A 108,511-nucleotide genomic window follows, 5' to 3' on the forward strand; every position below is an offset into this window, starting at 1 on the left:
GGAGAGTTTGCTGGCCAGTCAAACACACCAACACCATGGTCATTCAATCAAATCCTGCTGGATGAAATGAAATCAGCATCTTCAAAAAGCTGGTCAACAGAAGGAAGCATGAAGTGCTCCAAGATGTCTTGGTAAACGGGTGCAGGGACACGTCTGTGTGTGGTGGCTCTTGATGCCTTGACCCCAGCCTCAGTCCATCCTTGTGAAGTTCACTCAAATTCTCAAATCGATTTTGTTTGACAATCCTCATAAGGCTGCGGTTCTCTCGGTTGGTTGTGCATCTTTTTCTTCCACACTTTTTTTCCTTCCACTCAACTGTCTGTTAACACAGCACTCGTCCAGCTTCTTTGGCAATGAATGTTTGTGGCTTACCCTCGTGGTGAAGGGTCTCATTGATTATCTTCTGGACAACTGTCAGATCAGCAGTCTTCCCCATGATTGTGTAGCCTAGTGAACCAAACTGAGAGACCATTTGGATGCTTAGTAAACCTTTCAAGGTGTTTTGAGTTGATTAGCTGATTGGCATTTCGTCATATTCTAATTTGTTGAGATAGTGAATTAATGGGTTTTTTGTTAAATGTGAGCCAAAATCATCACAATTATCATATGTTTAAGTATTACTACAAAATTTTTCTATGATCTCTGTGAATATCTGCTTTGGCAAAATATTTACTGCACAAAGGAAAATCAACACATTCTAAAAAATGATGCAAAATGTGGCTACTTCAGTTGCTTGAGATTTACATTTTGATATTTTGATAATTTATTTCTTTATCCCCAGGCAACTGAATATATAATCTGTAAAATCTCTGTAAATATGTTTGCCACAAAATTCTCAACATTTCATCCTGTAGTTATAGGGACGTGATGTAGAACTGTTAATTGCTTTTTCCCCCTCTCTGGCTCGAATTTTCTTCAGCATTCAGTATTCTGTTGATTAGGAAAATTTGTGGTTAATTTGGATTCAGATAAAGGTCATTGGAGAGGTACGCAGCATCTAATTCTGTATGTGTGTGTGTTTTAGAGGGACTAGAAGGGGTGACAGCATGTGTGCAATGTATGGGTCTCTACATAAAGACAATGATAGACACAAGTCATATATCCGGCATGTGGCCGCATAGCAAGGATATACAATAACGACAAATCCCCAACAATTCAATGACTTCAAAGAACAGTTTAATATTGAGCATGGATGTCACACAGTGCTGTGGCTATGGGGAGCTAGATCTTAAAGGCAGAGGCATATCCCCAACCACTGTGTCCTGCTGTACTGGACCCAGGTGCGGCAGTACAGCTGCGTCCATAGCACACGTGTAGCACAGCAGTGAGGATCTCCGGACAGCCTTTGGGGGAAAGTTAAAGGGGCCACACTGTGTACCTCCGCACAGCCAGAGTCCGAAATACTCATTTCCTTAACAACATCACTACCAGGAATTATGGGAATTCATATTCATATTTAAAATTATATATAGTTTTCTTCACAATATATATATATATATTGAAATTTGTACGTATATATTTAATATTTTTTGAGAATTGCAATTTGTTATTTTGAATGTCTATTTTTGATGATCTTTATACATTAAATATATTTTATGCATGTAATTTTTTTGTAATTGCATGTATATTTACATGATTGAAGTATGCAATGGAAAAATAGTAAACATAAAAAGGTGAATATATTTTAGGAATAGTACAGAAAAGGATTCTAAATGAGAGCTGATGCATAATCTTTGACACTTCATGATGTGATATCGAAAAAGGTGTTCACTGAGCAAATTTTAATGAATAAAGAATATTTTATAGAGGCTTTTGTGCTTTTTTTTTTTTTTACCATAATTCATATTGAGTAAAATATCTTAAGATATGGCAATGCTCTTAATATATGGCAATAATAAGAATATCATGCTACAGTGAAAAAAATGGTGTAGCATACTTTATATTATGCTCAAAAATTGGTAGTGAATTTCATGATAATTTACAAAGAATTTATTCAGAACACTGAATTAAACATGACATTTTGAAGCAGAAAGACTGAAAAGGTACTTTCTTGCAAAACACACTTCAGTAATCTCTGTTTTATTTATAACTTCAGTATCCCATTCGATACAAATGCTTTTTGAAATAAAAGCCTCTTAAAGAAGTTATTCTGTTGTTGTAAAAGACAGTGTAGATTCAAAGACTGAGTTAGATGTTTTGACAAAGGATGAAAAAGGAAAAAGCACAATTGAAACATAAAAAGCACTAGATCTTACATTTTCAGGTTTTTCAGTCGTTTAAAAGTGACAGCACCACTGCTAAATCTCTCTGACTAGGCTATTCCTGCTTTGATTCATGTTTGCAACAGGCCCAGGCCACTGACAGGGTGAGATAATTACTTTAGACACAAGTAGGTTGCATATCCCAATCCCACCACAACAAGCACTCCTCGTTTAAATTCAGATCCGTTACACATTTCCGTTAACTAGCAGCACATGATGCAACTGTTGACGAGGTAAAAATGTGGCCGTACAGTAACGTCATTGCTGCAGCTTGGCCCAGCACCTCTAATTAGGAGAACGTGGGAAGTAAAAAATCTAGCACAGATAATTAACTCCATTGAACATGTTGTGCTACTCCTGTTGCTGGACGTTAACGATCAAACTCAATCAAGGCCAGTTTTTACAGCCCACCCCAACTTCTGATGGGGGAAGGCACTTTTTACACTGTTGTGGATAGAGGAACATTTCTCGGAAACCCTTACAGTGTATAATACAAAATTCTAATCACATCTTGTTAAAATGATTGCGTAATCCCTCACACACAAATTGTTTTTTTCGTTATTTTAACCAGAAACCATCAGGATTATGTGGCCGCTTTACTGTGTTACGTGTAAGTTATAATATTGCAGATTTTCAACTAGACTATATTCTTTTATACTGTAGTCATGGAAATTGACTTGCCACGTGGCTTGCGGCACAGAAGCTGGCTTTAATAAAAACAGTAGTGAAATACTAATCATGTCTGACAGTGAATTTGGGCGTATGTTAATCAGGACCTCTGGCACTATTCCTTAAATCTAAGACATTATGAATTCATATTACATAGAGCTAAATTGGCCATGTATTCATAAAGTCATAAAACATCATTAGCGTTTTTCATTACCTGAATGCATCAGTGGATGAATCATTACCTCAAAACCATGGTTCACCCAAAATAATAATAAATAAAAATAAACGTGAAACTTAGTTTAGACCAAAAAAGATTGAACCACTTTGAATTGAATTATATAAGAGAAAAAAATTACATTTAAAACAAAAATCTGAAACAACATGATAAATATACGTACACACACACACACACACACACACACATATATATATATATATATATATATATATATATATATATATATATATATATATATATATATATATATATATATATATATATATATATATATATATATATATATATCACATAGTTTATATTTTATATCATACATATTTTGAAGTCATCTTTAAGTAAACAAAGTTTATATATATACATATACACACACATTTAAGCAGCAAGCACTTTGAAGGTTATTTCAGGTTACTATAAAGTGAAACATGAGAGACTATAAAAGCTCTCAGATCTAGTGCTAAGAAATGGAACAAAAGAAGGTGCAGCACCTCTAAACATTGCATAATACAGTGTACAGCAGAAGCACAATCAGTCTTTGAACGGTTTATCAACATTAGACATCTGTCATACCACAAACGTCATGTTTGTTGTTCTTCTCTGGATATCAAAGGTCAGAGATCACTTTCACAGAGTAAGTTCAGAGAGCAGACCCCCCCACCCACCCACTCAAACCCCCTCGCTCCCCCCTCAGGTCTTCACACGGCCCGCTCCGCAGTGCTCGGATGCTCCACTGGGAACAAAGAACCGCTGAGCATTGTTCCTCCCCATGTGCGGAATTCCGCAAGCAGGCCAGGTGCACCTCTATTAGGGCTCAGACATGATGAGGATGCCCCGGGGGGGGCCCGAGAGTGCAGATGGAATTCGATTGAAAGTGAAGCTCAAATGAAAACCAGAACAAGTCCAGATTTTAAAGATTACAGCAGTCTACAAACACAAACAGAGACATAAAAACATACTAAATTTAACCCAGGGACGGTACAGGGAAATGTACAAAACAACAAAAGTGTAGGTGCTTGGGAAAAGCTATAGATGAACCTGCTGATGTTGACACGGCTGGAAATAGAAGTATGGTTCAGTGAGGTGAAGCAGTTCATGCTATGGTAAATATGACCTCATCTACACCACCCCACTGTACAATTCAAAGGCATTCAGAAATCATTTATAAGTCTTTTCAAGAATATTACAACTCTTAAACATTTTTTTTTTAAAGCAATCAATTTAATTTATCAAGAAAGTCTTAATAACTGTGCAAAGGGATCATTGTGTGACCATTTGTTATGCATTAAAATGAAAGAGAAATTGCAGGGAACACAAGGTCAGATTCTGTCAGGTGATTGATTCGGTTTCAAGCCTTCAGATCAGCAAAAGTGCAACTCACACAAACCAAATCCATCATATCTATTGTGGCTATGCTAACCAAGTATCAAACAGACAAATAAAAACGTTTGAATGTGACCCTTAAACCATTCTTACATTTTTTTATCAGTGGCTCATTGTATAAGTCTTTAAACTGGTTGATCTAGTTTTCATAAACTGTCAAGAATTTTTTTCTACACATTTCTTAAAGACTTTTTAAAATTTGCCATGAACAGTGCAAGTAAATCTTGACTTTCACTGATGAAGAGAATGTAGATCAGCTAATGATAAACCAGTTCTCTGAAATAGCTCAAAGGTGCATCTCATGAACCTTCAATTGGAAAGAATATATAGACAGAGGACAAGAGGACAACACAGAAGTTACAAATTCTGGCAATGGACTTTCTAATTCTGTATTTTTGTGTATGTATATATATATATATATATATATATATATATATATATATATATATATATGGATATGGATATGGATAGGAAACACACAGAATTGCAGAAATTGCAGCCTTCTGCATTTAAACTGTCATCCATGCCATAGTTTACATCAGGTAATAATAACAGAGTGCACTTTTATATTGACAACATGACAAAGCATTTTAACTATCTTGTTTGTGAACAATGACACAGGGACTTTTCATTCTGATGGCTCTGATATGTTTATTTATATAAATACTTACTTTTGATGAACTAAAGATGAGCTAAACAGACAGACAGACAGACAGAGATAGATAGATAGATAGATAGATAGATAGATAGATAGATAGATAGATAGATAGATAGATAGATAGATAGATAGATAGATAGATAGATAGATAGATAGATAGATAGATAGATAGATAGATAGATAGATAGACTATTTCTGGTTGTCAAACTCAAGTTGGATCACATTCATAGTTAATGTGCTGGCTAAAAATAATTAGTTTGATACTTTATAATCTAATGCAATGGAATGATTTTGTCCAAACACAGGATACTGTCTAATCCAGCCAAACATCACGCACACACACGAGAAGAACATGACAGCCAAAAAACACAAACTGCCTCTTAGAAACACTTAAGACAACCAAAACTTTCAGAGCTACTTTCACTGAGAAAGCCATACAAAAGTATTTTCCAACCAGATCTATTGTAGAATCTGCAGTAGTAAAAACTGTGGGAAACATGAGCAATAATAACCTCAGTGTTTTGAAAATGGGTATTGGCATGACAAATTACCCATCTCTTCAGTTTTCCAAAGCTCAAAACACTTTTTGTTTATACCCAAAATAGTATTTCTGAAATGAGAGGTTACAAAAGAGCTTTGTAATTACCCTGTGCGCTCACGTACAAACACTCGTTTTCCTTTCCATTCAAGCATTTTTTTTTTCAAACACTGTGAAAGTAGCAACAAATGGTACAGGTGGTAACTCCGATTGTACACAAATAGTAACATCCTGTTATGGTGATCTGATACTTTTTTAATTCAAAGTTTCCATTTACACAGAAATGAATACCAAACCTGGAGTTTGGAGTTTGGTTACTGAGGAAAATCAGGTCAAGTAGCCTAGTTTTAGGGCAAAAAGCCTCAAGTCTCCAAAACATAGCTGTCTAGTGAGACCCAAGATTTGAAGCAAAAGTAAATTCACCGTGGGTTTATTTGGTTAGGGTGGATAGAATGCAACCCCACAGAGTCTCACAGGTAAAACCAGATTAAAAAAATAATAAAAAAGTTATCTTCCACAAATGAAGTCTGTGTCTGTGCTTTATAGAGTTTATTGGGTTCAGATGTTGTCCATTAAGACAGCTGCAAGGACCGTATGAGACGAACTATTGGCTTGAATCACTCCTACATGGCTTTTTATATGGAGTATTGTTCATTCTGACAGCAAATTTTGATTTAGTTTCAGTCATAATCTTTTGTTTTAGTCATATTTTAGTCATCTGAATTGTTTTTAGTTTTAGTCTTGGTTTAAATCGATTGATTATCATAAGATTTTAGTCGACTAAATCTACAGCTAATTTTGTCAGCTAAAATCTAAATGGGTTTAGTTACAGTGCAATAATTGTTTTATTGAACTCCTTGGCATTTTTATAGAAGCATCAAGGCAAAGTATAAAGCACTGCCCATTTAAGCCTGTAAATCAGCATATTACAATAATTTCTGAAGGATTGTGCAATGAAGACTGAAATAGCTTTATAACATCACAGGAATACATTACTCAAATTACATTTGAAAATATATTAAAGTCTTGTAACAACATTTCACAATACTCCTGTTTTTACTGCATTTTTATCAAATAAATGCAGCCTTGGTGAGCATAAGAGACCAGTTTCTTTCTTAACTGCAGTGTATATTTTATTTTTGCTTAAAAACCATGACCGACACTGTAAGTGGACATCAGGAAATGAACCCTGTTATTACCCAAAATACCCTATTTCAAACCAATGGTGGTAAGAGGTCAGTCTATAATCAAAGTTTTTATGTGTATACTTGTATATGCTCTTAAATGTTTAATGCTGACACACAAAACAGTTCTTTCCTGGGTCTTAACACAATACACAGACAAGGAAAAATTACAGTGACTGCCGGCGCCGGTGGCTCAGCACCCTCCACTGAGAAACCCAAAGCCTCTTCAAGTTCCCACTGAACTGAAGCCAGGGCACTAAAACTACAGAACAGAGCCACCTGAGGACAGTCTGTTTCAAAGGGTCAGCAGGGAAGACGTGTGAGGAATTATGCATGTAATGTGTCTAGATTTATCTTGCACAATAAATTAAAGCAGTCCAAGTGATTTTAATTAGGCCAAAAGTACAAGAGAGAGTGTTAAAGTGCTAGTCCTTTTTATTAGCCAATAGCTTCAAAGTAAACGACTTGAACTAAAAGCCCCAAAAATTCAAGCAAGATTAATTTAAAATAGCAACCACCCACAACACTAAAGAAACCACACTGCTGAGAAGTAGCTGATTACATGTAATCAGATTAAAAAAAAGAAGTACTGTACTTGAATTTAGATTTTATTACATTTGAAAATACAAGTAATCAGACTACAGTACTTTCATTGGTTACATGTTTACATACTATTCACACAACATCAATAAATTAAATAACTTATGGATTCTTATACACGATCAAAAAGTTGTGAACATTCACACACAAAGTGTAGTCACTAGTCAGGGGGCTAAAATTACACAGTAAATTGAGAGGCATTTAAACACTGGATTTAACAAAAAGTGATTTCAATTCTATGGCATTTTTCTCAACATTTCAACACTGAACACATGAACAAAGGCTATTCATGTTTATTTACCCTAAATTACCTTCACGAACACCGGTTTGGAAAACCATGACGTAGTATATTGTTTAAAGCACTTCATGTTGTAATTAACAACAAGTAGAATATATTTTGTTTCTCTTTGTGTTTTATATTAATATGGTACAAGATTACCTTATTTACATCAATAGAGAAAGTAATGTAAAAGTCATCAAAACGTAGTCTGATTATGTCATCTTAAATACAGTATGTGTTGTCATGGATTATATTATTGACAGTTTTAGTCATGTAATTCGGAATCGGTAGCAAATTGCAATTTTGTAAGTAATTTACCCAACACTGCACATAGTAACACCCTGGCAACCATTCAGAACACTAACAACTATTTAGAATACCTTAGCAACTGCAAAGTGATTTCATGATGACTGTAAGTTAATGTGATGTTCTTTTCATCTGTTGTCGACTATTCAGGGAACCTGCAAGAGATACACACGTCCAGCTCGTCCAGCACGTCTGCTTGCAACCCATTGTAAACTAATCTCTTTGGAAGCAGCCAGGATCAAATGCCCTCATGTGACTATCTGTGTTCCACAACAGTGTCCCACTTTCTCAAGGGATTCGGTGGCTCTGAGGAACATTGACATACATTCATCAGCAAACTGTTGTCCTTAAAAAGACCTCAACCTTTCCATTCTATGAGAACGATTCAGCTGGGTCTCAGATTAGTGGAGAACAGCACTAACACAGAGATTGATGAGCTCAGCGCTCCTCTTTGTCTTGGACAGATGGCTGTCTGGATTGTAAGTGGGAGAGGAAAATAAAACTCAGAATTCAGCTCATTCTTCTGTGTCATTGATAAGGAAACTCAGTGTTAGCAGTGTTCTTCAAACATTGTATCAGTTTTTCAATTCTGGATCACACTCAATGTAATGATGTACAGTAATCCATCTTGCACTATTTGCGTGACAAATATGAATATTAACTCAAACATTCTGCTTTGCTGAAAAAAGCATGCCCTTTGTTTTCAAATAGATCAGAAAACCATATCAACAGACTAGCAAACATCTAGAACCCCACAGCAACTATTTACATTAGCAAAGCCCTGATACATCATCAGAATCCACATATCAAAACCATGGGACCCACGGTTTTGATATGATTTAAATACTGATTTAATGTTTAACCACCTTGTTAATTAACAGTAAACAGCTGGCAGTTAGATTTTCCTGCATAATGCTGTGATTCTACAGTACACCTACTGTAATTAGAACAACAGTTTATTACCGTAAAAAATATAAGATGTACAGTATAACACTGTAGGTGTTTGGTTGCAATCATGCTGTTTTAGTATTCATACTGTAATCTCATAAACTTTATTACTGTAAAATGTATTAAAGTACCGTAAAATGTGATTTTTATGTTATTTATGATTTCAAATTTACGTTCTGAAATTAAAAGCACAGAAAATGACTTGAACACAAATGGCTCTGACAAAAAATGGCTTCAAAACATTAGGCTTTTATTAAAGCCATTAATATATCAAATGCATCATTTCCACTGCACCATTGCATTTGAATAGAACACAATGCTCTGACTTCACATGTGGTTGCATAACGGAATATAGAAATTTTACAGAAAGATGTAGTTGCATAACAAAATGCTGTGATTTCACATGAACACTGATTTGCAGAACACTGTGCTGTCTTCAAATGAACATCTAGTTTTAGAACAGAATGCTCTGACTTCACATAAACATCTACTATAGCTGCAGAACACAACGCTTTGACTTTGCATTGCTAAACAAAGCCCCACTCAAAGTCCAAAAGGGTTTTTATGAGGGTGCCTACATGATGATTCACAGATGAAGCCTTTTAATGGAAAAGTTTCCCTGTCTTCTTGGATATCACCTTCACCTGACTGCACTGTAAAAAATAAATGTATTTTTACAGAAAAAAAACGGTAGAATTTAACAGTATTATGACATTTTGACCAGAACTGTGAAATTCCATAAAAATGCTAACTTTTACATCTAACATACATTTTCCCTGTTTTTTAACTATTTAAAATTGTTACTGCAAAAAAATTACATTTTCCTTTAAATAACAGTAATTGTTGTCTATTGTTATCCTGACATGTCCTTAAAAAAACATTCCTGTATATGTTTTGGTCAGAGTTGAAAAAAATTTAGTTTTACAGAGAAAACCAGTAGAATTTCACAGTCATTTCTCATTTTCATCAGAACGGTGAAATTCCACTAAAAATGCATACATTAACACCAAATATAGCCTACATTTTCCCAGTTGAATTAGGCAGTGACTATGCACTAAGTGCAAAAAGCAACAGTTGTGATTTACACTAAAAACAAATAGCTATATATTCTATTTACATCATGTAAATGTCACGAAAGTTTGCAATAAGTGTAAATAGTAATTAGATGCTATATTCTATATTTTGGCAGATTCTGTTTGCATCTCAGTAATTGTGTACATTAACAGGATGCAATAATAGTATAAAGTGTTTTATTAAACACTCGTTAGACACTTTATTTCTACTTCATTTTTGTTGAAAATAAATGCCTTTTCGATGTGATTTGTGATACCAAAAGGTATAAAATACAGACTCGAACCAAGGACTTTGAAACAAGCATCAAATAAACGAGGCTTCCACATTAGTGCCTGTGCCACTGAAGACATTAGGTTAAATTGCGCATCTTTTCTAAACTTTATTGGTGATCCATTCGTGATGTTGTTTCCTTGATTTATAGTCAGCATTTAGCCTACTATTGTCTACTATTGTTGTTATGCATATCATACATATCGTTCGTTTGTTAATGTTCGTGTGTTGTTTATAAAACCTGTTGTTTTTTTTGCCGCTGTGGTTAATGGTGAAAGGCATCAGTTTTGTCTTGTGGCTGTTAGAGCATTTCATCACTGTGGGGTCAGTTGTAGTTTAGTGGTTAGAGAGTCGGGCTTATAACCCAAGAGTTGCCGGTTCGAGTCTCACGGCCAGCGTGTTGCGATTTATCCTAATTGCTCCCTGCACTGTGTGTGCTCACCAATCACTGGGATGGGTTAAAGAGGTCACATTTCGAGTATGCGTTTCACTTATTGGTATCCCCATCCAAACACACACTCCTGTCCAACCCACTTGTTACACCACTTTTGGAAAACCATTTATTGTTAAGGTAAGCTAATTGTCATGATTTCCATATCAAAATCCGAAATAACCAGAAGTAGATGCTATTTACTACGGAGCCCTCAAAGGGACGTGGTGGTGGAATTTTTTTTGCAAATCTTTTGCCTTCCCACGTAAAACCTGTTTTGAGCTCGGACAGACCCTTCCTGTTTAATGTCCCGCTGGCAGTGTTTCAGAGCTCCGTATACGTTAATGGAGCGTTTCATAGTGTTTGAACTTGGACTCAAATATAAAGAAATGTGGTCAGTTCTTAACTCAAGAAGGAGTTTAGTGAAGTTGGTAATATTCACATAGGCTATTCGAACTTCCCTATTCTTGAGCTAAACGTTAAAACACAAACGACACCTATTTAAAATCACAGTCACCTAGACAACGAGCTACAACCCAATTAATTTTTACGTAATGCTATTTACATTAGGTGTAAATAATTTTCATTTAATAAATATAATTATCAAATTTGCAGTAAGTGTAAATACTAATTAGATGCTATCTATATCGGCAGATAGTTGCACCTTACTATTTTTGTAGATTAACAGGATCCAATAATTATCAGAGTGCAAATGATTATATTTATTAAAATTGTTAAATGGATGCTACATTGTTGTGAGAATAAAAGCCCTTCTACACCGACCCCTAAGCCTACCCAATTAATACTTTATTTTTAATAAACACTCTTCTCTTAATAAAGCACTTTATTTCCACTTTTCAAACATTTTCTAAATTTTCATTGCAAATAAATGGCTTTTTTTATCACAAAAAAGCCAAATCTATAAGCCAGTGGTTCTTAAACTTCCTCGGTGTACATTAGTCAAAATAAATTAATTTGTTCTGCTAACCACAAAGAAAGTTATACAACCTGAGAGTACAAGACAGATTTTCAGTTTTATCACATTAAAGGTAAATAGCAAGCATCTTAACTTAAAATGTGCTAATATTGTTTTTGGCAGAGAAAATACAACTAACTTCAGGATGAATTTGAATGTTTTCTACGAGTAAACTATCAATGTGCAAGAACAGAATTGCAGCAGCTCCCTTCCATAATGACCAAATAAAAAATAAGTGCAATTAGCAACCATTACTGGCAGGTCAGGCACAAAAAGGGTTAAGGGACGCTTTCATAAAGGAAATTTCCTACAAATGCATATCCAATAAAGATGCAATAATCACTGTACATGCCTTTCTATCATGTCTTCTGAAAACCCTGACACATTCAGAAAGTGTGCACTGCCACAAATAGTTAGCAAATCTGGGCTTACATGTTTTCATGCCATAATCTTTTTCTAGTGAATTTATTTATTTAAACCAAATGTAGAGGGACATCTTTGTATACTGTGTGACAGAAGTAATGCTAAAAACTAATTAAAAATACTCTTGAAACACAAATTTTTGTAAAATGTTATACAATAAATTATGGTAGCCAGAGTATTGCTGTAAACAACTTCAGCTTTTTATTATATAGCAAACCTTCAAGATCAAACAATGGAAAAACACTTCCCAGCAAAAGTCATGTTTTAGAAAACAAATTTGTTCAATTTTTTAAAAAAAATAAATCGACATTAATTCTGATAATCCTGAACATGTCACATGGAGAAAATGGATAAAGCATGTTTCAGAACACAAATGTGTTCAGTTTAAAAGAAACAAAAACACTGGGCCTGGATTCTGATAATTTTGAAGTTGAATGAATTTTCAAGTATTATGTGAATATTGTATACGGGGCTTTAGCTAATTTATTGATAAACGATGTACTAACTGTAGATGTAAATTTTATTATGTAATGTTTTGTGACCAGTGTGATTTTAGCCCGTGGGACTACGGATGGAAATTAGCCTTTGGCTACAATCCAGCATGTTTACATGCATGTATTCCATGTTTGTTCATTAACATGCACTGTCCCAATCAAATAAATAAATAAATATAAACTAAATCCTAATCACGTCACAAGGTAATAAAAATGATTTAAGCAACAAAGCGCTGCACTGAAGTACAAAAAGTCGGTCTGTCCTGTTCTTCAGCGAAATGTCAATCTTCTGAAAGACCACATCTGTGGGCACAAACAGTTACAATTAAAACCCAAACCAAAAGAAGAGCAGAGACAGCAACAAGCCTTAACCAAATACTCTCAGTTTTGGCCACAGACAATTACATCACATTTATTGGAGTTAATTCTAAAAATGATTGTCCTTTGGTCCACTTTATCATCGATGAATGATAAACACAGAAGATGAAGTCTACCACTACTATACAAGACAACAGAGCTTCTATACCTGTTACTCTCCCCAATCAAATGCAGCAATTTTTGATGTCAGACTCAATACTCTGGGGTTGACAGAGTACGCTCTCTTTTTCTCTCTCTTTTCCACCTTGGTACCTTTATGAGGATTTATCCTAAAGATGCACCTTTAAAACACAACACAAACAATATCCTTAAATAATTGTTGTATGCTTCTTAACCAAAGGAATGCGGTCTATGAAATACCTTTGCAAGAATTCTAGTGTGGCTCCCAGTTCTACAGGGTAACTGATGTTCAATATATAGTAAAGAGAGAACATCAGATACAGGGCTTCTGTAAAACTCAAGAGATGGTCATTTACAATCATCTGGTCCACTGCTACCATGTACACACTGGCTGTCAGTGGGTTCTCTCCTTTGAAAAAACACAAAATCAGTAAGACATAATATTTAACAGAATGTGAGTTCTGATCACCCAAAACCAGGAATTATTGTGTTGCAAGATCATAGTAAATAATACCCACCACACACTACTATACATGGTGTTGCTGGAAGCTGTTCTGAGCATATATCACTTGGAACAGAGGTGTCTTCTACCATCACAAGAAAGTGGTCTTGGTCATTTTTGAAATGGGTTAGCAGCAACATCACGGCCCCACAAACATGATCCCCTCCAGCTCTGTACTTTGTGAGGATTCTCCCTGCTCTGCTTGCTCTTTCTGTGCACTGAAATTGAAAGTAGTCCAATATTCTTCTGAACTTACTTGAAGCATGTAGTATTCTGTAGTATTCTGAGTAAATATCATTTACTTACCTGGGATAATCTAATTAAATTCAAAAACATTTGTTTAATCAATAAAATTAGATATGGCTTAGCACCTCCTCCACTATGTGATTTTATACATTTTAGATCCAGTGAGGTTAGGGTAACTAGAGGGGCAGTGAGGGAAGACTGCATCATACCCCGGAGAAAAACAGCTTTTGGTCAGGCTGTCTTCTCCGTAAGAGCAGTTCAGCAATGGAACACAGTGCCGGCAACCATTAGAGAGTCCTCGTCCTTCTTTTCATTCAAAAAGAATGCAAAAAAATGGCTTGTAGAGAGCCAAATTTGTGGGCACTAATGCTTTTATGTGTGTATTTAAATATTATATAATTTTTATATGAATTGTACTTATTAACCATAATGTGTTGTATGCAATTTTATTTTTATTATTGTGTGTGATTTCGTACTTGTGATTATTTTTAAAGGTTGCCTTGTTTAAATCTGGCTGGGGGACTACCGATGAAAATTAGCACTTTTGAGCTAACTCGGGTACATTTACATTGTTTTAATGTTTATTAATGTACACTGTCCCCTTTCAAATAAAGAAATTACAATTACAAAATTACAAAGCAGATTCTTCAAAGCTGTTGTTTATGTCAATGCCAGTGAGCTCTTTAAAGTGTGCTTTCATTCCTGCTGGCTGAAAAAGATATGGCCACTCATCAAGTAAATCTTTGGTTTCCTTTCCAGATTGGATGCTGTTTCTTTGAGGGGTGTATGTAGAAGTCATTAAGTCATAGATTGTCTTTACATCACTTTCATTATTTTGAAACATTACTACCAACTTCTCTTTCTTTTCCTGCTGCAATTCAGATGTTTCTCCAACTAGCAGTTGTGGATCAGAATTTATACAACCATATAACTATTTTTGTTTCTTTGTTGATACTTCTAGAGTACCACAAAGTGGTATACTAATAGCTTTTGCTCTTTTCAAATTGTCAATTCTACACACCAGTTGTTTGAGGAGAGAATCATATCCACTTCCTACAACCTGGGAATTAATCTCATCTCTGAAAGACTTTGGGTATGCAATCACCATTTGTCGGGCTATTTCTGATACATGTTTTTTTGCTGGACATTTGCTGACTTCCAGGATCTCAGAAGCAACAATGCGGACCAACTTTCTTCTCTCAACTTTCCCATAAAACTTGCTGGCATTTTTTGTCATGGAACATCAAAACTATAATGCCAGTCATGGTCATAAAACGAAGTTTCACAGCTACTGTCACCTAGAAGATAAGCCAATGTCCACAGGTTACAGGATGAACACTTTTCATGCAGCTGTAATTTTTTGGCAAAATTGCCTATTCCCAAGCTGCAGATTTATTGAAGTTTAATAACGGACAAACAGAGATGGCATGGGGCTTTGTGGGTTGTTCATGTGCCACTATATATAGTATGCATTTAAAGTGGTGCACAGACTTGTTTTATGTCCGCAGTGCATTATTGTCAGAGGGGAGACGGTTGTGCATTTTTCACAGGGACCACAGGACCACAGTGCAACAAATCACTAGCATGAAATGGGCACATGTAACGTGTTGCTGGTGATTTGCTGCACTGTGGCCCTGTAGTTGCTCTGAACAATGCACAACAGTCTTCACTCTCCGCTGGCATAAGCTGCGGACTCAACTGGAGACGTTTTGGCCATTCATGCACCAGGTAATCACCACAGTGGCACATGTACGGATCACAATGTATGCAATTTCCAAAATCAATGTTTTGAGGCCCCGTGCCATCACAGTTTGATTTGTACCATCAAACTACACTAGTCAAAATTTTAAGAGGATCAAAACCTTTCATAATAGTTGTCTTAAAACCAATACACAAAACTCTTCAAATGTTGAATAGTGTACAATAAATCTGCAGATTTGTATACATATACACCTACACATATACAAACCCGATTCCAAAAAAGTTGGGACACTGTAGAAATTGTGAGTAAAAAAGGAATGGAATAATTTACAAATCTCATAAACTTATATTTTATTTACAATAGAATATAGATAACATCAAATGTTGAAAGTGAGACATTTTGAAATGTCATGCCAAATATTGGCTCATCTTAGATTTCATGAGAGCTACACATTACAAAAAAGTTGGGACAAGGCCATGTTTACCACTGTGTGGCATCTCCTCTTCTTTCTATAACAGTCTGCAAACGTCTGGGGACTGAGGAGACAAGTTGCTCAAGTTTAGGAATAGGAATGTTGTCCCATTCTTGTCTAATACAGGCTTCTAGTTGCTCAACTGTCTTAGGTCTTCTTTGTCGCATCTTCCTCTTTACGATGTGCCAAATGTTTTCTATGGGTGAAAGATCTGGACTGCAGGCTGGCCATTTCAGTACCCGGATCCTTCTTCTACGCAGCCATGATGTTGTAATTGATGCAGTATGTGGTCTGGCATTGTCATTTTAAATGAGCCTTGGCCCAGAGAAAATGCCTGCGCTTCTGAATCATGTTTAGATATGGCTTCTTTTTTGACCTATAGAGTTTTAGCCGGCAACGGCGAATGGCATGGTGGATTGTGTTCACAGACAATGTTTTCTGGAAGTATTCCTGAGCCCATGTTGTGATTTCCATTACAGTAGCATTCCTGTATGTGATGCAGTGCCATCTAAGGGCCCGAAGATGGTTTTCCGGCCTTGACCCTTACGCACAGTGATTGTTCCAGATTCTCTGAATGATATTATGCACTGCAGATGATGATAACTTCAAACTCTTTGCAATTTTTCTCTGAGAAATTCCTTTCTGATATTGCTCCACTATCATCTGAATGGTTGACGATGGCACCAGGTATTTTGCTTGTAGCTGCATATAAAACAGGCAGAGATTTTTCATGTACAATGACTTTGCGTTACATTTCGTCAGGGAGTCAGTGAATTCACTTTCATCAACCTCCTCCTCAGTAACATCAAAAAATGATGAAGAAGGTTGCTCAGATAAAGTATCCATAATACGTACTTGTGCAAATGTAGAAGTCCTTTGCTTTCGTGAAACATGGGCAGTGAAACTTGATCTTAAACTGAAATTTTTGTCACATTTTTCAAAAGGACAACACACCACCTCTCCCTTGGCTAAATGTGACCTGAGATGAGAAAGGACATTGTTCATGTCTGTAAATTGTTGTTGACAGTCTGTATTGTTGCAAACAAACGTGCCCGTCGAATCATCAAAATGAGTATGTGGTCTTTTGTGATGGCGATAAACATGAGCTTTGAGAGCATTGTATTTTGAGAATTTAAATTTGCATTCTGGGAAGCAACATGAAAACTGAGCATTTGCTTCATGTCGGTGTACGATTTGATGATTAACATATCCCTTAACTGTCTTCAGAGAGCAATCACAAAATTTGCACAAATACATCATCATCCATATGGTTAAAGGTAACACACCTCATAAGATGAAATCCGTTGTCCATGCATATAAGTGCTCTTAAATGATCGTGAAAGCAACGTTCTAAAACAACAACACAATTCTGAAACCTATTTATACTTTTTAATGCAACTTGCGTCAAACATTAAGAATAAGATTTCAAAACGTATGTGATTAGCCATTGTAATTGTATTCACCTGTTGCAAATTAACTTTTAAATTACGTTGGATGATACGTCAACAGATTTTTTTTTAACACTTACCCTTCACCACTCGACATCGAGGTCCATGATTGTTTTGTTGACATTCTGTTATATATTGCATGCATACAGCAGAATATGTTGCCTAAACGGTCACGTTTACTCACAAAGCTACTTAACAAAGTCACTTACGATTTTTGAAAACAAACTGACGCCTGTAAATATTCCAGCGAACCCAACTCCCCTCCGTGTTTTAGCTTATTTGCCATGTCAATGAGCACGTTTCCCGACCAAAACAAAAACACAGAGATTTTTTCCTTGAGGTATTTGTACGCTGTTTTGGAGCCATGATGTGCCACCTGCAGTTAACAGGCTGCTGCTTTGTCTCTTGGCTGATGCCGTTGGGCCGAGGCCAATGATTGAGAAGCAGTTTGACCAATGGCGTGCGTAAGGCGGAACTTAACAAGAAAGGTCAAAACAGTGCAGAAACGCACACCAAAAATTGTCTACCATAGAAAGCAAAAGGGGAAATTTCCTGTGACATTGTGAGGTCATCATACTGGGTAAATATGCTGGCATGTAATATTAAATATAAAATTGTAATCAACAAGTGTTACTGTATTTACGTTGTTTCTTCTGTTGCAGTGCACCCTTGGCCTTGTCAGTGGGTGAGGTCACATCACTAAACTGTCTGAAGAAGTAAGGTGTCATGGACCATCATAAAATTTGTAAGTGCATTACATATTTAATGAACAAAAAATTTTTTGAAGTAAAAAAACAATATTTTTTTTTATGTACGAAACTCAAGAACATATAAAAATAGTAACATGATCAGACATAATGAATATAGATATGTGATGTATGATATATAACCATTTTCTCTCTTATTTTTTAAAGGCATCAACATGGAGATTGAATTGGAGACCATTGTTCTGTTCGAATTGTAGTTTGTGGAAGATGCAATGATGAAATTAATTTGAATTGTCAATGTTGTATTTTAAGCATATAAGCGATGTTCAGATGATGGTACTGTAGCACTGTTTAAAGTTTTTAATATTGTTGTTATTTACAATGGAAACTACTGTAACAGAAGAAAATAAAGAGGGAAAAATACAAATTATTTTCTCTAATTACTTTTTGTGACATATAACATACAATTCATGAACTACATATACAATTATCTGTGAGCCATAATCAAAATCAAAATGCTGTACATCCCTTTCAAAATTATGGTCAATCACAGTTCATTTTTTTCAAATAACGGTCAACACATGTTATTTCAATTTACAGTCAAACTGTTAAATAATGATCAAAACATGATTTCAGTTTACAGTCAAAACATGCTTTATAAAGTAATGTTGTCAACATGTCATTTATATCTACATTCAAATCATGTTTAGTTAAACAACTGCTACACCAAGTTTTTACATTTACAGTTAAAACATGTTTTATTAAATAAGGGTTTAAACATGTTACGTGAACTTACAGTCAAATAATGCCATTACATTTAATGGTCTATGCATGTATTTGCAATTATACAGACAAAATATGTTATTTCAGATTATGTTTTAAACATTTTATAGTACTGTATGGTCAATGTTCTTTTTTCCTGTTGCTGTGTAAGCATGTTACTTCAGTTCATGAGGTTTTACCGTTATTTTCATTAATGGCAAACGTTTGGCACCCTGTGCTGCCATGCATTTGCTCGTTTTTTTACGTGTTTTTTTTTTACAGTGTGGCCTTTGTTCCTTTCTCAGGGTTCAATCCAATGAAGTGCCTAAAAAGCAATCTACATTTCTGCCATATAAATATTACGTTGACACAATATGTACTGTTAAAGCACTATACTAAATTAACAAGATTTGAACTGAATATTGACATTTTTTTTTTGTACAGTGAGTTAGTAAAAAGTTTGTCTGACCCATATTCCACAACCATTTTTTATGTATTGCTGGTCTATATGTTATTATTTTCTTCTTCCTGAAAATTAACACAGATCTCAACCCCAGAATATGGATTATGAACCAGCCTGGCCTAAATGGAACAGCACATTTAAGAAACGGATAAATAGGACCAAAACATCACAGTCGTTACCAATTAGAGAGGAAAGCAGGACCAAACAAAAAGAGGTTATCTACAGTTGCCCTGTGATGCTGATTTCATCAGTTGCCCAATGCAGTTCTAGCTCTGAGAAAATGATTACACTTAAGCACAGAAAGACACCTCAATGGATTAGATAATAGGTATGTGACAGAATAAATGGTGTGCTATGAAAAGAATCAAGTGTTCCTGCATTTATCATGTCAAAAGTACAGCTTAAAAACATTTTATTGACTTTTATCAAGTTTTTCTCACATAGACAATAAATGTTTTGTCCATTCATTATTAATACACTGACAACAGGCAGTTGCTATAAGCACAAAAGCCACAATCTATAAGTCTGTATACTGGCTTGAGGTCTCTGCTAGTGTTGTATGTCGGCCACCTGAATATCTTTGGATTTGTCACAGCATTATGTTCTGCTTTTATGAATATACAGGACATTCTCTCTTTCAGACTTTCAGACTATTGGTGCAGACTGAGCTAAAGAACATGGAACGCCACAGGCACCAGACGACTCTGCTATAATCTATAAAATATTAGCCGACCTCATGCTGCTTCAAAATGAGGGAGAATTAAATACAGGTCATGGGGAGCACTGATTCTCTGAGTTATTTGTTTCAAGTTCATTTTTAATAAATTCCTCAACAGCCCTAAGCAAAAAAACACTACTACTGAAACTATATTGAGAATAGAACAAACGGAGAGCTGGGTTGGGTTAAAGATTAAGAAAATTGAAACACTTCTGAGCCCAGACTAATCTGATGGCAAGACCCAAGCAATTTCATTTTTATTGTAAAGGTTGAGGAAAAGGAGACCTGATAATTATATTTATAATGTGGTAAAAGTTCACTGGGCGACAGAAAAATACAGGTCACCAACCTCATTTTCAGAATTGGTTATTTAACTGTTTAAGTATTGAAATATTTAAGCACACTCTTAAAAATAAATAAGATTTTTTTTTTTTTGCTGGCATCAATGGTTCCATTAAGAACATTTAATATCCATAGAACCTTTCCAGTGGACAAATGGTTCTTTACAGTGGAAAAACATTAAAATGATAGTTTAAATAAAGTGGATCTATTAAGAACTGTTCACTAGAAGATTCTTATGAAGAAACAAAATGTTTCTTTTTTATTTTGGTCTAGTGCATTTTAATGCATTTATCTATACAGCATGTATAATATTTGTCCATGCAAAAGCAGGGATTTTTTTTTTGACAAAACAACTATCCATCCACAATGGCCTTGTTTACTCTGGTTTATACTGGTTGCATAACAAACACTGTGGACAGATCATGAAGAATGGAGCAGAGCATGCATGAGGCAATGTGGGTATTGAGGCTGTACGAAGAGAGGCAAAGTGTGAAACTGCCAGGCAGCCACCCACCAATCTGTGAAAATCTGCCTTTGCCTTAACTGCTTGCTTTAGACTGAATTAAGGAGCCTATTACATGATCTAAAAGGGTTTTTAAGAATTAAAAGCTATTCAGCCTGCATCTACACGAAGCAAATAACAAAAAGAGATAGTCAGACCGGCGCTTCCAACAGGAGTAAAAACAACACAGACAACAATTACATAAGCATTCTGGTGGCAGTCAACGAGCAAGACCGCTCCAAGTAACAGATTGCCTACACAGCTTTAATAAATTCAAGAATGCCCTATTTATTTTACACACACAATCTAGCTGTTTTGTAAATGAAAGCAAGAGATTTTAGCATTAGAACGCTATAATTATCTGTCATATTCATCATATCCTAAAAGCGCCTTTCTTTAACCAGACATTTTCCAAGTACAGCTAAGCCGACCACACAAGCTCAGAAAAAGTCTTAAAGGTATTGCTCTGATGTCATTCCAAACCCATAACATTTTGTTTTATATCTTTAAAAAAAAAGGTGTTCTGAAAATTATAAAAATAGATTTTAAAATCTATACAATGTTTAATAGGAAGCCAGTGCAGTGTTGACAGAACTGGGCTAATATGGTCATACTTCCTAGTTCTAGTAAAAACTGTAGCTGCTGCATTTTGGACTAGCTGGAGTTTGTTTATTAAGCATGCAGAACAACCACCCAATAAAGCATTACAATAATCTAATCTTGAAGTTATAAACGCATGGATTAACATTTCTGCATTTGACATTGAGGTCATAGGTCGTGATTTAGATATATTTTTGAGATGGAAAAATGCAGATTTACAAATGCTAGAAATGTGGCTTTCTAAGGAAAGATTGCTATCAAATAGCACACCTAGGTTCCTAACTGATGACGAAGAATTGACAGCCAAACAGTCTTAGTCAGCTTTCTAGGTTATTACATGCAGAGTTTTTAGGTCCTATAATTAACACCTCTGTTTTTTCAGAATTTATCAGCAAGAAATTACTCATCATCCAGTTTTTTACATTGACTATGCGTACTGTTAGTTTTTAAAATTGGTATGTTTCACTTGGAAGAAATATAGAGCTGAGTATCATCAACATTACAGTGAAAGCCACACTGTGTTTCCTGTTGATATCTCCCAAGGGTAACATGTACAGTGTGAAGAGTAACGGCCCTAGTACTGAGCCTTGAGGTACTCCATACTGCACTTGTGATCGATATGATATCTCTTTATTCACTGCTACATTTATGTCGGTCATATAAGTATGATTTTAACCATGCCAATGCACTTCCATTAATGCCAACAAAGTTTTCTAGTCTATGTAAAAGAATGTTGTAGTCAATAGCGTTGAACGTGGGACTAAGATCCAATAGCAGAGATACAATCATGATCAGATGATAAGAGCAGGTCATTTGTAACTCTAAGGAGAGCAGTTTCAGTACTATGATGTTCTAAATCCCGATTGTAAATCCTCACAGATGCCATTTTTCTCTAAGAAGGAATATAATAGTGAGGATCCTACCTTTTCTAGTATATTGGACAGAAAAGGGACATTCAAGATCGGTCTTTAAATAACTAGTTTTTTAAGGTCAAGTTGTGTTTTTTTGATGAAAGGCTTAATAACAGCCAGTTTGAAGGTTTTAGGGACATATCCTAATGAATTATTAATAGTCAGAAGAGGATCTATGACTTGTGGAAGCACCTATTTTAGGAGCATAGATGGAATAGGGTCTAACATACATGTTGTTGGTTTAGATGATTTAACAAGTTTATACAATTCTTCCTCTCCTATAATAGAGAATGAGTGGAACTGTTCCTCAGGGGGTCTATAGTGCACTGTCTGATGCAATACTGTAGCTGGCGGCTGAATTGTTACAATTTTATCTCTAATAGTATCAATCTTAGAAGTAAAGTTCATAAAGTCATTACTGCTGTGCTGTTGGGAAATGTCCAAACTTATCGATGCTTTATTTTTCGGTAATTCAGCCACTGTATTGAATAAATACCTGGGGTTAAGTTTGTTTTCTTCTAAAAGAGATGAAAAGTAATCAGATCTAGCGGTTTTTAATGCTTTTTTTATAGGATAGGTAACTTTCCCGCCAAGCAATACGAATACCTCTAGTTTTGTTTTCATCCAGCTGCGCTCCATTTTCCAGGCTGCTCTCTTTAGTGTGTGAGTGTGCTCATTATACCACAGTGTCAGACTGTTTTCCTTAATCTTCCTTAAGCGTAAAGGAGCAACTGTATATAAAATGCTCATCAAGTTGTTCTGAGGTTATAGTCATTATTATTATTATGATGACTTGTTACGTGCTCCGAGGATATGGTTTTATGTTTTTTTTTGTTGTTGTTGTTTTTGCTGTCACTCTCTCCGCTATCACTTTTCAGGGCGCTGCTGCTGGCTTTCCATCATCATTACGACGTACACCTGAATGGGCATCCTTACTATAAAAGATGGACGTAGATTGGAAGCGAGAGAGAGAAGGAGCTCTGTTGGTTTTCGTTTTGGGCTCACGCGGTAGCGTTCCTTGTTTTTTGTTTGTTTGTTTTGTTATATATTGTTAGATATTGATTTAACCATTTAGTTTTCTATTGGTGGTTGTTACTTTTGGTTTACGTGGAACTTGAGTTCTTACGTGTTTTTTTTTTTTTTTTTGGTATATTGCTTTATAACCGACCAGGGAGTAGTGAGTAGGAAAGTATGTCACGTGACTTCCATTCATGCAACACCTAGGGAAATCCATGTTAATACATCAGGTAAGGAGTGGGTGTTACCTGTGTATGTTTTGGTTTGTTATGTAGTGTAGGTTAGTTAGGGCGTGTTGTGCGCCATTGATTTTGTTTATTTTTTCTTGATGTAGTGGATTAGTCAGGATGGGGAATGTAGTTGCATAGTGGGTTTTGTTTTGTTTATTTCATTAATTTAGCCCCGCTCAGGATCCTACTCCCTGGGCATGGTTTTTTTATTCCTCTTTTGTGCACGTTGGTGCTATAAATAAATATATGTAATTTTATGAACCAAACCCTATTTTTTTGTCCTTGCGTCCTTTTGCACCAGCACCTTAAACACGTTAACAGGGTTAATTAATCCGTGAATTATCAGTATTATTTTATGATGTGTTCCCTCATAACCTTAGCCATTTCAGGGACATAACATGAACTAGATTAAATAGATTAATGCATAGATTAAAGCTTATGGGTCTGTCACGTGATGAATGAGTGATTAGAAAAACCCAGTCCCCAATTACTACTTTTCCAAATGAGGTGGTCTCCCTTTCCTGTTGATGTGTAATTATAATATTGCTAGAATCCCTTATAATTTATCTAAATTCCATAAAGAGGGATTACTTGCATGGTCATTAATTTTTAAGCACAATTTCTCCCCTCACCAGTACTTCATTTGGAACAATCAAGAAATTGTATATAAGAGAAAATCCTTGCTTTTTAATAACTGGTTGGACAAAAACATTTTAATTGTTTCCCAGTTATTTAACTCAGAAGGTCTTATTTTAAGTTACAACGAGTTCTTAAGTAAATTAGATTTTCCAGTAACTCCCAAGGAATTCTCCATTGTCATGGACACTCTTCCTAAACAAGCTGTTATGCTTTTAAGGGACTTTATACCTAGATATTTATACTCTTGAACTACTGATAAGCACTTTATCTATTTCTTTAGACCCATTTGAAATCCCAGTAGGAAAACTATGCTTTTTGTCACATCCTTCATCACATTAACTATAGGATTAGATCGCTTTTTCAAAAGGAACTTGTAACAACTCCATATGTGTGGCTTATTGGAGGAATGTGGTTGATCATATTGACTGGAAAAAAGTATGGACTCTGTCTTCGGAATATATAATAACTAACAAGGTTAGAGAAATCTCATTCAAATCCAGCTAAATTGTTTTTGAAAAGGTTTAAATCAGATATAGATACAAGCTGTTCTTTTATTTTCCAGATTTAGTCATTCAGGCAAACTTTCATCTGCATCCCTGGCAGTTTGATGGTAAGAACCATAGTCCGCAAACACACAAAGAAGAAACAAACATATTACAAAAAACAGTATTAAAAAAAAAAAAAACCTACTTCACATTATGAAGACATATTTGATTATCCAATAACCACATAGTGGAAGCAGAGCCAAACCATGCAATAATTTTAATACGAGTATTTACATATTTTCACAACTTTAAACCCCATATTTTAGTTAAAATTTTACAATGATGATATGACTTACACCTTTTATCCAATATATTCAAAGCCTGCTTATAGTGACTTCTTTTGGTTGCAAAATATAGTTTTTTAAATGCAAGTTGTGAATTAAGTATTATACCTAGATATTTATACTCTTGAACTACTGATAAACTTTTAACTGCAACTGTGACATCTGGATAGAGATCTCTATTTGCAGACTTTGAAAAAAAAAATACATACAGTTTTGCCAACATTAAGATATAAACACAAGTTTTTTTAAACAATTTGTAATCTTAACCATTTCTGCTGATAATTCATCTGCCGCTTTTTTTTTTCTTTTTCTTTTTTAGCATGCAAGTACAGTATATAATTGTATCATCAGCATACATCTGGCAATTTACAGCAGGCAAATTATTTATATGCAAACAAACAGCAGGCAAATTATTTAAATACAAACTGAATAACAGAGGACCTAATATTGATCCTTGAGGTACACCAACTGAATTAATAAGTGATTTGTGAGATTTTATTGTCTACTCAAACACACTGTTGTCTATCTGTTAAATATTATTTTATCCATTTAATTACTCCTGTTGAGAAATTATAATTTAACAACTTTTTAATTAAAATGTCATGATTTACTGTGTCAAATGCTTTTCTTAAATCCAGAAAAACAGCTCCCACCACACTACCTTTATCTAATTTTGCTTTAATATTTTCCAAAAGACAATATGCGGTTTCTGTTGAATGGTACTTTCGAAAACCAAACTGCATTTGGATACACTGAAAATAATGTGTTATTCAAATGTAATATTATCTGTTCGGAGATAAAATTTTCTGCAAATTTTTTAAACTGCGGGGAGAATTCTAATGGGTCTATAATTACTAATTTACATATTATCTCCCAATTTAAACACATGTGTAATGACTGCAGTTTTCCAAGCACTCAGTAACATTCCTTCATACATAGACCAATTGATATTTTTTTTTTAATGAGAGGAATAAGTGCCTCTTTATACGTTTTTCAAAATATTGAATCCATTTCACACATATTTTGCCCTTGATCTATTAAGAGAAGTAATAATCATGTGTATTTTGGTATTTGTCATTTCTTTAAAAGTCAAAGTTGGAGCATTAAAATTTATGGGTAAAGCTAAATCTTTTTAATCAAATGCATTATTAATTTAAGTTTTTGATCATTAAACACTTCTGCCACCTTTTTGAGTCCTTAATCATATTTCCATCTATATTTAATTGGTTTTATGTATCTTAAATGTTCCTGTTAATTACTTTAAATTATGCCATATATCTTAAGTATTTCCGTTTGCTTCAATAATAGTCTTAATTTTAAAAAGTAGCTTTCCTTTGCAACCTTATTTCTTAATGTGGTAAAAAAAAAAAAAAACGCCTATCATGCTCCGTTCTAGACCTGAGGGCTAAATTAAGAGCATGATCCCTTCATGATCCCCATAAAACAATGATCAGATAGTCCGGTTACCAGATTAATACCATTTATTTTTCCTTTCTAGTCTACTTTGTAAAAGCCAGATCAATACATGTTTCTGAATACCTAGTTAGTTGACCCTTCAATAATGTGTTTAAAATCATAGTGACCAGTTAAAGTTTTTAATTTCTTCCTTTGTAATTCATCCTTCAAATTTACATAAAAAAAAATCCTAATAAAATTATCTCTTTATTTGTATAACATTTTTTTCAATTTTCCATTTTTTAAGAAAATACAGCCATAGCAGATGGTGGTCTATAAATTACAATTACAACAAATGATGACATGAACGAATCACTCCCCGAGACGACTCATTCTTCCAGAGTCACATTGAAGATTCGTTCAAAATGAACGAATCGTTCAAGAACAACCCATGCCAAAATCAGATGAGCTGATACAAGTTCTACGCGCGCACACACACACACACACACACAAACAAAATGACTAAGGGGGCAAACACTTACAATATATACAAACTTAAGGATCCACCATCTCCAAAAGGCATTGTTGGTGAAAGAGCCTGCAGGCAGCCGGAGGAAACAGCAAACAAAATGTAGAGGCAGATGAGGTGGATTAAAAAATTTTCAATTTTTTTTCTAATACTTTTCATTTTACTTATTTATTCCGAAAAAAAAACACCGAAAACTGATATGTCTTTAATACCGCTGATAATCGCTGTCATTAAGCTAAACAGTGGTAATCAACATATACTGCCACCTAGTGCTATTGATACCAAAATACCTTTTATCTACAAAAAAGAAAAGCAAAGAAAAAAAAGCTATACTGTATAAAAACAAATAAATATTTTTAAAAGTTGCAAGTAAAACAAATATTATTGGATTACGTTTTACAAATATATATATAGGCTACACACACACACACACACACACACACACACACACACACACACACACACACACACACATATATATATATATATATATATATATATATATATATATATATATATATATATATATATATATAATTTTAATCTTTCTACTTAACTCTCGATTTCACACTTAGGCCTAATTGAATTCAGTGTATTATTAATAGCCGATTTATTGTAATTATTTGTGACATTTACTAGCAAGTTCTAAGCGAAAATTGTTTCTACACCCACTTTTAACAGTTAGTTAATAATCAATAATACAGTTTTAATCCCACACAAACTTTTTCTGTTTCACAAAAATCAAGTATAAAACCTCACAACAATGAAACATATCACATATCAATTAAAATGTTATGCCCAGTTTGTGTTTTTCAGTATGTGTCTTCTGTAATGAGGTGTGTGGGTATAAGGCTGTAGTTCACCTCAGGTGCCTCGTTAATTAGTAAAACACAGCATGAAAACTGTTTCCTGACGAGCTGTCGGTGAAGTCTGAAGGCATAACAGTCAAATACACTGTTCAGTCTCCCGAAACAGAGATTCCCAGCACACAAGCCTTTTTAAAATAATTAAACATTAATAAAAAGTGGCAGAGGGCTGCTATGGTGGAAACTGTACTAATATATTCTTTACAAATACATTTAGTTTTTTTTTTTCTTAAACTTTACTTGGCCAAATAAACAGCCTTTTCAGACACACAACTGAGTGACATAATTTGTGATTTTTTTTATTATTATTTCATATATCAGTTTCATAATGTAAACACTGGCAGCCTACTCCACTCTATGCCTGGATTATCATAGTTTTAAAAATGAAATAATTGTTTCTAGGTGCATTTTCATAGTTTTTAAATGGCTGAAGTATCGGTCTTGAAAAAGGATAAAACATTATATTATGTACATATAAACATAAAAATTTATCACTTTCTCGGAATCGTTATTTTTCTTGACTTTTATTTTGAAACACATCTTCTTTGACGTCACGTGGTCGCTGTCGCTGCCTGCCTCCATGCTTGCTGGAGTTGATGTAACGACCGTGTGGACTGGTCATTGTGCCGGTGTTTGAGATTCATTGATCGGATAAACGGCGATTAAACGGATCTGTCAGCAGACATGTCGTACTGCAAGCAGGAAGGTATGACTGAACTGACTCGGACCGTTTAATCCCATTTTATACCCATCTTTCACTGTCGTTTAGCGGTGCAGCTAATGCTCATGCCCTTAACAGTCACTCTCACCAGCCATGCTTAGTACTGTCAGTGAGTTATTAGAATATTATTGAGCTGCAAATCATTTTTATTTTTCAGATGTGGTCGAATGTGTGGTGTTATATTGTCTTATATTGTTGTGAGTTTAGTGATGAATTACTGATTTTTGGTTAAACAAAAGATACAAATTATAGTTAACCACCCGTTTCCGCTAGTGCTCAATAAAATATAATAACTTAACGTTACATACCTAGTGTAATTTAACACGTTCTCCACGAGTACTATATCTGATTTATTTTGATGTAGTTCTTCAGCTATCATAGCCATGTTGTGTCAAACTACATGAAGCAGGTGCCTGCAAGGTCATAACCCGGGCAGTTCATATCCTAAAGTCCAACAGAAGGTTTTTTTTTTTTTCTTCTTTTTTTTTTTTTTATATGAACACATTCTGAGTTTATATATATATATATATATATATATATATATATATATATATGTGTGTGTGTGTGTGTGTGGGTGTGTGTGTGTAATATGAACCTAAACACAGAATATTGCAACAGATTAGATTAATTAAAAAATGTTTTCGTTCATTTTCATTCAGTTCATGGCACAGAGCTTCTACACTACAGACCAAAATTTTTAGATTACTTAAAAATTGCTGTAATATTTTATCAGGTCTGAAATACATTGACATTGATTGCAGGGGTTTAAGACCATTTTAAATGATGCTTCTGATAGACTTGCTTTGGACGGATGATTTTGAGTTTTGTCTGCCCACCTATAGTGCTATTATTTTATTGTGTAATATATGTATTTTCTTTATATATATATATATATATATATATATATATATATTCATTTTTCATATTTTTTTTTTAGTTTGCTTTAAGTATTTTGTGATGTTTGTCATTTCTAGTAGTTTTTGTTTTTAATATTTCCATTTAGCTTTAATTGTAGGGGTGCACAATATATATCAACAGATGATTAATGCGCAAATCAATGGTGATAATGAACGTTGATTTGCTCAGCTTGTCAGTTAACAACGGCTCCGTGTAGTAACAGCTACTGACTAGATACATTAATCATCGGCCGATGTATATCGTGCAACCCTGTTTAATAGTTAATTACATTATTATTATTATAATTATTTTTTTGTTTTTGTTGTACTTAAATACATTTCAGTTAATTGCTAAGTCAACATTTGTATATTTCATTGATCATTTCATATTTATTTTCATTTGAGCTTTAATTCGGTTACATAATCTTTGTGTTATTTTTGTTTTTAACAATAATAACACTGGTCTAGTGGTCTGTTAATATATGAATTAGTGGCCGGTTGTTTGATCCCCCTAAAACATTTGATGACATTTGTGTATAACATCCTTCTTGTCTCCCACTAGGTAAAGATCGCATCATATTTGTCACCAAGGAGGATCATGAAGCACCTAGTAATGCTGAGCTTATCGAAGATGATCCAAATGATCCATATGAGGATCAGGGCAAGTTTTTGAACTAATACTTAAATTCTTGAGTAAAGAATCATCATGAAGTTTAGCAAGAAATATGCATTGTGTCTAGGATACTAATTTTTACACTTTACATTTCATTTGATCCTACAGGTCTTATTCTCCCTAATGGTGATATAAACTGGAACTGCCCATGTTTGGGAGGTATGGCCAGTGGCCCTTGTGGACAGCAGTTCAAGGACGCCTTTTCTTGTTTCCACTATAGTAAAGAGGAGGTAAAGGGTTCAGATTGTGTGGAAAACTTCCGGAGTATGCAGGAGTGTATGCAGAAGTACCCTGAGCTCTACCCTCAGGATGATGACAATGACAGCGCCCCCTCTGGTGGGGCAGATACTGCACCCACTGACTCTGTCCCTACATCCTCTCCTGATTCCACACCAGCAACCACAGAAAACCCAGCAGCTAGCTAATATTATTTTGGCTTCAATCCCTTCACACCTCACAGCAAAGACCGCTCCACTTTTGAGTATGAAGAGATAATATCTAACTATGCCACTGGATCGATGCTCTCACAGAGATGCAGGAAACCCATTAATCTCAAGTTTTGTGAATCAAATATTGGAATGACATTAACATGCACTTAAGGGACCTATGAAGAAAAGAGGATCTGTATGAATGGCAAGTCGACTTGCACTTGGCCTGTGAAACATTAGCTGCCATTTGAACCGTCCGGCTTTGTATTTTCTGGTTATCATTTGCTCCACAACCTAAGCTTAGCTTGTTTGACTTGTGTGCTACAACAGATCAAAGGCCAGTTGGCATTGGTGATTGAATATAAAAAACAAATTAACATTTCATCTGCTGTTTTGTTGTAGAACATAATTAAAGTTTTATGATAAAGAAATAATCTGTTGCAAATGTGTTGGAAAGCATGTAGCCCTACGGTTGCACACAAAGTACAAACATTATGGGGTGTGAGTAATTAAATCTTACTCATCATCATCTGCTGATAAAAAAACATAATGTGTTGATGTTAAACGATTATAATGTCAAAACAACACATTATAAAAGAGTAGACCTTCTGTTTAGTAAGAACTGTTCCAAAGAGTAATAGGTTTCGTTCAAGTGAAGTATCTTAACACTGAGGGCTGTTTCTGAAACCATTTTTAACACATGCTAATTATGAACTGTGTTAAAAATTGTGCTTATTCATATATTCAGTCAATGACATTAGTTTATCCAAGATTGACTGTTTTGAGTTTGACATGTCATTCAAAGCCTTAATGTGAATTATCTTACTTTGATGAAACAAGAAACATGATCTTTTGTGACATGTATCTGTTTCTGAAAAGTCTTTTAATAAAATAAAGGATACGGAGTTCAAATCATGCATAAGAACTAGGAGAATTTAAATCCGACTGGACCTTAGTAGCATTTCATTTTTCAATTGTGTGATGTTCAAATATATTTTTAAAAAACACTGAAATGTATTAAGAGAAGCAAATAAAATGAGTGTGAATGAATCGCAAAAATGTCTATGGATTCACTGACTTGTGTTTATCCTCTTCAAGAAACTAATTTTTGAAGATGATAATCTAGAAACTACAGAGAAATGAGTACAGAAACAGTTCATTCGGTCTTATGAATGCCATATCCATGTTGTTCCATGTCCACAAGGCAACAGCCACCAAGATAAAAGAGTTATTTTTAAGAGCCTTGCTCAAGAAGTGCTGGATGACAATTACAGTTATTTGAAGTGGCTATTCAGTGCACGTTGCCATGCGATTTCTCCATGAATCTTGTTTCTGGTAATTACCCTCATTCCATTTCAGCTGCATCCGGCGATCACGGTCCATTTAGGATCCGGCTGCCAGCTTTGATATAGTGAGGGCTTTCAAGTTTGGGCAGTATTGAGCTACGATACATTTGGATAATGTCACGCTCATAAGCAGCCCTGATGCAGTGCTTCTGTGACCTGAAATCCCAGGATGGGGGTCCAGGGGACTACTAGACTCTGCATGGTGACCAGTAGCCGTCCTGAGTCAACATCTTCGGGACCTGCAAGTAGATAATTCCCACCTAAAGATGGAGACACAAAAGTCACTTCTCTAATGGCTAACTTCACTAAATCAAAGTCAAATAGTGATCATGAGCCAAATAGTTGTTGGGTGCTGTACCTGGGTTGAGGATGGGACAGGTGCAGCCACGGCTGGTCCAGGAGAGCGGATAGAGACTGTGTGTGCCCTGGGAGAGGGGCAGTTTTCCAGAACGAAACACCTTCCTCACCTTCACCAGGACAACCGCATGTGAGCCTTTATCATGAGCTGACAGCACGCTGGCTTTGATCACTATGAACGCCACAAACAGTCACTTCTATCATTAGATTGAAATGTTTAGACCGTAAGTGTTAACCGAAATGCTTCGTATGAATTGAATTGAAATGATTCAACACAATATAAAGCCTCACCGTATCCGTGTTTCATCTTGCAAAGATCTGACACGCTTTTCAGTTTCTTTTCCTTGCAGCTGCACTTCCCTGTAAAGAATTAACAAGAAACATTTCAGAGGTTCTTTCATTTGTACAAATTTATACATATAGTATTTGCCACAAATAAATGGACGCCCAATTTTAAGACCATTAAGATCGAATGCAGTCGCTTTTTTTTAATGATAATTAAATGTTTTTACCGCAAATTCTCATTATTGCACTTAGCATGAATATTTGATTTTTAAGTCGACAGAAGAGACGGACGACAGTGGGTGAGTGTTTTGCTTAACACTTTGTTTAGAGATGTTATCACATTATTACTTTCTGCTAGGAAAGAATATTTCATTGTTTACATATTTCTACTTTATATTTTGTTGTAGTTTGTATTTTTGATTGCACTTAAGGAGCCTGTGTTATTGCTATTGCTCTTTCTGCACTTAAGTGTGAACTGTAGTTTCAATTTAAGCAATTGGTCAAGGGAAGTTGTGGCCTAATGGTTAGAGAGTCGGACTGGCAATCGAAAGGACGCTTCTCAGGCCGACAGGAATTGTAGGTTGGGGGAGTGCATGTACAGTTCTCTCTCCACCTTAGACTTAGGTTCCCTTTGCAATTATAACTCATCTGAATCTCATGCAATTACTGTAAGAGCTCTTGTAAAACTCCAGGTTGTGGTAATTTCCCGCCCTCCTGGGCACCTTTAAACTACATTTTGCCACCTGTGTGCCATTGTTTACTTTTAGATGAAACCTAAACTACCTTCCACCCTCCCATCTTTCTTTCGTAGTATCCTCCTCTCCACCCTCACCTATCCATTTCTTCAATGCAGCAACTGACACTTTATGCTCTACTTTAACCTGATTTCTAGACAATACTTCTCATATATTTTGCATAATTATCTCAGCCTTACAGGTGAAAGAATCACATAAAAAGCCATGTTTTTGAAAAGCCGCCTCTTGAAGTCCCATTTTGTGCTGTGGCTTCCCACGTTTAACAATAGCTGCTGTTAGTGTGGAATGTTTTGTTCCTGTAGTCAGCTCACCTGTATAGTACAGCGCGGAGACGGCCAGTTCTTTAGGCCACACCCTCTCGTCCTCTTGAGGTTTAAAGTGGGACAGTTCAGGAATTTTCCCACCAACTGGTACATTGTAAAGCTTGATACCGCCTTTGCTGTCAGAGGAAAATGATACAACAACAAAAATCTATTTAAAAATCCCCAGCAGGTATGCAATTATAATTGACATAATTAAGTCACTAAAATCATATATTTACATCTGATATCACAAATAGTACATTTAGCAAGAACTAAAAATGTAGTCTGACCTGTCTAGGCAATGTCCTGTGATGGGATCACAGGTCAAAGGGCACACACAAGATTTGCAGCCCTCCTCTCCAAAGCCCCAGTACCCTGGTAGACAGTGGCTGCAGGTGGTGCCGCCCACACCAGCTTTACAGTGGCACTGTCCACTTCTAGGATGGCACCATGGTGTCCCGCTGTCGGAATGTACTGGCACTGAACCAACTGGGTCACACCAGCATCCTGAGCCAAGGAAAAATATCTTTGGTCATCGGTGCATTAGCTCTTTCCACTGCTTTTGAGTCACTTTAGGGATCGTGTCACTCTGCCACCAGTAGGAGGCAATAAAAGACTAAATGATTGCAAGGTTAACCATTTTGATACTAAAAAGTAAAGTTCTGAGTGACTGCTAGGACAATGATGGGTGCTTACTGTGTCATATTGACCATCAATGTGCTTTAATAAAATAAGTACATTCTGGGATCAGTTGGGAATAATTATTTGAGGCCAGAACCCTTTGAGATCTCACTGTCCTTTTCTATTTGTTCCTTCCTTTCTTTCTAGCGGTCTTACGTGTGCAAGCATGCGGGGAGTTGAGGGGTCTGGCAGGGTGACGGTGGTATCCAGGGCGACAGCGCTGGCACCGGCGGCCCACAGTGTTATGCTGGCAGTTGTCACAGATGCCCCCGCTACTGCCCCCTGTGGACAGCCACACTCGCTGGGAGAAGTGGCAGCTCTCTGCGTGGCCGTGACATTCACACTCTTCAGCGACAAAAAAAAAAAAAAAGAGAACACAAAGTGAAAAGGTTAGGGACAGAAAGTGCTTGTAAAAGCTTTTTACATTCCTGTGGCTCAGTGGTAGAACATTGCGTTAGCAGCACAAAAGGTTGTGGGTTCGATTCCCAGGGAACACACGTACTGGTAAAACTTTTTTTTTTAAAATGTATAGCCTGAATAATATAGCACTGTATAAGTCGCTTTGGATAATAGCCCACTGAGTTTTAACAGACCCCCTAAAGCATGCTGTGAGTTTGGTGGGGGGTAATAGAGAATGTACGGGTGAAAGTCATGTGAAAGGAGGCAATAGCTACAATGCAATATGATTGGATATGACTGGTTATGATCGGCTGGTATTGGTTCATGCGATAAATCCCTTGTGTTTAAGAGAATTCTACATCCGTGAATCAGTCTAAATGAACAATATAATGGGAAGACTCATCAAAAAAAGTAAGTAAACAATTCAAACACTTTGTTACATTAAACTAGAACTTAAAACTGCATGAAAACCTGATCTGCAGGAGATTTTGGTGAGTAATCAGCTTGGTGAAACTGAAAGAAAATATCCACGTCTCTTACCAATATTTACCGAGCTTTGATGACCCGAAAAATTCAACATGAGTACATTAATAAAATATATTGTTACTGTTACTGCCTTGAGTTATTATTTTGGAATAAATGTTTAAAAACACTAACTTGATGAAACTTATACTTGGTTGTATAGGAATCATGATTCACATATAACATTTCCATACTATGGAAGTCAATGGGAACCTAGCTAGCAACATTCTTAAACATATCTTATGTTCCTCAGCAGAAAGAAACTCATAAAGGTTTGGAACAACCTGAGGGTGAGTAAATAGTTTTTTCTGGTTTTAGATAAAGATGGGATCCTTCCTGCATTAGAAAGTGCCATTAATTATGACGTGATAAAAAGATCTTTCATAGCGCAATTTCAATAGTCATGGATTAAAGGAATTTAAGGCTGAATCAACCCATACAGTAAATGCACTCACTCTGGCATGGGTTGCTCTCCCCGCTGCTTCCGTTGGCTGCTCTCCAGAGCTGGTCGTTGTAGAGCGGGGCACACCTCTCGCAGTGCTCGCCCACTGTGTGGTGGGTACACACACACTTGCCATACACCTGCACTCCAGATGAATGATTCACTTTCAGTTGCTGCCCATTCAAGCCTCACAGAGCTTTATAAAAAATACATTTAACAGCCTACGTCGTATTCTCCTAAATACTGGGTGAGTTCACATACACCCTCAAGTATGCAGAAGAGGAAACAAGTTCCTTCAGACAATCACTCTGTCATTTAAATGTGGCTGCGCTGATGTTTGTCCCAAAAAACACTTTGAATCGACACACTCACCATATTACTAGGTTGCAGGCTGTCTTGTCCTTCATTTTCAGGAAGGCAATGTTCAGCATGGCCATGGCACAAACACGTCCCTTTAGCCAGAAGAGAGTACACAGCAAATGGGGTTGAATCCAGAGGCTCAGAACTTGGTGTCGGAGCAGTCAGTGTCCTGTTGTGAATAGTGGGTAAAGAGGATGGGTTTGACTGTTCTGGGACACTTCGCTGGACCTTTGAGATGGGACACTGTTGAGATTTTAAGAGCTGGATTCGTAAGTTAGTCACTGTCAGACGGGACAGCGCCTCAGGACTGTAGGGATCAAGAATCCCACTTCCCAATCCTATGGACCGGAATATGATCTAGAAAACAATTAGAAGCAAATAATTATGAATCATCATATTTACAGGGATAATACACCCAAAAATGTCTTCAATTCTGTCATCATTTGCTCCCTCTCATGACTTGTTCTTTCATGGAAAACAAAAAAATATAATTTGAAAAATGTTGCAGTCCCATCTACTCTATAGTTTGGATAAAACACACTATGGAAGTCAATGGGATTGTGTTGACACCATTGTGTTTTTATGTTACACAGAAAAAAATAAAGGCATAAAGGCTTGGAATGACATCTGGGGGAGCAAATGATGACATGATTTTCATCTTTGGGTGAACTGTCAATTTTAAAATGTATTAGAGAGATAGGCTATAAACAATTTTGATTTACATAGTTGTACTCAAATTTGTATGTTGATTGCCACAAAAATGACAGAACTTACATACTTCTAGGGCTGGGTGAAATGACCAAAATCTTATTTCGTGACAACGATATATATCTCGATATAACTATTTTTTTATTAGAAATATTAGAATAAGAAATAAAAGCATATTACAAACACAACAGAACAAATAAATATGAAACAAACTTTAAAGTTTTTCATCTATAGGTTTATGCAGTATATTATGATGCAGTATATAATGTTACAGAAATGAAATAAAGTGTGTAAATAAAACACTGCATAGTCTTCACTGTATCAATTAAACATGAACTGATTCTTATTAAAGATCCAAAAGTGATTCAGTCAAGTTCAGTGAGTGATTAACATTAATAATGACATACTGCTGCCCCTTTAAGACCAAATTCATGGATCCGACATACTGATACACATTCGGTTTTCACCCAGCTGTTAATGTATAAGACATAATCGACTGTGTTAATGTGAATACTCCACACAATGGCCATTTTGACATAACTGTGTGCATATTTGACCATTCAAGCACAATAAAACCCTAAAGAGATCTGTTTTCGCAATCGCATGCAATCTGACAGGGGCTTTCAGTGTTTGGGGCTTTTCGGCTGTGTGTCAGTTAAAGCGAGCAGCAGATTGAGTTCACATTCACTGCTTATTGCACTTTATAACTCAAGTGCATCCCACTCTTTATTTTCTCATTCATGCATGTTTCTCTATCAATCAAAGGCGTATATAACTTTTAAGTAGTATTATGTTACGCAAATATAGTTGCATATTGTGGAATACACAATATAGCAAAATCTCTAACACTTTAGACACTTTATTTCTGCGGTAACAATATATACAGCCATACTGCATAGCCCTATATGCTTTACATTTACACCTACTGCAATGCTGCAGAATTGGAATGTACACAAGAGAAAGATGTTTTGTGATGCTTATTTCCTTCCTTACCTCTCCTCGGCTGCACGGGACCGCATTCGAATATCTGGAAGTGCAGAGAGATCCTGGTTGACTTCCATCATCAGGAAGCCCGAACATCTCAGTGCAGTTCCTGGCAAACAGCTTTAGTGTCTCCCAGGTCTGGCCAAAGTCCTGCGAGCGCTCCAACCTCATAGCAGCAGGACGTGGGGAACGGAATAACAACACAACGTGACTCATGCAGAACTGTGTCTCCAAGTCAAGACGGATTTCTTCCTGTTCTCCAGTGGCAGCCGCTGAGCCCCACCAGGTATCTGGATGAATAAACGGGTCATCGGCCATGAGGGCAGGAGGATGGAGCTCTGCTAGACAGCGTGGCTGGGTTGAAAGGCAGGAAGTGCTATTAGTGCAGCAGTTAGTCAGCGTGAAAAGGGTCCTGCCACTGGCCAAGTTACCCATAGGAGGGCTGCAAGCACGGCCAACACATCTGGACTCTGTGGAACAGAGGAAACACGCATTCACATGCATTCACAAACAGATCCAGAGCAACTTTCATGCTGATGATTTGAAATGCACCATTTTCGAACACCGAACGCCTGTAAACACTAGTCAGGTTCTGGCATGTCACAGCACAATGTTTGACAACCTGAGCCTTTAATGAACCTCACAAAGAGCTTCCACAGAACCAAAAACAAGTGTGTGATTTCTCCTGCAAACGTTCCAGCACTGCAACCGTTGTAAGATATGACAACAAAAGTGAAAGATATTTCAACAGAGAATAGATAGATATTTTTTTTAAATGCATCAGTTATGCACTAACTTGTTATCCAAATGTGAAATTAATTACACAGCTTAAACTTTAAATAAACATGAACAAAAAAAGTTTCTCGCTCTACGTTTATACATTTGACAACTTTATTATTACAAGTAGAAATCTGGCTATTTTAGTGCCTCTTCCCACAAATTGCAAAAACAGTATTTGTTTCTTTAGACATCTGTTAAAAATCATTTAACAATTAAATTAGCATAAGTGGTTTGAATCTATGGGAAACATATGAATACAGATAGATAGATAGATAGATAGATAGATAGATAGATAGATAGATAGATAGATAGATAGATAGATAGATAGATAGATAGATAGATAGATAGATAGATAGATAGATAGTTTTCCATCACTTACCTGTGAAGCCCTGCAGGAATCCAGGAAATAAGATCACTGCGCACTTTAGTATCACCATTACAAACTGAGGACTCCAAAGAGGTTTCATGTTTACTCTGGATGTAAAGGCAGTTAGTTATCCAGTTACAACAGATAAACCATCATGTCCCAGTGCATTTTCAGTTTGGAGAGATCTCCTTCACTGTCTGATTGGAAACAGAGTTTTCTTGACAAGCTGCATGAAATCCAGCTGCTGGTAATGCATTTTCAGAGCAAGTTTCTGCTATTGGTGGTGGTCTGGGATGCACCTGTCCGAGCGGCACGCGGTTCATTCCCTTAACATTGTTGTTTTTGCGCATTCAGGTGAAAAGGACACTACTGCCCGTTAGACATGACTGCCCTTTCCAACGGAAGGTAAAAGAGTGATAAAAACGCGCAGGTTGCTTTGGTAATAGCAGCGTGTCGCTTCTGTTATTAACGCGCAGCGTTTGTTCAAGCTTCTAAGAGCAGTGCACAGATGCGTGACTGTGATCCACTGGCCTGTCTATGAATCATTGAACGGATCGAAAAAGAGCTCTCTTCTGCCCCACAGTGGAATTATACATTAGTACTGTTCCCTGCAGACATCAAACAAGAGATCTTGATCACATTTTATTCACGTTACCAGACATGATTATCGCTATGATTCATGCCACCGAACGTCCTATATCTGAAGGAAGCGTGCTGTGAAACCAAAAAAAAAAAAAAAGGGACACATACATATTAATTTTTTTTTTATGTCTTTAATATTTTATTTCAAGCAAAAGTTTTAGTTAGTTAATATTTAACTAAAAACGAAAATGATGTCAGAATATATTCACCCTCATGCTATTCCAACATTTACTCATCTTTCATCCGTGGGACGCAAAAGGAAACATTCATCAGAATGTCCACACTGCTCTTTTCCAAACAGTGAAACCGGAAATAAAAATATTTTGTAAAAGTTTTATTTGACCACATTAATATGTACTATAATAATACTCGAGTGTATTATTATTATTATTATTATTATTATCAATATTAAGATTTTTTTTTAATTAATAAAATATAAAAGATAATAATACATTAATTTACTGGATCGTTATATTATATACTGAAACAATATATTTTTTCTTCACAAAGCACTAATGATTTTCTCCGTCTTTATGAGTTTGCAGGTGGGTGCATGTGTGAGTTAGGTCAGATTCGCTGGGGCTGGAGAACAAAGTTAATGTGATCCAGCCGCATGGAGAATTCCAGAAACTGTCTGTACATATATAACACCACCAAAACCTGCTCTCTTTAATGGGGTAAGAGATGTTACTTGATGTGCCTTTTCCTCCTGGTTTTAAACAGCACTGGGTCTGTATTATGAGTGCCTTTGATGTTTCATTTAAGGGGAATTTAAATACATATAAAAATATATGTGGACTTCTAGATGTATATATGATATGACATGAGGACATGAGGAAATACAGCACTAATCCATCCAAACAGCTGATAAAAATATCAAAATAATCCCTAAACTGAAAATAATTCACACAATTCTGATCATTCAATTAATCAAAAAAATAGTGTTGTGTGAAAAGCTGTGTGCTTGTAATAAACAAATCCATCATTAAGATGTTTTATATAAAAACAATACTTTGGGCTAATATACAATTCCGTAATCCATAATAACAGTTTCTCAGTGAAAAAGGCCTTCAATTCTTTTTTTCTTTTTTTTTTTTTTTTGGAACTGTTTTTGCTTGTAAACAATGTTTAAGTTACGTAACTCTTTCCTGATTCTGTTCTGACAGCACCCATTCATTGCAGAGGATCTGCTGGTGAGATAATTTCCCTAAATCTTAAGCAATGAAGAAACAAACTCATCTTCATGTTGGATCCCCTGAGGGTAAGTATTCTGCAGATTAGATTTTTTGGATGAACTATTCCTTTAACCTAGTGTTTAACCATGCGCAATATAGACAAAAAATCCCCCAAGTGGTTTCATCATATGGCTGAATGCTTTTGTGTGTCTTTGCCAACTTGTCTTGCCTGTTATGTGCTCAGTTCATATTCAAACATATGCTGCACTCATTAACTACACATAAAACTCTCAAGACAAAGATGAAAACGCATTCATCTTCAATTCAATGATTTGTGTGTTTCCAACTTTCCATATCTTTCTTGTAAAATAAAACTGTTGTTCCCAAATAAAGACAATGATTTTATTACGCCTTCCTCAACATATAGGCTACATCAGAGGATAATGGGCATATTAATTCACAAGCTAATGAATAAAGAAAGAGTCATGCCAGCAGAAAGAGTATGTTTAGTGCTGATGGGAAAAAATGTATTTCAAAGCCACATGCGTTAAACAAAAGCCTTAAATGAAGTCTTTGGTTTTATGGTAGAGCGTTACAAAGCAAAGTTTTATTGAAGTCACGTAAAAACTGTTTACAATATGTGCAAATTTCCAGCAAGCCCCTTTTTTTCTAGGTTCTTTTGAACTAAACTAGGTTCTTATAGTTCCCTTCCTTGTTGTAAATGAATGGGTGAATGAAAGAACAATCCGATATGCACATAAACACTAAATCTGTTAAATAATCAAATGCACTATGCATTATGCTTGGTCATTGCAGAAGGTAGGGACTTCTATAAAATAGTGTTGTGTGAAAAGCTGTGTGCTTGTAATAAACAAATCCATCATTAAGATGTTTTATATAAAAACAATACTTTGGGCTAATATACAATTCCGTAATCCATAATAACAGTTTCTCAGTGAAAAAGGCCTTCAATTCTTTTTTTTCCCTTTTCTTTCTATGCTTGGTCATTGCAGAAGGTAGGGACTCCAAAGGTCTAAAGGTAAAAAAATGTAGTTCTGTGGCGAAAAATTCTATTGCTTGGGGACAGCATGTTGAGTAAACATAAAGATATTTTCAAAGCAATAAGTTTATTGCTATATTCAAAGCTACTAACTAACCTACAAATAAACATTGCCAGATTTTAATTTAATTTAATTTAATTTAATTTAATTTAATTTAATTTAATTTAATTTAATTTAATTTAATTTAATTTAATTTAATTTAATTTAATTTAATTTAATTTAATTTAATTTTGTGTTTTTAATAATACAAAATTAGTTTGTATGTCTAGTTTATTCATAGCAATGAACTACTAACTAAATACAAAAACAGATGCAAAGATGGATTTACAATGGAAATATTTCATCTAAATTAATATTTAATTTAATGATTTCACATTTTGTGTTTTAATAATACATGACGAGTAGGTGCTTCTATAGACTGCTAGTGTAGTTTAGACATAGTGCACACTCACTGCACATGACTTCCTACTTTTTGATTCCTCTTATCTTTTGCTTGAGTTTAATTTCATGTCTTTGATTTCTATATATGTGCTCTTTATTAGTTTTCCTCCCCCATTCTCATATCCTACATATATCTCTTCATGCTTTCATTCTCCTCTCTGACACTCACTACAGCGGCTGGCTGCCCTCCAGGTCATAAAAAAAGCTCAGAGAGCAGACCTTCATCTCCAAACCTCACATCATTCTGTTGTGGGCCTTTCTGCCGCCCTGCAGACTGCATGAGCAATAACCATCTTTACTGGGGATCACATTAATCCTATTGATGGTGAATTAGCTGTGAGCTATTACTATTTACTACTTCCAGATGTGGAAAATGGATGAATCTGTCTTTTTAAGAAGGTTTGATTTAGACGCCGTCAACCTTTTTGACAGAATCAAAGCATAATTTAGGATTTGATATTAAATTGTATGTGTGTGCCATATGTGTGTGTCATAGGACATAGGAAGTTTTTGTCTCTCATGTTTGTCAGCAGCATATTAACGTGTAATTTATTTTGTGATGACAAAGAAACCTCATTCTAATATCCCTTTGCTGTTGTCGCTGTCTTCATACGTGGTCAAATATAACCAGATGCCATTGCATAATTCAGAAGTTAACTGTGTGGGGTTCCTCTGGCTGTTCTCATGGTCTCCTCATGGCATTACAAATTAGGGATAATACAGCAACTTTAGTGTCTAGGTTGCATTTTCAGGCTATCAGTGTAACACACCTTATATCCACTGACTGAGTGCATGCCAAAAACAGGAAGAGATGGTCTTGCCTGGAATTAGAAACAGCCATTTCCACCTAGAAATAAAACAGATGACACATAGTTGGCATTCCTGATCAGAAGTTATAAAAGAAACACTGTCTTTTGTGAAATAGATTGTTTGCTGCCGAATAGTTTTTGTAGATAGAAATAAAAAATGGCAAAAAAAAAGTTTATTTATAAATTATTTTATGTGTGTGTGCGTGTGTTGTGAGTGATTCCTGTTTAGTATGATCTGTAGTTTTAATAAAAAAATATTTTCTTTATACTTGGATGCTTGTTTCAGCTAAAAAAGCAAAAGTTAATTGACTTGATGGTAACTGTGGTTCATTTAAATGCTGGGAAAATAATTGGGTTTTAACCAGCCTGCACCCGATAAAGCTTTTCAGCCGCTCATTAAAATATTTGTACAAAACAGTGTGTCGCTGTATTGTTGAACTAGACTTTCTCAAAAGGGAAGGAATTTTAAAGGCCATGCAACTCTTTGCACAGTATTCATTTACAGTATATCAAGCTTGCCTACATTTGGGAAGGACCGTGTGTTGGCCAGATTTTGCCCACTTTGTGGGCTTTTCACACTTTAAATTGTCAGCCATGTGTCTTTCTAAATCTTGCATTATCTTTTTTTCATGTTTCACACGCTTCAGTTTTTACAGAGTTGAGAATTTTTCCCGGGGATGATCATTCTAAGCTGCAAATGTGTAATCATCATTGATTGAATGAACAAAGCATGTAACCTGTTTAAACAACAGCTTTTGTAGCTTATTTCAGACTGTAACTGCTTTTGGTCACTGTTTGATATTTCATATGGAAAACACTGCTCAGTTTATGATTGGTTGTTGTTGTTAATCAGTTGGTCATTACATTCTAAAATTGAAACGTGTCACTCTGCATAACCCCCAAAATTAAATAAAATACAAAAATTAAGTAGAGAAGCTCCACCACAATAAATATCCCCTATACAGGACAGAACATCAGTATAAAGGTCAAAGGTGAATCATAGATTTCTGTTTCCCAGGGAGCTGTTAATGTTACCACATCAACCCTGCTATAAATGACAGATGTTACCAAACTATCCATATTCATGATAGCAATTTAAACCATCCGACCATCATATTCAGGATTGCTAAAAGGTTTTGGCATCAAAGTATGTTCAAGCACTTGAGATGATTGTTTATCCAGCACTGGTACTGTATAATGGAAAACATACATTTCGTAATGAGGGATGTTTGAAATTAGGCACATCAGAACATCTGTGTGTATATCCCACATTAGTATTCATTGAGGTTGAATGAGAAGCTTTAAGAGACAGAATTAGCTTTGTGGCACTTTGGCTTTTGTAGCCCTCATTTAATTGTGCCAATTAATTGAATGCATGACTTTGACATTGCTAGGACAATGTTTTGTTGTTTGATATGTTTAATTTCACATTCTGTTTTTTCCAATGAAAATAAGAAATATAAAATTAAGAAATAAAAAGTAATTATTATGACAAAAAAGGCAAAATTCTGACAGTCATTTATGATGTTTTTTTTTTTACTGAGATAATAATTAAAAAATAATTGTGGCAAAAAAAAAATCACATAAAAAACAGTTATGAGATTAAAGGGTCTTAATTATGACACAAGTCAGTGACATTTGTGACAATTATGATATAAAAGTTTATGACTAACAATTATGAGGTCAAAATTATTAAATAAAAAGTCATAATTATGACATAAAAATTCAAAATCATCATATAAAACAATCATGAGATTAAAAAGTAGAAACAAGTAGCATGAGTAGAAATTATGACAAAAACAATTATGAGATAAAAAGTTGAAAGTATGACAAACAATTTTGAAATATAAAGTCTTGATCATGACATAAAAAAGTCTAAATTATCATATAAAAAATTATGAGATTTAAAAAGTCATATTTATGGCACAAGCAGAAAATACAACAAAAACAATTCTTAGATAAAAATGTGAAATTATGAGAAACAATTATAAAATAAAACATGTTGATTATGACATAAAAAGTGTAAATTAACACGTAAAACAATTATGTGATTAAAAATCATATTTACGTATTTTTCAGACTATAAGTCACACCTGAGTATAAGTTGCATCAGTCCAAAAATACGTCATGACGAGGAGAAAAACATATATAAGTCGCACTGGACTATAAGTCGCATTTATTTAGAACCAAGAACCAAGAGAAAACATTATCATCTACAGCCGCGAGAGGGCGCTCTATGTTTTCAGTGGTAGGCTACAGGAGCACTGAGCAACATCTCTGGCAGCATAGAGCGCCCTCTGGCGGCTGTAGATGATAATGTTTTCTCTTGGTTCATTTCTCTCGGTTCATGTCAAATTAATTTTGATAAATAAGTCACACTTGACTATAAGTCGCAGGACCAGCCAAACTATGAAAAAAAGTGTGACTTATAGTCCGGAAAATCTTTACAGCAAATGTGAAGTACAATTGGAGAAACAAAAATCTTTAAATACATGTATGTTTGTGTAAATGTGGGCTTGTGATGGTCTTTGCATGTCTGTTTGCAAACATTTGTGTGTGGGAGAGAGAGAGAGAGAGAGAGAGAGAGGGTCACAACATGTGAATGTGGGTGATAGGTTTAAATTACAGTGTGCTGCTTTGATCTGTGAGAATGAATGAGTGAGATTAAGTTGTCAAGCTGGGCACTGATAGAGGCCAGATGAACGGCTATGACAGTCCGGAGCCCCTGTGGAACATGTAGGACGCTTGCCAAAGCAATTGTGTGACTACATGCATGCGTGCGTGTCTCCAGGGTCGCTTATGCTTTTCTGTGTTGGTCTATTGTGTATATAACCATGCATGCAGTAGCTCATGTCACTGTTTATACATACGAATGGCCGATCACGCAATTGTATATTTGTCTATGATGGGATTCGTTGCACATAAACACTCGCACATGTGCCAGCGTTCCAAATCCATTTAATTTCAACATTAATAGGCCTTAAGAAGCAGGAATGAGAGGAATTTTAAGAGGGGTGGTTTTGATTGAAGAGGTTTGTGTCTGATTGGTAGTGCCCTGCTGCACTGACGCAGCTGAAACCACATTTTATTCAAGCAGAGTACAGCTTCCCACACATATGGAGGTCTGTATAAACACGCACAGGCACACACCCAACATCCTTCATAGGGGTTAGTAAGTAAATAAGACAAGTGCTTACAGAGGGATTTAGCAATTTCCAAGTCTCATCATTGAGGACTATACAGCAAGCTACTATTGCCTCTGCAAGATATTAATGTCTATGAAAGGGATTGTAAATAACTGCAGAGCGAAAATGTGCAACAGTAGAGTATAAATTTCCCGGCACCCCATGAGGTGCTTTAAAAAGAAAGGAGGCATGGTGGATGAATGCAGTGGCATTGATAAATAATGTAAACCCTTTATGCTTTTTATATGTGCATTGCAGCCAGTTATTTTTTATTTTTATTTGATTTATTACATTTCAACTAGTTAATTATGTAATATTTAATATTGTAATTTTATGATTGTTATTATATTATAATACATATTTTACTATAATCTATCAAAGAATTAGTGAATTATTTTTACATTTAATCTTATATCTAATCTAATAATTTCTCATTTTCTTATAACTATTTTTATTTATTATTATTATTATCTGTCAAAGGATCAGCAAGCTATTTTATAATAAAATTTGATATATTTTAATGTTAAACTATATAATGTTAATTATATATTTTTTGTCATTTTCTTCATAATAAAATCTGCAACATTTTAATAGGTTTAATATATCTTCAAAATTAAATGATTAAATATTCAATATTATAATTTTACATTTTTATAATAACTTTTATTATAATACGTATTTGATTTAGTTATTATTGTCTGTCAAGCAATCTACACAGACACACACACACACACACACAAACATATATATATATATATATATATATATATATATATATATATATATATATATATATATATATATATATATATATATATATATATATATATACATATATATATGGTTTCAATTATTCAATGTTTCAATTATAGTATATTAAATGATTACATTAGAATTTATTAGTACTGTATTTAAAGTTTTGGTAAGTATATTTTTATTGAACATTTCATTTTAATATTCATTATAATTAATTAATTTGGCCAGCAGTAAAAAATGGCCACCTGCAAATGATATTCTGGTTTTGGTTCTCCTCTATTTCTCCACTATAGTAAGTTTTTGTTTTATAAGGTCAATACTTTGGGTTAGGGGTTTCGTATAGTAACTGTGATCCCTGAATTGTGACCAGGTGTCTATTAGTAACCAAAAACCTGCCTAATCTCACCACCAGCAATTAAAACCTTTCTTTTTTTATGGCCACATGCAGGCCAGGTATCCACCCGTGATCTCATCTGACCCTTAATGAGCATTCAAAGGTCATGCGGGTCACCATTAAAGCCACTAAGTCTGTCTGGTCTGGCAAAAAGCATCGTCATTTCAGGACACGGCTCTTTTTTTATTCTCTCATAAAACACACTTGGAGTACTACAATGTAACACTCACTGACCTGATGGTGTATACATTTCACCCATTAAATAGAACAGACGACGTCATGCACTGCTGCAGGGCTGTTGAACTGACTTTTTAAAATCATATTAGACACCATGTATAACCATTTAACTAGTCGTAATATGGGACATTAGCTAGATTTTGTGTTGTTATGGTAGATGTGTATGTGTTTTACATTACGTTGGCTGGTATTTGTTCCACATATTATAGTGTGGAACAAATACCAGCTCAAATGCTTTTTGCAATCTTTGATGTGTTTGCTAACTGAGATAAAACAGACTCCGGCGGTTTAAAAACACAGATCAAATACAAAGATGTAGACTTCTAGAAGCTTCATATTCTTCCATAGCTGTTTAGCGATGTGACACTGGGAAGCTGGGGGCCCACCTCTGCTGCTCTCCAAAACCAACATCTGGGTATCATGAGCAGCTAAAGTTAGAAGCACATGCTGCTTTCATTACTGCAAAATAGGAGTCACACTCAAGCAGGCGTGACACCCACAACCGCCTGTGGAATAAAGGCAAGGAATGACTGGAAGAGGAGGACTTTTTGTGTGTGCAAGTAACACAGATCAATTCAGTGGATGGTTTTAATGGACAGTACAATCAAAAAGTCAGCGGATGAAAGTGAGCTCACCTCCTACATGTCAATAATAATATCACCCTCATTTAAATGTACACATTTGCCAGCTAATCTGACAAATTGACTTGGGAATCAAACTCTTTACCTTGACATTGCTAGTTGTTGTTTGGTCTATTAGTTTTTCATATGTTTTTTTTTTTTGTTGTTTTTTTTGTTTTTTGCTTTTACTTTACAGTTGGAAGTTGGAACTATGGAAGACAATTTCTGCTACATAAGAGGGGAAATCATAATATTGAAAACTTAAGTAAAATATATATTATAAAATAGATATACCGATTTTTCGGACTATAAGTTGCACCTGAGTATAAGTCGCATGAGTCCAAAAATACGTCGACCAAGAAAAAAAAAACATACAAGTCACACTGGACTATAAGTCGCATTTATTTAGAACCAAGAGAAAACATTACCATCTACAGCCGCGAGAGGGCGCTCTATGTCTTCAGTGGTAGGCTACAGGAGCACTGAGCAGCATAGAACGCCCTCTCGCGGCTGTAGACGGTAATGTTTTCTATTCGTTCATTTCTTTTGGTTCATGTCAAATTAATTTTGATAAATAAGTCGCACCTTACTATAAGTAGCAGGACCAGCCAAACTATGAAAAAAGTGCGACTTATAGTCTGGAAAATACGGTAAGTCATATTTAGGGTTGCAAAGTGGTGGAAAAATTGTGGGAAACATCCGGAAACTTTCCAAAAGCTTTTGAAAATGTCTTACATTTTTTCTAAAGCTTCCAAAAAATCCCAGAAATGTATGCAGAGTTTCTAACTTGTTGCATCCCCACTCGAAATTATGAGATGAAAAGTTGTAAATTATGAGATACAAGTAATAATTATGAGAAAAAAAAAGAAAAAGACATGAAGTCATTATGTTGAACTGAAATGGAAAATGATGCGATTATAATTTGCAATTGGAACAAAATGTAGACATTATAAAAAGTCAAAAATTACCAAAGCATATTTTTTCTCATCTGGAGGAAATTTACCTTTTTTTTTTTTTACAAAACTGATTGAAATCAAATAAATGGCATTCTCTGGCATTCACTAATTTAATACAGAACACCTTTTCTCCTTAAATAAAGCACAGTTCTGTGACATCAAGCACAGCTAACAATCATAGTAGGTGTGAACTGAAAGTTGAGCATGACAAGTTTGAGTTATTTCCTGGACCTGCTTTAAAAGTCTGAAGTTTTCTTCTTGATACTGGCGTAGTTTCATTTGAAAGTCCCAGTTGTGCATCATTTTATCAGAAATGTCTTTCATCTGAAGCTTATCAATGACCTCAATCGCTTGGGGGACTAATCTGCCCTGATTTTGGACCACAAAATGAGCACTTTTCTGTTCTGAGGACCCAGCGCTCCAGAGATCTCATCTGAGATTTCATCTGTCTTGTTCAAACAACCCTGTAATGCTGTAGGCCAAAGCTATTAGTCATTAATTGCTGGCAGGTGTTCGGATCTATTGACAAATGTGTCTGCTGCATGATGTGCCTTTGGGATACAGCATGGGTCGATGTGCCTCATGACGCAACTATACAACTGAAGAAGCTGGAGGGGAGGACGCAGTTTTGTAAGAGTATGATTTACAAAAAGAGATTCTAGAGAAATGTGGTTAGAAGTTCTGCAAGCATGTTGCAAATTGAAACAAAAGATTTTGGTGACTTTGAAGTCGTGCCCATTAAATCTAAATAAAATAAATAATAAAAGCAAATAAATTAAAATTTAATTATAAATAAATGTTTTACAAAAAATCTTATATGTATATATATATATATATATATATATATATATATATATATATATATATATATATATATATATATATATATATTTATATATATATATTTATATATTTTTTTAATATAGTATAAAGATTAAATTAAAAGAAAAGAAGGAATATATATATATATATTCATACACACACACACACACACACAAGATCACTTTAATCTGTTATGGCATAGAAAGAGTCTTTTAATTTTTTTCTCTACTGAAATTGGCAACCTGTACATCAAGTGCCTCAGTTTGAGAGTAAACTGAGTGGACATTGGTAGCTTGTGGCAAAGTCTTTCCTCTGCTCTCCATTAACTTTTTGACCTGTTGACTTAATGATCTGATGAATCTTCTTAATGATCTGTCAGTCTGTCATGTTCTTCTCAGTCCTTTTACAATGATGGCAGTTGTATCCCATGCAAAGTCAGAAGGCATCTCTGGCTCCTCATTTTGAATTTCACACATGCACTTGACTTCTGACCTTGCCCAACCCCGTCTTTGGGTTTGCAAGACACCTTCTGGAAATGACACATGATTTCAGGCACATGAAGTAATTCATGCACGCTACAATGAACCCACTCAGGATGATCTGCAGGGCCAGCGGAGGCGAAGGTGTGTGTTGCTTATGATCTCCGCTGGGAAATGGGGCAGGATTCTGTGATCTCTTGACCCAGGAGTGTGAGGATCCCTGTGGGTCATTCAGGACCATAAGAGTACAATTACACAGGATGAGATGAAAAGAGAACGGATGGGTTGAGATCACTCTGGGACACCCATTCCAGTGTGTTAGGTCATAATTACTGGCATTAACTATGGAAGTACAAAATTATAAATGTCTTGAATGTTTGAGATTCAGTCTGTCATTGACTATAAGACTATTGCAGTCATACTTTTTTATACTTACCTGTATTTTCATAGTGCATCGTGTCATATAAGGACAGAGGTCTACTGATATATTTATTTTAAAGTAAGGGGCAACATTTTCCCACTAAAGCTAATTTTCAGACGCATTTTTAGCCGAAGATGTACATTTCTACTCCTACAAATATACTTTTTCTGTCAAACCTAGGAATAAAGTAGGAATTTTAATATACTTAAAGAAAGCATTTGACACCATTAATCACATATTAGCACACAAACTAGAGAGGTATGGTAGAGGGGTTCGGACAGGCAACAGTTTGTGGAGATCAGTGAACAGAAATCTTCAAATGTGAACATTACTTGTGGATGTTAAGGATCGGTTTTAGGTCCAAAACACTTCATAATCTATATCAATGATATATGTAGAATATCAGATACACTCAAATTCATTTTATTTGCTGATGACACAAATATTTTTTGTTCCGGGGATAATTTACAGCAGCTTTTTAATGGTTGAAATAAATAAATCAAGACAATGGTTTGATGTAAATAAATATATAAGTCGTTAAATATATAAGTAAAACAAAGATTATGTTATTTGGAAAATATAAAAGAAACCGTCAAGTATTGAAATGTAAATTTAGAAAGAGTATATGGAAATACGTTTCTTGGTGTAATTTTGGAATTACAAGATATGCTGGATACCACAAATAAAGTATGTTAAAGCTAAATTGGAAAGACTATAGGCTAGCAATTCTGAATAAAGCAAGACATATTTTGGACAATAGATCAATGCATATTCTGTATAATACATTTGTATTACCATATGTGATGAGTGGGGCGAGGGGAGTGATTTGTAATTGAACTAACCTGCGCCACTCACCGGTCTCGAGTCGGAGGAGATCCGAAAGGGTAAATGAGGAGTTACGACAGTGAAGGATGAGAGAGGACCAGGCCTGTTTTTTTTTTTTTTTATGTATTGGTTTTGTTTGTGCATGGCAGTCGTCCGTGAGTGGCTGTCGTGTTGTTGTGTGTTTTTTTTTATTTATTCAAGTTTTATTCATATGTCCGCCGATTCCCGCCTCCTTCTACCCATCTTACAAACTGCGATACACCGTACTTGAGTTATTGTGTGGAAATCTGGGGAAATACCTACAATAATAATATGCTTTTGCTTCATCCCGCTCCTGTCTTTGGGGCTTGGTTTTTCTTTGGGGCTGCAACATTTTTGATGTGTTTTTATATTTTGTTTTATATTGTGCTTTATTCGAAATAAAATGAATCAAAGATAGAACAGAAATTGAATATTATGAAATACAGGAAAAAGCTAATTAATATGTTTTTTTAATTATTTAATTTACCTATTATTATAAATACCTTATGGTTACACATGTGTAGACTTTAGTTGATAATAGTCCTACACTTTTTCATCTGTTCTAAATAAATATAACAATGAAAAATAAATGAAAGGTAAGAAAAAAGTGCAGAAATCAGTACAGTGAGGAAGTTACTATTGCTCAGTTTGAACATCAAAGCAACTGCTCTTACTATTTTTACCACATCTATTAATGACAGCAATAGTATCTAAATCCAGATTGATATGTGCACATTTGAACAGCCTTATGTCCCCAAATTTTACATTGGAAGCATTTTTACTCTATCTGTATTTTTTTAACACTGAAAACTCGAATGACACCGTTATTTACATCATCACATACTTATTTGTTTGGCTTTTTTTTGCTAGACCCTGTACTAAAGCTTAACCTCAAATAATATAACTGATCTCAAATACATATATTCTTTATTTTCTCTATAAACCTGCAGACTAATGTTTGTTTTGCTCTGCACAGTAAAGGACTGCAAAGCGCTCATTCTAGTCTCGTGCACCGGAATCTACAACAAACCCCGCGTGCACGGCGTTGGCCTGGCAACCGTGGCAGCGTCGCTAAATGACAGTTAAAACACTGCAAAGCAAGTAAAACACGAAATCCTTACGACACGCGTTTGTTTTACCAGACGACTTCGAGATCTTCAAAAAAGAGAGAAAAAATAGCCTGTTTGTTAGTGAGGTACGCGTTGACGTGTTTATTAGTGAGCCTGCTGTGATTTGAAGTGAGATATTGTGTAAAAAATTCTTTTTGGTTTAATGACGTGTTTAACTCGACCGTAATGTAACATTGTAACTTATCATGTTTCTCTATATTGTATTATGTCATTAAAATACAGTGTTTGATACTGTATCAGTGCTTGGTTATAATGAGATTCGGATACTTTTGTGTAACTTTTGATTGTTTTCTAACGTTTTTGGATAAGCGATTATGGAGAAGAAACAGCCGGACAAAAATCGCCCAGATTTCGGGATGTTTCGACCCCGCCGTCCAGCCGAGCCAAGCGAGGGTCCCAGAGACGGACTTCCCCCGTTAAACACCGCTTCTTCTCTCATCAGTGCACCAGACCCAAAGCGGCAACAGGTTTACCTCTTCTAAATCTCTTCTGCTGGCCTGAGAAAGAAAAGAAAAGTTTGAAGGGTGTTGCTGAAGAAGATTAAATAAACAGTAACCTTATTTTAAAGCTTGAAGTTGAAGATGTTAAGGCCATGCAGTCTATCACATAGATAGATAGATAGATAGATAGATAGATAGATAGATAGATAGATAGATAGATAGATAGATAGATAGATAGATAGATAAATTTGATAAGTCTAAATTGCTTACTAATATTACCAATAGTTTTGAACTATTATAATTTAAACATTCCATCAGTTTAAGTCTATGATATTTTTTATTCTGTGTTGTCTGTTGTTTTCTTCTTCATTTATTTCTTTTTTTTTTTTGCATTCTGTGTTTTATGATGCACATTTGCATAACAAATTAGAAACATTACATTAGAAAACAAAACATTTAATTAATTTATTTATTACTATCAAATAGCATGTTATGTTTTTTATGGCCAAAAAACAGGCAGAAAACCATCAATTTGGATCTGAGAGGATTCATCCTCTCCCTCCAGGTGTGTCAAGAGGAGGTCACAGGGATGAACTGCCTGCGTTGAGTGCCACCTCGTCTGTTGGTAGAAGACCAGACAGAAGTCAACAAGAACAGGTAAATCAATCTTTCTCTCCTTCTAATGATGGTATCGTTTTATTTCCTAATTTAGGGCCTCATGGAATTTTGTTTTATTTTTTACCAGATTCCATTGTTTCTTTGTTTTTCTTTCGGAAATCTGTTTTCTGTGTTTTTTTTTTTTTTCTAAATTATGTCTGAATGATTTCATTAAATCTGTATCAGCAAAAAAAAAAAAAAAATTATATATATAATATTTTTAATTGTATAAAATTGTATATAATATTGTATTAAACTTTTACAAAACTTTTTTCTTTTTTTAAAAAAGGACTTTTCTTTTCCTTTTTCTGTTTTTTTTTTTTTTTTTGTAAATTCCAGTTTATTTATTTGTTCTTTTTTTGTATTATGTTTTATGATACACATTTAACATCACAAATATTATAACATTTTAGAAAACAAAACATTTAATTTATTCAGGTCAAATAAAGCATTGTGCATGAAGTTCTGCATGTTATAAAGTAAATTCTGTTTTTATTGACCCAAAAAAAAAAAAAACAGACAGAAAACCATCCATCTATATCTCAGATGATTCATCCTAGAGGACATCACAGACACAAACTGACCCTTTTGCCCTGCATATTCACAAATCTCGTAAGTAAACCAGGAGCAAGCCTGTAACTGGTAAACCAATCTTTCTCTTATTTTACTGATTCTTTCTATCATTTTTAATTTCTCATTTAGAGCCTTATGAAATCCATTTGATTTTTCTTACAAATTTGTCATTGTATTCGTTCATTGTTTATAAGTTGACCTATCGGTAAGCCCTTGTTTTTAAACATTGATAAGCCAATGGCAGTCTAGTATCAGTTGCACAGGAGCATAACTCAGACATTTTTAGGTTTCAGCACCATTGAGAAACATTGGAAGATCCAAAGCTTTCGGAAAAACGATGTGGTACTTGTAACACTGATTCCAATCCTGAGAAGATGGGCAATTTTACATTTCCAAAACCCAAACAAAACATAGGAAAATGACCCTAAGCATTCAACCCCAATGCCAGTGAAGACAAAAAGTTAATTTTCTGTTTGTCATACTCTCATTAAGTGACATTTTTTTATCTTCTCAAGCAGAACATTAATGTCATCTTGCGTTTCAGCAAGGTATCGCTGGCTAAGACTAGCTAACGTTAAAGTAAATGCTATTAAACTTAAATAGTGATCTGTTCTCATGTCATGTACAGTGTCAAAAATACATAAACGAAGATCTACATTTCAGTGCCTTTCCATATTAAACTAGTTAAATGTACTTTGCGATACATGAACAGTGTTGATCCTGTATGTTGTCATCTGTGATCATGGCGACTGTAATATGAGACTCCTCCCATTTGCATTGTGATCTGTAAACCCTCGCTTTGAGTTACCCACAATTATATTAAAATCTTTTATGTATCCCTCCATGGAATATTTAATTCCCACTTTATAGTGGCAATTCTGTGTCCAAAATTATGCAAAAACATTGTGAGACAAGGTTTTCACACTGACAGCTGTCACTGTGAGACACTGAGTATCTCCGTTTGTTTGTCAGAGGGAGCAACAGTAACTAAGGGGGGCGGGGCTTACGATAAGTCAATTCTGTTTTACTTTTTTCTTTTGGATTTTTTTCTTTATTGCATATGAATTGAATTCTGTTGATTCTGTTTAATCATCAAGTGTCTAATCAGGTTGCTAAACATAACAATATAAAATATTATATAAAACTCTTTACAATAAATTCTGTTGTCTGTTTTTTTTTTCTGTTTTATGATACACATTATCACAAATGTACGACATATGAATTAATTAATGTCAAATAACATGTTGAACATACAGTTTTGCACATTATACAGTATAAATTCAATATTTATGACCGAATTCTGCAATTCATTTTGATTTTTCTGCATTGTGAAAAAGATCCTTACCAATTCATATCGTACATGTAAATGAAAACATACAGTAAAAGTATACTCAACTTGTTTTGTTAAATATGATCACCAAAACGAATTCTACTGTTTTTAGTCATATACGAAAGACCCAGTGAGCACCAGTTTATTGTGCCGGGAAGGAAACAAGTCCAAGTCCCGCAAAAGTAAGAAATCAAACAACAATCTAATTATACTAAATAGATACTAATTATACTAATTATTCTATCTTTGTTTTTTATTAGAATCTATGTTGAGAATGCTTCCTGTCCCACCCAGTGCTATGGAGGAGGAATGGCATGAACTCCAGCACGAGACAGACTTCCACCCTGGAAGTTACTGTCCAAAAGTTCAGGTGCCTTATGTTTGCCCTCCAGGACATGTGCCCCGTAAGATTGAGATTGAGAGGTGAGCGGTTCAGATAAACATCTTACACAAATGCTTCTCAGCTGTTGGGTCACAACCCAAAAATGAGCCTCAGGTCTGTTTTGTTAAGCAAAATAGATGCAAGCATAGACGGGATGCTTGACATGCTTTATCATAAAAATAAAAAGAATACAATTATTCCAGGTTAAAGAAACTAGTCACTTGAAAAGAGGGTCAATATGGCCTCAAGGTGTGTTGTACTGTAAATAGTCAATTGTTGAGATTTTTATCATTAAAAATTACTGTTCAGTTTTTTCCAATAAATTAATACAATATCATTCCAATAAATTAATACATATCAATGCAGCTAAATACATTTACATAAAAATATGATGAAAAGAAAATAAATAATCAAGAGTTGTATCCATAGGTTAATTTAAAAAACATACAACAAATCTGCCAAGATAAATGGTGCATTCTTGACCGAATTAAATAATTAATAAATAAATAAAATTAAATATTTTCAACATATAGATAGACATCAAATCTTCTAACCTCTTGACAGTGGGAGGATGTTTAAAAGACTTACAGTGCTTTAAAATTTGTCTCCGAGCTATCAATGAGGCAAAGGCAAGAACATTAACATACTACCTCTTGGACACCCAAAATAGCTATCAAAGGGCATGGATCAAGGGAAATATTAAGATGTTAGAAAATGTTTTTAGCATTGAAAATATTCAGAAACTACTACATAGGGCAATAGAATTGGTGTGTTTGCACACGTGCTTCAGATACCTTTCACAAACAAGTGTTTCCATAGTGTCGAGTTGAGTTCCCTTTCTCAGGAAACCTGGTTACATACGCAACCTGAAATGTTCTTATTTCAATTCTAATAATATTTCACAATAGTACTGCTTTTACTGTATTTTTTTATCAAAAAAATGTTACATCCTCCTGACTCCGAGTCCAAACCTTTCAACAACAGTGTAGTTTTTTTAATATAGTATTATTTTGATATTATTATGTTTAATTTTGAGTACAATTAATTTTGTTCATTTAGCACTGGTTGATACTAGATATTAGATTATATATATATATATATATATATATATATATATATATATATATATATATTTTTTTTTTTTTTTTTTTTTACATAAAGGCATTTTTCGATATTGTAAATGTCTGTTTTAATTTCCAGACGTAGGAGGGAGTATCAGAAGTTGGATATCAATAATCTTTTGGCAGAGCGAGGCATTGATTCCAACCAGCTGATGCTCAAAAATGAGACGAGTCCACCAGTTTCAAACTACCTGTCTCTGGAGGTCATGCATGTTCTTGTATACTGTTTTAATGAAATATTTATTAAATATTCATATTTTAATGTCCGTTTCCTTGTGGCTTTTACCCTCATTTTGGTGTCCATGTAGATGCTTCAGTTTAAAATCATGTGTCTTTCTGTTTCATTGGCGGTGTAATTGTGTGTTTTGTATAAGTGGCTCATTTTGTGTTTAAAGAACTTTGTGTAACAACAGATATTCGACAATGAGGACTTTGACTCCCGTACTCCAGAGGAATGGCTGGCTTTAGGTTATGAACAAGGCTCCATCGACCGCAAACCTGTTCCTGCCAAAGCCCTGCTGCCAACAAAAAACAGCTTCTCACCTGGTACAGTGCTGTTTAAACCCTCTGGAAATACCTGACATATTGTAGTCGAATGGATCCCATCATTTGTCTTGTAGTTCATTCTGAAAATAAATTAATCTTATAGCCCATCCAGTGGGAGCCATATGGGCACATGTGGGAAAAATTTAATGTCTGTTCTTCATGTGTTTGCCATGTAGTGGATCCAGAAAGCCCAGCTTTGGAGTATTCTTGGCAGTTGGTTGGGGTACTACAGTACAGCCAAGAGAAGAAGGAGTACTTGGTGCATAAAGCAGACTGCAATGGATGGGTTCGTGATTCTGATGGAAAGCCTATTTTGAATGGAGGACAGAGAGAGGGCAAGTTCAACAGCCATTCATGAACTGTGGTTATTTTAAACACCTCATGAATCCTTTTGAAGAGCACTTTTCCCCCAAATTTGATGAGTTTCTTGTTAGAAAGTAGAAAGTAATTACATTGTCACATAATAAGCTCATCCCAGAAGAGAATGTAAGTAAATAAAAAATGTTATAGATGCCTACTAAAGAGACTTTTATATCATATAAAAAGCATAAAACCTAATAGACATCGGCTGCAAACCACAAAACATGTGTTTTGAGTGTTTTACTACTCGGTGATGTAGGTAGACTTTCATAAACCATTGTGTTTCTATTTCACTATCCAGAATATTCACTATATTTGACTTCTGTTTCTATTTCATTATGTTTTCTTTCTTTCCCAAGGGGCTTTGTCACTGCAAGAAAGGCAATACTGGGTTCCCAGGATCAGGCTGCTGTTTTGTGCAGAGGACCCCCGTATCTTTACCCAGAGAGTCCAGTTTGCCCGGGACTTGAGACAGTACACTGAGGCCATGATCTTGTACCATCTTTCAGTTGACTGTATGCTAGTCTGGAGTGGCACCCCCACCCTTGACCTCACCAGTTTAAAACGCATCCGAAATTATGCAGTATCCACACCAGGCCTCCAATTTAAACAGTGAGAAAAATTAAAATAATAATAGGATCAAATATAATTTTACATTTCAATGTATGCAAGGATGTTAAAATGACATAAAACATTTAAATATGAGGGCCAAAAACACCCTGTAATCATATGTTTTATACCTTACCTTTAAAAATTGTAGTGTCAACAATGACAGTAAAAACATTTATAATGTTACAAAATATTTATATTTCAAAAGAATGCTGTTCATTTGAGCCTTCTATTGTGTGACACTGACAACCCCAAACTATTAAACAGTAGTGTATTTGTTTATTTAGCTGAATATCCATGGGTTACACATAAAATGCACTGTAAAAAATAAAAACCTCTCCAACTCAAATTTTTCTAGTGACTGGTTACATCTAAACTTTTATGCTAATTCAGTTTGGCCAATTGAAAAATGTAGATGTGATCATCAATCAAGAGTTGGAGAGGTCTGATTTTTATTTTATTTTTATTTTTTTTATACAGTGTATGATTTTTATGCATCTGAAGATTTTATATATATATATATATATATATATATATATATATATATATATATTTCACCCAAGTAAGATCATTTACACATTAAATTAAATGAAAATATTCAGAGTTTCCTATAAAAGTCATCTGCACCTTCCATCCCCACCAGATGTGCAATTCCAGAAAACACAGCATATAAATCTGTAAACAATTACTGATGTCTGCTGAATTAGTTTGTTTTTCAATGAACACATGTGTCTACAGTCTTAAGGAGTGTGTGATGGAGCTGGAGGAAGAGCTACGTTTGGAGTACGTTCATACTATGAACCAGATGTGCTTTGATAAGGTGGTACAGGAAAGCCCAGAAGAGTTCCCCCACATCAAAATTCCTCAAAATGAACTCGAGAAAGCTCCTGAGAAAGGTAGAGAAATGGACATCAAAAGAAAGGAGACTTTCAGACAGTCTGGGATTTAATGTTGTTGATTTATTTTATGAGCCCACCCACAATGTGCTGTCTCCTTTACTTCTAGGCCTTGTGTCAGTGCCTGACTATCCTTTTGAGAAGAACCGTGCAGCTTTTGTCTTTAATACTCTGCTCACTAAGCCTGAGGTGATCACTGTGCTGTCCACAGTGAGAGAAGAGTGCAACAGGGTGGCAAAAATGAGTCTGTTTCATGTCAGCTTCACAAAGTCACTTAGCTTGGAGGAGTTTGAGTCAGCACAGTCTCAGAAACACGCACAGGTATACAAACTATCACCAGTACACACTTATACATACAGTACAAATGTGCCTCTGTGTCATCATACATTCTTTGTCTTCCTTTAGGTCCAATTGTTTCTACAAGAGTCATGGCTGGACACTTTATGTACTGGGATTTTGTCTAGTCTGCATGGAAGTCGTGACTGGTACAATCTCTCTGTTTCCAACTGGGATGTTTATCACATGTCTAAACTGTGTCGCTTGATGGCACTGATACGCAGCATTCAGCAGGACACACTCAGGTTCCTGGTGCAGGACTCCTTGGACAGCTTAGCCAAATTATTGCTTGATGCTTGCCACAATGTCCTACAGTGCCCCAAAGATCTGACCTGGGGCCCTGATCTCATAAACAGCCCATACAAGTATGTGCATTTTCATTATCGTGGTTACTGCTTCCTAAATATGCTTGTAGGATTATGTTTGAGGTTGCTTTTTATTACATTTCTTTTCTTTAAATTATAAAATCTAAATCGGTGGTTCTGTTGTACTACAACATTAAATTGTTTTATTTTTTACATATATTGTATATATTGGGTTAAGAGGAACATATCAGCTTAGTCTTGGAGTTAAAAGAAACAAGATCTAAATAAGATCAATTGAGTGCCATTGTTTTATACTATATGTAACTTATCAACTTATCAAACCAACATTACTTTATGCAGGCCAAAAAAGAAACCCCTTTTCTCAGTGGATTTGGTTCTTGATCAGAATGGTGTTGGTTACAGCACTCCTCTAGAGAGCTTTGAGACCTCCGTTATCAACCTGTTTGATAAAGGAATCCTGTCCACACACAACATACCTCAACTAGACAAGGTTCCCTATCTTATTGCTTGTACATAAATCATTTTTATGAAGAAATTACAAACCCGATTCCAAAAAAGTTGGGACACTGTACAAAATGTAATAAAAACTGAAAATTGCAATGATGTGGAAGTTTCACATTTCAATGTTTTATTCAAAATATAACATAGATGACATATCAAATGGTTAAACTGAGAAAATTTATCATTTTAAGGTAAAAATAATTTGATTTTAAATTTCATGGCATCAACACATCTCAAAAAAGTTGGGACAAGGCCATGTTTACCACTATCTGGCATCCCCTCTTCTTTTTATAACAGTCTGTGAACGTCTGGGGACTGAGGAGACAAGTCGCTCAAGTTTAGGAATAGGAATGTTGTCCCATTCTTGTCTAATACAGGCTTCTAGTTGCTCAACTGTCTTAGGTCTTCTTCCTCTTTATGATGCGCAAAATGTTTTCTATGGGTGAAAGATCTGGACTGCAGACGGGCCATTTCAGTACCCAGATCCTTCTTCTACAAAGACATGATGTTGTAATTGATGCGGTATGTGGTCTGGCATTGTCATGCTGGAAAATGCAAGGTCTTCCCTGAAAGAGACGACATCTGGATGGGAGCATATGTTGTTCTAGAACTTGGATGTATCTTTCAGCACTGATGGTGCCTTTCCAGATACAGATATAGAGTTTTAGCCGGTAATGGCGAATGGCATGGTGGATTGTGTTCACCAACAATATTTTCTGGAATTCCTGAGCCCATGTTGTGATTTCCATTACAGTAGCATTCCTGTATGTGCCCTGAGATCATGTGCATACAGTATGGTTTTCCGGCCTTGACCCTTACGCACAGAGATTGTTCCAGATTCTCTGAATCTTTGGATGATATTATGCACTGTAGATGATGATAACTTCAAACTCTTTGCCATTTTTCTCTGAGAAACTCCTTTCTGATATTGCTTAACTACTTTTCACCACAGCATTGGGGGAATTTATGATCCTCTGCCCATCTTGACTTCTGAGAGACACTGCCACTCTGAGAGGCTCTTTTTATACCCAATCATGTTGCCAATTGACCTTATAAGTGTCCCAACTTTTTTGGAATGTGTAGCTCTCATGAAATCCAAAATGAGCCAATATTTGGCATGACATTTCAAAATGTCTCACCTTCAACATTTGATATGTTATTTATATTCTATTGTGAATAAAATATACGTTTATGAGATTTGTAAATTATTCAATTCCTTTTTTACTCACAATTTATACAGTGTCCCAACTTTTTTGGAATCGGGTTTGTATTTTATTTAATAATTTTTTTAAGACTAAATTATTAATCAAAGCCAGAATTATTTGTTAAAAATGCTTATTAAATTATTAAAATTTAATTTCTGAAGGCTTTGTTCTGTCTTTGTTCCTTCCCATTCTCTCAGTTTGTAATGAAGAACTTGCTCGTCGTTGGATATGTGTTAGATACAGTGGCCTTGTGGGAACCTGATGTTAACAATCTTAGGAAGAGCATCAGTTTGGCCCTGAAACAGGCCATCATACCTCTCAGATCCTACGCCCGTCAATATGAATGCCACCTTGAGCTCCACAATTCAGATATCAACACTTTTCTAAAGTAAATCTTTATATTGTTTGCTATTTTTTTTTTTTTTTTTTTTTTTTTATGAACTGAGAGACTACAGAGCAAGGATTGTCCTTTTGCTTATATTTGTGTGTCTCGAAGGTTGCACAGTCAGGAGAACCAGACCGTTCAGGAAGTGAAGCAGGAAGTCCTGGAGCATCTTAGTGAAGTGGAACTTTTAAATCAGTCCATCCCTTCTGCCATCATCATCGGTCCCTTCAAAGTCAGTGTGGAGGCCGTTCGGCAAAGCTTGGTGAAGAAACGCAGGGCCCTCGCCAGTGCAGTGCTGGACCGTCTCGCTCAGAGGTTACGTCAACAGATACAGGATGTGAGTCATTGTTCATTAGGACTAGAAACCGTTTTATCAAGTCTGAATGGATCGCTGTGATGTAATATTGTGTGTGTTTCAGGCAAGTACAGAGTGTAAAGCCGTCAGCAGAAAGCTGTCGGAGAAACCAAGCTGCATTGAGGAGCTCATAGATCAGAGAGAATGGATGAAATTACTCCCTGAGCAACTCAAAGCACATGAAGTACAGTCACTGTTTTAATATTTATTATTAACGCAATTATTTGTGTTTTTCCTTTATTGGGAATGGATAGTGGAAGAGTGACAGAAAACGGTGCCACCATGTGGCTTATCAGAGCACATGCAATACTCACTGGCCACATCTTGCTAATTTTGATAGTCCATGTCGTCTTGCTTTTTAAACAACTTTTTTTTACTTTGTCAAATGGTTAAATGATTTGTCATGACATCCACTTTATTGCTGCTTGGTAGTTTTTCTTTCCTTTGGCTAGAAGTAAACATTTGACTTCCTGTCGCCATTGCCATTCTATCAGCATCTGTTGCTGAAAGTCTCCAACTTGATTAAAGCTTAAAAATCCTCATTGCATTCTTGCATTTAATTCTGAATGACTTTTTTCTCTGTCTTCCTCTGCTAATGGCATCCTGCAGGAGTGTTTGTCCAAAGCTATGTCTGATTATGATCTAACAGATGAATTCTTGTACAGTCTCTCCGATGAGGATGTCAATGAGAAGTGAGTTCATCATTGCCTCGACTTTGAATTAAGTCGTGTTTTAACACAGTTGCTTTTAACTCATCTAAAATCAGCCATTCTACACATCTATATCACATTTCTTCAGTAGCTGAGCTCCTAAATACTAAATGTTGTGTAGGTGGACAGCAATGGCCTGGCCCTGGATGATCCTGAACCAGATGGAGAGAGTGAAAGCCCAACATGCTGAGGATGAAGAACGCTTCCTTAAGAACCAGCTTGCAGATCAAAACGGCTTCTTGGATCTCTTGAATGTCCTGCAGGTCAGACTCATAAAGTCAAGAATGAGAGGTTTTGCCTTTAATAGATGGTCACTCCTGGCATTGCAATTAAGTCACCTCTCTTTATTTGCAGATGACGGTGGCTGGATTATCTGGTTACACAAACCTCGGGCGAGCGCATGAGGTGGCAAATGAGGTGCGGAGAGTGAGCAAGCAGCTGAAAGAGTGTCAGGAAATGGCACAGCTTTACAACAACCGTGAACGACTCTTTGGCAAACCAGTCTCTAATGTAGGTTAACTCTGCATGCAAATTTGTGATTCATTGTTTTATTATTTTCATTCTATGACATTAATGAGACTATACTTTTTCTAAGAACATTAAAACTGAAAAATCTCTGGTACGTGTTTTATGGTTTTGGTGTAGTACGCCGAGCTACAGAAGCTGAACAAAGAGTTTCAGCCATTTTATGACCTGTGGAAGACAACATCGGATTGGCTGCGTTGGCATGAAAGCTGGCTCAATGACCCGCTGTCAGCCATCAACCCTGAACAATTGGAGAATAATGTCAATGATGCTTACAAGACTATGCACCAGTGTGTCAAACAGTTTAAAGACATTCCTGGTGAGTGGGAAACAATGTTAGAGGACATAAACTAATATTGTATGTTTTTGTGTCATACCTAGCATCAAGAAAGAGATATGTTTTCCTGTTTTATAAGTGAAGTTGAAATTTTCATAAATATAAAAGGAGAAGAAAAACCTGTGGTTTAGACATATGTATTATGTGTTCATGTCATACTGTTCAAAACATGTTTTTATCATTATTGACTCTATTCAGCCTGTCAAGAAGTGGCATCTGAAATCCGGACTAAGATTGAAGAGTTCCGTCCGTTCATTCCCCTGATCCGGGGCCTGAGGAATCCTGGCATGCGGAACCGCCACTGGGAACTTCTTTCTGAACGTATTAACATGAATATAAAATCTACAGCGAACCTCACCTTTTCCCTTTGTCTGGAGCTGGGCCTACAAAATCATGCGGAGGAAATCACCCAAGTGGCTCAGGAGGCTGGAAAAGAATATGCTATTGAGCAAGTGAGTGCAGTATTTGTCCCATGAAGTTGTTTTTCAGATGTATTTTGTATTTATGAGGCACATAAGAACACTGTGTTTGGTAGTATATGAAAATAAGCAATGCACTGTATACTCTTTCTCAGTGTTACCTGCAAAAAGAAATCTCCATTCATTTGTGAGTTGAAGTTTTGCATCAACTAGTGGACTTTTGACAGCTCCAGGGCTTTTGTTAAAGCTACAGATATTTTATTTATCCATTGCATTTCTTCTTCATAGACAGCCAAGTTTTATCAGAAGCTCATCTTGTCTGTCGTTGGATTGGAATTTTTTTAATTATTATTATTATTAGAAATTACAATACATTGTGGGATCATTTGTTAAGGTTTATTGAGCCCTGAGGTAGTGCTACACCACAAAAGACCACTAAGGCCAGAAGTGGAGCAGCGCTGCATGACCCACTAAGCCAACTGGAAGAGCTGCACCATGGGGCTCATTGCATTCCAAAGCTACAGTAGGGATGTCTGTACAGTTGTGGCTGATATCAGATCGTAATGCAAAATTCTGGCTGCTTTAGGTCAAGACATTGTATCTAAAGGCACTAAACTCATATTTTATGAGATATTTTCTAACCCTTCGATAATTATATAAATTAATAACAATATCACAGGAACATTTTTGCTGTTTGATCCTTTTTTTCCTGAACTGCATAACAGAACAATTCCACAGAGATATTATGTCACATGACATTATTTTCTGCTCTCATACATAGGCTCTGATAAAGATGGAGAAGGAGTGGTCAACGGTGATGTTTGAGGTGATGCCTTATAAGGAGACAGGGACTTACATCTTGAAGAGCCCAGACGAAGCTTCTCAGCTCCTGGATGACCACATTGTAATGACTCAGAGCATGGCCTTCTCCCCATATAAAAAACCCTTCGAGGAGAGAATCAGCAAATGGGAAAGTAAATTAAAAATGACACAGGTAAGCCAATCATCCTGCAGGTATGATTCTGAAATCCACAAGGTGAGGTACTTTTGGATGTTTGTTTAGTAATAGGCGTCCACACCAAAAACAATTACTAAAAGTATTTGTGTTACTGTGGTATTCTGCTGGTAGGAAGTATTAGAAGAGTGGCTCATCTGTCAGCGGTCGTGGCTGTACATGGAACCTATTTTCAGCTCTGATGACATCAACCGGCAGCTGCCTGTGGAAGGAAAGAGGTATCTGACCATGGAGCGCTCCTGGAGGAAGATCATGAAGGCTGCCCATGATAACAATAAGGTGAGCATGGTCAGACTACTTCATCATACTATTTTTGATTTGTCAGTGGTTCACCAAAGAATTGAGATGCGATTGTCTTTATGAGTCCAGGTGATTGAGGTGTGTCCTGAACCACGTTTATTGGCCAGTCTCAAAGACTGTAACAATTTACTGGAGCTTGTTCAGAAAGGACTGAGTGAATACCTGGAGACCAAACGAAGTGCCTTTCCCAGGTAAAAATGATACATTTTTATGGTTTAATAGCATCATATGACCCCTTTAAGAACTCTCTTGTTTTCTGGTTTTAGATTTTACTTTTTATCAGATGATGAGTTGCTGGAGATTTTATCTCAGACTAAAGATCCAACAGCAGTCCAGCCACATCTCCGCAAATGCTTTGAGAACGTTGCCCGGGTGAGTCCTTTTTTGCATACAACAGGTCTTGTTTGCTGTAATATGTTTACGATATTACTAGCATGGCAGAAAATAACATTTTGGTTTATTTAAAATGCTGTGGACCTAAGGTCATAAGTAGCACAGGTATATTTGTAGCAATAGTCAACAATACATTGTATAGGTTAAAATGACAGATTTTTATTTTATGCCAGAAATCATTGATGCATAAATCTTAATTAAAAAAAACTGACACTTATGACTGGTTTTGTGGTCCAGGGTCACCACATATAGTGTTCCATTAATGTCAGAAATTCTGAAATCTGTTGTACAACATGTAGCTCAAGTTCCAGTCAGATCTGCTGATCACACACATGTACTCTGCTGAGGGAGAGGAAGTCCAGTTGTCTGTCCCGGTGTCTCCTTCTGGGAATGTGGAGCATTGGTTGCGGGAAGTGGAGAACTCCATGAAGGCCAGTGTAAGAGACAACATTAGTCGTTCCCTGCATGCCTATGTAGAGGTAAGTGTTGTTTCTGAAGTCAGTGATTTTTAACAAAGTGCATAGCTAAAACACATTTTTAGTTTTTTTGTTTTATGTAAATGGCCCTTTAATCAGTATGAAACACCATTGATTTACAAAGTGCACTAGATTTTTTGTTGCTAAATGCAATGTCTCTTATAATAACAATTAGTTTATGTTGTCAGTGAATGTTTTGATATGAAGTCTCAACTCTGCAGCATCCTCGTACAGAGTGGGTGCTATCCTGGCCTGGGCAGGTGGTGATCGCTGGCTGTCAAACATTTTGGACCCAAGAGGTGTCAGAGTCTCTGGATAAGGGAGACCTTGCAGATCGGCTTTATCCACAGCTACAGACACAGGCACGTACTGTTTACAACAGTGCAACAATTCAATTCCTGGGGATGTTTTGTTCAGTACAATGTTGTAAATTCTGATTAGGAAACACTGGATCTAAGTTAAAGTGTGTGTTTGTATATGTCCACACAGTTGGGAGATTTGGTGCAGCTGGTGCGGGGTCGTCTGTCAAAGATGCAGCGGATGGTACTCTCAGCACTCATTGTGATTGAAGTGCATGCTAAAGATGTGGCAGCAAAGCTGGTTGAGGAGAAAGTGTCCAGTGTCAATGACTTTGAGTGGATCAGTCAACTGAGGTTATACAATATAAAATCTAAATATATGTCAATTGTAACATTTTGATAGTTGTCTTGTAAAAGTAGTGAAGTGTGTGTGTGTGTGTGTGTGTGTGTATATATATATATATATATATTAGAGAGAGAGAGAGAGATCAGTTTACTGTACACGTGTTAGTGTTTGTGTTTTCATAGATATTACTGGCGTGATGACCTGTACATCAGAGCAGTGAATGCTGAGTTCTTGTATGGTTATGAGTACCTTGGTAACTCAGGACGACTTGTTATCACTCCATTGACAGACAGGTGACATTTAGAAAACAGAACCACAGTTATACTGCATGTAGCTGTACATGTGCTTTTCAAAGAAAATGATTTTACAGGATGCTTTCTTTGTTAGAAATTAAAATGATATACAGTATTTGCCCATAACACAGGTGTTACCTCACGCTGACTGGTGCGCTACACTTAAAGTTTGGAGGTGCCCCGGCAGGCCCTGCGGGTACAGGAAAGACCGAGACTACTAAAGACCTGGGCAAAGCTCTGGCCATCCAGACTGTAGTTTTTAACTGCTCCGATCAGCTGGACTTCATAGCCATGGGCAAGTTTCTCAAAGGCTTAGCTAGTTCAGGGGCCTGGGCCTGCTTTGATGAATTCAATCGAATTGATGTGGAGGTTTTATCAGTTGTGGCTCAACAAATCACAACCATCCAAAAAGCCCAACAGCAAAGAGTAAGTAAAATCACACACTTCTGTTTAAACACTATAATATGTGCATGGTAAGGACAGAAGGGAAGTGCTATTTTTTCTTTTCTTTTTTTTCCTTTTTTTACATAACTTTTATACATCATACATCATATCTAGTAAATTATTGTTTTAATTCTTATCCTTATTTTTATTTATTTATCTAGATAATCAAGAAAATGAATGGTAAAAATTTGTGGAAAACCTGATGTCCTGTTTGTTGTGTTCAGGTGAAGAGATTTGTATTTGAAGGAATGGAAATCCCTCTTGTTCCATCCTGTGCAGTCTTCATCACTATGAATCCTGGTTATGCTGGTCGAACTGAACTACCAGATAATTTAAAGGTAATTGAAATGTATGGAATTCACCAGCAGCAATATAAAAGGGCAAAATAAAAAAAGACTGATTGATAACATATTGTATGTGTTCCTTAGGCTCTATTCCGTCCCGTGGCAATGATGATCCCTGATTACGCCATGATAGCAGAGATCTCTCTTTACTCATTCGGCTTCAGTGATGCCAAAGTCTTGTCCAAAAAAATCACCAGCACCTTCAAACTGTCCTCAGAACAGCTCAGCTCACAGGTGTGACTTTTATGGCATGAGTGCAGCTATGCTTTGGAGGGGATGTTTTTTCATATAGAAAAGTCAGACAAGAAGAATGAAAAAGAAAAATAGGCTTTGCTTGCTTCTTCTGTTTGTTCTTCAGACTTCATCTATTTGTTTCATGTGAAATTCACTTTGTTGCATGTTGTCAATTAGGACCACTATGATTTTGGGATGAGAGCTGTAAAAACTGTGATCTCTGCTGCTGGAAACTTGAAGAGGGAAAATCCTGATATGAATGAGGTTTGATAATACACAATATTTGTATGCATGTTTGCTCTGCAGTATTCTACAATGTTATTGATTTTTGTTTTCTGCAATTGAATCTCTTCTTAAAGTACCACAGATATAAAACCATCTACTGCTGTACGAATTGTATGATTTATGCAGGAGCTGATATGCCTGCGTGCCATCAGAGATGTCAATGTACCAAAGTTCCTTCAGGACGACCTCAAGCTCTTCAATGGCATTGTGTCAGACCTCTTCCCCAAGATCCGTGAAGAGCCGATAGACTATGGTACCCTAGAAGAGTCCATCAGGAAGGTCTGTGCAATCAAATGCCTTAAAGATGTGGATGGTGAGTGTGCAGTAGAATCAAGTGATTTATAAGAAAACAATAGAAAATCATATTTCTTAACGAACTGATTATGTACAATTGGTAGAATTACTCAGTTAGTGCTAAATACTAAATATATCATATTGAATGCTAAACTGGTTAGTCAGCAGATTCATTTTTAGTTTTTTTCATGTCTTGCAGGGTTTATAACCAAGTGTATTCAATTATATGAGACCACTGTAGTCAGACACGGTCTAATGTTGGTAGGACCATCAGGCTCTGGTAAAACAAAGGTAAGCTGCAACAAAATGGCAAATTCTGATTTTGGAATTCACTTATATGCACTCTATCATACTTACAGTGTTATGAAGTCCTGGGAGCAGCAATGACCGCCCTGAAAGGCCAACCCTCAGTTAGTGGAGGAGAATATGAGTCTGTACAGACCTACATACTCAACCCCAAATCCATCACTATGGGCCAGCTTTATGGAGAATTTGATCAGCTTACTCATGAATGGTGAGTGCACTCTGAATTTACTGTAATAACAGTGCTGTACAGGTTGTCTGGTTGTATGTTGACCTGAGTTTATACTATCCAATCTTAGTATAACTGGATGCAAAATTCACTTTTACAAGGTGTTTGCATATTAGCAGTGTGTGGACACAAACACTCCACAATAATAAAATTCCATTCACTACTTTTTTTCCCCCCAAAAAACTAAATCGTCTCAATTATCAATCTGTTTTGAGTTTCTGAGCGGTATGATGTCATTCTGCTCAGGCCCCGCCTACAACCACTGATGGACTGTCCATCAGCCAGTTGTAAGCTGTGTTTTATTTTTTATTTTTTCTGAATACACAAAAAACATGTGGGTGGGGTGAGCAGTAACTCATTACCATTTAAAGAGACATGCACCAAAATGGATTGCTGTGAACATAGCTGCTTCTGACAAGGTACAAAGGAATTGTTTTAGATGACTATTAGGGAATTTTCACCAAAGTGTGTTGCAGATATTTCATGAAGACCCTAAAGTATCAAACCAACTTATGGAAAATTGGCATCCGATGCCCCCTTTAAGATCTCGCAAGAAATACATAAATACATCATTAAATAAATAAATGTTGTTAAAAGCACACAAACTGTTAAATTACAGGACAGATGGTATACTGTCTTGTCTCATTCGTGATGGAGCTGCCTCCATGCACCAGGAGAAGAAGTGGTACATGTTTGATGGACCTGTGGATGCTGTGTGGATCGAGAATATGAACACGGTTCTGGATGACAACAAGAAACTGTGTCTAAGCTCCGGAGAGATCATCAAACTCTCTGACGTATGAGAATTTCTGCTAATAGCTCTGTTTTGTACCTCCTTTGTGTAAATATAATAATAATTTTCTGTTTTTCTTGTTGGCCCTCAGGTGATGACCATGATGTTTGAGGTGCAGGATTTGGCAGTGGCATCTCCTGCCACGGTTTCTCGCTGTGGCATGGTATATCTTGAGCCCAGTATTCTGGGTCTGACTCCATTCACAGAATGTTGGCTCCGCACAATCCCTGACATGTTTCAGCCCTACACAGATCAGCTCAACTCTCTCTTCACTAGGTTCTTACAGGTAATCGGTTCTGTAGTGTTTAGTTTATATGGTCTACAGCCTGATCAAAATCTGTTGATCAAGTAAAAGTGAACATATTGTAAGGAATGTAGTTCATTGTCTATCAAGGTTTTAAGATGTTTTTATGTGCTGCCTCAGGACTCCATTCAATTTGTCAGAAAATCAGTGAAGGAGGTGATCACCTCCATGGACAGCAATCTTACGTGCTCTCTGCTCAAACTGATGGACTGTTTCTTTCAGCCCTTCATCCCACGGGAGGTCAGAGAACTTTTTAGTGTTACAGTGGTTAAACTAATGTATTCATGGCTAAACTGAATTTTGTGTGTGTGGTCAGGGTAAGAAGCCCCCTTCCCAGGAGAAACTGTCTCGGCTGCAGGAGCTGATTGAGCCCTGGTTTATCTTTTCACTCATATGGAGTGTTGGAGCTACAGGAGACTCTGCCAGCTGCCAACGTTTCAGTTCTTGGCTCAGGGGCAAGATGGTTGAAGAAAAGGTCAATAGTAGCATAACATTTATCATGAAGCTCAGTGCTATCAGCAATTTTCATCTGTAGATAATTAAGCTGAACAGCCACAGAGCATTCAGATAGTTGTATTGCTTTTTTTGTAAGTTTATTCATTCAGAGCTGCATTTTGCAAACCTTGTTTATTTGTTTTTCAGGTCCAACTGGGTTTCCCTGAGGAAGGACTAGTATACGATTACAATTTAGACGATGCGGGAATAAGTTGTTTTGATGAGGAGGAGGAGGAGGAGGATGGAAAAGAGAGGAAGGTGAGAATGTTTTCTGGAATATTTAAATTAATTTACAAACCATTTTTTGAGGTACACTTTTGAGTAAAAGAAATTAAATAATTTTCAAATGCTTCAGGTTCAGTGGGTCAATTGGATGAAATATGCCCAGGAAGTGGTCATCACCCCAGAAACTAGCTACTCTGACATCATTGTGCCCACAGTTGACACTGTCCGCATGTCCTTCCTGATAGACATGCTGCTTTCCAATAAGAAGCCTGTGGGTAGTTTTGACTCTCAGTCTACATGCAGTCATGTAAATGGCATGTGCATGTGCAGCTAAGCTTGTTTCCTCTTTTGATTTATCAGGTATTGTGCATTGGGCCAACTGGCACAGGAAAGACCCTGACCATATCAGACAAGCTTCTCAAGAACATGCCTGCTGAATACATCACTCACTTCCTAATGTTCTCTGCTCGCACCTCCGCCAACCAGACTCAAGACTATATTGACAGCAAACTTGACAGAAGGTTCTTCCTTTCTCTTCCTTTCATCAGTCTGTTACTGCTAAATTTTTTCTCTGTACATATTACTAGATTTTTAGCATATACATATATCTTACTTACAGACGTAAAGGTGTGTTTGGGCCTCCTTTGGGAAAATATTTTATTTTCTTTATTGATGATCTGAACATGCCCATGCTGGAAACATACGGAGCTCAGCCTCCCATTGAACTGCTGCGCCAGTGGATGGATCACGGAGGCTGGTATGACAGAAAACAGATAGGTGTGTTTAAAAAGTTGGGTCAGTCTGTTGAAAAAGATTTCTATTTCACCTAAATGCTATTGTTTTGGTCATTCTGTTCATCAAAGAATCCGTGGGTTTCCTCAGACATATTAAGCAGCATTCCTGAATGATGGTGCACAAAAATACTTTGTACAAACTCTGATTCATCCTCTGTGTTTATAAGGGACCTTTAAAAACCTTGTTGACATAAACTTTGCGTGTGCCATGGGCCCTCCTGGTGGCGGCAGGAACCCCATCACTCAGCGCTTCACACGCCACTTCAACTTCCTGTCCTTCACTGAAATGGAGGACGCCAGCAAGAAGAAGATCTTTTCCACCATCCTGGGGAGCTGGATGGGTGAGTAACAGTCAACATGTGGGCATCTAGATATGAATGTATTTCAATGTGGGTTTTCAACAGGAAACATCTGTCATAAGCTTTGCTAGCATTTTGACTGATGCTTTGATTTATTGATTTATTTTTTTACAGATGGAAATATGAGTAAAAAGGACCCAGGCAGTAAGCTTGATACAGGGAAACAGAAAGATAGACAGAGAGAACGAAGAGAAAGACTAAACCACTAAATGTCAAATTTCTTATTGATATTTACAAATATAAGTTACTGATATATTTCTGAAAAGATAAATACTGAGCTTATATTGACATACTGTATATGCCTCACTCGCAAAATGGGTTTTCTCACACAAACTCTTTTTGCATCTATGATTTCTAGAGAAAGTTCCAGAAATCAAACCTTTCAATGAGCCACTAGTAGATGCCACCATCAGGGTGTACTCCACTCTTACCTCTGCTCTCCTACCCACGCCTGCTAAATCCCACTATACGTTCAACCTGAGGGACCTCTCAAAAGTCTTCCAGGGCATCCTGATGGCAGAGGCTGTGAAAATAGAGGTACCACCATTAATAAGTCTCAGTTTTTTTAGATTTGTCATGTGTTATCTATTCAAATCTTCATAAAAATCTTTTGTATCATCTCTGTTTCCTCAGAATAAAATACAGTTATTGCAGCTTTGGTATCATGAGAGCTGCAGGGTGTTCCAGGATCGACTGGTCAGTGATGAGGACAGGAAGTGGTTTGACCAGCTCCTCCACACTCACATACAGGAGTTTGGGTGCAAGATTGAGGAGGTGGTCCCATACCAGCCAGTCCTATATGGGGACTTCATGTTCCCTGGGGCTGTCAAGGTCTACCGGCTGATTGAAGATAAAGAAAAGGTACAAGGTTTATATTGCCTTGTATGTGTGTGTGTGTGTGTGTGTGTGTGTGTGTATGTATATATATATATATATATATATATATATATATATATATATATATATATATATATATATATATATATATATATGATATCAAAAGTTTATATAGTGTGTGTTTATTAAGATTTTGTTTTTAATTTATTGATTGCAACTGTTTTAGTACTTTAAACAAAAATTAGAACTGTTGCCTTGACGAGTTTTTTTTATATATATTTAATTTATTTTCAGTTTATGTTCATTTTATTTCAAGTGATTTTTTTTAACAGTAATAACCCTGGATCAGACTTTTGTTTGAGCAGCTACTCATTGTTAAAATGTAACGTCACGCATTTTGCTTGCCTTGGCAAGTATTTAGCATAAAATAGTTGTTTTTAGAATCAAAACGTTTTTTTTTTTAAGTCTTGTTCTGTATCAACTAATACAGCTGGCCAGTGTGATGGAGGAGTACATGGATGATTATAACCAGAGCAGCACCACTAAGATGAAGCTGGTGCTGTTCATGGACGCCATACAGCATGTGTGTCGTATCAGCCGCATCCTGCGCCAGCCCCTGGGAAACGCTTTGCTGTTAGGAGTTGGTGGCAGTGGACGCCAGTCGCTTACCAGGCTTGCGACACACATGTGAGAACTAAAGAGTTGTTATGCTGAACCCTTAGAATATAAGTAGCATCACTAATGAGAGTCAGTTGAATAAGGCTTTATTTGATCAAAACCAGAAGTTACATTGACCCGCCGAATTAAAACTATGTTTAAACCTAAACAATTTTGACATCAATACTTTTGTTAAAATTATCCTTGCCTGTAAACGTTTTGATCTGCCACTCATGTAGAACTGTAAAGAATTATGTCATGTCTGGAACACATACGCGAGCAACGTTCAATATCAGTACCAACTATTTGAAAAAATCTAATAAACCGTGACATATATAATACAAATACATCATTTGACAATAGACACAGTATTTATACACAAGGGAAAAAAATGTCCAAACTATTGTTAGAATGTGTTTAAGGGGCAACATTAAAAATTAAGTAATAGCCAGGTCTTAAACTTTTTAGTGAAAATGTCTTTATACATGGCCACCCACAAAGAAATGATTACAGTGTAAATCCTGCTATTAAAATGAACATTCAGACCTTCAATTCATATGTCCATTTGGAAACCAAACAAAAGGGATAGACCAAATTAAAAACCTCATCTATGGCTTCCCTGTTGAACACAGATGTTTTGAATGTGACTGTCCTTATATTGTCAGAGCTGAATATGAGTGCTTCCAGATTGAACTCTCCAAGAACTATGGATTCCTAAAGTGGAGAGAGGACATCAAAAGCATCATGCTAAAGGCAGGTCTGCAGAATGTGCAGATCACCTTCCTATTTGTAGATACACAGGTGAGCTCACAGATTATAAACATTTTCACATTATATACCAGATATACTGTTAAAAAGATTTTTATTAATGTTTATTAAAGAAGTCTCTTATGCTCGCTAAAGCTGTAAACACAAATAGTAAACACATTAATAAATTTAAAATGTATTCCGGTGTTGGCAAAGCTGAATTTACAGCAGCCATTACTCCAGTCTTCAGTGTCACATGATCCTTTAGAAAATCCTATGTTTCTTAAAGATTTACAGTGTCTGCATGAAAATCACATTGACACAAACAACAATTTGCTGTCCAAGTCTTTAACACTTTTTTTCTGTCTTACCTGCCGGTTTTCAGATTAAGAGTGAATCATTCCTGGAGGATGTGAATAACATCCTGAACTCAGGCGATGTGCCCAATCTTTATACTTCAGAGGAGCAGGAACGGATCCTGACTGCCATGAAACCTGTGGTTCAGGACATGGGCCAGCAGCCCACCAAAGCAAACCTCATGGCAGCCTACATCAAGAGAGTCCGTAGCAACATCCACACTGTTCTCTGCATGAGGTTTATCTTTATACATATCTTTATACATTGTCCCATTTGTTAGAATGATATCCCATAAAATTTTAGCTTGAAACATACAGGAAACAGTTGGAAACTGAGTCTCAAGACGTCTGTTCTCTGTCTCCATCTACAGTCCAGTAGGGGAAGTGTTCCGGGCTCGCCTCAGGCAGTTCCCCTCACTGGTCAACTGCTGCACAATTGACTGGTTCAGCGCATGGCCGCAGGAGGCACTACAGTCTGTAGCAACATCTTTCCTCAATGAGCTTCCAGAACTGGACGCCAGTCCTACGGCCATCCAAAGCCTGGTCAGTAAAGGTGTCAGATATGCATGTGTAAGTGCATTCAAGATCGTAAAAATGACCTGTTGTCTCTCTTTACAGGCACTGATGTGTGTTGAGATCCATCAAATGGTGTCCAGGAAGTGTGAGCAGTACTTGGCTGAACTTTCCCGCTACAACTACGTCACTCCTAAGAGTTACCTGGAGCTCCTCAGCATCTTCTCATCTCTGATTGGCCAGAAGAAGCAGGAGCTACACAGCGCTCGACAGAGAATGAAAACAGGCCTGGATAAGGTGATTTAGGAAACGTCTTATTCTTCCTACACATTCTACATGATCTACAAACATGTTTCATGATTGTATGTGTATGTGTGTAGCTGCTGAGGACAGCAGAGGATGTGAGCAAGATGCAGGAAGAGTTGGAGATGATGAGGCCTCAGCTGGAGGAAGCAGCCAAGGACACTGTGATCACCATGGAGAAAATAAAAGTGAATAAAACAGCAAGAATAAATAGTTAGGAAGTCAAACATGAATGAATAAGATTCCAGATTGATGTTTGTTGCCTGAGATATATGTGTGTGTGTGTGGGTGTGTGTGTGTAGGAAGATACAGTGGTAGCTGAGGAGACCCGTGTAGCGGTGCAGGCTGAGGAGGCTAAAGCCACTGAAAAGGCTCGTGTGGCACATGCCATCGCTGATGATGCTCAGAAAGACCTGGATGAAGCACTTCCTGCTTTGGATGCTGCCCTCGCTAGCCTGAAGTCGCTGAAAAAGAATGATGTTGTTGAGGTGCATGCATACATCATATTTCCGGTTATCATCTGTCCAAAATACCACAAAGTTCAGGTCATACAAGCTCACAAGGAGGTGTGTGTGTGTGTGTGTTTGTGTGTGTGTGTGTGTGTGTGTTTGATATACTGTAGGTGCGGGCTATGCAGAGGCCTCCTCAAGGAGTGAAGCTGGTTATAGAAGCTGTCTGTATCCTGAAGGGTATCAAACCCAAGAAAGTTGCAGGAGAGAAGCTCGGAGAGAAGGTTGATGACTACTGGGATGCAGGAAAGAGTATTCTGCAGGATCCAGGAAAATTTCTGGACAGTCTCTTCAAGTATGACAAGGTGAGATGAAGATTTTGTATATGACTAATCTAAGCATGTCCCTTTTTGTTTATCATGTACATAGTGAAAATAAATATACTGAAATGTGTTTTAATGCAAATTATATTACGTATACTTAAAAATGTCCATTAATTGCATTTTTATTATTCTAAATATAGAATATAGGCCTACTTATTTTCTATTGAATTGAAACACTTGAAATGCACTTTAATTGTGCAAAAGTAGTGCTGACGTCCAACTAAAGATATACTTAAAATATTTTTTATTGTGCTAAAGTGGAACTATTGCAAGTATACCTTTGGTAAACCTTAAATATCTTGCATTTAAAGACCGATATTATTCAAAGAAAATATAATCCTCGTCAATAATGACATTAAAACACATTTTAGGTTAAATATTAAGAAATGTGCATTGCGCACAATTAGTACTCCAAATAAAGTTTATTTATAATTGTTATATCAGTTAGTTTCAAGCAATATGTCATATGTTTGAATATGTTAATAGATTTGAACCGTACTTAGTATAAAATAAATGTAAATGTACACTGATGATAATAGGAATTGTTTCTTGTGCACAAAATCAGATATGATTAGTTTTAGAATGATTTCTGAAGCATCGTTTGACACTGGATTAATAGCCACTGAAAATTAGCTTTGCAATCACAGAAATAATTTTCATTTTTTTTAAATATATTACAGTAGCAAAACAATTGTTTTAAATTGTAAATATATTTTTACAATATTAGTCCTTTAACTGTATTTTAAATAAAATAAGTGCCATTTTGGTGAGCACGAATGTCTTTGGTTTATTTGAAAAACATGAACACTTTTACAGAGCCCAAGCATTGTAAGGTTTTTAGCACAAATTCAAAATCTTCATGGCATTAGAAATATTATTTGAAACATTTAAGACCAAAGTGTATAATCCATTGCTCTGGTCTTTTATCCCACAGGAAAACATCCCAGATTCGGTGATCAAACAAGTGCAGCCTTACATTGACAACCCAGAGTTCCAGCCTGAATCAATCGCCAAGGTGTCCAAAGCCTGTACTTCCATCTGTCAGTGGGTGCGAGCAATGCATGTCTACCATTTTGTGGCCAGAGCTGTAGAGCCCAAACGGGTAGGAGCTTGATTCCTTTGTGCTAAATCCATTTTTTAGCTTAAATCTCCTTAAATGTTCATTCCCTTTTTTGTGTCTTTGTTTTTATATCTGTGTCTGTAATAAAAACTGACAGTTTTAAGCACTTTTCTGCCTATCAGCATGTTGCATTTTTTTGTGATTAGACCAAAACTGAGGCTAATTTAATAATTATATTAATTCATTTTTATATGTGTGTGTGTGTGTGTGTGTGTGTGAGCAGCAAGCCTTGCAGGAAGCTCAGGAGGATCTGGATGTAACACAACGCATTCTGGATGATGCTAAGGAGAAACTAGCAGCTGTAGAGGAGGGCATTGCTACACTGCAGGCCAAGTATCATGAATGCCTGACCAAGAGAGACGAGCTAGATGCCAAATGTCAGCTGTGTGAGAACAGATTGATCCGTGCAGATAAGGTGAGTGGAGAAAAACTATTTAATTTGGCATTTATTTCACAGTGACACTGGCCTGTCAAATTAACCACTTTATCATGCCGACCGTATTTGCATCAGTATGAAATATGTGACTAGTGAGTGTGTTTTGTAGAAGTTTGCTATACTTTGAGTTTCTATTGAGCACATGGCGGTTCAGACACATGATGTTGTTGTGTGTGGCAGCTGATTGGTGGACTGGCTGATGAGAAGGTGCGCTGGAGAGAGACCGTTCAGCAGCTGGAGTACATGGTGAATAATGTGGCAGGAGATGTGCTGCTGGCTGCAGGATACGTAGCTTACCTCGGTCCCTTCACTGTGAGTGTGTGGGAGTGTGGCAGATAAAATGCATATTGGGTGGAATGATCTTTCAATGTTTGAGTGAGTTAATTATGAGGGTGGTTGTTTACAAAAAACGAAATCAGGTCATATTTAACCCTAAAAAAAATTTAAAATAAAAAAAAATTCTGATTTTGAAAGATAGTTTTTTTTGACAAATAAGCACTTTTGTTTTTATTGCCGTAATGCAGAAAATTATCATCTTTAACATTTAATTGGGAGATTCACAGAGAGAGTAGATATAAATATGTATGATTTCTGCAGGGAGAATATCGTTCAGCGATGGCTGAGGAGTGGCTCAGGGGTTTTAAAGAACTGGCAGTCCCTCACACAGAACGACCCAACCTGATCAGCACACTGGGAGACAAAGTCAAGATCCGCTCCTGGCAGGTTAGAGACCGACACATAAGTACTTCAGTGCATAGACATAATACTGTTTTCTATGTAAATATGCTAGTTATTAACATTTTAAGTGTGTTTATTTGTTTGTGTGCGTGATTTTGTGTGTAGATTGCAGGGCTGCCCAAGGATAGTCTATCTGTGGAGAACGGAGTAATTGCTCAGTACTCTCAGCGCTGGCCTCTGTTTATCGATCCGCAGGGACAGGCCAACAAGTGGATTAAGAACACGGTAGTAATTATACAGAATCTTTATACTAAAAACTTTTTTTTTATTTTTTTACCCTGGATAACAAAACAACTAATGCTAAATCATGCACTAGTGTCCAAATGGTTTAGGTAAAAAAAATGTTTTTTATGTTTTTGAAAAAAGTCTCTTATGCTCACCAGGCTACTGATAATTGATCAAAAATTGCAGAAAACGCTGATGAGATGGGAATTGCATCTTAATGACCCTGAAGGCCCGTTCACACCAAGAACGATAACTATAAAGATAACTATAAAGATAAAGATATTAGCGTCCACACCAGTGAACGATATTGTCTGTGTATTCTAAGCAGACAGGATTGATTCTGATTGGTTGGCAATGTTTTTATCGTTTATCAGAAAAAAAATAGTTCTGAAAGTGATTCCAATGATATCGTTTCTCTGTGCCTTTATAATTATAGTTGTGGTGGGGACTCCGCTATTCTTTAATATTGAGAACGATTTTTAGAGCTATATCTTTATCGTTATCTTTATAGTTATCGTGCTTGGTGTGAACGGGCCTTAAACCTTTGAACAGTATTGTATGTATTGTACTGAATAATTTACTCCAATATAATTTTTGCATGGTCTTTGCTTTTGTTTTGTTTCCACAGGAGCGTGATAACGCATTAGCTGTGATGAAGTTGAGTGACCGAGACTTCCTGCGTAGTTTAGAAAATGCTATCCGCTTCGGAAAGCCTTGCTTGCTGGAGAATGTTGGCGAGGAGCTAGACCCTGCATTGGACCCTGTGCTCCTGCGACAGGTATACATCACTGTTTTGTGTGAATAAATCATAAAATAAAACTCAAAATGTGCTATAGCAGCCACATGCATATGAACAGTGTTTGACGATTTAAATGAATTTTTTGTTATAGTATTTCTTAGCTGCCTGTAGTGTAAATCTGACTTTCTTGAGTGTATGCTCTTCAGACATACACCCATGAAGGCAACGTAGTTCTAAAACTCGGAGACACTGTCATTCACTATCATGACGACTTCAAGATGTACATCACCACTAAGCTGCCCAACCCTCATTACTCACCGGAGATCTCTACTAAAGTGACTCTCATTAACTTCACCCTCTCACCCAGGTGCTGCTCTTAAATTTCTTAAGACAAAAAGATAACGTGGGCTTTTAGGTTTAGAGGTGGGTTCTGGATTTCACATGTGTTGGGTTTCTGTGCGTATTCATACAGTGGGCTAGAGGATCAGCTACTAGGCTGTCTCGTAGCTGAAGAGAGACCGGATCTGGAAAAGGTGAAGAACCAACTCATTGTGAGTAATGCACAAATGAAGCAGGAGTTAAAGGAGATAGAAGATCAGATCCTGTTCCGACTGAGCTCTTCAGAGGGAAACCCTGTTGACGACGAAGAGTTGATAAGAGTGCTTGCGGCCTCCAAAGTCAAAGCCGAGGAAATACAGGTCTGAAAGAAATGCTGAAGAGCTTAATCTGCTTTCTATTTATGCTGTAGAAATCTAATACCAAATCAGTGATTTTTGGACATTTTCAAACCATAAGGCTAAAGTGACTGCAGCTGAGGCGACTGAGAGGGACATTGACGCCACACGTCTGGAATACGTCCCTGTGGCTGTCAGAGCCCAGATCCTCTTCTTCTGTGTGTCAGATCTGTCAAATGTGGACCCCATGTACCAGTACTCTCTGGAGTGGTTTCTGGGGATTTTTATGAGTGGGATTGCCAACTCAGAGAAAGCAGGTGAAAACATGCCCTTCTGTTATTGACCTTTGGCACTGAAAGACTCTATCTTTCCACTATCCACAACAATATTCAAAGGCCCCATAACTTTCCCAGTTATTTGTGATTTACTGGGTAAGGATAAACTTTAATATATATACATTTTGTATTATTATTAAAAACATTTTATTTTTTATTTCTACCCAATAAAATATTTTAGTGCTTGGTATAACTCGAAAATTCCCATGGAGTGTTTTTTTTTTCTTTTTCATTTTATTCATTTGCTACAGTACAAGATTTATATCCAGGTTTACGTAGACATTTTAAGATCTTATTTTAGACATCTTATAGACATTGGCCATAATAGTTAATAAACTTTATAAATTCTTTTATAAATTAACAAACTGATTAACTAACTGTCTTGGCTTATTTCCCCACAGATGAAGTGAAGGAGCGTATTTTCAACATTAATGAGTTCTTCACCTTCAGCTTGTACAGTAACGTCTGCCGCAGTCTTTTTGAGAAACACAAGCTGATGTTTGCCTTCCTCCTCTGTTCCAGAATTCTGATGAATGACAGCAAGATTGATATGGTTAGAAAGATGAAAAACAGGATAAAATGTCTGGAGTGAGGAAGAAATAATAACAAAGTAAACAAATATCTTGATTTGTGTATGACTGTCTGTGTGTGTACAGGCTGAGTGGCAATTCTTGTTATCAGGGGGGCGGCCCCAGCATCAGACTCCAAACCCTGCTCCAAACTGGCTCTCCATGAGAGCCTGGCAGGACATACTGGCACTGAGCACCCTGCCCACCTTCAGTGACCTGCCAGAGAGCTTCTCCAAACATGAGTCTGCATTCAAGAGTATATTCGACAGCAGCCAGCCACACAGGTAGGCACAAACATACTTTTAGGCCCTGTTAGAGGTTGTAAATGGTATTGTTATTGTGCATGTCGGGTTTAGATTCTAAGTTTCTAAGCATATGTGAACAGGGAGCCTCTTCCAGGCGAGTGGAACAGTGGTTTAGACTCATTTCAGAAGCTTCTGGTTCTGCGCTGTTTGAGAGCTGACCGGCTCACTCACAGCCTGCAGGACTTTGTGGCTTCACAGCTGGGTCAGAACTTCATCGAGCCACAGGTACTCACACATATGCTATATAAACCACGCTCGTATCATCATATAATGGCGTTAACAATCTAATAGCATTTTGATATTAACGCAACACTGTTTATGTAAGAACTCCACATTAGAATGTTAAATAAACAGAGGTTAATTTGAATTCACCCTGTAGCAGGTATTTGCATATTCTTTTAGTCATACTAATAATGTTTTTCTGTATGACTCACTGTTTTTGGTTTTGATTTGTCATCTCTCTCATTCCACCATGTTTCTCTTGTCTCTCAGACATCAGACCTGTCTGTGGTGTTTAAAGATTCGTCTCCTTCCACCGCTCTCATTTTTGTGCTTTCTCCTGGTACCGACCCTGCTGCTGACCTCTATAAGTTTGCAGAGGTCATGAAGTTTTCAAAGAAGATGACCGCCATCTCCCTTGGCCAAGGACAGGTCAGAACACAAAACATCCAGAGATAAACATATGAGGAAACTGATGTAATAAATGTATAGTCAGACTTGCGCCTGTTTCACGCATACCTGGTTTGCAGTGCATATTTTTACTCACCTGCTATGCATTGTGTAAGCATTAGTAATGGATTGAACAAGTGAGTAATAATGGACACATCACAAGACACTATATCTGCATATATCTTAGTATATTGACTATATTGGGCTAACAGCATTGGTTGTATGTCAGGGCCCCAGTGCTGAGGCCATGATGCACAGCGCCATGGAGAAAGGACAATGGGTCTTCTTCCAGAACTGCCACCTCGCTCCAAGCTGGATGCCATCTCTGGAGAGACTCATCGAGAACATCGATCCTGACAAAGTTCGACACACCTTAATAGCTATTTTAGTTTTTTATTGGCTGTTTGATTAAATATATTCATCTTGGTTCCATTCATTGTTTTTTTTTTTCTTTCAAAAGAAAGAGTTCATTTAAATATACAGAAATACTTGTTTGTATTGCAGGTTAATCGGGACTTCCGTGTTTGGCTTACTAGTCTTCCCAGCAACAAGTTTCCAGTCTCAATTTTGCAGAATGGCTCCAAGATGACCATAGAACCACCACGAGGCATTAAAGCCAATCTCCTGAGGACCTACGGCAGTCTCACTGATGATTTCATCAATTCCTGTACTAAGGTACCTGTTGAAAATAAGCAAGGTTTCTTTGTCTTTTTATGTTGAGAAAAAAATATGTCATATTAATTAGGATTATAGCTATATTTTTTTATGATGAATTCCAAGACTGCATTTATTTGGACAAAACTATTAACACCCCTTCCCCCCAATAGTCTTTGATAAATAAGAATTCAAAAGAACAGCATTTATTTAAAATATAAATGTTTTTGCTTTTAGTCAGTTTAAAGGATAGTGCATCCAAAAATAAAATTCCGTCATTGATTCCTCACCCACTGTTGTTCCAAACTCATAAGACCTCTGTTCATCTTCTGAACACAAATTAAGATATTTTTGATGCATCCTCTCACAGACAGCAACCCTTATGAAACAAAAATATATTGCAGTATATTGGAAAATATCATGTAATATATTAGGCATATATTCTTATATATATATATATTTTTTTTTTCCAATATATTGCAATATATTGAAAGTGGCAATCATTTGTATATTTTGCAATATATTATATAACATATGTATCATCAATATATTATTAAATGTATTCAAATATATAACATATTAGAAAATAAAAAGGGAAAATAATATATTACAATATATCACAATATATTTTAAGAAATATATTGGTAAATATATTTTCTTTTCGTTAGGGAAGGGCCCTTACACGATCAGATACAGCTAAAATAATCAGTAAAATAATCCATGTGAAATCAGTGGTTCAACTGTAATTTTACGAAGCTGCGAGAATACTTTTTTTGTTAACGATAAAATAAAATAATTACTTAATTCAACAATGCATCTCCTCCGTGTCACCCTGGTGCCATTTTGGAGAATATCCACTGAACGTGAACGGTATTTGCTGTTCTGTGTCAGCTGCGCTACACGGAATGAAGGGTTGAACAACATGACGCTGAGTAATCAATGACAGAATTAACATTTTTGGATGGACTAACCCTTTAATGCATCCTTGCTTAATAAACAATATAAAAAATAAAATTAAATAAAAAAAAACGCTAGTATCTGTAAATGTAAAAATATTATATCATATCTGTTACGAATCAGCTCAAGGGGGAAATATGAATAATCAATCATAACTGGTTATGATAAATTATAAATATTTAGATCCGCTGCAAGTTTTTACTTGACCTCTCAGTGTCAACTGTCTGTCAATTCTAAGAACTTTAATTTCCTGGTTAAGGAAAATAACTTTCTTACTGTACAATACTACTCAGAGCATGTAGCAAAAATCTGCATGATTAGGGACTTCAGTTATGAGCAAACAATGAACAACCTCAAGCGTGATACAACTAAGACTTTATTAACTACATAAACACTCATACTTGTCTAACACACACACCCACATGCATACAGTTGGCATAGGAAAAAGGGTTAAAGCTTAAGCAGTAAAGAGATGAGAAATAAAGACATGGAGCTATGGTACAATTTGATATTCCTTTGTAAAAGGTGCATATGCTACTTAATGTATCAATTAATAAGACTGTGTTTGATACTTGTAAGTCACGCCTGTTTGATAAAGAGTCCTGATGCACTTTGGGGCTCCAGTTGGTCTCTGCTGAAGTGAGTTGATAAGACCAGTTTGAATCAGAGGATCTTGATGAATGAATAGTCAAGGCCGAAGCCTGGCACAAGCTTAGTGTGGTTTTGAGAGCTATTAGCTCAGCATCTTCTCCTGGAATTCCCGAATCTAAGAGAACCGCCCTGATCTGGTGATCAGTGATCTATATAGGGGGATGATGTCATACCCTCAGGATTTGAGTGAGCCAGTGAGGAATGGTACCTTTTGGAGGGAAGTCTCTAGTCTGGTGTCTTGCATATGAAATTAGATTGGGGGGTTCAAGAGCAGAATCTTTAAGATTCTTATAAAACGAATGTGTCACATAGGTTGCTTAGCCACATTCCTGGGGCGTCGTGAACCTAGTGTTATCAAATAGTGGGCTTTTGGTTGCTAGGGAACCAGAGACCTGGTCAGTCCATTTTGAGGTAATAGTTTCCTTTTTGGGGGAAGGGTCCATAGACCCTTTGGTTAAATGAGGAGGCGTTAGATATTATTTGTTAAATGTATCAAATAGTTGTGTGTCTGGTTCAAATTCTACATATCTTTCTCATTTATGTTTATTATTAAATATAGTTCTCTTAATCTTTTTCTGCATGTTTTTTGGCAGGCAGCAGAGTTTAAGGCTCTCCTCCTGTCTCTGTGCCTTTTCCATGGGAATGCTATTGAGCGGAGGAAATTCGGCCCACTAGGATTTAACATTCCATATGAGTTTACGGATGGGGACCTGCAAATCTGCCTCAGCCAGCTGAAAATGTTCCTGGATGAGTATCAGGACATCCCATATAAGGCAAATCCAGATGTTCTCTTGCCACACACAGTTTCAATATTTCACACAATATTTCCCTTCTTTTGTGCATATCCTTAGCTGATTAAACATATATTGGGTGACTATTAATATGCCATTTTAAACAATTCCAGAACATCTATATTTGGTAGCGTTTTTGTTTGTACAAAGGAAGCAACACTCACAAATCTTACTGATCTCTCTCTCCCTCGCTGTTTAGGTTCTGAAGTATACTGCAGGGGAAATAAACTATGGGGGTCGCGTGACAGACAACTGGGATCGCCGCTGCATCCTAAACATTCTGGAGGATTTCTACTGCCCCGCTGTCCTGGGCCCTAAACACCTTTACTCTCCTTCTGGAGAATACAGACAAATCAGCACTGAGAACAATGTCAAGGTCCAGAACTGATATCTCTTTACCTCAGATATTAGGAAACAACAATAAAGCTGAACTCATATCAGTGCAAAAGGAATGTTTTCCTTCACAGGCTTAAGATTTAGCTTGTGTTCTGTTATGTTTAGAGTTATGCAATACATCTAATGCTTGTTTGTTTTTTTGTAGGGTTATTTGACATACTTTCGTGGCCTACCAATTAACGACTCACCAGAGATTTTTGGCCTCCATGACAATGCCAACATAAGCTTTGCACAAAATGAGACATTTTCTCTGCTGGGAACTTTAGTGAAGCTCCAGCCCAGAGCAGCAGCCAGTGGAGGCAAGTCCAGAGATGAGGTATGCGTCATATTGATTCTACATACATTTATTTGAATTTTTTTATACAAGTTTATAAACTGAGTTCAACTTTGCCATCAAAAGAATAAATCACATTTTAAAATAGATTTAAATAATAAATAGGTGCTTTAAAATATAATGTTAACAATAAAACACAGTATTTCAGTTTTTATGTATTTTTAATCAAATAACTGCAGTCTTGGTGAACACGAGACTTTAAAAATTCTTACCAAACTCTTAATTTTTGAATAGTAGCGCATATGACTATTGTATGTGTAGTCACACTGTTTTGCATGAGACAGTGCTCTTCAGTGTCCTCTTAAAAGTAGTGAAAACACATTTAACCTAAACAGATCATCTATAGTTGTAGAAGCCCACATGGCTTTGCAGCATTTTAATCAGCCGTGCATTTAATTTTTATTGTAGTTGCAATGCTGCAATTATTATTGTTTGTGTTCAACACCAGTGAAGTAAAATGCATAGGCATTTTAGGTATAATGCACACTCTCTTTTCTCCTCTACACATTAAGATCATAGAGGAAATTGTGGAGGGGATTGTGGAGAAGATTCCCAGTCTCATTAATGTGCAGGAGGTCATGAATAAATACCCAGTGATGTATGAAGAATCTATGAACACGGTCCTGGTTCAGGAGGTTATAAGGTAAGTTTTCAGTTTCGAGAAAATTATGCTCTACTTTCTATACATCTAACATTCTATACATAAAATGATGAGTAATGCTGCGGAAAATTAAGCTTTGCCATTACAGGAATCAATTACATTTTGAAATCTATTAAAATAGAAAATGGTTATTTTGAATTTCAATAATATTTAACAGTATTACTATAACTGTTCTTTCAAAAACATTGAAAAATCTTACAGATAGTGTATATTTAATAACGTATGTTTAAAAAACACATACACTCTAAAAATGCACCTCTCTATCACTCTCACAGATACAATAAGTTGTTATCAGTGATTTCCCAGAGTCTCAGTGATCTGGTGAAGGCTTTGAAGGGTTTGGTGGTTATGTCATCTGAACTGGAGCTGATGTCTAACAGTCTGTTCATCAACGCTGTTCCAGAACTATGGAAGGCCAAGGCAAGACTCTTGTAAATGTTAACCATGCAAGACATGCACTGAATTTGTGGAATGAGTGTTTTTGTTATGTCTTGACTATGCAAACACTCTTGTGTTTGTAACTCAAATCAGAATTAGCACTCTGACTACTGAGGGCTTAGACTTATTTTATATATTTGAATGCGAAGCATTATATTCTTCTTTTAATATCTCCCAAGGCATATCCATCTCTTAAGCCGTTGGCTTCCTGGGTGTCTGATCTGGTTCAGCGTATAAGCTATTTGCAGAACTGGATTTCACATGGCGTTCCTGCTGTTTTCTGGATCAGTGGGTTCTTCTTCCCCCAAGCCTTCCTCACAGGAACCCTGCAGAACTTTGCCCGACGAGCTTCGGTCTCTATTGACACCATTGCTTTTGACTTTAAGGTGCATAATTTGCTTTCAGCGGCAAGGCTTTCTTGCATTAAACTCTGTGTAATGCAATTTGAAGCCTCAACTATGTTTCCATATTAGGCTCTCAAAGCAAGCTTGATATTTGATAGACCATTAAGAGAAGTATGGCATACCTGAGAAGGTCAAACATTGGAATAGGATGTTCTGTTGCATATCTAAACAACATGATGTGTATATTTTTTTAGGAACCATTATTTTAGCAGTTTTCTTTGATTTCCTCTGTCTGAACCCTCGTTTAGGTGATGAAAGAAGCAGTAGCAGAGCTGACTGTGAGGCCCGACCTCGGCTGCTTCATCCACGGTCTGTATCTTGAAGGGGCACGCTGGGATTCAGAAACAGGCCAGCTTACTGAATCCCGTCCCAAAGAGCTCTACACAGAGATGGCTGTTATCTGGATGGTACCCGTTCCCAACCGCAAGCCCCCTCAGTCTGGAATCTACATGTGTCCTATCTACAAAACTCTTACCCGTGCTGGTGAGCAATTTGAAGAGCATTTCTTTGTGAAATACTCTTTTGTTAATGTTTCACTACTGTTCATCCCGTGGAGTCATTGTGATTTATGTGACAATTTTTTTTTATTTTTCCACAAGAGATCTACAAAGTATTGTTTTTTATTCCCCCACAGGAACTCTCTCTACCACCGGGCACTCAACTAACTATGTAATTGCAGTTGAGCTGCCCACAGATTGTACCCAAGGGCACTGGATCAAACGGGGTGTGGCCTTGATCTGCGCTCTTGACTACTAGACTTATACACAAACCCTTATTCATACACACATAAAAGCTTGAAGCAAAATTGGAAGAATACAGATTGATAAAAAAAGCACTGTTACACTGCAAACACTGTCAGTCAGTGTTTAGAGATGACTACTAAGTTTTTCAATGTGGTAATAAAACAGTTTTATGCATGGATGCGGTGTTGTACTAAATCTGGGGGAACTCACGCAAACCAGAAAAAATTAACTCCACCCATAAGCAATGATATCATGCAATATATATGGCATATTAATTAATATTTTAGCATATTACTATGGCAGTATATTGTAGTATTTATTCATATTTAGAATTTTCTTTTCCTTTTACTTCTATTTTCATTTTAGCGTTTCAGTTATTTTGTTATGTACTTTTTGTTTTGTCATTTTCATTAGTTTTTTATTATTTTTTTTTTTTTAGTTTTAGTTGCAAAGGCAACATTTAAATTTCATTTAAATTTAAGTTTCATCTTATGGGTATATTTTGTGTTATTTTAGCTTTTTTATGAAAAATATTTTAAAGGTATAGTTTACCCAACAATGGAAATTCTGTCATTTATTACTTACCCTCATGTCCTTTTAAACCTATAAGAGCTTTGTTCATCTTCGGAACACAAATTAAGATATTTTTGAACATACAAATTAAGAGAGCTTTCTGACCCTCCATAGACTGCAATGCAACTTACACGTCCAAGGCCAACAAAGGTAGTGAGGACATTGTTAAAATAGTCCATGTGCATGGTTGTCTGGAAGGGAATTGTACTGTGAAAACTCCACATACAACTTATTATACACACTAAACACTTTAAAAGAGACATGTAGATGTTTGTGAAAGATGTTTTCTCTGTTTTAGAGAAATTAGTATTGTTAAATTATATCACATTGGATCATTACTTTAGGTTTGGGGTATATAATTTTATCAGTTGTTTATTATTCATTCAACAATACATAGGCCTATTACTGTTATAGTTTTCATATAGTTTCAGCAACCATTGCTTCATAGATGATAACATTGTCTAATGCCCTTAATGTTAATCTAATGTTGTTGCCATGAATTTATGAAAATGTAACTACAATATGATATAGCATAGACGTAACATACTTGTTCTACAGATCCCTGCACTAGTGCTATGCTACTGTTTTGATAGCATTGATTACGCTTCTGAAGGATACTGTCATGATGTGTATTTTTTCTTCTTTTTTTTCCCTTTCCTTTTTTTTTTTTTTTTTTTTTTTTGCATTTACCTTACCGAATGTGGTATCCTGTTAGCAATAACATGTCTATGGACACTTTTAATTACTATCAGTTTAAGTTCTGGCAGTGTTGCTAGATATTGCTATGAAAACTAATAAAAACAGATAAATAAATAGTAGATAAAAAATAAACCGAAATTAGTTCACATAAGTAATAAGATAAGATAAAGATATCGCTAACCCTAAAATTGTCAAATTAATTACAAAAGACAAGTCCAAATGTCCATGTGAAATCAGTGGTTCAACCTTAATTTTATGAAATAAGAGAATACTTTGGTACTGTCATGAACTCCCATCAAAGACTGACATGGAAGAGAAGAAATTGTTGAATAAAGTCATTATTTTGTATTTTCATTGTACAAAAAAGTATTCTTGTAGCTTTATAAAATTAAGGTTGAACCACTGATATCACATGGACTGTTTTAACAATTTCCGTACTAACTTTCTGGGCCATGAACGGTGAGCATGATTTCAACAGGTACAACATGTTCCTGGTTCAACATCCTTGTCGATCCTGAAGCAACATTTCAATCAGAGTTGAGATCTACCTTTTCAGGAAATATCTGTTTTAGGCTTACAATAAGGGTTAGGTGCTTATATGAGCTATCATTTCCCCCTGATTTCAGGAATAACTTATGGATAGGTTTAGGGGTAAGAGATTGGGTTAAGTCTATATTTTTGGAAAATAATGTTGATCCAAGATCATCAAAAGATGTTGATCCAGGAACATGTCTTAAATCACGGTGACGTGTACATGCCAGTTGCATTCCTTAATATCGTTGCCAAAGCACTTGGATTTAATCAGAATATCTTTCTGTTTGGAATTATATGAGGGTAAATGTTTAACAACATAATTTTAATTTTTGATCATTTTTGATCCATTTTTCTATCCTTTAATCGTTTCCGTGTGTAGTTTGACAATAAAACAATCATAACACTTCAGTAAATTAGACAGACCATAATAAAAATTATTTTAACATTTTTTTGGTGTTTGCATGACTTTAAATTATGATCAATGCAGACAGTCTCGGTGTCTCAGTAATATCTAACGGCAATATTGCCTTACTCACTTCATTTCTAAAGGTGTGCGTCTCCTTTAAGAAGCGGTTCGGCAGCTCGCTCTTCCGCGAAGAAACTGACCCCAAGTGAATGCGCGTACACACACCGACACTCACACACCGCGGCAATACAGTCAATGACGGGAACTCCGCAGGGCAAACCACACTTTCTTTTTTCATTTCTGACACTTTCAGATGGGACCTTTTCTACTCAACGTGAATATGACTTCTATTATTTGGTAACCCTGTTTTCGAATTTGTTTTTATAATTTATGGACAAACTAAGCCTTCAAATAAGGGAATTTCAACTTTATTTATGATAAACTTCCTGGTGATGTTGAAACTGACATTTTATTTATATGTATCTGAATATAAGTGGCCTAATGCTGGTAAATGTGCTGTAATCTTGTAACCGTCAGTCATCAGGAATTCATCAGCAGTGTATTTTCGGAGCAGCGTCACTCAGTGACAGCGCGCGGATAGTTTATCTGTGGATTTTAAAGGACCCTCTTGAGCCACGTTGAGTGTTTGATAGCTTAATTTCGCCTGTATTGAAAGATGCTCCAGAATGGAAAGCCTCAAACGGACAAAGCGGACGCGTCCGAGCCAAAGCCTGAAACGCAAAGCGAGAAGACAGAAGCGAGCGAGAGCGCCGCGTCTCACCCGGAGAGTCAGACCACAGACCCCGGCTCCACTCAGGTCCCCCTGCCCCTGCCCGTCTATCCCAAGCTAGAAATCAAGCGTCATGCCGTGACCGAGGACTACAAGGTCTCAAGTCAAGTGTTGGGTCTGGGTGTTAACGGCAAAGTGGTAGAGTGCTATAACAAGAAAACCGGACAAAAGTGCGCGCTGAAGGTAAATTACACACACATGTTGTAATGGGGATATAATGGGAGAGTTGACTCAACTCGTGCAATACATATTTCTCGGCAAATGAACGCTGTTAACCTCATGCAGAATAGTGGTTTTGTTTCAGAACCAGTCTTTACACCTCTAAACGTTAAGAAGTCCAAAAAATAATTAACATTAACGTAAAATAGCCTATTAAAATGAACCATATATTTTTTTTAAATCTAGAAAAAAGTATAAGTGTTGGAGTAATGGAACTTTCAGAAATATCAGGGAATTTAAAAAAAATTCAGGTGAATTGTTAATTCAAGTCAAGGAATGTTACTGTTTTTTGTTAGCTGACAAATATTATATATAATATATATAAGTCCATGTCAGTATGAAAGCTTTGAAGAAAAAAAGTTTCAAATCAAGTAAAATTTTCTAATGAACTTGCTGCAGGTGTTGCTTGAGCCACAGGAGTTTTGCTTTCTAATCAAGAGAGTAATTAATTATGTATTCACATCTGATGTCACAGAAAACAGTTAATTTGCTTTTCTTCACTGTCTCTATGTGTTTGAATGTCTGAATATATATATATATATATAAATATATATATATATATATATATATATATATATATATGTGTGTGTGTGTGTGTGTGTGTGTGTGTGTGTATAGGCTATATATATATATATATATATATATAATGTGTGTGTGTGTGTGTGTGTGTGTGTGTAGGCTATATATATATATATATATATATATATATATATATATATATATATATATATATATATATATACATTCAAATTTAATAAATGAATGGGAAATTTGCCTATAGTCTCAATTATTAAAACATGGACTTGTAAGTGTAGGAGGAAGTTAAGCAAACTGTCAGGTAATGGTTCTTCTGCTCATGTTTTTGTGTTGTGAAGCAATAAGAATTTATAAACTTCCCTGTCCACTAGTAGTTTTGTCAGGCCGTCTGATTTGGCAAGTCTGGATTGCACCTGTTCTCTCTGTTTTACAACTTAGTGGAAGATATCTAACCAGGCTTAAACAGCAGCTGGCCTGAGATACACATTCAGTGTCTCTTGTAGGGTCAGGATTTGAATATCACACAGAGCCGTGGTGAAAAACAGACTCCATTACACTCAATTGACACACAGTACCATCCCAAATATCTCTTTGGGCAGTGCCTATTATTATGAAAATGGCATGGGAAAATGTAAATGAGGCTCTTTTGATGCTTATTGTGCTATCCTAAATGAATCTCAGTGTGCTGGACCACAGTGAAAATCCAACTGACCTGACTCATTTAGGAGTAATTTATTGCTCAATATCCTCTTTTATCCTTTTTAATCACAGGGTAAACAGGAATAGGGCAGAGCTGTCCATCTTGGCTGGCATTTAATTAGGTAGCATGTTGATGGCTAAGTGTAATGAATGTGAGTGTATAGGTGCTGTTTAATCCACTTTAGCTGGACAGAAGCCAACCCTTAAATCTAATTCATTTAATTCACTCTTGATTTCCCATATTGGAATTGAACGGCTGCCAACAAGGAAGATATATCTTAATGTCTGATCAAACCCATGAGATATATTTATCAGCCTGCCACTGGGTTTCTGTATTACAAAGTCTATACCCTGTATATATAGTCCAGTGCAGTGGTGGTTCTTGATCCCTTGATTGAGTTTAGTTTGTAGTGTGTTGGTCTACAACATATTTTGTAATATAAAGGAAATATTCAGATTAATTTTTTTCGAAGATGTTTTAGCTAATTTTTAATTATGTACAGTATTACACATACAGTATGTGTGTGACCCTGGACCACAAAACCTGTCATAAGGTTGTTGTTTTTTTGTTTTTTTTACTGAGATTTATACATCTTCTGAAAGCTTTCTATTGATTTGATAGGATAGGACATTATTTGGCTGAGATAAAACTATATGAAAATCTGGAATATGAGGGTGCAAAAAAATAATCTGAATATTGAGAAAATGTTCTTTAAAGTTGTCCAAATGAAGTTCTTAGCAATGCATATTGGATATATTTATATTTATGGTAGGAAACTTACAAAATATCTTCATGGAACATGATCTTTACTTTATATCCTAATGATTTTTAGCTTAAAAAGAAAATTGATCATTTTGACCCATGCAGTGTATTTTTCAAAAGTGTATTTTTGCCTATTGATACAAATATACTTGTTCTACTTTTGACTGGTTTAGTGGTCCAGGGTCACATGACAATTATGTTTTGTAGGACTCAATTCTCTACATAATATATACAGTTCAGTAAAGAACAATTGACGGACTGTTGAATTTTTTAACATGAACAAAATATAAATTATATATATATATATATTTTTCAATACAATTAAAAATGCAGATTTTCTGTGGCAACCACCCAGCTTATGTTTTTGTAACATATTTCTGTCTATATAAGTATTACATCAATTGTTTTTTTAAATATATATAATAATTATAATAATAATAATATCATTTTTGGACAATTATGTTTTTTATAACAAAAAAAATAAGACTGCGAATAAGGCAAAATCAGAACCTTGTTTCATGTTTAACAGTATTTATTATAATTGAATAAAGCAACATGATGGTGAAATGTCAAAGACAAGATGTGTAAGCCCTGTTCAATGGTCTTTCAGTGTTCCTCTTGTGCTGTGAGCTACCGTATGCTGGACTGGTTCATATTACAGCCCTGGCACTGCCACTCTCACTGTTCAGTGTTTGAGTTCATCTTTCCACACTGATTCTACGTTCAGGATCCAGCCATTGTTCAGGTTTGAGCCTTTTTCAATCCTGGCATATTTCTGAGTGTGCCGCAAGGTTTATCTGGAAGCCAGCCGCTTGATGTTTCCTGAGGGAATGAAATTTATTTCCCCCAAAGGGAGAAACAGAGAAGGCAGTGTGACAAAGCTGTATGACGAATCTTCAGGAGCTGCCAAGTTGTCTGTAAAAGTGAATTTATTGTAGGAGCCTCAGTTTTATGCTGGAGCAGTTTGCAAAATCTGGCCTATGAATTAAACTCGAACTCTGTCCGATTTGTAGTCAGTTAATCTTTTACAACAGGCTCAATAAAGAAGAGTATAAGATTGCATGAGATAAGAATAGTTTTCATAAAGTAGACTGCTGAGTAACGCTGTGGTGTCTTTTACAAGAGTCTTATTTTAGACATTTCAGAGTCATGTTTCACGTGTTATCATAAAATGTGACTTGGACGAACACAGAAAGTAATATAAACACTCATGCATGTCTCTGTTTGACCAAGAACCAAACGTGAGATGGTTATGATGACGCTGACCTCCAGTAAATCAAGTTGAGCCACTTCAAATGACAGTCCAGAATGCAAAACCCCCACACATTTCTAAACGTTACTGGGCTGAAACCGAAATATAGTGGTTTCTAGAAAATGTAATCCCCCACTCGGTTTTTTAAGGTTTCTTAAGGAAACTGTGGTCACAGAAACCTTCTGGTTATACTCACTACTATTATAAATTAAAAACAATAACTGTGACAACAAAAGGCCCTTAACATCTAAATGAATTGATTTTATTTTACCCAAAATATTGAATGCATCGATCTGACTACACAAACAAAAGTCATTTCAAAGTTTAAATAAGCTAATATATATATATATATATATATATATATATATATATATATATATATATATATATATATATATATATATAAACTTGTCATTAGATGGTATCTGTAAACAAAACCTATCCATCTCATTCAAATTAATGACTCATATAAAAGAATATAACTTATTTACTAAATAGAATCCAGTCTGAAGTCTATAGACTTGTCTCATAGTTAACTGAGACTGTTCTATTCTGTGGCTGTAGACTCAGGAAATTAAATGCAGTCATAAAGATAAAACTGTCAATATAGCCATCATGCATTCTGCAATCAATCCCTGCAGACGTGCTGATGAACTGCCTGTTGCATATATTGTCTGTTTATGTTTCTGTGAATTTAGCAAACTGATTGCTTTCATGGTACATACAATTTTGAAATTATGTATATATTATTACTGGCCTAACTTGTGGAACTGAAAAAGCTGGCTCAAAAGTAGAGGTGACTCATTTGTAAGCACATGGTCATATCTGTTTTCTCTCATAATGTAAAGTAGGGGTGGGCAATATGACCAAAATCTTATATCACGATATGAGAAATGTTATATCACGATAACGATATATATCTTGATATAGTTATTTTTTCTTTTAATAAGGTTTTTATTATATTAAGATTTGATAACATAGATTTTTCATAATCCTTGTCACCAATGTCAATATCAAATTAATACAAGAAAATAACAATAAAAATAAATCTCAAGCTCACTGGAGATACATAAACAATTGGTGAAGAAATAAGAACAAGAAACTAATTAAAAGCAATAGGAAAAAAATTACAATAAATTAGAAATACATTGTGTAATTGAATTAGTCTTCACTGTGTAAGTAATATACGTCTATCTATATATCCATATATATATATATATACACACCGTATATACTATAAGTATATGACTATAAGTCACACTTTTTTTATAGTTTGGCTGGTCCTGCGACTTATAGTCAGGTGCGACTTATCAAAATTCATTTGACATGAACCAAGAGAAAACATTACTGTCTCCAGCCGCTAGAGGGCGCTCTATGCTGCTCAGTGCTTGTCTAGTCTACACTGAAAACATAGAGCGCCATCTCGTGGCTGTAGACGGTAATGTTTTCTCTTGGTTCTAAATAAATGCGACTTATAGTCCAGTGCAACTTATATATGTTTTTTTCCTCGTCATGACATATTTTTTGACTGATGCGACTTATACTTAGGTGCAATTTATAGTCCGAAAAATACAGTATATAAAATATCAGTTTATATATAATATATCAGCTTCCAGAAAAATTTTAAGCAGCACCAATGTTTTCAACATAATAATAATAAACGTTTGTTGAGCAGAAAATCACTATATTAGAATTAGGGATGCATCGATCCGATACTCGGGATTGGTATCGGATCCAATACTGGTATTTTCTGCGGATCCGGTATCGAGACCGATCCAAATCCGATATTGTGCGTATACTACTGTGTTATTGTTGAGCTCCACGAAAGGCACAATAACATTATAAAGCACCAAAACGTTTTTGTGCACTATATTTCAAGTGTTCTGAAGCTGATAGTTCAATGTGAGGTGCAGATTAATATTGAAGTCATTAAATTCAGTTCACATAAACTCTTCTTTCCGCTGCCGCTGTCTGTCATCCTCCATTCAGCTATCAAACTGTGTCATTTGATTTGACTGGTTCTTCTTAGTGAACCGATTGAACAAGTTCACCAAATCGAACTGAATCGTTTGAACTGGTTTGCGTCTCCAGTAAGCATTAATTCACAAATTACTTAAATTATTCACTAGTTTAACCTGGCTGGCACTACCTCAGGCTCTGAGTCGAAATAAACCAAAACCTGGAGTAATTCATGCACTCAAACAGTACACTGACTGAACTGCTGTGAAGAGAGAACTGAACAATGCACAATGTGACTCCGTGTTGTTTCAAGCTCATCATTTTGCATAAGCGCTCAGTGCCACTCTAATTGGCACCTTTAGTATTATAATACTTTTCTAACAATCAAAGTTTATTAATAGTCTTTCTTGATCTGTCCTATTTATAATTTGTTGCTGGCTTTAGTACTGTGCTATACATTTAAAAGAAACGTCTTTTAGATTTCTATATAAATGTATATTTTTGTATTTACATGAATGTATTTTACAACAATAAAAAGAGCAATGTGTAACAATTTACCAGATTTTAGACTTATTTACTTCTATTTGTAAATAAAATATTTCACTAGATTTTATACAATTATTGTGCACCCGTGATTTTTCTAGAATCTAGAGTATCTTTTTCTGCTGAATTATCCATTAGCCTAGTTCATAATGGTATTTTTGACATAGATTATGATTATATATTTTTTTATTTGTTATTTTTCATTAAAATTAAGTTGTGTATATGTAGTAGATTGTGATTTAATGATCAGGTCAACACAGAAAAGTATAGAAATTCTACATTGATTTAAAAAAAATGTGATGTATCGGATTGGATCGGTATCGGCAGATGCTCAGAATTTTTTTTCATATCGGATCGGTTCTGAAAAAATTGTATCGTTGCATCCCTAATTAAAATGATTTCTAAAGATCATGTGACATTAAATTCTGGAGTAATGATGTTGAAAATTCAACTTTGCATCACAGGAATAGATTTTTTAAAAGTAGAAACAATTATTTTAAACCGTAATAATATTTTAAAGTTTTGAATTAGCTTTTTCTGGAGCCTTGGTGATCATTAGAGACTTCAAAATCACTAAACAATGTTTCTAGTTTCTAGTTTACTTAGCCTTAATAAGTAAGTGAACAGTACTAATAGTATTTTTCTTAGAAAACACTGTTAATAAGGGTTCTTTGTAAGTGAACGTGTTTGTTAGCACCAGACAGCTCTCACATTCATATTTGCTGTCGCTCCTTTTACAAGATTACCCATAAAGCTCACGCAGCAAAACCAATGCACATGTAATTTATTGTGTGTGTGTGCTATCTGATACTCTCGTGGTTTTCTTTCAACCACAGCTTCTGTTCTGTTATTGTTGTAAATGGAGTTTCCTGACGTCTGTTTCCCTGTGATTCTACAGCAGTTTTTTTGTAAGTGGTACCTGTATCTCTGAATCAGGTCTGAACTATAAAAGTTGCTCCAGTCAGTCATTTGCAAAACTGTCCTTAAAGCTCCAGCCCACGGGTGTCTCTGTTAAATGACTCAAACTGTCCTTTAGCTGCTGTTAGTTGGAAATCAAACGCAACACATCTCTTTTTCAGATAAACACACACACACACACACACACACACACATACACACATTGTGAACTTTTGACTATTAACTGCAGAAACAACGTGGGTGGGGGTCAAATCAAACTGCATGCAGTTCACGCCTCTGCAAGCGGTTCAAACTGCTTTTGGGCTTTAATTGATAGAAATTAAAACCAGAAGCCCATTACTGTTCGCTTGCTTGTAAACAATTGCTAAACTTTAGTGTTTAGAGTGTAACTTTTTAGTGTGTGGATGAATAGAGCACAGTGATTGTTTTATGTGGTGACATCTGCCTTAACTGCTTTTACATCAATGAGAGTAATAAACACAACAATTTTAATTAATTCATGATTTAAATTAATTTTAAATTAATTATTTTTTGTCTATACAGTGAAAGTCAATATCCAGCTTTCATTTAATGGACAAACACTTTTGAATACTCTTCAGAATATCTTCTTTCATGTTCCATAGAAGAAAAACCTAGCTAGTCTTGCTTTTGTAAATACAACAGTAAACTATTTATGAAACTACTGCTGTAAGTATCAGTTGATCATAGACGTCTTGTTGCCTGAAAGGGACACAAAACACTAAAAAGGCACCAAGAAGTTACACTGGGTGTCACTGCAGTGCCAGCTTTCAGGCCCCAAAAATACACTCTGACGGGATACATGTGCAATGTTAAGGTCTCACAATGTTCCAGTGCATGCCATGAGTTTGATGTCCCACTTAGTAAGAGAGTAAGGACGAACACACAGAAAGACCAGTTCAGGACTTTCTGTACTGACTCTGTGTGGTAAATTGCAAAATATAAATAGAATTGATGTGAAGAAGCGGTTGGAAAGCAGGTGAATTTTATTAAAGGAATGTTCCGGGTTCAAAACATTTTAAGCATCTTTGACATGCTGTCAGCTGCCACAGGTGAAAAGGCCACAGATGATGTCAAAAAAAAAAGATGTATATATATATATATATTTAAGTGGTCTGTATACAATTCAGTTTTAAGATGAAAAATATATATTTAAGACATAAAATTATGACCCTGGACCACAAAAGGACCACTTAAGTCACTGGGTATATTTTTAGCAATAACTTTAAAAACATTTTATGGGTCAAAATTATCGATATTTCTTTTATGCCAAAAAGTAAAAGAAGATATTTTGTAAATTTTCAACCGTAAATATATCAAAACATATTTTTTGATTAGTAATATGCATTTCTAAAAATTCATTTGAACAACTTAAAAGGTGATTTTATCAATATTGCGATTCTATTTGCACCCTCAGATATCAGATTTTGAAATAGTTGTATATCGGCCAAATATTGTCCTATCATAACAAACCATACATCACTGGAAAGCTTATTTATTCAGAAATTTTGAAAAATTGACACTTAATACTGGTTTTGTGTTCCAGGGTCACATATTATATTATATTTATTATTTAATCTTTACATGTATGTGTGTATATATATATATATATATATATATATATATATATATATATATATATATATATATATATATATATATATATATATATATATATATATATATATAATTATTAAAAGTATTCTTATTAAAAAATAATAATAATAATAACCTTACTGATCCAAACTTTTGAACAGTAGTGTATAGATTTTTTAAAACTTTAAAAACTGACACTCTGAATATTTGTTCTGATCTCTTTAGATTCTGTACGAGTGTCCCAAAGCCCTGAGAGAAGTGGAGCTGCACTGGCGAGCATCTGGAGGGCCACATATAGTTCGGATCCTCAGCCTCTATGAAAACATGTATCGTGGGAAAAAGTGTCTTCTCATAATTATGGAATGGTCAGTCCTGTCAGTGGTAAACATAATTTCCCATCATGCTCAGCTGCCAGAAATAGTACAGCTCTTTAGTCAACATCCTTGACTAGTGACTTAAAGACAACAGAAAAAACTGAGTTTCTTTCCCCTGTATTTTTCACCCAGTGATACCATGTGATCTGATGTCACAGTCTTGTTCTGAATGAAGGTTTCACTTCTCTTTTCCTTTAGTTGTATCTCAAGGATTTTTTATTTTATTCTCATTTGTTTGGACTGCATTGTGATGAGTAACAGCAACCACAAGACTTTAAAAACTTCATACAAATGTGCTGTTTTAAAAGTGTGTTGTTGTTTTTCTTACAGGGTGATATTAAATGCCATATGCCAGTAGACTCAGGAACTGGGACATTCTCATTCTAGAGAACATCTTAATAGACAGGAATTGGTGTAGTCCAACATGAGTCATTCATTTTCCAGAAAAGACTGCAAGCTTTCACACAGACAAACTCAAAGTTAATAGACATGGACTAAAAGCCACAAATCTTAGACTTTGATTCCATGCTGTTTAATCAAACGCTGTATTAAATGGCTGTGATGTGGTTTATCTGTGCTTGAGCAGTCTGAGAGTGTCTCATTCACTCTCACTGTGAGAGCAGCACACTTTCATAGCCCGAGATTCACAAAGACAAATCTTCCATCTCTTAATTAGACTTCATTTCCCGTTTCCCTCATGCTTTTGGGTATTTTGGCAATAATATGATTCACATCATTTCTGTAACCATAAAGCCATGTTGTTGTGGTTGTTTTCACATACTAAGCTGGGAAAGGAACTCAGCTTATTGTGATTGTGTATTTGTGCATTAAGCTGTGTAATAAGAAAATGTGTGTGTGTGGGTGTGTGTGTGTGTGTGTGTGTGTGTGTGTGTGTGTGTGTGTGTGTGTGTGTGTGTGTGTGTGTGTGTGTGTGTGTGTGTGTGTGTGTGTGTGTGTATTTGGTGTGTCAGTATGGAGGGGGGAGAGCTCTTCAGCAGAATTCAGGTCAGAGGAGACCAGGCCTTCACGGAACGAGGTGGGTTATCTGTCTTTGTGTGTTTTTTTTAGCACACACACACACACACACACACAGGAAATCTACCATGCAAAAGTGTAAGTATATTGCCACAAACACACACATACATTTAGGCCAACCTAAGCTCTTCTAAGGCGCCAGTTGATTGAATATTCAGAGGAAGTTAATTTACCAGGTCATTTTCATTTAGTTGATAATTTGTTAGTTAACAGTAAATATGATGAGAAAGATCATTTCCAATATTTGTTAAATTGATGGTTAGTTAACTATGAATATGGAGAGGAAGTTAATGTCCCATGCAATTTCCCTTTAGTTGTTTAACACAGAGGATCATTTCCAATAAATTCCCCATGGTAAGTTAGTTATTTAATTTCCCATGCAATATTAATAGTTAATTTCCCATGTAATATCAAATAGTTTATTAGTTAACAATAAATATAACGAGGTTGATAATTCTCCATATACTTTCTGTTGGTTAGTCAGTTTATTAATTAACTATAAATATGGTTAGATTTATGATGAGGTTATTTCCTCATATAATTTCCATTGGTTAGTTAGTAAGTTATGAATATGATTATGGTTATGATTTTGATTATTATTAGTAGGGGTGTAACATTTTAAGTTTCTCACGGATCACTATGTATTGTGGTTTTGGACAGAAACATAAACAAAAGAAATAGAAACAAAAGCAGACTTTTACACCCCTAGATTAGATGGCAGGTAGTTGTGGTCACTCATTTTTTTTTAAGAACACTTGCCTATATTTTGAGGCAGGAACTGAATAGTAAAAAAATGGAAGTTCATTGTTGTATTACACCTATAATCATGAAATGGCATCAGAGACAGAAGTCACACTGGATTCCCTCTGTTCTGTACCTGCAGAGGCCTCTGAGATCATGAGAGACATCGGCACAGCCATCCAGTATCTGCACAACATGAACATTGCACACAGAGACATCAAGGTAACAGATGATTGTTACTAGTACTACCATAAGAATGAAAATAATATTATTTTCAAGTCAGAGTTTCAGGAAACTGGGATATTGCAGTCTATTTTTGTGTCATTGTTGACTATATTTTGAGCATCTATTCCTTCCTCAGCCGGAGAACCTGCTTTACAATAGTAAAGAAGACACTGGAGTTCTCAAACTAACAGACTTTGGCTTCGCTAAAGAGACTACACTGCATAACCCATTACAGACGCCTTGCTACACGCCGTATTATGTAGGTCAGTAAGATGATTGTTACTCCTATCATGAGAGGAACCTCTCTTTAAACAGAAACAGAGACTGAGTTCTGTTTGTTTATCTGGTGTAAATAGAATAACACTTGGTATATAAATGCAAACTTGTGTTTTTTTTTTTTTTTTTTACATGCGTCTCCAGCACCAGAGGTTTTAGGTCCTGAGAAATACGACAAATCATGTGATATGTGGTCTTTGGGTGTGATCATGTACATCCTGTGAGTATAACGACTCTGCCTGGTGTTACCTTAAGTGGTAATGAAAAGCTATAATCTACGTCATTATAAACTAGTTGAAACTGCTTTGTTCCTCTTTCTGTTGCATGAAGGTTGTGTGGATTCCCACCTTTCTACTCCAACACAGGACAGGCTATTTCACCAGGAATGAAGCGGCGCATTCGCATGGGCCAGTACGAGTTTCCTAAACCGGAGTGGGCTGAAGTATCTGAGGAGGGTGAGACGCATTTTTTGTCTATTCTGCACCCAGTCAAACGTCATGTTGCCTGTTTACCACCAGAGGGCAGTGTTGCTTTTCTTTTGATCGCTATGTCTCTCCATGACTGTGTGTAATCATCTGGACCTGTTTTATGCATTCATGGTTGTTTATAATTCAATTAAATTTTTTTAGGGAACATATGGATTGGTATAGACCGTATTTGGAGTAAATATTCTCAAATATTCTGCCTGTGTTTGTAAATCCACTCTGGATTTGAGTTATGTCCACACTATCTATGATTCACTATCTACTGTAGATCAGTATTTCTCAACATTTTTGTACCCAACAGCCATGTCTGTAATGCTCAAAACACTGGTCTAGATTATGTGGACCTAAAACAGTCATGTTCCTCTTATGGATGTATAATATTCTTCTCCTCCAGCCAAACAGTTGATTAACCAGCTATTGAAGACCGACCCCAATGAAAGAATGACCATTGAACAATTCATGAACCACCCCTGGATCAACGTGAGTATTTCAACTTATTGAATGTTTTTCTTAGATATTTGTTTTTCTGTATATACAAGGATCCAACACTGAGATGTTTCTTTTAGCAATCCATGGTGGTTCCCCAAACGCCTCTCCACACCACACGAGTGCTGACAGAAGACAGCGAGATGTGGGACGAGGTCAAGGTGAGCACAGACTGCTCTGCCCAGTCAGATAATCACACTACCTGTTTACAATAATGGCCAAATATCATTTAGGTGACTTTTACCTTTGTTTTGTGTGTGTTTTTTTTATTGTTTTTTTTTTTCATGTAATATCTGACACTGAAGAACGGTAACACTATTTTATGTAATACCACCTGAATCCTCAAGGGGGAGCCACACAGCAGAATAAAAACAACTCCTCTCAGTTCATTTTCATTTCATTTCAAGTAGCTTTAGTGGCAATTTATATATCTTAATATAATGTATTTAACATATATATTGAATATTTATGAATAACATAACAAAACAGAGTTACTTAATAGTAGTATCATTCATCTAAAATTACAGGTTTTGTTAATATATTTTTAATTCAAATTTATTTTTAGTTATTCCCTTTAAACAGAGGCAGAGACCGAGTTATGTTTGTATATGTAGTGTAAATAGAATAACACTTGGTATACTAATGCAAACTAATTTGTTTTTTATATATGCAATATATATAAGTGCATAAAATAATAAAACAATGTTATTTAATTTTAGCACTATGGAGAAAGTGACAGAGCTTAATTTCACGATGTGGTTACAAAACAGGAAGAGTCGGACACTGACAAACAGGCATATCATGTGCAAGACAAAAGAGCAGTCCAGTAAACAGTCATGGTCGATCTCCGGTGAACAATGTCCAAACAGGGTAATCCAAAGGGGTAATCTGAATCACAGGCAATAGTTCAGGCGAGGGTCAAACAGAGTCCAAATAAAGCAGAGCAAGAGAATAATCCAAAGACAGGCAAGATGTCTGAAAATACGACAAGACTAAACAGGCGAAACTTTACAGGACTAGAATAGCAGGACTGGCTCCGTACAGTAGCTGTCGCTAAGCAGAGATAACACTAACAATACTCGTCCCCGAATAACATGTTAATGGGTGTTGTACAGTCGGTGTAATTGGTTGCAGGTGTGAATGTAATGTATTATGTATTTGTATATATATAAATAACTTTATACTATTTTTACTTTATACTATGTGCTCTATTCTGTCTACTCTTTGTCTCTTGGTTTGTAGGAAGAGTTAACCAGTGCATTGGCCACCATGCGTGTAGATTACGAGCAGGTGAAGATTAAGGACTTGGATGCCTCCAGTAACCCCTTACTGAACAAGAGACGCAAGAAAGCAGCAACAGGGGAGAAGAGCGGAGGAAGCGGATGCAGTAGCCAATGATGGACTGGAGATGAAGAACAGACAGATCAATGACCCAAAGGGAAGTGCAAGGTCAGATAAAAGAGTCAAGAGCAAGAATGAAAGCATAGGGAAATAGATGGGCTCTCCATAGAAGAACAGAGGATGGATGGCTCAAGGGAAAAGGCAAGAACAGGACACAATTTTTGTTGATAAACAAGAAAAAATTGGACAGAATGCACATGTATACAGAGGAAGTCTTTGTTTCTACCACCAGCAGTGAAGAATTTTTAAAAAAGCTGCTTTAAAATCCTTTCAGCTGTATGTGAGTGTTCATTAGTGTCTATTACTTGATACACGCTATTCACACAATGTATGTGTTATATATGTGTATTCGTATACAATGTGTTTCTGTGTTTCTCATTAGTCCTATCATGCAGTTCACTCCAGAGACTTAAAGTATTAGCTCACCCAAAAAAATGAAAGTTTGATGAAAATCTACTCACCATCAGGCCATCCAAGATGTAGATGAGTTTGTTACTTCATCAGGACAGATTTGGAGAAATGTAGCATTACATCACTTGCTCACCAGTAGATCCTCTGCAGTGAATGGGTGCCGTCAGAATGAGAGTCCAAACATCTGATAAAAACACCACAATAATCCACACCACTCCACTCCAGTAGTTAATATCTTGTCAGGTGAAAAGCTGCATGTTTGTAAGAAAGAAATCCATCATTAAGATGTTTAGAAACTGATACATCTTGGATGGTTTAAGGGCGAGTAAATTATCAGCAAATGTTAAAAAAAAATTGGTGAACTAACACTTTTATTTGTAAATGTTTGGCCTTTTTTATTGCAAATAAAAATGTTAAATATTCAGAGGAATTGTGTGTCTGTACTGGAAATATTCCTTGTATTGCAAGAAATGGTGCTTTTTAATGCAGTGAGTCACTCCCTGAACCTGAAGATCTGCATAAGTAACTAAAAGCTGACCTCTACGGGTCATTTTCTACAGGCTTCATTCCTCAGTGGAGCAATCAGTTCTAGAGAAGTTGACATCCACATACTTAATCTCTCATTTCACCATCTCAGACATTCAGCTGTTTAATATTTTAGTTCCCAGAATGTGCATTTACCAGAGATAATTAACCATTCGGCTCATTATTATGATAAAATACTAGGATTTGCTTACTACAAAGCTGAGTAGATTCTGTGAAGGAATCTTTTCCCATTTTAACTTTTTTTTAAAATGTTTTATTGCAGACATTTGACAAAATGCATCACTTAAAAGAGGCCTGCTTTCTTTGTGGTCAGGCACTACATACGTTTATAAATAGCATTATCATACAGTGTTCTGGTGCAAAGCCAGCATTAGTCTTGCTGATAGTGGGCCACATTCTAGAGATCATATTTAGGTGACCACCAGCGACCTTTCTCCTAGTTTCTGCCACCTGATGTTTGAGCACCAAGTGACTGTGCCAATCCTGCTGTTGAAAACACAAGCCTATTAGTCAAACAGGCTATTTTGACAAATATATTTAAAAATACAAAAATACAAAATATACTTTTTTTTTTTAGAATCACCACATGCAACTTAGCTCAATCACTAGCAATTATTATGATATGTTGTATTTTTCTGTGATATACAATATAATGAGATCCACACTCAAAATGTCAAAGAAAAATTTCAAAAAGTCATAATTTAGAAAAATAGCCCATGTAATGAGAACATTTTTATAAATGATAAAACAATGGACATTTACATTGACATTTAGTCATTTAGCAGACGCCTTTATCCAGAGCGACTTACAAATGAGGACAATGGATGCAATCAAAAACAACAAAAGAGCAATGATATACAGTACAAGTGCTATAACAAGTCTCAGTTAGCTTAACACATTACACGTAGCAAGGGCTTTTAAATAATATAATAATTATTTATATTTTTTTTGCTTTTGTTAATTAAATTAAAAGAAAACAGATAGAATACAAAGGTAACACATTTAAAGAGCTTAGAGGCACTCCTTTTTCTCAGTTGCTTCAACTTTAATAAAACTGGTTAATCACACAAAACTTGGAGAAACTTCAACAGATCTACAATGCCACAAGTAAAATCAAAGTGTTATTGCACTAAAATTGCTGAATCTCTTTGTTTTGAATAAAAAATCAAATTAACAATGTGATATTTAGACGTGTATGCTATATATATCCATAGGACAGATGTTTTTTGACTGTATTTAATTTCTTATTTATATCATGAGTATTTGTTTACAACAGAGCTTTGAGGGTGTTTAGCCCAAGCTCGAACATGTCCATGTGGTCAGAGCCAGGAATAGAGGTAAGACTGGTAAAGCAGGGTCACTAATCACTGTGGCCTTTATGAAGAATGTTCTGGACAGACAAGTAAAGGTCAGGATCTGTTGTCACAAGCTGTATATTTATTTTCAGTCGCGTTAAACATCTTAACTTTCATCTGTTTCATCTTTTTTCCTCTGTGACACTGTAAATATTTTGTCAGACAGCCCGACTTTTTTAACAATTTGTGCTTTTGTTATTTTCAGTGTAGTGCACTCTCTGATGGAGAGATCACAAGCTTATGTTGACGTGTGTGTGTGTGTGT

At 35.9% G+C, this 108,511-nt stretch overlaps 4 protein-coding genes across 6 annotated transcripts; 3 read left to right on the forward strand and 1 right to left on the reverse strand.

Moving 5' to 3' along the window:
* The first annotated feature begins 28,642 nt into the window (after window positions 1-28,642).
* On the forward strand, window positions 28,643-31,872 carry LOC113110931 (mitochondrial intermembrane space import and assembly protein 40). Its single transcript, XM_026275219.1, has 3 exons — window positions 28,643-28,810; window positions 30,284-30,382; window positions 30,503-31,872. Exons 1-3 carry the CDS (start codon window positions 28,789-28,791, stop codon window positions 30,817-30,819), a joined length of 438 nt encoding a protein of 145 aa, XP_026131004.1. The 5' UTR covers window positions 28,643-28,788; the 3' UTR covers window positions 30,820-31,872.
* A 136-nt stretch (window positions 31,873-32,008) lies between these two features.
* On the reverse strand, window positions 32,009-39,641 carry LOC113110930 (netrin-4). The gene is made up of 10 exons (XM_026275218.1): window positions 39,123-39,641; window positions 37,973-38,433; window positions 36,284-36,628; window positions 35,925-36,051; window positions 34,705-34,893; window positions 34,158-34,374; window positions 33,877-34,004; window positions 32,817-32,885; window positions 32,527-32,697; window positions 32,009-32,428 (listed from the first exon to the last, which is right to left on the reverse strand). Exons 1-10 carry the CDS (start codon window positions 39,208-39,210, stop codon window positions 32,292-32,294), a joined length of 1,932 nt encoding a protein of 643 aa, XP_026131003.1. The 5' UTR covers window positions 39,211-39,641; the 3' UTR covers window positions 32,009-32,291.
* A 13,394-nt stretch (window positions 39,642-53,035) lies between these two features.
* On the forward strand, window positions 53,036-89,584 carry dnah1 (dynein, axonemal, heavy chain 1). Of its 3 annotated transcripts, none has more exons than XM_026275221.1 (80): window positions 53,036-53,192; window positions 53,394-53,551; window positions 54,041-54,181; window positions 54,701-54,793; window positions 56,197-56,266; window positions 56,345-56,507; window positions 57,667-57,790; window positions 58,001-58,133; window positions 58,310-58,468; window positions 58,853-59,105; window positions 59,841-59,998; window positions 60,108-60,319; window positions 60,404-60,699; window positions 61,000-61,150; window positions 62,564-62,754; window positions 62,863-63,088; window positions 63,171-63,290; window positions 63,716-63,798; window positions 63,938-64,079; window positions 64,171-64,326; window positions 64,462-64,660; window positions 64,877-65,130; window positions 65,879-66,091; window positions 66,227-66,391; window positions 66,482-66,603; window positions 66,679-66,784; window positions 67,105-67,284; window positions 67,503-67,643; window positions 67,771-67,934; window positions 68,109-68,219; window positions 68,351-68,645; window positions 68,888-69,001; window positions 69,092-69,241; window positions 69,419-69,505; window positions 69,653-69,839; window positions 70,020-70,111; window positions 70,180-70,334; window positions 70,972-71,149; window positions 71,237-71,431; window positions 71,570-71,689; window positions 71,766-71,924; window positions 72,092-72,202; window positions 72,300-72,440; window positions 72,530-72,690; window positions 72,789-72,946; window positions 73,131-73,304; window positions 73,437-73,466; window positions 73,681-73,859; window positions 73,956-74,183; window positions 74,650-74,846; window positions 75,482-75,617; window positions 75,949-76,157; window positions 76,291-76,462; window positions 76,538-76,729; window positions 76,813-76,923; window positions 77,038-77,223; window positions 77,358-77,549; window positions 78,502-78,669; window positions 78,911-79,102; window positions 79,304-79,435; window positions 79,721-79,846; window positions 79,967-80,086; window positions 80,715-80,864; window positions 81,032-81,192; window positions 81,298-81,523; window positions 81,621-81,816; window positions 82,236-82,387; window positions 82,491-82,687; window positions 82,789-82,933; window positions 83,201-83,359; window positions 83,607-83,738; window positions 83,882-84,052; window positions 86,233-86,412; window positions 86,630-86,806; window positions 86,972-87,142; window positions 87,673-87,803; window positions 88,097-88,241; window positions 88,439-88,645; window positions 88,912-89,146; window positions 89,298-89,584. In XM_026275221.1, exons 2-80 carry the CDS (start codon window positions 53,399-53,401, stop codon window positions 89,417-89,419), a joined length of 12,783 nt encoding a protein of 4,260 aa, XP_026131006.1. In that variant the 5' UTR covers window positions 53,036-53,192; window positions 53,394-53,398; the 3' UTR covers window positions 89,420-89,584. The 3 variants fall into 3 exon arrangements, with proteins under 3 accessions (XP_026131006.1, XP_026131005.1, XP_026131007.1); XM_026275220.1 differs by having other exon boundaries at window positions 53,036-53,149; XM_026275222.1 differs by lacking the exon at window positions 73,437-73,466 and having other exon boundaries at window positions 53,036-53,149.
* Window positions 89,585-91,826: 2,242 nt separating this feature from the next.
* On the forward strand, window positions 91,827-106,770 carry LOC113110933 (MAP kinase-activated protein kinase 2-like). Its single transcript, XM_026275223.1, has 11 exons — window positions 91,827-91,975; window positions 92,295-92,591; window positions 101,138-101,277; window positions 102,258-102,322; window positions 103,205-103,284; window positions 103,424-103,550; window positions 103,708-103,783; window positions 103,894-104,018; window positions 104,443-104,528; window positions 104,615-104,695; window positions 105,777-106,770. Exons 1-11 carry the CDS (start codon window positions 91,874-91,876, stop codon window positions 105,930-105,932), a joined length of 1,335 nt encoding a protein of 444 aa, XP_026131008.1. The 5' UTR covers window positions 91,827-91,873; the 3' UTR covers window positions 105,933-106,770.
* Window positions 106,771-108,511: the final 1,741 nt, after the last annotated feature.

The sequence above is a fragment of the Carassius auratus genome, chromosome 11 (assembly GCF_003368295.1).
Source record: "Carassius auratus strain Wakin chromosome 11, ASM336829v1, whole genome shotgun sequence".
Taxonomy (NCBI): Eukaryota; Metazoa; Chordata; class Actinopteri; order Cypriniformes; family Cyprinidae; genus Carassius; species Carassius auratus.

Bases quoted from the DNA above. Each gene is read 5' to 3' on its own strand.
- LOC113110931 (XM_026275219.1), top strand. From the start codon at position 28,789: ATGTCGTACTGCAAGCAGGAAG. The intron at 28,811-30,283 runs GTATGACTGAAC...GTCTCCCACTAG, and splicing joins GTCGTACTGCAAGCAGGAAG to GTAAAGATCGCATCATATTT. The intron at 30,383-30,502 runs GCAAGTTTTTGA...TTGATCCTACAG, and splicing joins TGATCCATATGAGGATCAGG to GTCTTATTCTCCCTAATGGT.
- LOC113110930 (XM_026275218.1), bottom strand. From the start codon at position 39,210: ATGAAACCTCTTTGGAGTCCTCAGTTTGTAATGGTGATACTAAAGTGC. The intron at 36,629-37,972 runs GTAAGGAAGGAA...ATTGTTTTCTAG, and splicing joins TCCCGTGCAGCCGAGGAGAG to ATCATATTCCGGTCCATAGG. The intron at 34,894-35,924 runs GTGAGTGCATTT...TTGTCGCTGAAG, and splicing joins GGAGAGCAACCCATGCCAGA to AGTGTGAATGTCACGGCCAC.
- dnah1 (XM_026275221.1), top strand. From the start codon at position 53,399: ATGGAGAAGAAACAGCCGGACAAAAATCGCCCAGATTTCGGGATGTTT. The intron at 54,182-54,700 runs GTAAATCAATCT...AAAAAAAAACAG, and splicing joins ACAGAAGTCAACAAGAACAG to ACAGAAAACCATCCATCTAT. The intron at 79,103-79,303 runs GTGAGTGGAGAA...TGTGTGTGGCAG, and splicing joins GATTGATCCGTGCAGATAAG to CTGATTGGTGGACTGGCTGA.
- LOC113110933 (XM_026275223.1), top strand. From the start codon at position 91,874: ATGACGGGAACTCCGCAGGGCAAACCACACTTTCTTTTTTCATTTCTG. The intron at 92,592-101,137 runs GTAAATTACACA...TGATCTCTTTAG, and splicing joins GACAAAAGTGCGCGCTGAAG to ATTCTGTACGAGTGTCCCAA. The intron at 103,285-103,423 runs GTAACAGATGAT...TTCCTTCCTCAG, and splicing joins TTGCACACAGAGACATCAAG to CCGGAGAACCTGCTTTACAA.